Source organism: Panthera uncia, chromosome E1 (assembly GCF_023721935.1).
Source record: "Panthera uncia isolate 11264 chromosome E1, Puncia_PCG_1.0, whole genome shotgun sequence".
Classification (NCBI taxonomy): Eukaryota; Metazoa; Chordata; class Mammalia; order Carnivora; family Felidae; genus Panthera; species Panthera uncia.
Window position 1 is genome coordinate 39347211 of NC_064814.1, and position 131757 is coordinate 39478967.

Below are 131757 nucleotides of genomic sequence, written 5' to 3' on the forward strand. Positions count from 1 at the left end.
TGTGGCCAGAGCACATGATCTGTCCTACAGCTGTGGCAGCCTGTCGTGGCTCCTTGGGGAGCAGTCCAAGTCCTCTGCAGAGAGATGGAGTTAACCTGTCCCTTCTCCGTGAAGGACGTCCTGCAATGGAAATGCGCTCAATCTGGTTGCTGCAGCTGTGGTCTGCAGCTCACATGCCCACTCTGCATCCTCCCAAGCACACAAGAACAGTGCAGAAAAAAATGCATGCGTCCAAGACCTCCGTTAGCTGTGAGCAGCCTCACAGGCTGCGAACCATGGCGTTAACCAGGTTCGGGGAAAACCTCCGAAGCACCGTAAGCATTCTGCTGGTTTGGCTTGCCGCAACAATTTATATCCAAGAAAAGGGGGCTGCAAGTCAGGGAAATACCAGAAATGCTGAAGGAACGGGCACATTTGCCAGATGGTTCCTGGGGCACAATTGTATTTGCAGAGGGACGGTCTGCAGGGGGAGGTCCTTTCCTCGGAGAGCAAAGGCGCTGGCTGATGGCTCATTCATTATCCTAGGGCTCATTTGGAGGAGGGTGGTGGCTTAAAGCACACCCACGCTCTCGTCCTCTTCCCAGAACCTTGCAGCTGTGTGATTGCCTGAGGTTGAAGTGGCCTTCGGGATTGGGCCTCTCCAAGCACTCCTGTGTTTCTTTAGACACCTGCCACCTGTATCTTCTTCCCCAGCTTAAGCCAGTTAGTTCATTTTCCCAGCTGCCAGCTGTCATTCTCTTTCCTTAATGTATTTGACTGCATTTAGTCAATTACACAGCTTGGGCTCTTACGATGTGAGTTCAGCTGTGCTCCCGGCACAGAACTACAAAGCAATAGGGATGAGGCTGGGGGCTGGGGTGGTTAAGTGGGTTTGAAAATATGAATAACTGGAAGGGCATCTTAAATTATTGGCTACATTAGCACAGAATTTTCACGAACTCGTTGCCTTTGCCTGATAATGCATGTGTCTGCCTGCGTCTTCCTCCATGAAAACTGCAGGCTACCTCTGTCATGGTTTTCCTACATATCTCGGTGGGTTGGTGGTCACGGTGTGAGTCACGCAGATGCCTCCACAAGCCTGGGTCGTGGGGCAGATGCGGTGAGGTGGGTGGGCAGTCAACACAGCTCCTGCGGAGCCCCAGTGATGCCCTGTTGCTCTGGTGGTCAGTGGGTCCCCTCCCTGCAGATGGACAGCATCACAGCAGCAGCAGGCTGCAGGTGGTGAGGGTGCCCACTTAATAGGGGACCTGTAACTTCTGTATTACATGGTGACCTCCGTAAGAACAGCATGCCTTTGTGACCTCCTCGCTTTCTCTATTTTCTAGTATCATGCTGTCAGCGTGGTATCTAGGGGTTTAAGTGGAAAACAGACATACTTATTCACAGCCTTTCATTTGCATCTGGCAGGATAACCTTCACCAAGTTAGTTCACTTAGACTCCCTAAGACTCAGTTTCCTTGTATTTAAATGAGGCTAATATGACACATCTTGGTAGGATGTAGATAAAAAGGATGGGACAGTGCCTGGCACAGAGTAGCTCTCAGTAAGTAAGCATCCTTTTTCCTTCCCTTTTCCCCCTGGATACTCAATACATGGTGTTGAATAGATGAATAAATTATTTCAGAGATGAATACACTTTGGCATCTTTCTTGGATACATTCACATTCCAAAAAGCCCATATACTGCAGTTGTTTAAAAAAAAAAAAATCCAAGGCCACATAACCAAATTTGCTGTTTACAGCAGGAGGCAGCCGCCCTGTGGGGGCTTACATGGTTTCAACAGACGGAGAATCACTTCTGTTTATTTTTAAAGGAAAATACGAGGAGACTACCTGGGGAAACAATGGCGCAGAACTTTGCGTTTGACCTCTTTCGTCTCTCCCTTTGACGAGGAGGCACACAGTTGGTGCCTAATAAATGCACACCAAAGGTTTGGCCTTCTTCTCTGGGCCTCCAGGTTACAACTCTGACCAGGAATCACGTGAAGTCCTGGAGCCACAGTGTCCTCTAGTGGGGAAGACCGTCATAACACCGCACGGAGCTGACCAAACACAAGAAGCCGGTTTCCCTAAAGCGCCCCGGATCAGCGCCATAGCGCAGCCTCCAGCGCAGTTTCCCAAGCCTGTCTTCATGACTCGGAAATGACAAACAACACCTTCTCCAGGAAAGGCTCTTCTGAATGCATTACTCAGAGACAGCCACTGCAGCCACATTTGTTCCTGAAAATTCATGAGGCATCAGTCAATTAATGGGGTCGAGGCAATGATTCCAGGCTGCTAACAATCTCACACACACACACACAAACCCCAGACGTTTGCTGCTTCCGACACAAGTACACAGCATGACCTTGAGGTATTCTTTAAAGGAATCTCTACACCCAATGCGGAGCTTAAACCCATGACCCTGAGATCAAGAGTCACATGCTCTGCCGACTGAGCCAGCCAGGCACTGCAACCTATGATACATTTTTTGCCACGGAATTGAACCTGAGCCTCATCAAATCTCTGGACCTAACCACCAATTTACAGGAACCAAACTGACAGCTAACAAATTAATAAATTTATACAGGAATATGTTGAACAGCACCATGGGGAATGCGATCAGAAAAATCCAGACTGTGGAAAGCTCTATAGGAAAAATGACCTGCTTTCTTCAGCAATAAATTGCCAAGAAGAGAGGAAAGAGATGAACCTTTTTTGAGATACTGATTTAAACAAAGCGAGGGGAGGTGGGGGGAAGCTTGTTTAGACGATTTGGGAACTCTAACCCTGTATATTTGATTTTAAGAAATTGTTCATCATTTTTGAAGTGTGAAGACAGTATTGTGGTTGTTTATTTTTTATAGATTACCCATACTTCAGAGGTATACACTGAAATAGTTTCAGATGAAATGATGTGCTGTCTGGGATTTACTGAAAAATAATTTCAGAGTGGGTGGGGGCACAGATGAAACAAGGCTGGCTATGTTAACTGTTAAAGCTGGATGAGGGATACATGAGGGTTCATTACACTATTTGCTTTGCTTTTGTTTATATTTGAAAATTTTCATAACTCAACGTAAAAACAAAATCCCTACTAGAAAAAGTTTCGACCTTGATTCTTAAGAAGAGCCCACAGATGACTCCTTTAAGAGCTTTGTTCTGGAGCGTCTGGGTGGTTCACTTGGTTAAGGGTCTGACTTCAGCTCAGGTCACGATCTCGTGGTTCGTGAGTTCGAGCCCCGCATCAGGCTCTCTGCTGTCAACACGGATTCTGCTTCGGATATTACGTCCCCCTCTCTCTCTGCCCCTCCCCTGCTCACCCTCTCTCTTAAAACTAAATAAATATTTAAAAATGTCTTTAAAAAAAGAACTTTGTTCTGCTGCCCCCATGAGAAAACGGGAGCCCACTATTTGACAACTTCTGTAGGATGAGGTATTGGAGATTGCTTTCACCTGGCACGTCTGAGCAGTACAGGCAGAATCAGATGAACTGCCGTGCTTTATAGATGCATTATTTGAATGCACTTCTGTTCTTATTTATTCCTGGATAATAGAGCAGGAAGAGGCCAGGAACTAGGGGAGAGATCTTGTAAGGGACCGCTTCAACAAATGCTGACTCGGGGGAGTCAGGGGCTCCCATGTTCTCTGCAGTCTCCAAAGGATCTGCGGGACCCTCTCTCCTCAGCGGTAATGGTTGACTCGCAACTTTCCAGCGAAAGGCACTGGACATCAGAGCATCAGCAAGCGTCAGGTGGATTCAGCACCTCCTGCCTCCTTGCTAACCCTCTTACTCTCCTCTGCCACCAGCTTACATAAACACAGCTGTATCAGCAGCCCGCCAGCTGCCAGCTCTCCTAGAAGATATCCGGCACTTTTCCTATTCTGGCTAAAAATAAGTCCCAGGCTCTCATGGGTATCCGCAGGTGGTGTCTTCACTCTGCCGTGCTGGAGTTTTCTTAGGTTGCTGTAACTCAGAATCAGGGAATTGCTTGTACCAAGCCTGCAGCAGAAACCCTGCTCCTTCTTTGGGGGAAATGGTCACAAGTGAAATCAAAGTTGAAAGGAGCTTAAGGCCTAGCCCTTAAGGCCTTGTTGACTGGGCGCTAACCTCAGTCATGGCAACTGACAGAGGGTGCTGGTTTGAGTCTCAGTCCTGCTACTTAACTGTCCCGAGAGGTGTGATTTTAACTCCGTTAGCTGAAGTTCTGTTATATTTATAATAGGGCCTGTGCCTCTTAGTTATGAGAATTGAATGATATGGAGAAAGGACGTTAGAAACGGCCCTGTAGTATGTGTTAATTTCCCCTCTTTTATTATTTATTTTTTTAATGTTTATGTATTTATTTTGAAAGAGAGAGAGAGAAAGAGAGAGAGAGAGAGAGAGAGAGAGAGAATGAGCAGGGGAGGGACAGAGAGAGAGGGACAGAGAATCCCAAGCAGGCTCCCTGCTGTTGATGTGGGGCTTGAACTAACAAACCGTGAGATCATGACCTGAGCTGAACTTAAAAGCGGGTCGCTTAACTGGCTGAGCCACCCAAGGGCCCCTTTCTCCCTTTTTATTAAACTCTTCCTCCACCCTCTGTACTGACAGACTCTCATTTATTCGCTGAATAAATATCTGGGTGCTTGCTATGTGCCAAGTACTACGGTGTTAGGAGCAGAGGGTAAAGCAGTGAACGAAACACATGAAAATTCTGCCCTTTCAGAGCTAACAGTGTTGAGACTAACTAGCACAATTAATTAAATAAAAGAGTGCAGTGTGTAAGATGATGAGAAAAATAAAGCAAGGATTCAGGAAACGCCTATATGAAAAGAGACTGCAGTTTTTAAAATGGGGGAAGGGAAGATCTTAATGGTGGTGACATTTGAGTAAGACCCTGAAGGAAGTGAAGGCTAAAGCATGTGGATATACGGGAGATGAGCATTTCTGGCAGAGCTCAAAGCAAGTGCAAAAGCCCTGGGGTGGAAGCATGCCTCATATATTCCAGGAATAGAAGGATGTCAGAGTAGATGGAGAGGAGTGAGGGGAGGAGATAAAATCAGAGAGAGAATGGATGAAGTCAGAGTAAGTCACATAGGGCTTTGTCGGTCATTTTATTTTAATTAATTAATTAATTAATAATACGAAATTTATTGTCAAATTGGTTTCCATACAACACCCAGTGCTCATCCCAACAGGTGCCCTCCTCGATGCCCATCACCCACTTTCCCCTCCTTCCCACCCCCCCATCAACCCTCAGTTTATGCTCAGTTTTTAAGAGTCTCTTATGGTTTGGCTCCCTCCCTCTCTAACTTGTTTTTTTTTTTTTTTAAGTCATTTTAAAAATATGACTTTTTATCTGAATAAGATGAGAAGCCCCTGAAAAGTTCTGAGCCAAGGAGTAGGATGTTACATTTTAATAGGCTCACTCTGGCTGTTATGTTGACAGAAGCCTGAAGATAGGCCAAAGTAGAAGATGGGGAGCTTTGAAGATATAAAAGAGACTAAAATGGAAGGTGCAGAAATGAAAAGTCCCATGCATATCTGGATGAACAATACGCTGAATAAGATTAACAGAAGACGGGGTGCCTGGGTGACGTCCAACTCTTAATTTCAGCTCAGGTCATGATCTCACGTTTGTGGGATTGAGCCCCCGTGTCGGGCTTCGTGCTGACAGAGTGGAGCCTGCTTGGGATTCTCTCTCTCTGCCTCTCTCTCTCTCTCTCTCTCTCTCTCTCTCAAAATAAATAGATAAATAGAAATTAAAGAAAAAGATTAACAGAAGGAAAAGAAAAGATTAGTGAACTTGAAGACACAGTAATAGGAGCTATTTAAAATGAAATACAGAGAGAGAAAAAGACTAAAAAAAAATTAATGGAATATCAGTGAGCAGTGGGACAGTGAGCAGCCTGATAGGCTTATGTTTATGTATGTTTGAAGTCCCAGGAAGAAGAGGGAGAGGAAAAAAAATATATAGGAAGGAATAATGGTCAACAATTTTCTAGACCTGATGAAATCTATAAACACACAGATGCAAGAACTTCAATGAACCCCAAGTGCAAGAAACATGAAGACAAATACACAAAAGCACTTTTTTTTAAATTAATTTTCTTTTTTTTTAATTTCTTTTTTTTTTAACATTTATTTATTTTTGAGACAGAGCATGAACGGGGGAGGGGCAGAGAGAGAGGGAGACACAGAATCGGAAGCAGGATCCAGGCTCTGAGCCATCAGCCCAGAGCCCGACGCGGGGCTCGAACCCACAGACCGCGAGATCGTGACCTGAGCTGAAGTCGTACGCTTAACTGACTGAGCCACCCAGGCACCCCACAAAAGCACTTCTTAATCAAATAGATTAAAACCCGTGATAAAGAGAAAAATCACAAAAGCAGCCTGAGGGGAAGACACTTTAGACACATGGAAACCAAGATAAGATGACAGCATGTTTATCGCCACCCACGACGTAAGCTAGAAGGCAGTGGAGCAAGATCTTTAAGGTGCTGTGACCCTGGAATTCTGTACCTAGTGACATGGCTTTAAACAATGAAAGTGAAATACTTTCCAGACGTATAATAGCTGGAAGAAGTCACCACCAGCAGGCCTGCACTATAGGAAATGGTGAAAGAAGAACTTTAGGCAGAAGGAAAATGATATCAGAGAGAAATCTGGCTCTATACAGAGGAACAAAGAACACCAGAAAAAATAGATGGGTACTTAAGTATGTGTCTCTCTTTTTTTTTTTTTTTTTTAACATGTATTTATTTTTTGAGAGACAGAGTGTGAGTGGGAAAGAGACAGAGAGAGAGGGAGTCACAGATTCCAAAGCTGGCTCCAGGCCCTTAGCTGTCAGCACAGAGCCTAATGTGGGGCTGGAACTCATGCACCTGGTGGTCATGACCTGAGCCGAAGTTGGACACGTAACCGACTGAGCCACCCAGGCGCCCCTCTGTCTTTTATTTATTTATTTATTTATTTTTTAATTTAAATGTCTTTGGGAGGGATGCCTGGCTGGCTCAGTCAGTAGAGCCTGTGACTCTTGATCTCGGGATCGTGAGTTCAGGGCCCACGTTGGGCATAGAGATTACTTAAATAAATAGGGGTGCCTGGGTGGCTCAGTCGGTTGAGCTTCCAACTCTTGATTTCAGCTCAGGTCGTGATCTCACAGTTCATGGGTTTGAGCCCCGCATCAAGCTCTGCGCTGAGAGCGTGGAACCTGCTTCAGATCCTCTGTCTCCCTCTCTCTCTACCCCTCCCCCACTCACTCATGCACTCTCTCTCAAAATAAATGTTAAAAATTTTTTAAATAAAATCTTAATATATATATACACATATCTTTAAGAGATAATGAATTTCTTTTTTTAATTTTTTTTATATTTATTTATTTATTTTTGAGAGACAGAGAGAGACAGAGCACAAGCGGGGGATGGGCAGGGAGAGGAGACACAGAATCTGAAGCAGGCTCCAGGCTCTGAGCTGTCGGCACAGAGCCCAACGCAGGGCTCGAACTCACAAACCGCGAGATCGTGACCTGAGCCGAAGTCGGACGCTCAACCGAATAAGCTACCCAGGCGCCCCAGAGATAATGAATTTCTTAAAACAAAAATAGTAACACTGAATCATGGGGCATACAACATATTTGAGAATAAGATATACGACAATAGTAGCCCTAAGGCCAGGACAGGAGAAACAGAAATACACAGTTACAAGTTTTTATTGTTTGTTGTTGTTTCTTTTTCTTAGTACCGAAGTATAATTAACATGGAATGTGATTATACAAAATAATGACTGAACAATTCTCTACAATACTCAGCGCTCACCATGATATGCGTAGTCATCATCTGTCACCATAGGATGTTTTTACAATCTTACTGACTATATTCTCTGTGCTGTACTTGTCCTCTCTGTGATTTATTTACTTTATATCTGGAAGTTTGTACCTCTTAATCTCTTTTATCTGTATTGTCCACAGATTTTAATATAGTACGTAAAGTGGTATAATATCACTTGAAGGTAGATGGAGATAAGCTAACGCTATACACTATAAATCCTAAAGCAAGCACTAAAAGACTAGATATAAAAAAGACTGGATATAAAACAACAACAACCACAATTTAACTATATGCCATCTACAAGAAACTTTATTTATTAAAAAAATTTTTTTAACGTTTATTTATTTTTGAGACAGAGAGAGACAGAGCATGAACGGGGGAGGGTCAGAGAGAGAGGGAGACACAGAATCTGAAACAGGCTCCAGGCTCCGAGCTGTCAGCATAGAGCCCGACACGGGGCCCGAACCCACAAACTGCGAGATCATGACCTGAGCTGAAGTCGGACACTTAACCGACTGAGCCACCCCGGCGCCCCAACAAGAAAGTTACTTTAAATAAAAAATAGGTTAAGGGGCACCTGGTTGGCTCAGTCAGTGGAGCATGCAACGCTTGATCTTGGGGTTGTGAGTTCAAGCCCCACATTGGATGTAGAGGTTACTTAAAAGTAAAATCTTAAAAAAAAAAAAAAAAAAAAAAAAAGAAAAGAAAAAAAGATGGGTTAAAAGTAAATACCAATTCTGCACAATTTTTTCCGGATAACTGAAGAGGAGGGAACACTTTTTAACTAATTCTATGAGGCCAGCATTACCTGGACACCAAAACCAGAAAAAAATTATAAGAAAAGAAAATGACATACCAATATCCTTTATGATCATAGATTCAAACTTTCTTGCAATTTCGGCAAATCAAATGTAATATATATGTAAAGGGGGATACACATGACCAAATGGGGTTAATCTGAGGAATGCAAAGTTGGTTTAACATTTGCAAATCAATGTAATTTACCACATTGACAGACCAAAACAAAACGACCCAGACAACAGCACAATGATCATCTCAACAGATGTAGAAAATCATCTGATAAAACTCAACATCTATGCATGACAAAAACTCCTGCGTGGTTTCCACGTTGAGAATAGACTGAATGCCAACAAAGAGAGAAGCAGGGAGACCAGTGAGAAGCCTATTCCAACAATCCCAGCTGGAGAAAGACCAGGGTGATAATCTATTCACAGAGGTGGTGAGAAGTGCTCAGACTCTGGTTATTCTGAAGGTGGTCCACACAGGATTTGCTAATGGAATGGGTAGGGAATAAGAGAAAGAAAGGAGCCAAAAAGGATGACTCAAGATTTTTGGTCTGAGCAGTTGGAAGGATGAAGTTGCACTGAATATGATGGGGAAGATGGTGGGACAGCAGGTTTTCGTGGGACAAATCAAAAGTTTTGTTTTGGACGTGATAAGTTTGAGATGTACATTCAAAATCCCCATTAAGATGTCTACTAGGCAGGAGACATATAAATCCAGAGACAGATATAGGCTCCAAATTTGGGAATCTTCAGCACATAATTGGTGTTTAAATTCAGGAGAGCAGATGAAATCACCAAAAGTCTGAAAAAAGACAGAAAAATGTCAAGGCCTGTGGTCCCTTTATTAAAAATCTGATAAAGGAGGAGAATCTAGCAAAGGAGATTCACAAAGAGTGGTCAATGATACAGAAAGAAAACCACGGAAGTACGGAAGTCAAGAAAAGAGTATTTCAAGAAGAAAATGTATCAAATGATGCTGATGAGTTTAAGATGATGGCTGAGAACGGACCATTGAATTGGCGATGTGGAGGTCATTGGAAATCTTGACAAGAGCAGTTTCGGCACAATAGTGCAGGCAAAAAGCCTGATTAGAGTGGATTCAAGACAAAATAGGAAAACCACTCTTTCACAAACTGTTCCAAAAAAGAGTAGAGGATGGAACACTTCCCAAATTATTCTGTGAGGCCAGTAATACTCTGGTACCCAAGCCAGACAAAAATATCACAAGAAAACTACAGATCAATCGGCCTTATCTTATAGATACAAACACCCTCAACAAAATACTAGCAAACTGAAGCCAACCTAAAGTCCTTTTTATGTACAAATCCCACCATGTTAAGTAAGTAGGATTTATCCCAGAATTGCAATATTGGTTCAACCTACAAAAATCAATGTAAGGGGTGCTTGGGTGGCTCAGTTGGTTGAGTGTCCAACTCCTGATGTCAGCTTAGGTCATGGATCTCATGGTTTGTGGGATGGAGGCCTGCTGACAGCATGGAGCCTGCTTGGGATTCCGTCTCCCTCTCTCTCTGCCCCTCCCCACGGCTCTCTCTCAAACTTAAAAAAAAATGATGTAAACATCATATTAACAGAATAAAGGATAAAACCCAAAATATTATTCAATAGATAAGAAAAGGGATTTGACAAAACCCAACCATCTTTCATAATGAAAACACTCAACAAAGAATACAAGTGTATTTATTCAATCCGATAAAGGGCATCTATAAAGAACCTGCAGCTAATAACCTACTTAATGCTGAAAAGATGGAATATTTCCCCCCCATGGCCAGGAATAAGACAAAGATGTCTGCTCATCACTTTTATTTAATATTGTACAGTGGTTCTAGCCAGGGCAATTAAGAAAGAAAAATAAATAGAAGGAACCAACCTAGGTTGAAAAGGAAGAAGTAAAACTATCTCTATACACAGATGACATGATCTTATGTATAGAAGAGCTTAAGGAATACAGACAGACAGACACACATACACACAACTATTAGAGCTCAGTTGTAGGATATAAGGTAAATATATAAAAATCAATTGCATGTCTATATACTAGCAGTGAATAATCTGAAAATGAAATTAAGAGAACAATTTTAGGGGCACCTGGCTGGCTCAACAGTACAACATGTGACTCTTGATCTCAGAGTCATGAGTTTGAGCCCCATGTTGGGTGTTGAGACTACTTAAAAAAGGAAACTTATGGGGCACCTGGCTGACTCAGTCAGTTGAGCATCTAACTCCTGATTTCAGCTCAGGTCATGATCTCATGGTTCATGGGATCGAACCCTGCGCTGGGCTCTGCACTGATAATGAGGAGCCTGCTTGGGATTCTGCCCCTCCCCTGCTCATGCTCTCTCTCTCCCCCGCCAAATAAATAAATAAAAACTTAAAAAAAAAAACAAAAACTTAAATGCGGGGGGCGCCTGGGTGGCTCAGTTGGTTAAGCATCTGACTTCAGCTCAGGTCATGATCTCACAGTCTGTGAGTTCGAGCCCCGCGTCGGGCTCTGTGCTGACAGCTCAGAGCCTGGAGCCTGCTTCAGATTCTGGGTCTCCCTCTCTCTCTGCCCCTTCCCTGCTCATGCTCTGTCTCTCTCTGTCTCAAAAATAAATAAAAACATTTAAAAAATTAAAAAAAAACTTAAATGCTTCAAAGAAAATCAAGAAAATGAAAAGACAACTCATAAAATGGGAGAAAACACTTGAAAATCATATATGTGATAAAGGAGTAGCATTCAGAATATGTAACACTTATAGCTTAGTAAAAAGAAAAAAATTATTAATTTTATTTGTTTTTTAATGTACATCCAAATTAGTTAGCATATAGTGCAACAACGATTTTAGGAGTAGATTCCTTAATGCCCCTGACCCATTTAGCCCATCCCCCACCCACAACCTTCCAGCAACCCTCTGTTTGTTCTCCATACTTAAGAGTCTCTTATGCTTTGTCCCCCTCCCTGTTTTTATATTATTTTTGTTTCCCTTCCCTTATGTTCATGTTTTGTCTCTTAAAGTCCTCATATGAGTGAAGTCATATGATATTTGTCTCTCTCTGACTAATTTCACTTAGCATAATACCCTCTAGTTCCGTCCACGTAGTTGCAAATGGCAAGAAAAAATTTTAAATGGGCATGAGATTTGAATAGACGTGTCTCTAATGACAACATACAAATGACCAATAAGCACACGAAAAGATGCTTAACATCATCAGTCATTAGGGAAATACAAATCAAAAACCACAATGACATGCCACTTCATACCTACTGGGATGGCTACAAAAGCGAGATGGACAATCACAAGTGTTAACAGTGGGAAAGAATGGTGGGAATGTAAAATGTTGCAGCTGCTTTGGAAAACAGTCCGGCAGTTACTCAGAATTTTAAACACAAGTTAAAGCATGACCCAGCAATTCCACTCTTAAATATATACTCAAGAAAACTGAAAACGTATGTCCACCCAAAAACCTGGATACAAATATTCGTAGCGGCATTGTTCGTAATAACCAAAAGGTGGAAACAACCCCTAAATCCATCGACTGATGAACGGATAAGCAAAATGTGGGATATCCATGCAATGAAATATTATTTGGCCATAAAAAGGAATGAAATCCTTATACATGCTATAACATGGATATACCTTGTGGAAACATGCTAACAAGCCAGAGACACAGGTCACACATTGTACGATTCCATCTGTATGAAGGATCCAGAATAGGCAAATTCATGGCGACAGAATGTATGTTAGTGTTTGCCAGGGGGGTGGGGGGCAGTGACTGCTAACGTGTATGGGGTTTCTTTTTGGGGTGATGAAATGTTCTGAAATCAGATCACAGTGACAGTTTTACAATTTTGTGAATATTTTACAACTTTGTGAAGATATATACTGAATCACACACTTTAAGCAGGTGAACTTTGTGGTATGTGAATTATATCCCAAGTTTTCAAAAGAGAATAGGAGGAGATGTAGGAGAAACTTTCAAGCAACAAAGGGGAACAGAGGAATGAGGACAAGAAGATAATGTTTTCAGATGGCCGCGATAACAATATATTTGTATAGAGAGATCCAGGAGGAAAAATGGTTGATGAAGGAGGGTGGGTGTGGGAGGGGAGAGAGAGAAAGAGGTAGAGAGAATTGCTGGAGTAAATTAGAGGGGCTGGAATCCAGTGCTGAAGTAATGGGCTGCCTTGTGGACAGTTTATGTGTAATAACAAGAAAGAAAGTACATTAGCCACATACAAATACAGGTAGGTGGGTATATAGATGGTGTGGGAGCTCGAGGAAGTTCTCTTCCAAGAGCCCTCCTTCAGAGAGCTCGGTCTATTTTCCTTGAACATCATGATTCCAGCCTCCTGTCTCAACACATGCCTTCAAAGAAAGCAAACTGGCTTCAAAGAAAATAAATAAGCAAGCAAGCACATTAACACCCCCCAGATCATCTACCTTGGTAGCTTTTAAAAATGAACTCTATCTCAAGCTGGTCATTCTTTTGCTCTGAGTTCTTTCAACAATGTTATCTATATCTGTTATCTTTTTTTAATGTTTATTTATTTTTGAGGTGGGGGGAGGGGCTGAGAGAGAGGGAGACAGAATCCGAAGCGGGCTCCAGGTTCTGAGCTGTCAGCACAGAGCCCGACGTGGGGCTTGAACCCACCAACCGTGAGATCATGACCTGAGCCAAAGCCGGACACTCAACCGACTGAGCCACCCAGGTGCCCCTATTTCTGTCATTTTTTTTTAAGTTTATTTTATTTATTTTGAGAGAGAGAGAGAGAGATAGCACAAGTGGGGGAGGGGCAGAGAGAGAGGGGGAGAGAGAGAGAATTCCAAGCAGGCTCTGCCCTATAAGCGCAGAGCCCGACGTGGGTCTCAAACCCATAAAACCGTGAGATTGTCACCTGAGCCGAAACCAAGAGTCAGAGGCCCAACCAAGTGAGCCACCCAGGTGCCCCTTTATTTCTATTATTTTAATCAATTTTTAAAATTAAATTTTATTTTGTCATTGAAGAGAAATGCTTGCACAAATAAAATTCAAAAGGTACAGAAAGCAAATCACTCTCCTACCTCTGTCCCCAGTCCTCCTCCTTGAGGCCAGTTTACTAAATATCCCCCAAGAGATAATCTATGTATATGAAAGCATATATAGGTATATTTGCATATATATCCTTCATCGCTTTTAAAAACCCCAAATGGTATCCAAACTTACTCAATGTTCTGTATCTTGCTGTTTTCACTGAATATGTATCTTGGAGATTGTTTCATTATCAGTACATATAGCACTGACTCATTCTTTTTCATAACTACTATGATATAGCAATTTAAAAATATGTTCACAAAGTCTTTGATATTCCTTCCTTCAAGAGGTGGACCTCGATTCCTAAGTGTGGGCTGAACTTCGTGACTCACTTCTAATGAACTGAATATGGCAGAAGCAATGTGTGTCCTCTAAGACTAGGTCACAAAAGACAACTCAGCTTCTTCCTTGTTCTCTATCTCTTGGATCACTTGCTCTCGGGTGAAGGGAGCCGCCATGACCTCAAGCAGCCCCATGGGGAAAGGACCATGTGGTGAGGAACTGAGGCCTCCCGCCAACAGCCATGTGAGTGAACCATTTTGGAAAGGGATTCTGAGGCCTTAGTCAAACCTTCAGATGACTGTAACCCCAGCTGGCAGTTTGTAACCTAATCAGAGACCCTGACCCGGAACCACCCAACTCAACTGCTCCCAAATGTCTGACCCACCAAAACTGTGAGACAACAAATACACATGCTTAAAACAAATGCATCCCATCTCATTCAGCATCCTATTTCAATACAAAAAGTCCCTTGCCGGCTATAAAGTATGTCATGAATATAAAATATGGTGCCTTTTGTCCCTTCCTCTCCCCTGCCTCTCCGATGATCAGCACAGATGTCTGAATTTGCTCAAACCATGTTCCTCTGCAGTAAGATAGCGTGGCATGTGGGGCTTTGAGCCACATCTGTGCTGGCCCATCTCGGGTGCTCTCAGGTGATGATTTCCCCTGGAGTAAAGAAGTTGGTATTTTCGTCTGTGTTCCCACCAGCCATTCCCTAGGTCAATGTGAGAACCATATAAATTTTAAGTTTTTTAAAAAATGTTTTCACTTTGTTCAGAAAGTGAGGTCAGCTAGGAAACAAATTCTGTTCTCTGGGCTTTCCTCTCTGCTCCTGACCTGGGTAGGCCTCCCAGCAGGATAGACAGGAGTTGTCAACTCTACTCTGAGGATGAAGATGAAAAAAAAAAAAAAATCTAGTCTTTTCCCTGGAGGGGAAAGCAGCTAATAGCATTCAGATATTTTGAGATGAAACTGTTACCATGGGAATGTTTCCCTATCTCTCCCTTAATAATGATGGGTAGAAACAATGATCAGTACGGCTCCCAGAATTCTAGAAATAAAGGCAACACGGGAAGGAAAATGAAACTGGAAGAACACATCCTGAAGAAAGGATTCATTAGTTCAGTCAAGACTCTGCCCTGGCTGCATTCTAAGAGGATGGGGCAGGATGGGCTCGCTGATTTCATAGGCCAGCAGTTCTCCAAGCATCTGAGTTCCTATGGGCTGGAGGTGGGGGTGATCCTGAGATGGGGAGTGGGGGGCCATTCTTCCATATTGCTGGTAAGGGAGCCAAGGTGCTCTTTCCTTCTGTGTGTGGGGCAGAGAGGCGGCGTAGAAAAAAACCAGAGACCTGACAAATTTTGAGGCTTCAGGGCACGCCTCCATTTCCGTCCTGGCAAGAGGTTAAAGTGCTTGGGGGTCCCTCCATCTGCAGGGCCCCAGACTGTAACCTGAGGGCAGAAGCATGCCAGCACAGACACTTTCATCCTTCAGCCCAGCATTTCCTATGCTGTATTGCCCCCTACAAGGGCTCAGAAATCATTTCCTAACCAAGGAGGGGCAGCGTGCTACTTTAAACTACCCAATGCTTAAAGCACAGGTAGGGGTCCCCACAGATTACTGCCCGCTGGACTCCTCTATTTCTCCAGGACCTTGAGAAGTCAAAGGACACACAGCTCATTGATGAGTAAAATAGGTTATCTTTTGTGATAGGCATTTTACCCTTGTCTGCTATAACCCCATACACTTTTTCAGAAGAATTTGTTGCCTTTCCCTGTTTCTATTTTTTGAGAAGGGGAACCCTAAATAGAGTCATCCTGCCTACAGAATAAATGGGAATCCAACCTGCTAGCTGCAAATTTAAGAACTCTTTTCGATTAGTGGGTAAAGAAAGATATGCAGATTGAGTACTCCCTTAATGTAAGCACCTCGTTTTGGTTGTTTTTTTTTTTTATAAATTTTTGTTTTAATGTTTACTTATTTTTGATAAAGAGAGAGGCAGAGTGTGAGCCAGGGAGGGGCAGAGAGAGAAGAGAGGGAGACACAGAATCTGAAGCAGGCTCCAGGCTCCGAGCTGTCAGCACAGAGCCCGACGCGGGGCTCAAACTCACGAACCGTGAGATCATGACCTGAGCCGAAGTCGGAAGCTCAACCGACTGAGCCACCCAGGCGCCCCGCACCTCGTTTTTTTTAAGTAGGCTTCACACCCAGCGCAGAACTTGAACTCATGACCCCAAGATCAAGACCTGAGCTGAGATCAAGTTGAACACTTAGCCCACTGGGCCACCCAGGCGCCTCGTAAGGTAATCACCTCTTAAATATCACACAAAGAGGAAGTAAGCGGATACCGACACATCAAGCACCCCTGCCACACGTGAGCTGACCTCAGGTGAGACGGGAGGACAATGGGTTGCCTATTCACCTAAATCCTTGTCTGTCAATTCTCCCAGACCTAGGTTTGCTTGGAGTGTCAGACTCTAGGGATTTCCTTTTGTTTTTTTGAGATCTTTAGTTAAAAAACAATGTAAGCAGCACTTGAGCTGTTCCTTGGAGGTAGGAGGTAGAGGTTAATTCGTATAGGAATGCAGCCTTACGACCAGAAAGAACCATATTGGGTTGGGTGAACAATTAGAGGCCGGTGTCTTCCTTCTCTAAAGCAAGCACCCAGTAAAGCAACACATACAGCAGTCCTGTCTCTCACAAATTCCAGAACCACATATTTTCTGTTCTAAAATTCTGATTCACAAAGAGAAAATCAGTTCAAAAATTTGATCTAGCATAAATATAAACTCAGCAGAGTACAGCAGGGAGCTCTAAAGATAGGTGGCTCCAGGGACAGAGAAACCAGCCAGGAGACATCCAAAGACAAACTTCCTTGGCCAGCTTCCGAGGTCCCTCAGTTTTGGGATCTCCATACACCTGGCTACTTAAGATAGGCTCTCTCTGGCGGGTGACATGCCTCTCTTTTTTTTTTTTTTATTATTGCTTTTAATGTTTATTTATTTTTGAGAGACAGAGCATGAGTGGGAGAGGGAAAGAGAGAGAGGGAGATATAGAATCCAAAGCAGGCTCCAGGCTCTGGGCTGTCAGCACAGAGCCCAAGGCAGGGCTCGAAACCACGAGCTGTGAGATCACGACCTGAGCCAAAGTTGGACACTTAATCGACTGAGCCACCCAGGTACCCCAATTCTTTCTTTAAAATTTTTTTTTAATTTTTTCTGAGTAAATTCTACAGTTGATGTGAGGATTAAACTAAGTCTCCCAGGCACGGCCCCTACGCAGCATATTTTTCAAATTCAGCTGCTACTTTGACGTTTTTTATAGAAGTGTCTCCATTTTTATATACCATGCCAGAGAAAGTCCTTCAAAGGGGTGATCGCTAATCTCTAGCCCTGGAAGCATGAAGGCACTTGATTCCTTCAACCCAAGTGAAACTGAATACTTTTTATGTAGAAGTTGTTCAAGGTCAAGTTGAACATGACTTCCTCTATAAAACTTTTGGGGGACTCCTCAACTTGAGAAAACTCCCCCTTTGCTTGAATTTCCATTGCACTTGATTTTATCTCCTGCAGTTTTTTTTCTACCCGCAGTAGACACTTATTTACATATTTCCTTTTTAAAGATAAGAATCTGGGGCGCCTGGGTGGCTCGGTTGGTTAAGCGTCCAACTTCAGCCCAGGTCATGATCTCGCGGTTCACGAGTTCGAGCCCCATGTAGGGCCCTGTGCTGACAGCTCGGAGCCTGGAGCCTGCTTCAGATTTGTGTGTGTGTGTGTGTGTGTGTCTCTCTCTCTTCCCCTCCCCTGATCGCACTTGGTCTCTCTCAAAAATAAACATTAAAAATAAAATAAAATAAAATAAAGATAAAAATATTCTGATCCAGCACCTTCTCCCCCTGTAACTCTTTCATTTTTATTTCTCACACCTGGCCTGGCACTTTATACACAGAAGCCTCCATATACGTGTCTCTGAGTGAATGAATGACCAAGCAGGATGGAACCCCTCCTGATAAAACCAAGTGTGGCAGTAGTTGAGAGATCGCTGAGCTCAGGCTAAGGAGCCTAGTTGATCAAATTACTTGCTTAGAAAAGCCCAGACCCCAATTCCGAGGGCTGCTCCCACTGGCTCCAAAGTATTTGAGTCCCTGCTATTCTGTAGTTAATTCTGCTGAGGCCCCTCCCCACAGCTCAGTTGTCAGGGCCATCTCAGCAGGAAATATTTCGGTTTCCCTTTAGTTCTTACTTCTTACTCCAGTATGTTGCACTGACTTCCCAGAGAGTTTTAAGGCCAACAGCCTGCTTTGTTTTCTGCCTGTTCATTTGTTCGTTCAAAACATATTTATTGAGCACTGACTCTTGCCAACTATTGTTCTAGGCCCTGAGTATACAGTGATGATTGAAGACATCCTCTCATTGGTCATGGCAACGATTTTTAAAATCTGACTCCAAAAGTAAAGTCAACAAGAGCAAATAAATAAACATTAAAAAAAAATGGGACTACATCAAACTAAATAAAAAGCTTCTGCACAGCAAAAGAAGACATCAACAAAATGAAAAGACAACCTACAGAATAGGAGGAAATATTTGCAAATCATGTATCTGATAAGCGGTTAATATCCAAAGCATATAAAGAACTCGTATAACACAATGGCAAAAAGCCAAACTATCCAGTTAAAAAATGGGCAGATCTGAATAGACATTTTTCCAACAAATACAGACAGATGGCCAACAGGCAAGTTGTTCAATATCACTCATCATCAGAGAAATGCAAATGAAAACCACAATGAGGGGCTCCTGGGTGGCTCAGTCAGTTAAGCATCTGACTCTTGATTTCGGCTCAGGTCATGAGCTCTCGGTTGTGAGATCGAGCCCTGGGTTGAGCCCCGCGTTGGGCTCTGTGCTAGGTGTGGAGCCTGCTTATGATTCTCTCTCCCTCTGCCCCTCCCATTTGCATGCGTGCGTGCTCTTTCTCTCAAAAGACCCAAAGCCCACAATGAGATATCACATCATACCTGTTAAAGTAGCTATTATCAAAAAGACAATAAGTAACAAGTGTTGGTAAGGATGTGGAAAAAAGAAAATCATTATGAGCTGTTGGTGGAAATTTAAATTGGTGCAGCCACAAGGGTACCTGGCTGGCTCAGTTGGTGGTGTTTGCGACTTCTGATCTCAGGATTGTGAGTTTAAGCCCCACGTTGGGTGTAGAGATTACTTAAAAATAAAATCTTTCAAAAAAAATTTTTTTTAATGTTTATTATTTGAGAAAGAGACAGAGAGCGAGCAGGGGAGGGGCAGAGAGACACACACAGAATCAAAGCAGGCTCCAGGATCTGAGCTGCCAGCACAGAGCCTGACACAGGGCTCAAACCCACAGCCCGCGAGATCATGACCTGAGCTGAAGTCGGCTGCCCAACCGACTGAGGCACCCAGGCGCCCCAAAAGTAAAATCTTTAAAAAATTGGTATAGCCACTATGGAAAACAGTATGGAGGTTCCTCAAAGAATTAAAAATGGAACTACCATATGATCCAGCAATTCTACTTCTAGGTATTTATCTGAAGAAAATGAAAACCCCCATGTTCACTGCAGTATTATTTACCATAGCCAAGATATGGAAACAACCTAAACGTCCAATGGATGAGTTGATAAAGAAGATGTACACACACACACACACCCCGGAATATTATTCAGCCACCAAAAAGAACGAAATTGTGCCATTGGAGATAACATGGATGAATCTTGAGGGCATTATGTTAGGTGAATAAAGTTAGAGAAAGACAAGTATTGTATGATCTCACTTATACGTGGAATCTAAAAAACAAGCAAATGAAAACTAAGCTCATAAATATAGAGAAAAGATTGGTTGCCAGGGAGGGATTGGGGTGTGATGGGCAAATTGGATGAAGGAAGTCAAAAGGTACAAACTTTCAGTTATAAGATAAGTCATGGGGATGTAATGTACAGCATGGTGACTCTACTTAATAATACCTTATTGCGTATTTGAAAGCTGCTAAGAGTAGATCTTAAAAGTCTTCATTACAAGAAAAAAAAGTTTTGTACCTGTACGGTGAAAAATAGGAACAACATATTATGATGACCTTTTCACAATATAAACAAATAGTGAATCATTATGTTGTACACCTGAAATTAATATTACCAATTATACCTCAAAAGAAAGAAAGAAAGAAAGAAAGAAAGAAAGAAAGAAAGAAAGAAAAAGACAGACAAGGCCACACTCTCACAAAGCTTACAAGCAAGCAGGGGGTGGGGACATTCAACATATGAAGGGATACACATGAGGAAAAAAACCCACAGGCGGTGAGATGCTAAGAATTCAGGGTGATGTTTCTGTGAGCGTTTTTGGAGTAGATGGTCTGGAAGGGTTCCTCTCTGGGGAGGTGATATTTAAACTGAGATGTGAATGACAAGAATGAGGCAGCTTTGCAAAAATCAGAGAAAAGGATTCTGAATAGGGAACAGCCAGGGCAGAGGCTCAAGCAGGTGCAAAGTCTAGAAACAGGGTAAAGTCAGGGAAGCAGGCAAGGAGCAGGTCAGCTAGGTTAGAAGGCAGGCAAGGAATATGATTTTATTAAAATGTGCCAAGAAGACACTGAGAGAATCTAAGCATGGTCATGGCAATCTGGCTGCTGTAAAGAGAATGGATTTGAGAAGGAAAGAATCAAAGTAGGAAACCAACTGTTGGAAGGTCACTTGCATTTAGTCCAGGTGGAAAGTCGTGTGGCCCAGACTTAGGTGATAGTAGTGGATCAAGGAAGTGGACAGATACAGGTTTTGAAAGTAGAGTCAACAGGACTTGTTGATGGACCGCATGGGTGGTGGAGAGCAGAGGAGAACTTCAAGATTTCTACATTGGGCAACGACACAGATGATGGTGTAATCTGCTAAAATGGGGAAACTGGAAAAGGGGCAGTTAGTGCTGGATATCAAAGGCTCTGCTGAAAGTGCCTTAGATATCCAAGAGGAAACAAAAGGCAGGAAACTGGCAATAGGAGTGTGGATTTCTGGAATGAGGTTAGGGATGATAATACCAATGTGGGGGTCTTTGGAGGATTCAACTCAAAGTCAAGGAGTTGCTAGCAGCAATGAGCTACACCTAGTGCCAGATCTTGGTTTCTAACCACATCTCCAGTGAAAGGAACCAAGGTTCCTTGGAGAAATTTTTGGTGTCAGGACTAGGACTGGGGTTAAGTACAGAAGGATGGCAAGGGAGTAAAGAAGTGCAAAAGCTGCCTGGAACATTTTATGAAGCCAGAAAGTAAGGAGCACAAAGAAGACCATGGGTACATGTTGAAAGGATCCGTGAACCAAGATGAAGGCACTCCTGATGCCCAAATCTGGGATAACAGATGAGCAACAAAATAAACACTGATAGGGCCGCACGGGTGGCTCAGTCGGTTGAGTGTCTGACTTCAGGTCTAAGGTGGGGCCTGAACTCATGGTTCATGATCTCATGGTTCGTGAGTTTGAGCCCCGGATCAGACTCTCTGCTGTCAGCACAGAGCCTGCTTTGGATGCTCTGTCCCCCTTTCCGTCCCTCCCCAGCTCATCTCCTTTCTCTCAAAATAAACAAACTCATAATAAATAAATAAATAAATAAATAAATAAATAAATAAAGTAATGGGTTATGACCCATAAAATAAACATCCACAAGTCCATACTGATGCACATAAATAACTGAGTAAATAAATGGAGGAAACGGCATGGTTTTTCCTTATAGCACAATTCCAATTAAAAAAACATGGAATAAATGATAGAAGTAGAAAATGTAGCAAGTATCACAGTAATAACTATTCTGGGCAAGATTAGGATTAGTCAATATTACAATGAGATGCCACTTTACACTCACTAGAACGTTTACAATGAAAAACACATAACAGGGGCGCCTGGGTGGCTCAGTCGGTTAAGCGGCCGACTTCGGCTCAGGTCATGATCTCACGGTCCGTGGGTTTGAGCCCCGCGTCAGGCTCTGTGCTGAAAGCTCAGAGCCTGGAGCCTGTTTCGGATTCTGTGTCTCCCTCTCCCTGACCCTCCCCCATTCAAGCTCTGTCTCTCTCTGTCTCAAAAATAAATAAATGTTAAAAAAAAAATTAAAAAAAACCCCCACATAACAAGCGTTGGCGAGGATACATAGAAACTGGAACCCTCATATATTGCGGGGGTGAATGTAAAATGGTGCAGCCACTTTGGAAAATACTCAAGCGGAGTTACAGATGGCCCAGCAATTCCACTCCCAGGTACATGCCCGAGTGAAGTGTGAAAACATACCTCCTCCCAAAAACTCATACAAAATGTTCATGGGAGCATTATTCATACTAGCCAAAAAATAAAGGGGTGCATGGCTGACTCGGTCAGAGCATATACTTCTTGATCTCGGGGATGTTGCGTTCAAGCACCATACCGGGCGTAGAGTTTACTTAAATAAAGTAAAAAATTAAAACTGTTAAAAAAAAGTAAAACCAATCTGAATGTTTCAACAGATAATATAAACAAAATGTGGCACATCCATACAATGAGTTATCACTCAGTCAAAAAAAGGGGAATGAAGTAACTGGTGTCACAACGCAGTGTGGACGAACCTTGAAAACATTATGCTACATGAAAAAAGCCAGTCACAAAAGACTACATATTAGACGGCTCTGCTTATAGGAAATGTCCAGAACAGGCAAACTCTGTTATTATTTTTGTAACTTATAAAGATGTCTCCAATTATTTTGAAATAAAAAGTTAAGAAAAATACAGTTCAAGGAACTCAGTGAGATCACCTAGAGGCAGGGTATAGATAGGGTAAGAAAACTCAGGACAGAACCTTGGAGTGCACCAACGGCTCTCGAAGTTCAGCAGAGGTCGAACAGCCAAGAGAGACTGAAAAAGAGAAGGTAGCCAGAAAGATAGGAAATTCAGCTATTTGTGCCACCTGCCAAGGCAACAGGGGGTTGAGGGACATTTTATTGGGTCCAGTCCTTCAGACATCCTAATCAAGACATTTCTCAGATATGCACACACACAAACTGGCTGTCGCCCAGGCCTCTCCTGCTCTCCCAGATGCAATGGTTCAGCTCTGCTCACGTGTGGGAGGACCAGAGCCTTGCCGCCCAATGGTGTCTGCTGTGGGGACGGCAGCTCTCTTATTCACCTGGGGAAAGAGGGAGGTGAAACAACCAGGGACAGATCTCAGTGAATGTGCACAACAATCCTAACATTTTATGGAGAGGGAAACAGAACGAGAAAATTCAAGTACTTTGCGCAATGGAAGTGGCAAAGTTGAGATTCAAACTCAAGGCCTTACCTCTTAAGGTCATGCTTTTTATACTCCCGCACGCAGTGAATTCCCAATACCACTAAGAGATCATTTAGTTTCTAGAGCTGCTAGTCGGTGTCTCCACAAGAGTGGCAGTCACTGAGTAAAGCTGCTTCTCATGAAAGGGTTTAAATCAAGAAAATGAAGTTAGACACAAGAGACAGACATGTATCTCCCTGGGTACTCTGAGAATAGGCAAGGGACACAGCAAGCAGGGCAAAGATCTGGGACTCCGTGCACGACCAGTAAGACACAGATGGGTCAGCTACTCTGAGTTCAGTTCCTCAGTGACAGGGGAAGGGGCAATTTGCCAAGACCTGCCTAACACCTGTTTAAACCCTTTAATGGAGCCTCTAGAGAGGTTAGAAGAGACTCTCTGGACAAAACACAGGTGAGGGCAGGGGAGCCATGCTGCAAGCAGGGCAATGAAATGGGTGATGAAGACTGAGCTCCTGGATACTGGTGGCCTGGCCTTGACCCTCCCCAGACCTACAGGATATGGAGCTGGGAGGACAAGGGTTTTGGAGGAAGCATCTGCAAAGAGCCCAACAGACAGTGAGTGTTGTTAGAACTGAAAGATCTCTTTGACTAGAGTGTAGTGAGAGGTGAGAGTGCAAGTTTGGGGACAAATAAGGTCTGGGCCAGGTCTGCAGGACCCTGTCAACCACCTTAAGGTTTGAGTTTTATCACGAGAGGAAAGGAAAGACATTAGAGTTTGCTAACTTTTTAAACACGCATGCACAATTTAATCACTCTGTTGGAAAATAATTGTAACCACTGTCAACTCAGTTATCCGAGATGAACATTATCCCCTTTTGAAGGCCAAGACTGAGTACCGAACTACTCTGTCCTCCGGTGTCCAGTGCAGGGGTTCCCAAACTGCAGCATGCACCAGAGTCCCAGGGTGGGGGGCTGTGAGCACGCACTTTGCTGAACCCCAACCCCCAAGTGTCTGAGTGAGTCAGTAGGTCTGGGGTGGGGCCTGAACTCTATTCCTTCCAAGTCCCCGAGCACTGTGACCACACTTGGGAGAATCTGGGGGGAAAGTAAGAGATCTGCGAGGGCAGATGTGTGAAGACCCACCGAGCCGCTTAGGGTCTAGGTGGTACCCAGAAGTGGCCAGGGTGCAGGAGGCTGGAGAGGGAGGTTAGAGAAGCGGAGATAAAGAGTTAAGTCAGTGACAAAACACGATTCAAGGAGTTTTCCCCTCTAGTAGAGCCTCTGTTCCAAGGTACTTTTCTACTCATAAATAAAAAAAGAATATTTTTTCAAAATTAGCAGTTTAATATTAAACAAAAATCATACACAGTGCTTTTAAAAGAGTGGCTACAGGGCGCCTGGCCGGCTCAGTGGGTAGAGCATGTAACTCTTAATCTCAGGGTGGTTGAGTCCAAGCTCCACACTGGGTGTGGAGCATCCTTAAAATAAAAAAATAAGGGGCACCTAAGTGGCTCAGTTGGCTGAGCATCCAATTCTCGATTTTGCTTCAGGTCATGATCTCACAGTTTGTGAGATCAAACCCCGTGTCGGGCTCTCTGTGCTGGCAGCTCGGAGCCTGCTTGGGATTCGTTCTCTGCCTCTCTCCGGCTCAAATGCTCTCAATATAAACTAAAAAAAATTTTTTTTAATTAAAAAAAAAAAAGCTACAGCCCTACTTCCCTCAGTTATCTATCCCTGAAATAAACCTAACCACCAAGCCTGCGCTCCTGTAAATAGACACCATCAATTACCTGGTGACAGCTACCAGACGTGAAGGCAAAATGCCTCAGAGGAACTGAAAGTCTTCCAAAGAATTCGCTTTGCCATCTTTAACCCTTCTAGTAATAGAAATGTCAAAACTGCTTTTTTTTTTTCTTTCTTTTTAGGTCTGGTTTTTAAAACCTAACATACTGCAAACTTACTGAAGCTAAAAAATCAAGTCAAGTTGTCTAGGGCTGGCTCCTGCTGTGGAAAGGGCACTGAACTGGGAGTCTGGACACCTGCATTCCAGTCGTAGCTCAAGCACAGACTAACGGTGTGGCTCTGAATGAGTCGCTTCTACTTTCTGTGCTCAGTTTATTCTATAAAAGTATAGAGTTGAACAGATGATATCTTGGTCTATTTTACCTCTGAAATTTTAACTTCGACATCTAAAGAAATGAAAAGCATTATCATGCTGTCATGTGCACAAGATCCCCCAGAAAACTAGAGTTCAAACTACACACTCTTGTGGGATTCTTTTACCTTGCAGGTGTGATTACACAACTTCACAAAGGAAAACAAACACGGATAAAGTACCAAAGGAACGGCTCCAGGGGAGCGCTCAGAGGAAGGGAAACTGATGTTGTCTTTACCTTCCCAGGCCACACTGCCCTCCAAGACGAGCCCCAGCTCAGCCGGAGCACGGCGTTCTGAACATCATCATTAGCAAAAGTGAAACAAATCAAACACCTCCTACAATACTTTGAAGTTCTTCCTACTACTGTACCTTTTCGAATTCCAAAACAATCAGGTAAATTTTTTTTTAACTACTGGTAAAAGCTGCCATGCATTTACTACTATACTTGCATCAGTTACAAAGTGTCAGTCAAATCTGGCCCACAGCCTGTTTTTGTACAGCCCTTGAACTAAGAGAAGGTCCACATGTTTATGTAATTAAAAAAATTAAAAATATTTGTTGACAAATGAAAATGATATGAAGTTCCAATTTCAGTGCCTATCAAGTTTTATTAGAATGCAGTCATGCTCATTTGTCTATGGCTGCTTTCTTGCTAGGACAGAGCACAGGAGCAGCAGAAGTCTCAAACATGTACCATCTGGCCCCTGATGGAAAAAGTTTGTGACCCATAAGTTATACTACAACATGTATACCCACATCATTCTAATCAAACTTCCAAGGGTTATTCGATTATAAAGGACTTAAATGTAAACCATGAATAGGAAAATCCTGAAAAAGCAAAAAAATGATCATGTGGAATTTGGAGTTTTCAACGGACAGAGACAATGCTGGCAGTGCCCTCCTGGGAGTGTGCATCCAACATACGGCTTTCAAACCCAGAATGAATGACAGCCCCTCGATCTCCCTGACTTCTGCCACTGTCTAAAAGAAGATGAGAAAATCTACAGAGCAAAATACTATCATTGGAAAATACATCCAGGAACCAGAAAGGGGCTATGAAGTTAGGAAGTGTTTCCTGATGTCAAAATCTTGCTTTCTGATAAACATGTCCATACTTTCTGAGCCAAAAATAACTGGGGGAAAATGGTCTGAATAGTCTGTGTGTGCCCTGGGAGTTTCTGAACTTGGGATGCACTAAAGAAACGTGAGATTTGTTAACTGTGATGCTCACAGGTCGAGACTTCCATAGAGCCAAGGCTCAAACAGGTTAACAGATGTTCCTTCTGACGGACTTTTGATAAATGGAGTTAAAAAGACAAGAATTACTTAAAAGCTTAGAGGTTTTAACAAGTGGGTTACTGGGGCTGTGAAATCTGGGGATCAGGGTTTCTGGAACGGTGAGGCTACCTGCCTGGAGCACTGTCATGCCATAAACATTAAATAAATTTAGTATCTTGATGTCCTATTTCGCAAGAAGTATCTAGTCCCCCGTCAGCTTCTTAAAAACACATGGACTATTACAATTTGAAGGATAATGGCAAATAAATGTGTTAATGACAACTAGGTCACATACTCAGTTTTAAAACTTGCACATATATTCTAAAGACACTTTTATATTGCTTTTTGCTAGTACAACTCAGACAAAAGGGGCACCAAAGCTAAGACCAGTTGCGTTCACAGGGCCTATTCAGGAAAGATTGATGCTCTACCCTGGGTTTGAGCACTCACCTCTTTTCCCCCTGCTCTTCTTTATTCAGTTGCCTTCCCTCAGGTCAGAAAAATTCTCATTTCATTCAGGACTGGCTCATCAGCGGGTCTCCTCTTTGGTGCCTTCCCCTGACGGGTGATGTATTGATATGCACAGATCTCCGCAACCTTCCTACTTCTTTCACAGGCCAATATGTGTGCCCCAAACTGCTAACATCCGAACTCACTCCTACTGTAGCACTTATGAGCTCCAACAATGTGGGACATGAATCGTTTTTTGGTCAAATGTGCAAGAGAAAGACATGAATGGCAAAAGCAACAGACCCAAGAGGCGCCTGGGTGGCTCAGTCAGTTGAGCGTCCAACTTCAGCTCAGGTCACAATCTTGTGGCTCATGAGTTCGAGCCCCATGTCAGGTTCTGTGCTGGCAACTGAGCCTGGAGCCTGCTTCAGCTTCTGTGTCTCCCTCTCTCTCTGCCCCTCCCCCGCTCACGCTGCGTCTCTCTCAAAAATGAATAAACATCAAAAACAAAAATAAAAAACGAAGCAACAGACCCTTGATGTGCTGAGTAAGGCTACAAACCTTCACAGTGATGTTTCTTCACACGACTGCCTCACTATTCATTGAACTATTGCAGCAAGCAGCCTGAGCTGTCCGTTTAAGAGACAATGCAGTTGGTGCAAAGTGAAAGAAAGGTATTCTTTGAATCCTCAAGTTCCTATTTTCCTCATTTTCCCTTAGTGCTCTTATAGCTCCCGTCTTCTGAGAGTAAATCACGAAAGCCAGAAGAAGCCTATTACTAGATCTATTCACACACTTCCCCACATTTACTAGTCTCTAGAGTGAACGTGAAATGGAGGAAATGCGTGCGTGAGCCTGTTGTTCCGGAGGAGAAACCAGGGGGCACTGCCGTGCACATCTGCCCCACCTGGACTGGCTGACAGTACCGGGAGGCTGGAGGCTCCGAGCGGGAGACGTGGCAACAACAGGGGAGACGGGGTGGCCACCAGCCTCCTTGTCAGACACTTAAGCTTCAAACGAGAAAGATTGAGAGAGAAAAGCCTAAATACGTCAACGTCACTTCTCACGTCTTGGCAAACCACGTTCTTTCCTCTGTTTCTCACAAACACATCAATCCATAAGGCATATCCCTTTAAAATAATATTTCAGTCTGAACAGGGAAGAACTTGGAAGCAAAGAATGGTCTCTGGAAGCCGTGTAACTGATGAAAATGTATTTGGTAAACAGGAGACTTCTGGAAATGAGGAGTCACCAGATTTTTGCTTAATTTTTCCTTTCCTCAAAAAATTTTTTTAAATTTTTAATGTTTATTTTTTGAGGGGGGGAGGGAGGGAGGGAGAGAGAGGGAGAGAGAGAGAGAGAGAGAGAGCGAGAGAGAGAGAGAGAGCACGCGTGCGCGCAAGAGCAAGCCAGGGAGGGACAGAGAGAGGGAGAGAGAAATCCCAAGCAGGCTCCACGCAGTCAGCACAGAGCCTGACTCAGGGCCTAAACTCACGAACCATGAGATCATGACTTGAGCTGAAATCAAGAGTTGGAGCTCAGATGACTGAGCCACCCAGGCGCCCCTTCTTTCCTCACATTTTGAGTGGAAATGGGGAGTGGGAGGGTGGGGAGGGGGAAGGGAAGTATGTAGCTAAGTATGGCACATATTATCTTACAAATGTATAGCTAGTAATTTCTGCTGTTACCAGCTCCTCAGGGAGTGTGATGTTTATTGAGAGACAGAGAGAGAGATAGGGCACAAGCAGGGGCAGGGGAGGGACAGAGAGAGAGGGAGACACAGAAACTGAAGCAGGCTCCAGGCTCCGAGCTGTCAGCACAGAGCCCGACGTGGGGCTTGAACTCACGAACTGTGACATCATGACCTGAGCTGAAGTCGGAGGCTCAACCGACTGAGCCACCCAGGCACCCCCCGGGAGTGTGATGTTTAGAGAAAATGTTCATCACAACAGCAAAGAGGAAAAAAATCCATGTTAGAGGAGCAGATAAACATGTAAGTCACAGCAGAAACCACGTTAGTTAGGTACGTGCAGGAGAAAACAACTGGCCTTCTCAGAGAATAGATTTGCCCACAACTTTAAGACAGACTTCCTCTCATATGATACAAATCATACTTGTCTTCTTTCCTCACGACTATTATCTTCTTGAACAAAAAATAATTTTCAAGGTGAGAAAGATAGAAACCAGAGGACTGCATTCACATCTGTGCAAAATATTTACTCCAGAAGACAAAAAAACTCAAGATCACGGTACACAGCAGTTATTTATTTAAATACTTGAAAAGTTCGATGATGGAAAAAAATAGGTTTATCATGAGAGTTTATATTCATTAGATTTACTTTACCATTTACAAAAGTGCTGCTTCTAGGTTATCCTAGCCAGATGGAGAACGGTATGACACATGCAGCTATTGTAAGACACTAGAACAGACACAGCCACTAGAGAATGATGTACGCACTTTGGGAAGAAATTCCATAGTAGGAATGGTGACTGTTTATTTAAACTAAAAACATTGATAATATACAAATCTTTTTTTCTCATTTGATTGAAAGGGCTATAAAATTCAACATACAGACAAAGGAAGCAACATAATCATATAGGCAACGCCTCTGCTAATTGCCAGGAACTCACTCCTTCCTTAAAGAAGCACTTCAGCACTCAGCTATGCAATTTTCTAGACTGCACGATGGCTTCAAGGCTGACCTACCATGAGTGGCTGAAGGAGAAGTGTAAGCTGACATGACTCATCTGTTTTTAAAAATGGAGAGAAAATGGCCAATTGTGCCTCGTGTTCTTTGAAGAACCCAGAGGGATCATTCTGAGTAAAATGTGAAATAAATAAGTAATCCATGAGTAAATACAATCTCTGAGCTTAGACCTAGGAGAATGAGCCAACTGAACACTAACAATACCATGTAGAAACGTCTAGAAACATCATTTCTAGAATTCAGTGTGGGAGACCATATCTTGCCTGAATATGTACATTATTTACAAAATATTCCCTTTTGGCCTCTGAAATTTAGCCATTTTAGTTTGGCTGTTAAGCTGTTTCTTTCCAATGCTAGTCAATACTGCAGTTATAACTATCATTAAAATACTCTTATGCATGAATTACAAATATTAATAAAGTAACTCTGCATGTATAAATATCTCAATATTTCTAGCAGAATTTAAAGCATACATAAATACATAAAAGTATTTGTTTTTGGTGGGGCCAGTATTTTTTTTTTTTTTAATCATCGCTGTTTCAACAATGCTCTGTACATTGCAAAACCCAAAACTGCAAAAACAGTAGCACCAAAACTTGCTCGAAGCCAAAACGTGGAGCTCTTGAGGTCAGCTTGTGTCACGTGCCTGTAGTTAGAAAATATAATTAATGTTCAAAACATGATTAGTATGAAAATACCAATTATATGAACAGTCTACTTTTAGGGAAGTATTAGCACACTTGTCAGGCTAATTGCATACAGTAATGCTTACCAAAATCATTTATCCATGTAGCCACATGTACATTGTTTATATCATCATTATCTTACGATGTAACGTAGACATTAATAAAGACAAATGTCTTTACAACTAGCTACTATCTGGGAGTAATAAACATCTAAAATTGTGTGTTTTCTTCACATGGGAAATGGAGAACATAGACAAATCAACCTACCAGTTTTTAATACCACCACAGTCCTTCAAAATGAGAGGTAAAACTGAGATCTCACAATTTTGAGAGTCAATTTCATGGGACTTAATATACAATCTGCTGTCCCCAGGAATTGAAAGCTATCTTGTAAGCAGTTAAGTGACAAGTGACAATACTTTTCTAAGAGCATTGCTTAAAATCAACTTTGGGAACACTGAGCTCCATAAAAATTTACCAAAAAAATCCCAAAGGGGATGGGGAAGGTTTACCAGCTCACATTAATCTGGTTACTGCTGATTAAAGAAAGAAAATTTAAAAAAACAACAACAAACAAAAACAACCCTGATTATTAGACAGGCAGTGACAATGGTACCAACCAAAGGACATAATGAAACAAGATGGACTGAAAGGTAAATGACGTAAAAGAAGCCATATTGTGCATGACAAGAACAGGGACAGCCTGTACCACAAACTGAGTTTGTGAGCATGCTCAGTTAATAACACTGCTAAGCACCGTCAAGAGTCTCAAGTATGACAGCTTACCATAGAGAGGATAAAGCTTTAAAGCAAAGGCTGGAGTATTTTATTCAAGTATCACTGAAGTTTGAGTTAACTGAACACAATTGAGGAGATACAGAAAATTTAGAGAATTAGGAGTTTAGAGAGGCTGTCTAGTTTAGGTTATTTTACAACTAAGTGAAACAAACAGATTTGAAGCAAAAGTCAGACATCATTAAAAGACCAAGACACTGACATATGCAAAAGAGTTAAGAGCCAAGAATATCAATTGTACAAAACTACTTTGCCTCAGCAATAGTCAAAGGGTGACAATCAGATTAGTTATCACAAAATGCAACCTGCGCATCTCTAGAAACAACAGTCTGTAATACAAGCCAGAGTGCTCCATGCTTATCACCATGGCAACACAACACACAGCACTCCCATTTCTTATCCTCCCCAGTTCCTAAACAATAAAAATAAAAATCACTCCTGACATAAGTATTATTTTACAAAGCAAAGTGGTAACACAGGTTCATTCCACCTTGTGAGTTAGTTCTTCCAACAGGCAATGCTTAATTATTTATTTTAAGTTAGGGGAAGAAAATTCTTCGGTTTCAGTTTTTCCAGTTGGAAAAACTCCACCAAGGCCAACCCGCTGGTTGGGGGAAATGTTACCTGGCTTCAAGAAAAAGTGGACCATGAGATGACTCCATGAAGATGGAATCTTCTACAGAGCTGACGGCGTGCACCTGGTGAGTAATACTGCCTTCGTCGTCTGCTAACAGCATGGCACCCCACTCAGCTACCCGGGCTCTTAACCTTTTATATACACATGCACACAATTTGCAGTTCACAGCAGAGCTCACAAAAGTGGGGGACTGAAAATAACATCTCTCAATTAAACATCGCACACACAAATTGAGTCGCCACCATAATAGGATGCATCTCATGCTTTCTATATTTAAATAAATATATCCTGTAACAAATTGCCCAACTTAAAAAAAACACCTATCTATGTGTACTTTTTAAAAACACTCACGTACCAGGCAAGGAAACCTAAGGCGGTTATATACAGTGTCTATATATCCCTTAGAGGCTGGTCTTGGTTGACCCAAAACACTAAGGGAAGCCCTTGAAACCAATACCAAAAGCAGTATCTGACAGTTACGTGGTGACCGTAAGTATTCATTCAAAATGAGGCTAACAGCTATTAGTCATGAAATTTACTGAGGCTTCTAATTGCAGACTACCAACAACTGCAAACATGTATCTGTAAAAAATCAGGTCCAACATCCCAAAATCATAGACTGTAACAGACCTACGGTGAGAGTTTCAAAGTGCATAATTCCAAATCAATTAGAGATGCACAGAATTTAAAGTGAGAACACTGGCTACAAGTGCATTAGAGCTTCTGCTTCAGCTTTGGGCTCTCTGTGATTTTTTATTCATCTTTACTGATGGAGGATTAAAAAAAAAATGTTTACATTCATTTTTTAACCTGGGCAAGAGAGGGGTTAGTATTAAAGCTAGCTGCCATCACATTAAAATCAGTCACAATGATTTCTCATAAACATTTTTTCAAGTATGGAATCTGTTTTCACACAGCTCCTTTTTTTGTATTTTAAGAAAGTATTCCCTACCATTCATGACATAATATATTCTGACTTTACTGGTTGGTTTACTTTTGCATGTCAGATAGTAATTATAGTGATTATTATTTTCCCCCAACTATAGTATAGCCTCCAACAGGCAGAACAGCAGTTCATACTCCTGTATGACAAATAATATAGATACATACTCTAGATACAGCTAGTTTAAAACTTAAGGCAACTATTAACTCATAAAATATGCTTCAATGACTCCATAACGTTATAGTGGTTATTTAAGACACTTTTAGACATGAAAAGCTACTTAGACACCCACTTTATGCCTTTAGCATGTGCTTTTAACAGCTGCCCTAAGCAGGCTCTCCATCTAGGAGAAAGCATTTACACCGGATGGCACATTTGTCATTGATTAGCTGACTGACAACACCTGACTAGAGAACAGTGTGAAGATCTGAACTGTATTCCATAGTATCAGCACTGGGCCACATTTGTCATTTCAGGTCTCAAGCGGAAACGGAGTAACGGTTTCAGAGAGTTGCTTCCTACTTCATTTCTAAACTCAAGCAAAAATAATCCTTCCACAATTCAAAAGTGTAATCCTTTCAAAATGACTCACCTAAAATATCATCTTAGAATAAATTATAATATCTTATGGCATACTTTTTCTTTCTTTTTAAAGTTTATTATTTTTTTTACTGTCAAAATACAATATATGTTCATGATAAGATACGAGGAAAATAAAAGAAGGAAGAAAAAAATCACCTAGAGTCCCATCACTTGAAGCAACTGATTAAAATTTAGGGTACTTCCTTTTAGATTTTCTTCTGTGTGCTTCTTACAGTGCTGCAAACACAATATGTATAATTTATATACTTTTACATCCTTTATATAAGGACTTTTTCATAATTCCAGAAACATCATTTTAGACAGCTTTATTATACTCCACTCCTATGGGTGGCCAACTCCACTATAAAGTGATCAATATCCTTCCATGTAAGATTTTTCTCCATATTTAGTGGTTTCCTTAAGACAGACTTCCCAAAAATTAGTATTACAGGGTCAAAAATGAGTGTGCATTTGTGTGTATAAAGATTCTTTTTAAAAATACCTACTGATGTACCAGAATCACATTTTCCTTCTCTGCGTGGAATAATTTAGTTCAGCAGTATCTCTTTTTAGAATATAAGAAATCATTACTAAATACTAGAATATAACTTAGTTAATCATTTGAAGCTTGTCAGAGCTTCAAAGCTCTTAGGTGGAAAATTCCTGCATATTGGATGCTGGCTTTCTGCTTAGAAGTGCTGAGGGCCCATATGTCAATCAGATGACAAGTGCTACTTTTTCTTTTTCTTTTTTTTTTACGTAGGCTCCACACCCATTGTGGGCTTGAACTCACAGCCCTGAGATCAAGAGTCACACACTCCACTGGCTAAGCCAGCCAGGCCCTGCTACTTAATAAGGCAAAGAGGAGGAAAGGTTTCAAACGTCAGGCAATAAAGACTTAAATGAAGAGGTGTTTGTGTGAACAATCACATAAGGCATATAACAGAATGACTAAAATTCCTATGTATCTTTGCACAGAATGCCTTAAAGAAGGCATACAAGATACTTTTGATTCACTCTGCAATTTACTGCGTATATAAGAACATGAGGTGAAATCTTTATTGGTTCAATGTATTTAACCAATCATAAAGGGAATGTTATCAGCTGCAATATTTAGGAACAAAACAATCAAACTCTAAAGGGCTCAATGGAATTAAACCCATTCTAGCTATTCCCAAATAGGGTACTTTTAATACTGTTTTTTATAACGTGTCATGGAACTTTACATCTGGGAAATAAAAACTCTATTGCAAAGACTTAAAGTCTGCAAAAACTAGAATTTAAGGAAAGGGGAGAATTCAGAAAGGTCAAGGTATCAATTAACCTTGCCTGGGATTGCAGGCTATTATGAGGTGGAAGGAAAAGTTCAGGAGAACACAGTCAAGAGCAGTAGCACTAGGAGATCTGCAGGAAGAGCAGTTCCAGCCAAGTACTTCTCAGCACTCCCATACAGCTTTTCAGAAATAAGTGTGGATTTCCTAGCTCCTGTTTTTCTCACCTCACCGTCTGATCCTTTCCAAACCCAACTCAGAGGTGTACAAATGCAGTAATATTAATGTACTTTTAGTTTCATAATTCTATCCACTTACATATCTCAAGTATGAATTTTTAAGTTAATCCTTTGAAACAGCCTATTTAACTATACTGTGTGTAACCTAGTTACTAGGGTTCAGAGATATCACATATAGCTTTTTCCTAGTTGCAAAAACATATCTCAAATTGAAAACTGTACCGAGGTCACCAAAACTATAGTTAAGTGTTCTGTTTTTAAATATTTCACTCTTGGGGCGCCTGGCTGGTTCAGTCAGCTAAGCATCCAACTTCAGCTCAGGTCACGATCTTGCGGTCCATGAGTTCGAGCCCTGCGTCGGGCTCTGTGCTGAGGGTTCAGAGCCTGGAGCCTACTTCAGATTTGGTGTCTCCCTCTCTCTCTGCCCCTCCCCCATGCTCACTCACTCTCTCTAACATAAACATTAAAAATAAATAAATAAATAAAATATTTCACTTTCTTCTTAAAGTCTTCTGGGCCTCTCTGCTTTTACTCCTCTTACTGTTTTGTTTGTTTGTTTTGCCTAGTGAAGTATTTTTTACATTCATTCCTAATAATAATGCCATTACTCTTAATAACAATTTTAACAATGACAATTCTTCTAACTAGTAGGCATGAAATCTTTTAATAATATATTTCTCAAAATAGGTTAAGAAGTCAAAATATAGTATCCAACAAAGATGAACTGCAACACAAATCATAAGAAAGCTGTTAACTGAGCATGCCTAACATACTTTAGAAAAGGACATAAGTGTGCATCAATGTCAAGAAATGCTTCACCAAGCATTAGAAGAACCAAAATTTATAGATGATCGTAGATACATGGGAAACACATAATATCTACATGTTAACTCCTGACACTTAAAGATCAGAATAGGCAAACTCCACCTTGTGGCGTCTTTAATATTCTAACAATATGGCAAAAAAATTTTAAATGTACAAGTAGTGGCTTCCTTAATGAGAATCTATAACATAAGCTCCTGTACAATTTTAAACATAAGACTATGTATCCTAATTAAAAGAAAAGCCTTTTAGGACCTTGATACAGGGGGACACAGAGGTTTCATATGAAGCTCAAATAGGACAGACTTTCTTGTATATAACATCTTACTGTAACATAATATCCTAAGCACTCTTACATTCCCAACAGAACCTCTCTAACATTAAGGAGCAACTTAGGTGATTATTAAAGCAATATGGGCAAATGTCATTAACAAATGGCTTAAAATAAATGCCACATATACCCAATTTTAAAAATGCATCATTACTCAAATACTCACTGTGAACTATGTACTTGGTCGCTAAAGTATAATGCTGCTACTAAACTCAAGAAGTAACATGAACAAATAATTTATGAGGCTAATTCAAATAATAAAATGGGATGAAAGAATCCTAAAACCAAAATTGTATCAAAGAAAATTGCACCAAAATAATAAATTATAAAATAAACAATTTTGATTACATTATAAGCTGGGAGAAGTAGGAGGATTACATTCAGAATTCTAGCTGGGACAGGGATTGAGAGAAGTTCAAAAAATGACTAAGTGACACAGACAGACAAATTGAACACCTAAAGGAAAGGACAAATTAAAGTTCACAGCACACTACAGTATAGTAACATCCTCATGCAAAGTAGGAGTCTTCTGAAGTCAGAATAATAAATACGTAATAACTAAAATCCTGGGTAGTTCAAACCAACAATCCAGCTCACTCCTACATACTCATTTTAACACTTTCAGGTTAAAAAGGTCTTTAAAAATTAAAATATAATCAGAAGGTATATTTATCCCAGTACCAATATTTGAAATGAAAGCATTGCCAAAGATTAAAATCATCTGACCACATGTTAGTCGTCTTCCAAATGTATTTAAATGCAAATAATCCCGTTATTCAGAAATTCTTCTAAAGAAAAACATAAACCTATCCAGGTCAGAAGGGTGAGACCATAGTTATCAAAGAACAAAGTTATATATCAGACACATAGTTTAACACTTTTCTCACATCTTGAAAAATATATATATATTCGATTACGTTAAAAAGAAAAAAAATTCTTACTACTCTCTACTTAAAATAATGCAGTGTCAGTAAATAAGCTCAAAAAAAAGGGGAGACAATATTTACTGGCCAAAGACAGCTAGGGAAAAAAATGGATAATTTCAGAAATGAATCTGTGGGAAGAGCCTGAATATAAATGGTTAGGCTTAATAAAGCCTCTCATGATGAGGTTACATAGCACTTCCTTTTATGGTATGAGGGGCTAAGGTTACTGAAAACATAACCAAACTTTAAGGAAAAAATTTTAATAACATAATATTTACTTAAAGGCAGGTCCCTATCTTCATCTTTATATTTTGCCCCAGCTCGCAGAGGATTCTGTCTAAAGCAGGTACTTAAGTATTTGAATAAATCACAGGGACAGGGGGAGGTGAAGGCAGAATGTGGCCTCAAACATGGACTATTTCTAGAAGTGACTTGTTTCAGCAAGCAACATGTTTACAAGCACACTAAAACAAGGCATTAATTTGAGACCAACACGTATGTACCAGAGTTTAATGAACATTTAATGAAACTTGTTGCTTGAATAAAAATTTCAAAACTACTCTCTTACAGTTCTAAACCAAACACGAGATGTGGCAGATCTCTGAAACCAAAGACTTAAGGCTCAGTGTTGAATGACACTCCTCCTGAACTACAGTGAAAAACTCTTAGATGACTTTTACCCAATTAGTCAATCCTCCTTCTGCTTTTATAACTTTAAGATACATCTAGCACGATGAACCAATTGTGACCAACCACCAAAGGTTGCCACGACCTGAGAGATGGGAGAGAAAGGAGGTAACCCCATAATGTGTTCAGAATCTTGGTGAAAAAGGAATAGGATGTGGTGAGGGAGAGGGAAAGAGACATTTTCATTCCTCAGGTGTACGTTTTTCTTTTTCTTGCCTGGCCACAGCTTAAGACTGACGTTGCAAGCTGGTGGCCTGTAAGCACGCTTTGTTCTGATTAGTACTTTCCAAGATTCAAATTTAATTGCCATTATTTGACCAGCAGGAAATTTCACATAAAAACCCTGATTTCTAGGGTCTCACAGAATCAGAAGACCTGGCACACCCAGCCCGGACAACAACAAATGGCCCAAGCTGGGTTGTGGCTGCCTCTTTTCGCCAGGGCCTGTCACAGTACCCGCGGCTCTTACTTCTTTTACTTGGTCACCTTTGTTCATTCACATTGCCTGTCCAGACCCATAGGCACTTAAGTTTTGGGCCTCTACCCCCACCTACCTTACCTACACCCTTTTGTAAACTAGGAGAAACTTCAGTTCAGAAGCCCTAAATGTCCACTGCACTTCCATAAAATTCCAGAAACCAGGAAGGAGTTCTCTGAAAGGTACACTGGTTTTCCTCTTTATCGTTTTCATTTATTCCATTCTTGGTTACTAGTTGTCAGTGATGTATGCTGACATTACCATTAAGTTACTTCTAGTTTGTAAGTAGATAGGACAAAATGTACTGATTTCTCTTCAAAGATCATTGTACAGAGTAATTTACTATAAAGAAGCTCATCCATTAATATACACCCAACCTATTTCATCTGGAAACTGACTAAATCAACCCAACAATAAAATTGTCACTAAAGGTGCGGACAATGTATCAATCTGCAATTATGGACACTCAAGATCTTCCAGAGTAAATAAAATAGATGGTTTGTGATTAGCAATTATTAGGAGCTAAGGCGGGTTCAACAAGAATAAGACACCAAATAGATGTCACTTCCTATTCAGGTAAAATGACTACACTGGTAGATCAGAGGCATGTGGTGTAAGTTACATATTGACTCCAAAAAAGCCCTCCGTGAAATCTCTTGTAAGATAATAAGAGAAAATGTAGACCGGATAATAAAATATTTTTAATTTACAGAACAGTCTTTCCCCAAGAATTTTAAATCCGTGTCACTGGCAAAAGAGTTCTCCAGTGGAATACTTTTGGGCTTGCTGGCTTTGGCGCCCTCTCTCTCTCTCTCCAAGCTCCGGGTATTCAACATTATTTTTTATCAGTAACTTGAAAGATAAGACATATCTACCGAATTTGCAAATAACACAATGCCGAGAGAGTATATATATAATGGGACAAATGACAAAAATAATGTTTGAAATGACTGAGCTAGAACAAATGGATCAAAAAGAAGAATATGACATTTAATAGGGATACATACGTATCTGTGTTTAGATTCAGAGAGTCAACTAAAAATGTCAAATACACAATTAGAGAGGAGGGGACACTGCCTTAACAGTACTTCATATTTAAAAAATCTGATTTCCATTAACCCCAAGATTAATATGCATCAACAATGGGATGGGGCTGCTAAAAAAGTTAACTCATGCAGCGGGCAGGTGCTGTCTTAACTGTGGAACAGGCCTGCCCACTGTTCTGGACTAGCCCCGTCACACCTGAGGCACTGCTCTCCATCCTCAGTGGCACCTCTTTTAAGAGGAACTCTGGAAACCTAAAGGGCTTTCAGATGAGAACAACCAGGACTGACGAGGTCACTAAACCATCTAATTTAAGAAAAGGCTGAAAGAAATGGGGATGTTCTACCTGGAGAAGAGAAAATTAGGGGAGACATGATGGCCGTCTTCAAATGTCTGAAGGATTGTTATGTTGAAGAGGGAGAATAGTCGTATGTTGTTCTAAAGGGCAGAACTAAAACTAAAGGAGAGAAAGTTATAGGGAAATCATTTTAGTTAAAAAATAAAATTAAAAAGCAAAGGCAAAAGCAAAAGCAAAAACCCTCTCCAATGAGGAAAGCCACCAGCAGATAAGCAGTACTCTCCATGGGAAGGCTTTCAGGAAGGCATTCTAATGGGAGGTTAGGCCAGATGAATTCTGGAATCTCTTCCAACTCTACCATTTCTAACACCGGAGCTCCTGAATGTTGTTTGGTTTGAACTAGCCTTGTATTTTCTCAGTCTCCATGAGAGAATCTGTGTCATTACTTTACAAGAAGCCATTCGAAGGACAGAGGCAGAACTTTACCACCGAATTAGTGCGGCGGTCCCTTCAAAGCAGTCACCTGAGATGGCTGCATTCTTATTCCAGAGCTGCTAGTGTTCAAAATATCATCGAAACTCTTTTTAGAATGCCTTCAAGATCAGTTTCTGACTCACATAAAACACAGTCTCATTGTTTCATAGGCACATCTACTATTTTTGCTAGTGGACACAACCTATCCTACTCATTCGGTACCATCAGAGCCTAGCCTTTGTTGAGAGTCCAGTGCTAAACCAAAGAATGGACCCATTTCTAACCAAAATCTGTTTAGCTTCATCATCTGTCTTAATCAAGCTCAGCTCCTGATAACAGTTGAATGTCAATTTCAGAACACTCATTCATCTTCAGACACAAAACTTTACAGTAGATACAAAGTACACAGGCTCTTAAGTGTTCACAAAATGTCAATCTGAACAATGGAAGCATAACCAGAATAAGAATATACCTTCCAAGTTCATCACTCTAAAGGAATGTCCGTATCTTATATTTTTGTTTTTCTTGCCTTTTGAAAAATCGCATTACTTTCTAGGCATACTTCATGTGTTGGGCTCAATTATAAAGACCTCAAAAACTAGTTCTACCGATCCTTTTTTCTTTCCCATGATATTCCTTTGAATCCTTAAAATTGGCTATTATCCTCAATTCCAGAAGCCATGCTCTTTCAAATAAACATTCCAGTACTTATAATAGAGAATTTCTTTTTAAACCCAAGATACTATTTTCATTACTATGGTTTTAATTAAGTTATAGTAGTTGAGCGTAACATGCATAACATTTGGGAACAACGGGTCTGCTCCTTACCACAAAAATCCTAATCTAATTCTACAACTCTCAACCAAAAGATTGTAATATCCCTACACATATTATCCTCTAATATGAAAAATACTTTAACTTCCTTCATGAAAAAGAAATTCAAAATCTTGTAAGTCCCCTAAAAACACTGTCACCACAGTAAGTATTTTAGTGGAAGTTAGTTGGGCATCAGTTGGCTTGTTGTCTTTGTAGTGAGTAGATGTATAATAAATAGTTATCAACTTTTTTTCTTTTGTATTTTAACAGAATGCCTGGTACCCAGTAAATAAAGTTAAGAACCTGTTAAGAACTGCAGTGAAGATTTTGTTCTTTACAGATTGCAGCAAGTCTGAGTTGAGGAAGTTCTGACAGATGCAAAATGTACACCTGTTGCAGGTGCACATACAGCGTAACCGGGCATGGCTGCGAAAACACACAGAAGGACAGGAGTTGAGTTCTTACTTACAAATATGGCACAAGTCAGGGTGTGCCAACTTAAAAAAAAAAAAGATTTAGGCATAAGCAACACTAAGGAAAAGGACAGTGTGGGGCATGCTAAAGTTGTGCAGAATTCCACGTTTACCAAAAATATAATAAACAGCAATAGCTCCCTCCTCCCTCCCTAGAGAAAATCTAAGGAAAATCAGCTAACACGTTTGGCTTTTTTTGGAGGGGGGACGGAATTATTATTACAAGAGGTTTAGTGGAATAAATATGCACAGCAATAGATGGCACCCTCATGTAAATTAATAAAAAGAAAAACCGAGTAAGCCATAGCACCCACCGAAAAGACACAGTTTGCTAGCATTTAAATAACCATTCCCTTCTCCTCCTCCTCCCTCAGCATACACACATGCCTGAAAACCAGGAAGGAGAAGAGTGACAAATACACCAAAGAGTCAAAAGACGAGTATATTCAACCCTGAGGAGATATGAACAACATCGTCTTTAATTCATCAAGCACCTTGGCTCCCAAAGGAAACCAAAGTGCTTCATAAATTTCCACTTGAACAAAATATAGGGTTGATTTCATCTGCTACTAAAACACAGCAGCTGAGTATGACAGTATGAAACTCCGGGTTCAGCTTGTAAAAATCAACAATGGGTCCGATTGATTTTAGAGATGAAATTTAGGGAGACTTTCTGGCTCCTTTCTGGTTGAGTGGAGTGATACTAGTTGGTACAGGCACATGGGGCAACCTATTTCACCTCCGTCCTAACCACCAAAGTAGGGGGTCTTCAACGACCGCTCGGTGGTCAGAGCCACTCAGACACACAAAGCCATCACACCACCCTGAAGAGGCACTGGCGCAGAACCTGCTCGGAAGAGTGCCACCTGATGAATCAATGCCATCGCTTCCTGTAACACCTGAACATTTTTTTATAAAGGCTTCTCAGTCAAAGGACTGGCCCAATCTGACTTGGCTGAGCTTGTGAGATCTGATGAGACCACATGGCACGGTGGCATGGTTGTGGAGATTAGCAGCATCCCAACAATGCCTAATTCCCAACATGAAGAAAAACAAGAATTAATTTTTTTTAAAAAAACTCTTACAGACTCAAGACATTCCTTTCAAAAACCTGACTTGCGATGATGAACATCTCAAAGCTACTAAGTCGCTGCCAGCTGTCATACTGGAATCTGTCTGTTATTTTATAATTTGACTCTTCAACATACACAGGCTCCACCCACCAAAAAGGAGAGATGCAAAGTATGCTTAGCAACAGGGAGATGCTTCATGAGAAGTAGTTTGGGAGTCACCATCTAAGCAAGTGTCCCTGTATGTACATTTATCATATACACACACATACACACGCACACAAATTGCAGGAAAATGTTTTAAAGATGCAGCTCTGAAAACACTGTCACAGCTATCTACAAGATTAATATAGCGTATTTACATAGTAAAACAAAACAAAATATAAAAAACACCACTGTAATACACAGTTAGGCAATAAGCCGGACCAAGCAGTGCGTTTCTGGATAATTACTAAATGTTAATTCTGGCAAGAAAGGAGATCTGGTCATCTATAAGAAAATGTCAACAAAATCCCACAGAAGCCATAAAGAAAAAGTAACTTACAAAGCAGTTTTTAGAAAGACCCAGATTTTTCTCAAATTCTCTATCCTATCAGGGTTGCCCGTGTCTCGGGAGAGTCTGTCTCTGTAATGATCCTCTCTGTAGATAACATACACGAGAGTTTTAAAGCAAAGGTAAAACATAAATAAGGCTTTGTTTATCTTATAGTAATAGGAATGACTTGTCTTCCAATACAAATAGAATTTCAAGGGTTTGCTGCCTTTTTAAAAACGTATTAGTTAACAGAATAGCAGTTAAGTTGACTCTGACTTGAAAAATCTGCACAAATTAACACCTTCTGCAAGACTTCAGTTTATAGCCATGTTTGATTATTACTCTATTTTATATCCTAGTTTTCATAAGAAAATTATTTAGAGACTAAATTAATAATAAATAGATTAAGCTAACGTCCTGAGAAACGCACTGCCTGAAAAACTATCTTGTTACACAACAGAATTATACACACACGGTACTTGAGGAGAATGCCATTAAGAACCATGCACTTCTAAGGCAGTTAGTAAGCTATGAAGATGTCCACAGTTATGTGCTTATGCATATGCATGTATAGATATACAATAAATGTACATAAAATTCATGGCTCATTAACACTTAATGTAAAACATTTATATAGCAGGAATTCCAATCACAACTACTTTTTACAGCACTTAAAAAAGACATTATAGTCTGAACTCAAACATATCTATAATTTAATATAAATTCATATGGAAATGTTCATATGGAAATGTCCTAAAAGCATAAAGCAACATGATGCCAACCCCATTTTAATGCAGTAAGACTTTATTTTTTTAACGCTGGGATTGGGGCTGAGTTTTATTGTACTATCCTATTAAGATAGTTACAGCCTGCTTAAAAATATACAAATACTGTCAGAAGCACTGTTTATGTAATTTTATTATGGCACCCAAACCAAACTCGCATTTATTCAAATTTGTACCTTCTCAGAACAAAGTCTCTTTCTGTTGCTGAACAACTTCTATGCGACAAAAGTTTCGCCTTCATGGCTAATAATGGCATGCAATGTTATTATGAACCATGCAACATGAAAATGATGGCAGAGCAAGTACTTACGGGTACATGGCCATTGTTGTCAATTTAACGAAGATATCTTTACTGGGTGCATCAGCAGTATTGCAAGTGAAGGCTTGTGGTGGAGGCATTTTGTGTTTCCTGCAGAAATCAGCAGGTGAAATACTATAGTCTTGTTTAACTTCATGCAGGTCTGACTTTGCAGCTATGATTAAGCAAGGTATTCTGCTGTCCATGAAGTGTTGCTATGGAATAAAAAATCAAAGGCTGATGACAAATTTAAAAAATCACTAAATTTAATTAAATGTGTACTAAAAATTATCTCTGCCTAGGCAAAGCACAGCTTCAAAGAGAAAGTAAACTAAGAGGCAATGATTGGCAGTGGTCTAGAGCAGTCTCGTAGTAAGACCAGGGCCAATTCTCTTAACACTGGTATTAATACAAACCTATAACGATTCTTCAGATTCACTACAATTTGAAAAAATATATATTTTATGAAAAAGATACCATATTTTGAAATGAGAAATCCATCTAAATTCCTCTATCCTAAAGCACACTATTTTTATTTCATACATTTCTGCTTCACAGTTTGATTATTTTTTTCACTATTTTCATTTTTTATGTACTGCTAGTCCTTAAGCACATGCATTTATAAACTTTTCTGTAGCTTCAAGTTATGTTGGACATAGCCATTTAAAAACACAACACTGAGGGGCGCCTGGTGGCTCAGTCTTAAGGTTAAGCATCTAACTTCCGCTCAGGTCATGATCTCGTGGTTCATGAGTTAGAGCCCCAGGTTGGGTTCTGTGTTGACAGCCTGCTTTGGATACTATCTCTGCCTCTCTCTCTCTGCCCCTCCCAAGCTCACACTCTGTCTCTCTCTCTCAAAAATAGGTAACAACATTAAAAAAAAAAAACAATTAAAAATATATATATAACACTGAATCTTCCATGTTTTCAGAATTCAAAATCATTATTTTCAATAGCTGCTTAATATTCTGCTCTGTTATTTTATCTTAATTTGGTAAACCACCCTTTATTGTTAGACATCTGGATTATTTCTAGGGTTTAAAAAAAAATTTTTTTTAATGTTTATTTATTACTGAGAGACGGGGAGAGACAGAGCATGAGCATGGGAGGGGCAGAGAAAGGGGAGACACAGAATCCGAAGCAGGCTCCAGGCTCTGAGCTGTCAGCACAGAGTCCAACACAGGGCTCGAACTCATGAACCGTGAGATAATGACCTGAGCTGAAGTCGGACACTCAACTGACTGAACCACCCAGGTGCCCCACTGGTTTGTTTTTGTAATGTTTACTTATTTTTGAGAGAGAGACAGAGAGACAGATTGCAAGCAGGGGAGGAACAGAGAGAGAGGGAGACACAGAATCCGAAGCAGACTCCAGGCTCCAGGCTCTGAGCTGTCAGCACAGAGCCCTACACAGGGCTCAAACTCACGAAACGTGAGATCATGACCTGAGCCGAAATCAGAAGCTTAACCCACTGAGCCACCCAGGCGCCCCTCTAGTTTTCTTTTTTTTATTAAAAACAATGCTATGGGGCGCCTGGGTGGCTCAGTCGGTTAAGCGGCCGACTTCGGCTCAGGTCATGATCTCGCGGTCTGTGAGTTCGAGCCCCGCGTCAGGCTCTGTGCTGACGGCTCAGAGCCTGGAGCCTGTTTCAGATTCTGTATCTCCCTCTCTCTGACCCTCCCCCGTTCATGCTTTGTCTCTCTCTGTCTCAAAAATAAATAAACGTTAAAAAAAAATTTTTTTTTTAATAAAAAAAATAAATAAATAAAAACAATGCTAGAATAAATTCCTTTCTACATATATTTTTTACTCCTATTGCATCTTGGTGATAATCTCAAAGTGACTGAGGACTTTTCAAGCCTCTGGTTATTCCCCTTGCTCTATTATTACTATTGGTATAACAACCCATGTGCATTCCTTTTTTTTTTTTTAAGATTTCATTTTTAAGTAATCTCTACACTCAACATGGGGGGCTCAAACTCACAACACTGAGATCACAAGTTGCATGCTCTATCGACTTAGCCAGCCAGGCATCCCTCCTTGCGTATTCCTAACAGCCAAGAAGACCTTCCATTAATGCGGAGGTTCTTTTTTTTTTTTTTTTTCTCAAATGTTTTATTTATCCTTGAAAGAGACAGAGAGACAGAGCATGAGTGGGGAAGGGGCAGAGAGAGAGGGAGACACAGAATCTGAAGCAGGCTCCAGGCTCTGAGCTGTCGGCACAGAGTCCGACGCGGGGCCCAAACTCACAAGCCGTGAGATCGTGACCTGCGCCGAAGTCGGACGCCCAACTGACTGAGCCAACCAGGCACCCCTAATGCAGAGGTTCTTAAGTAGGAATGCCCATCAGAGGCACATGTGGAAAAAAAATTTTATAATAATTTTATAATACACCTCAAAATGAAACCAGAACCTGTAGGGATAGGACACAAATATACGTATTTTTAAAAGCCCCGCAAGTGATTTTCTTGCATCTCCCTGGTTAGAAAAACATCACATTACAATTCCATTTAACTCCATATAAAGTTAAACTACGTTATCGACCAAAAGAACAACAAACCTTAAAAATCCTAGCACAGTATTCAAAGGATTTGGGGTTACTGACGTCATACACCAGGCACACAACATCACAAATGATCTCAGCCTCAGTTAGAAATTCCGATTCTGAGATATCATGCAACTTGTAAAAAGAGAAAGATAATAAACATTAATATCATAACAATGTTTACTTCAAGTCATGTGTTATTACTGCTTGACTTCCAAATAAGAAAGTACTAGTTAAGCATAACTTTCAGGCTGTTTTTAGAGGTGGGAAGTGTAGATAAATAAGTGGCTTCTGATTTTGTGGACTGAAAATGGTAATTAAGGTTTTACAGAAGTGAACATTTAGCTAGTGACCAATGTGTGCCAGCAAGGCCTTTTACACACGTTCTCTATACAGATTAGACAAGCTATAGAGATTAAGTCAACTGCCCGATATAACACATCTACCAAGTTATCAGACCAAACTTTGAGCTCAGATGTGATTCCAAGTCTCTTCTCTTTCGAACAGACTACAGACCACCTTTTCTCCTCACCAATTAAAAAAAAAAAAAGCAAAAACAAAAACAGAGCAAAAGACTCTTTAAGGTCATTTTGTTTGACTTCACTGCCTACTCTCAATGTTTATTATAAAACCTCTAAAGAAATATCCCACCTATAATATGACAATGATCTAACTAGAGTAAAATTCAGTACTATTGGGTTATATAAGAGAGTGTATCTTTGATGAGAGGAAAGGGGAGATACAGGGTCAGAAGCAATTCAATATATTCCAAATAAAACACTACTATAGCATGGGTATTCAGAGACATGAAAGATATCAATTTGCAAAGAACAATAGAAGAATAAAAACAGGAAAATTAACAGCCAGCTACATTCACAGAGTACCCAATGAGTAGAACTAAACTTATAGGAGAAGAATGGGAGATAAACCAGGTTTAATAAGAAACTGACAAAGAACTTTTATCATAAAGAGGAAAAACTGTATAAAATTCAATGTGATCATCTGTCTAGCAGAATAAATAATTTCCAAAAAGAAAAAGAAAGGAAATGAACTCTTTCTGATATCTATTATTTGTTAGGAGCTCCTCATATTAGCTAACTTAGTAAGAAACTCAGCCTCAGAGAGAAACAGCCACTTGCCTGAGGTCACCCAGCTAATCAATGGTGGACCAGGGCTCCAACCAAAATATGACTGGATCCAAGAAGAACATATAATCTTTTACTACTGTATTTCACAGTATCTTTTCAGTCATATACTTCTTTCATCCGTTTTTTTGGACTAACACATTTGGTAACTATACTCCTCCCTGCTAAATAGATAAAACTCGATTCAGAGTATAGATAAACTACCAAAAGTACCCACAGTAAGTTTTCATATTGATTTCTAGTCAACAGTAGAGGAAGAAACATTTTTTTAAATAAAAGCGGAAGAGGAAAGAGAAATTATTTTTTGTTGTTGGTTTTACTTTCTATTGTGTATAATACACAATTTAGCACACAAATAGATTTTTACTTATATCTACACCCATGTAATCACCACACACATCAAGGGAATTAAAATTAATTCCAATGAATAAACCAAGTGAAAGAAAAAAAAATCACAAAAGTTCTAAAAACAGCCACTAAATTAAATCCAATTATGTTTTCAAAGTCATATAAAAATACACCTAATAATTAGTAATCTTTACATGCCAGAGAATTTCTTACCAACAAGTATTTCTCTTGTCCGTAGACATAAACAGTGTTAATTGCATAGTAGGATTTATGATCATCACGAATTTTCTTCTGTCTCTGAAAACAACCGGAAATCTCAATATTTACAGTAAGCAATTACAGTATCTAGTTTTCATCAACACACACTCTGCATGTACCTTTGAGTGTGTTACAAATAAAAGGGCGTTCCTCCCTATGCTATGTATTATTTATCCATACAGAGGGGACGTTGATTTTACGTTCCTTAGTTCTTAGGTCTTAAGGTGTTAGTTCTTAGTTCAAAAGATGCATTTGTTCTGCACAAAGTAAAAGCAGGAACTGAAAAGGAAGTAAACTACACCACTGCCAAGTGCACTGCAGAGCCACCTGCTAGCAATGCTCCTTACACTATAATTTGGTCCGCCATGAAACTCGTGTGGAAATACATCCATCTCCGTACTCAGGGCAGTAGCCAGAATTAGATACAGTATTCAATTTGACGTATTTACAGTCCATTCACTTCAGGCCAAGCACTGTGTTAGGTGCTTTCACAGATGTATTCTATTTATTTAACCCCCCACCTAAAAACACTGCTTAGGAAAACAAAAACAAAAACAAAGGATAACTAACAGCAATGAAACCAAGATAAAGCCAGTTCAACAGGATTACTGTTACCCTTAGATTGCACTTTACTAATACATACAAGTTACTGACTGATCTGTAGCAATCATCTAAAAAAGTTAATGGCTATGAAAAAATTACGTAAACTCGTGAGGATAAAAAGTTGTTGGATAAAGCTCTATTTTCTGAGAACTCTCACCATTAAGTTTCTTCCAAGAAGAGCCTGAAGAACTCCACTCTTCCCACAGTTTTTCATCCCAATTACATTACATCTGAACACATTTCTTTGAGTTTGTTTTTTCTGAAGGTCTATCTTTTTATCTCTTGTTACTGAAAAGAAAAAAAAAACCTAATTATGTACCACTTAGACTCAATAAGCCCCCATTTCACATTCTGCAAAATATGGTATTGCTATCTATCATTTTTATGAAGTGTATGATTAATAAACATACTGTGCAACAGTCAAGCTGTATGGGAAATAAAGCACTAAATATAATACAGAAGGGCTTCACTTAGTGGAAAAGATGCATTTCTGAAAGTTGGCTCTAAAGTGATATTTATTTCATCATAAAATAAGTAGTACATGTTCATAAGGAAAATGATATCCAAAAAAACAAATGAAAATTACAGTGAATACAGCCAACATTATATCCCATCTATTTTTTTTCTATGATAAATGACTGTCATAAGAAATGACAAATTAAGAGATGCTTTCTCCAATCTGCACTCTTTTGAATCTATAAACAGGAAAGGAATATGCACTCTGGGCTTAAGTGGCCTTCCCAGTATAAATGTGTAAAAGAGGCAGGCCAGATAGCAATGCTCCAACGGCAGAGCAACTGTGAATCTCTTCCAGAGGCAAAGAGACTTCCTTAAGCTGTACTCAAAAGTTCAACTCTAACAAAGCTCACCAGAGGCATTATTTAGAGTAGCCCCAAACTGAAAATGATACAACACTCACTCCCACACACACACACACACACTCCAATTAGGGGCTAGTTAAATAAGTATTACAACATCCATATTATGGTGCATTATTTAACATTAAAGATTTATAGAAGTATACATAGAAGTATACAGAAACATGTCCCCAATATTTTGTTAAGTGAAAGAACCTCATGCTAGCTAGCAATTAGTTCCTTGCTCTTTGGTGCTGAATTAAATAACATTTAACTGGTTAACTACTTTTTTTTTTTTTTTTGAGTTTATTTATTTTGAGAGAGAGAGAGAGAGAGAGGGAATACAGGTGAGGGAGGGGCAGACAGTAAGGGGGAGAGAGAGAAGCCCAAGGAGGCTCCGTACTGTCATCGCAGAACCGGATGTGGGGCTCGAACTCACAAACCGTTGGGATTATGAGCCTAAATCAAGAGTCTGACACTTAACTGACTAAGCCACCCAGGGGCCCCTGGTTAACTATTTTTTTTTTAACGTTTTTATTTATTTTTGAGACAGAGAGAGACAGAGCGCGAGCAGGGGAGGGGCAGAGAGAGGGAGACACAGAATCCGAAGCAGGCTCCAGGCTCTGAGCTGTCAGCACAGAGCCTGACATGGGGCTCGAAATCACAGACTGTGAGATCATGACCTGAGCTGAAGTCAGACGCTTAACCGACTGAGCCACCCAGGCGCCCCCCGGTTAACTACTTTAAAGGGTACCTGCTCTGTCGATTTAAGATTGGTTGTCTTCTTGTGCTGGAACTTCCTCCTGTAAGATATGGCATTTCCCCCCACCAATTAGGAAATAAGAAAATCCTGAGGGGTGAACTAGCCACGTGGAGCCTGCCTGGGATTCTCCCTGTCTCCCATTCTCTCTGCCCCTCCCTGCTCATGCTCTCTCTCTCTCAAAATACATAAACTTAAAAAAAGAAAAAGAAAGAAGAAAATCTCGAAACAATCAGTTCCCTAACTTGTTATATCTGTTCCTATGGTATTCTTTAAGTGGAGCACACTGCTTAGCAAGAATTACAAAGTCTGTGAAAGATTTACTAATGTAGAAAATGGTTACAAAACCACAAGTTACACAATTAGTTCAATATCAGGATTACGTGTTAATAGGTACAGTTTTTAATGTCTACAGAAAATTAAAACACAAGATAAACTGGCACATTACAATACACTTAATGCCCACAGCCCTCCCTGATTTTCCTCAGTGGAAAACTAGAAGTTAAACCTCTACCCTTTCTTTTTTGATAAACAATAAAATCTAGACTCTCGACTCAAATTACCAAATGGCAGGGAGAACAAACAGAGTGCAGACAGGGAAGGCTAACGAAGATGAGTTTATTTTCACTCTTTTCACACATGAAACCGGAATAGTAAATAACGTTTCTAAGTATGGAGTGAGTAGTATTCAAATACGCACCTGTAATGGCTGAAGCTTGGGACTCTTGCTCGGTCAATATTGAATAGCCTAGATAGCCCAAATACTCCAGGCAGCGCTGGACGTCTAAATAGGTCGTGAGCCTAGGAAAGGGAAGAGGTGAAGATCAGAAAAATTCCTAAATGAACATTTACAGAAAAAAAAAACCAAAAGCCAACAGCTTAAATATCTTATCACCAGACCCAGATAATTTTTGTCAGACTCCTTTAATTTCCCATGTGCCCAACCACAGGTTTCCCTACACTGACATTCTCAAGGCAGAGAAGAGAGGGAGGGAACGCAAGATTGGCAGGGGTAGAATGGGATTCCTGTATCTACACACAGATGAGCAGTGAGACGCTGGTAAAATCTAGGGCAAGGATATTTTACATTATCTGCTTCCCAAGTTACACAGCATATCGCAAATACTGGCTGGTTGAGGATTTGATAATTAAATCCGAAGAGGTTTGCAAAGGGTGCAAAAATAACTTGAAATTAGCCCTTTTTGTGATGTGAGAAAAGAATAGGTCCTGGTGTTGAGAAACTTAGTCTCACCAAGGTTAAGGTAATAATGTTATCATGCATGACCAGAGGATGTCCTTAGTACCCTACATACAATGTCAACTACACTGTAAACAGACTGTAGATAAACCCTCATTAAAAAGTGTGTCAAGGGGCACCTGGGTGGCTCAGTCGGTTAAGCGTCCGACTTCAGCTCAGGTCATGATCTCACAGTCCGTGAGTTCGAGCCCCGCATCGGGCCCTGTGCTGACAGCTCAGAGCCTGGAGCCTGCTTTGGATTCTGTGTCTCCCTCTCTCTCTGCCCCTTCCAGCTCATGCTCTCTCTCAAAAATGAATAAATGTTAAAAAAAAAAAAAAAGTGCGTTAAAACAAACAACAAAGGGGCATCTGGGTGGCTCAACTGGTTGAGCATGCAGCTTTCGAGTTCAGATTAGGTCATGGTCTCATGGTTCGTGGGATTGAGCTTTGACTTGGGCTCTGCACTGAGAGTACAGAGCCTGCTTGGGATTCTCTCTCTCCCTCCCTCTCTGCCCCTTCCCAACTTGCATGCACATGGGCACTCTCTCACAATAAATAAACACTTAAAAAAATAAACAAAAATAAAAACAACCAACCAAAAAACCCTCAAAATTAAGTCTTCACTGTCAAGTAAAATATGCTCTCCCCATATTCTGGAAGTGTAAGAATTGTATAATAGCAATGAGATTTCCAGTTCCCTTAATCAAAAAAGTATGACAATCTAGTTCAATTTTGATGTAAGACTTATTACTGCTTCCCTGTACATCAACCAAAAGCAAACACATCCCTTCCTGATAAATTGACAGAACGTCTAAAGTTCATCTTAGTCACTGCATCAGCACTATAAATCCTGCTTACAGTTATGACTGAAGCATTTCGTAAGACCTGACAAATTTACAAAATGATGAATGTGACGCATCATAATTTTAAACGAGCTGTAACCCTAGAGGAGATAGGTGAGCTCTGTACTCACGTCCACTGGGAAAGAAATCCCTGGTAGGTTATCCAGCCTCTTTCATTTGTACAAACTGTGTTATTCACATCTGGCCCCCACGGTATATAAGGGAAAACTTTAAACAAATCTTTAAGCTCATCAGGTGACAGAGCACAGTCTCTATCCTGAAGATACATAAGGAAGTATACAAAATGTTTAGATATGTAAGAGAATAACTCCCAAACATAAGAACCCCCAGTCTAATAAAGCTGTGCTTCTAAAAACAAATGGAATTTTACATTTTATCAAGAAAATTCCTCTCATGTACATAAGAAAACCTATACAAGAGTCTATTAGAATCTAGACTTTTTCATCTTGAGAAAATAATAAAAGTAAATAAATAAAAGAAAGTATTTTTGTTAGTCTAACTTAACAAGTTTGAGCAATTCTTGGCTATGTGACATGAGCATCCCATAGCTAAGGAAACAGAGTTAAATCATTTACAGAAAAGTATTTTATTACAAATCATGGAAAACTGCAGCTAAAAAGCTTACCAAATCATGCTTGTCAAAGGTGCTTTGGAGAAACAAATATGCGTGATGATTTAATTCAGTAGTACAATCAGGAGGTATTTTTAGCCTGTAAATAAAAAAATTTCAAGAGTAAAATAGATCATTAACCAAACATTACAATTTAACTTAAGAAATGAATATAAAACTGCAACAAGTCTTTTTGTGGGATGATAGCATTTATAAAGTATCTTTGTTGAAGCCATTTATTTAGACTTTCCCAGGGTAAGTCAACAGAGTGGGATGGCAATCCTCAGAAGAGCCATGATCATGCTCACTCTGAGCTAACACAAAGTTTTCTCAAATTTCTGAAGGGCAGGTTGAAATAAAAATTTTACAAGTAACACTGATTACACTGTAACGGGTTTGTTCTTCTCATAAACAAATTTTAAGTCATAACTGTTGCTTATGTCAACATTGTAATGAGTTAAAAATGATGTGAGCCTCAGGTAATTATTTCTGCCTGATTTGACCTTTAAACATCTGAAGTTCAGTTCAAGCAAATGCACTGAGCTAGGTACTAGGGACACAAAAACACGACAGGTTCCCTACCTCTACGGAACCACATTCAAGTGGGAGACAGATCACAGACAACCTCACTATTGCAACAGAATGAGGCGAGTGGTGGATATGGGTAAGCCAAGGATGCTAGGGGAGCCCACACGAGAGGGGACATCTCTGGCCCGGTGATGGGAAGGTGACAGCTGTGTTGGGAGACATCATCACCTGAATGGTGATTTGAAGGATAAAAGCTAGTAAGTAGAGTAAAGGAGAGAGGCAGAAAGTGAGACTACCTGGGCAAAAGCCTGGGGTATGAAACAACAGATGATTGGGGAACTAAAAATAGCTTAGTGTTTACTTCTAGAATGAAGGCAGGGAGTGAGCATGAGCACAGCAGATCATGAATGACCTTGTATAACATGTTAAGAAGCTTGAGCTTTATCCTGGCTCAAAGAGAAGTGACATGGGCAAATCTGTATTTATAAATCTATTAATCTAGCAGCAGTATGAAGGACAGAAGGAGATAGTTCAGTAAGAAGGCTAGAAAGATTCAAGTGGTGGCTTTACAGGGCTATTCTACAGAAAACAAAAGGCAAAGAGCCTAAAGAAATTGGAAGATATTAGTGTGAACCACAAAGCCATTAGCAATGGCATTTTCTTACTGTCATGCTTAAGAAAGCAGTAAGCAATCTCCTGTAAAATTTATCTACCCATGTTAATGGCACAGAAAACTTGACAAAAGATCCCGGGACAAATTCATTCATTCAATATATTTTTATTGAAAAATCTGGGAAATTACTTGAGCCAAGATTTACTAACTTTGACAAGAGAAGTTCCAACTTAGACCTAATGGACCAGGAATCCAGCTTGAAAGAACTTTGCTTTCTTGATGAGAAATGAAAAAAACAAGAATCTTTCTGAATCCTTACATAGAGAGCGAGGGGTGCTATGCTAAAATAAAAAGGGACAATATGAAGACAATGTGCCACAGGGGGAAAAAAAAAAGAGAGAGAAAGGCTAAAGACCCAAAAGGTTAGATCTTGGGACATCGCTTCCCTGAAAAGCCCACCTCCCTAGGGCACAGGAAAGGCAACCAACGGTAAGGCAGTCTCCTGTTTTAGGTGACACTGGTCTGTTTTTTAACAAACGCAACTTACACATAGCATTATCTACAGGAATATAACTACAAACAGTCTGGCTATTTAGGAAGAATACTTTTTTTACCCTGAGCTAAGAAAAGGCCATAAAACTTAGAAGAAGGACCAATGAAAAGAAGTGAACTAATAGACTCTGACCTCTTGACTCCAAATGCAAGTTTGTCCAGCACCTATGATCTCCTTCCATAGTAAGATGAATAAAAAAAAAGATACTTATATTCTCCATGAGAAGAAGAGGAAAAGTTTATGCCATGCTATAAATCAGGGGCTCTCAAATGGGGGTGATTTCACTCCTGAAGGAACATTTGGTAATTTCTAGAGACAACAGACATTTTCAGTTGTCACAACTGGGGGAGGAGGTGTTACTGGCAACTATGGATGTGCTAAATATTCTATAATGCACAGGGCAGACTCTATAACAAAGAACTGTCTAGTCCAACATGTCAATAGTGCCAAGGTTGACAAACCCTGCTGTAAACCTCTCTATAAATCTAAATTAGTCCTGAGTAGCTCAAAACCTACCTAAACTGTGCACTAAATAAAACTTAAAAATACTTGGCAAGCAAAATTAATTAGAAGGCCAAAGGTACATACAAGGGGAATAAATATTCAGGTGTCAAATCCAGATCATCATCATAACCAAATCGTCGAAGCACAGTCCAAGTAGTTTCGTGTCTCCCTCTCTGGATAAAAAGTGTGTGTAAAAAAAGAAAACCTGAAATAAAATGAATTAGTAAGTACGGCTGACGTGAACAAGGGTACAAAGTCACATGGGAGAAAAGCACGTAACTCATAATGGCAAGAGTTAGATCCATGAACACATGCATAAAGCTTTGCATATGGAAGGTCAAATCAAAATGCAGTTTGCAAGTCTCTGAATGAAACACAACAGATTTCAGAATCATTTCACATACACCCATGTCAACAAGAGATCCCAATGGATAAAAGAGCCAAAAATGAATCCTAAGGAGTACATCGACATTCACAGTTATAGGATAAAAATAAACGGAAGTCATTTTATTGCTCTTTGAACTTATTTCTGTAATGGAAAACTATGGTTTTCAATTTTGTTTCTTATTTCACTGAGCCTCCAGAATACATTCCACAAGGAACATTTTCTACTCAGTAAATATGACTGGTAGACAAAATGTCTTCCCTAAAAATAATTTCTATCTAAAAGATGCCTTTAAGTAGTAAGAATTTTAAGATAAATTTGTTTGTCCCAGAAATCTCTGTCCATCAGATGGACCTCCGCATTCCTAAGAACCAAGCAATTCCCCCACCTCTAATTTATGCTGACAGTAAGGATGATTATCCCCACAATGGCCTGTCTCTTGTGAGTATCCAAGTTAGATTTCGGGCGTATCAGTAAATACTAACATTTCCTTAAAGTATACATAATGCTATAAAGACCTTCACCTTCTGCCAAAGTTTGAAAAGGTTAAAAGGGGGAAAAATACCATTCACCCACCTTTCAATGTCAATCCACTATCAGCCACACCATCACTTATGTGTTTTCGGACTACATTCTTGACATCTTCCAGAGCTTGGGGAGCTAATGGAGTGTTGAAACAAATTCTCTAGCAAAAAATGTAAAAATGAATTTAAAAACAAAATAGCATTAAAACCACAAACCATATAAAACGTTAATCTACCAAACAACATTAAATCAGTTGTAACCAAAAGAAACAAATTCTAAATTAGGATAATCTCCACCTTGCCTTATTTATTTAAAACCTATCATACACAGAAGGAAAGAAACCTTCCATACTCTTTCCATTGTGTTTCTTATACAGAGTTTTCTGTGTACCCATGTTATACAAACCAAGAAAGAAAAAAATAATTCAGAGTTCAGATTTCACATCATCTTTAATACACCCACTGTATACCATGAAATGACAATGTCAAGGAGTCCCCTCAATTCCTATGCATAGGAGAGCTTTATACCTCAGGTAAAGACTGGAATAGCTTGATGTGAAAGAGTTTTACGTGAAAGAGACATGTTTATCAACATAACATTACTGAAGCCAGTAAGTTTTTTTTATAGCTTTTCTCATCAACACCCCCCCCCACCCCAAGATAGAGAAATGCCTGAAGAATAGGGCTACCTGAAAGAAGTTGAGTTCAGCATCATTGAGAGTGCCATCATTATCTTGATCAGATATTTTAAATATACGGGTGAGGGCTTTTATACAGGCTGGTTTCATCTAAACGTCATTGAGAAAAGAAACAATTATGTTAATTAAAATAGTTGGGATTTCAGAGGCACAGTGTTCGGCTCCTGATTTTGGCTTACGTCATGATCTCGCATTTCACGGGTTCAAGCCCTGCATCAAGCTCCACGCTGACAGCACTGAGCCTGCTTGAGACTCTCTCTCCCTCTCTCTCAAAATAAACAGACAAACAAAAAATAGCTGGGGGGCGCCTGGGTGGTTCAGTCAGTTAAGCACTTCACTTTAGCTCAGGTGAAAATCTCAGTTTGTGAGTTTGAGCCCCATATCCAGTTCTCTGCTATCAGCACAGAACCAGCTTTGGATCCTCCGTCTCCCTCTCCCTGCCCCTCTAGTTCTCTCTCTTTCTCTGTCAAAATAAATAAATAAAATTTAAAAAATTAAATGAAATAAAAAATAGTTGGGATTTCAAAATATGAATTTCATAAGCAATGTTAAGAATAGTTCTGACTGGGGCGCCTGGGTGGCTCAGTCGGTTAAGCGTCCGACTTCAATTCAGGTCATGATCTCGCAGTCCGTGAGTTCGAGCCCCGCGTCAGGCTCTGGGCTGACAGCTCAGAGCCTGGAGCCTGTTTCAGATTCTGTGTCTCCCTCTCTCTCTGCCCCTCCCCCGTTCATGCTCTGTCTCTCTCTGTCTCAAAAATAAATAAATGTTAAAAAAAAAAAGAATAGTTCTGATTGTTTTCATTATCAAACATATAACATCAAATACAGCATGAAAAATGAACTGAAGCAAAACCATTAACTTTTATTTTTTATTTTATTTAAAAAACTTTTTTTTCTTTAATGTTTATTTATTTTTGAGACAGAGGGAGACAGAGTGTGAGTGGGGGAGGGGCAGAGAGAGAGGGAGACACAGAATCCGAAACAGGCTCCAGGCTCCGAGCTGTCAGCACAGAGTCTGACGTGGGGCTCGAACTCATGGACTGCAAGATCATGACCTGAGCCGAAGTCAGACATTCAACTGACTGAGTCACCCAGGTGCCCCTAAACCATTAACTTTTATACTCAAAACCTTTTTAAGTAAATGAGGCACTATTTACTTAGACCAATATACAAAGTGGTCAAATTCTGCCCCTCATGACCACAAATTCTCCAAGGATAAGCAAAAAAGAAGTTCATCTTTAGAGAAGATTTATTTTTCCAGTCATATAGAAAAGAAATATTTGTTTATGCCCTCCTTTGTTTCATAAAGACTTTGAATTGACTGGGGTGCCTGGGTGGCTCAGTCAGATAAGCATCTGACACTTGGTTTCGGCTTGGGTCATGATGTCACGGTTCGTGGGATGGAGCCCCACATCTGACTCTGCACTGACAGCATGCAGCCCACTTGGGATTCTCTCTCCATCTCTCTCTCTGCTTCTCCCCTGCTGTCTCTCCCTCTCTCAGAATAAATAAATAAATACTAATTAAAAAAAAGAATTTCGGGGCGCCTGGGTGGCTCAGTCGGTTAAGCGTCTGACTTCGGGTCAGGTCATGATCTCCTGGTTCGTGGGTTCGAGCCCCACACTGGGTTCTTTGCTGACAGCTCAGAGCATGGAGCCTACATCAAATTCTGTGTCTCCCTCTTCCTCTGCCCCTCTCCTGCTCGCACTGTCTCTCTCTCTCACTCAAAAGTAAAATAAACATTAAAAAAAAATTTTTTTTTTTTAAATAAAAAGAAAGAATATGAAGTCACTTATAAGGGCTTTCCTTCCCAACTTCTGATTTTTTCCCCCAACTTTACTGAGGTATAACCAATTTCTGATTTTTGACCAATCTTCTGGTAGAAGAATGGGACTAAAGTTTTGGTCACGTGTGTGTGTGTGTGTGTGTGTGTATCAAAGTTGGGAATTAAGTGTACTTATTCACAAACAGGTGGCAAACAGCACTGGTTAGAAGCATAAAGGCTTTTATTAACTTCCTCTTACCAGAATTACATTTAAAATAGAATCTTGCCTTTTGGGACTCTGTAAAACCTTTATAAGTAATGTTGCTAGAGACATATTTTGACAGCTTCCTTAATTTTGTTTTAGGATTTATAATGGATAGAACAAATACTTTACTATTTAAAAATAAGGCCCATAGGCTTCTAATTTGTATAATTGCTGTAAGATAAGCGCTGTCAACAATTTTGAGAAAATGGAACTTTCAGGAAGATCTCTAAACGTTGTGTTAACCCGGAAGGACATCTCTTATGGACAGTCTGAATCTGAGAAATGAAGATGGCAAGGTGAGGAAATGTGTACTTATTAACTGAAATCATGCTATCCAGAACAAACAGTAATGAGGAGTTTTGATCATGCTATCAAACTCAAATGCAGAAAAGAAATTCTTTTAAAAATAGGAAACGGGGCACTTGGGTGGCTCAGTTGGTTGACCATCCGACTTCAGCTCAGGTCACGATCTCACAGTTCGTGGGTTCGAGCCCCGTGTTGAGTTCTGTGCTGACAGCTCAGACCCTGGAGCCTGCTTTGGATTCTGTGTCTCTCTCTTTCTCTGCCCCTCCTCCACTCATATTCTCTCTCTCTCTCTCTCTCAAAAGTGAATAAAAACATTAAACAAAAAATTTTTTAAAATAAATACAAATAAAAATAGAAAACAGATGGAGCGCCTGGGTGGCTCAGTTGGTTGAGCATCTGACTTTGATTTTGGCTCAGGTCATGATCCCAAGGTTGAGGGACTGAGCCCCACATCAGGCTCTGAGCTGAGCATAGAGCCTGCTTAAGATTCTCTCTCTCCCTCTGCCCCTCTCCCTAGCTCCCGCACGCTCGCTCTCTTAAAAAAGAAAAAAAAAAAAAAGGAAACAGTTTTCTTCCCAAGCATATATAGACAACCCTTCTTTTTTTTGTTTTAAATAGGGTCTCTACGGGGCACCTGGGTGGCTTTCATAAATCTCACAGTTCGTGAGTTCGAGCCCTGCGTTGGGCTCTGTGCTGACAGCTCAGAGCCTGGAGCCTGCTTTGGATTCTGTGTCTCCCTCTCTCTCTGCACCTCTCCCACTCATGCTGTCTCTGTCTCTCTCTCTCTCTATCAAACGTATAAATAAACATTAAAAAAAAATAGGGTCTTTAGGAGAGCAATTTGATATAATGAGAAAAAGATAAAACCTAAGATATAAAGAGATTATAAAAAACTGAGAAAAGTTAAAAAGCCTTCATAGGGCTTCCTCTGTAAGCATACTAAATGAGCCATACCTAGAACATCTACAATCATGGGTGAGTTTTTACTTAAAATGGTAAGATATAACTTCTATAAATGTGATCCTAATATTAGATACTCAAAATTAATAAAGACTCCATTGTTATCCTTTATTTACTTTCCTTTCAAAAATCTGTTACATAATAACCTAAATGTTTAAAAAAGTAGCAATACCTAGAAAGATGTAAAAAACAGAAAAGTAACTTTTTGTTTTTCCTCACATCATAAAAAGCTACATTAAAAAAAGGTAATTTGGAGAAAAATAAAATGATGCATTTTTCATTAAAATTTGAAATGCATCAGAAACTAAAGTGGTCTAAGGTATTTGCTCAATACAATATTTAAATAATAATTACCTTAAAATATAAGCCAAAATATGACTATGCTTACAAGGTATTAAAAATTGTATTCAAGGGGCGCCTGGGTGGCGCAGTCGGTTGAGCGTCCGACTTCAGCCAGGTCACGATCTCGCGGTCCGTGAGTTCAAGCCCCGCGTCAGGCTCTGGGCTGATGGCTCGGAGCCTGGAGCCTGTTTCCGATTCTGTGTCTCCCTCTCTCTCTGCCCCTCCCCCGTTCATGCTCTGTCTCTCTCTGTCCCAAAAAAATAAATTAAAAAAAAAAAAAATTGTATTCAATAAAGCTGTAAAAAATTTTTACAATAAAAATATTGTTTGCATGTAAGTAATTGAAACCCTCACAGAGTAAACATTATTATTATACAAGTCACATCTTCATTATTAGCTAAGTCGAGGATTCCATGGGCCATTCAGAGTCCATCATCACTGGAATTATTTTTGAATTAATAATCAGGTTTTAAATTTGAATATTTTTTTTGATGATTCCACCTCAAATCTGTGTTAAAAGTTTATTATTTTGGGGGCGCCTGGCTGGCTCAGTCGGTAGAGCATGCAACCCTTAATCTCAGGATCGGGAGTTTGAGCCTCGCGTTGGATATAGACCCTACTTAAAAAAAAAAAAAAAAAAAAAAATTATTATTGTGTAAATAAAAGGTTCTGGTACAAGCTTAGACACTAAACTTATACTTGTCTAAAACAAGGTTTAGTCTCTAAAAGTTACAGATTTTAGGTCAGGTAGGTCCACCTGAGAAACAAAGAACAGATGGTGGTAGGTGTTTTACTTTTATGGGACCAGGGGAGGGACAGGGGCGATTAGCAGATTAGCATAACTAATAATAGGCCTAGGGAAAAAGTAGCAGTTAAAGCACTGAGAACAAACTAGGAGAGGGGATTTAATGTACCACTGGGCCTGGGCCTCAGGTAAATCTCCACAGGATGAGACTGTTTCCCAAATTTCCTTGATCACAGGATGTGGTACCTGGCAGAATCAGAATGGAACTGGTGTTTGTAACAAGTGTGCCTAGTGACTATTATGAAGCAAATCAAGTAAATACTGGACTAAGAATAAATTAGAAAGAAGCATTCCTATTATGGAACAAGAAATCAGGATTAAGGAAGAGTAAATCAGGGTCGGATTAAGGGATAACTCAGATTAATTACTAATACCAGGGGTCAGCATTTTTCTGTGAAGAGGCACATAACAAATGTTTTAGGCTTTGGGGGCCAACAGGCAAAATCAAGAAGATCATGTAGGTATAAGGGAGAATCAAATTTCCACAAAGGTTTAATTGACGGAATTCAAAATGTAATAATAATGGAGTATAAATTTGCTATAGAGATCTACTAATAAAAAAATGGAATTCTTTTTGGAGGAGTAACATTTCGCTTAATTAGGGTTCAAAGTTAGCGTTCTCTGTCGTGAAAACTGAATATGTTCGTCTGTTAATGCTGATCTGTAATGAGATTTTACGTATTTCTTCTTTGAAAAATAATTTTGTGGATACATGCAGACAATACTGACACACATCCGTACACATGTAATTTTAATCAACCACATTCACTGCTTGGAAGGCGTTTATAAAATCAGATTCTTTTCTTGATATCTGCCTGTTAGCATGTCATCACACTGTAGATTAGCCAGTCCCAATGGAAGGTTAGGGGAAGGGCCTCCGGTGTACAGTCAGATGGGTTACAAAACAGGAAACTTCCTTCACATTTTCATCACGGTCCCCCGAAAACCGATGCTGGAACTGTGGTCTTAGCTCAGAAAACATATCTGCTTTGACATCTAAAACTCCAACTGTTTCTTCTCCTGCTTTGGCGTGATAGGTATGCACTGGCAATAAAAAAATGAAGTGCTATGGTACTGTGGCACACATAGGACTCAAGCCATCGAGTTCCACCTGTTCAGTGCGCTCAGCAGTCCGCCAAGCAGATGAGGAGTGACAAGTACCCACACCCGGGCCCCGCTGCAACCGCTCAACTCTGCCTTTGCAGCACAAAAGCAGTCACGGACAAACATAAAGGAATGAGCGTGGCTGGGCTGCAACAACATCTGCTTTATGAATGAGGAGATCTGAGAGTTGTATAATTTTTCCGTATCACAAAATATTATTCCTTTGGATTTTTTTTTTCAGTCATTGAAAAATGTGTAACATCTATATTCTTGGCTCACAGGCTATATAAAAATTGGTGGCAGGCCAATTAGGTCAAAGTCAGACAACCACTCACCTATACTATAAACTTTTACTGGAAAAAAATCTACAACTTTTGATTTCTTGAAAGTCAACAATAAAAAGGCAGCACCAAAAAAAAAAAAAAAAAAAAAAAGGCAACTCAATTAAGATATGGGCAAAAGACTTTGTCATTTCTCCATATACAAGTAGCCAATAAGCACATGTTCAACATCACTAGCCATCAGGGAAATGCAAATCAAAATGCCAACAACCACTAGGGTGGCTATAACAAACCACTAAAAAAAAATAAAAAGGACTGGTATGGCAAAGATGTGGAGAGATTGGAACCTGCCATTCAGTTTGGTGATTCCTCAATAAACTAAACAGAACTACCATGTAACCTAACAATTCCACTGCTAATATGCACTCAAAAGAAATGAAAACAAGTATTCAAACTTTTGTATGAATGTTAACAACCGCTCTATCCACTATAATCAAAAAGTGGAAACAACCCAAACGTTAATCAACAGATTACTTTTGGGATGAGCACTGGGTGTTGTATGGAAACCAATTTGACAGTAAATTTCAAATATTAAAAAATAAAAAAATTTAAAAAAAAAGAATAAAAAAGAAGGAAAAAAAATCAACAGATGAATGAATAAACAAAATGTGGAATATCCATACAAGGAAATATTATTTGTCCATAAAAAGAAATGAAATACTGATCCACGCTACAACATGGATGTATGCTGAAAACACGTGAAGTGAAAGAAGCCAGACGCAAAACACTACCTATTGCGTGATTCCATTTAAAATGTCCATAACTGGCAAATCCATAGAGATAAAAAGATTAGTGGTTGCCAAAGGCTGGGGAAAGGGGGAATGGTAGTAACTGCTAATGGGTACATCCCTTCTTAGGATGGTGAAATGTTCTGGAATTAGATAATGGTGATAGATGTATAAATGTGAATATACTAGCAATCGCTAATCTGTATGCTTTATTTTTAATGTTTATTTATTTATTTTTAACAGAGAGAGTACATGCAAGAGGGGTAAGGGGTAGAGAGAGAATCCCGAGCAGGCTCTGTACTCTCAGTGCAGAGCCCAATACAGGGATTGATCCCAGAAATCAACCATGAGATCATGACTGAGCCGAAATCAAGAGTCAGGTGTTTAACTGACTGAGCCACCCAGGCACCCCAAACTGTACACTTAAAGGGTGAATTTTAAGGTATGTGAGTTATATCTCAATAAAAGTTAATTTTAGGGTCGCCTGGGTGGCTCAGTTGGTTGAGCGTCCGACTTTGGCTCAGGTCATGATCTCGCAGTCCGTGGGTTCAAGCCCCATGTCAGGCTCTGTGCTGACAGCTCAGAGCCTGGAGCCTGTTTCAGATTCTGTGTCTCCCTCTCCCTCTGCCCCTCCCCCACTTGCACTCTGTCTCTCTCTGTCTCAAAAATAAATAAACATTAAAAAAAATAAAAGTTAATTTTAAAAGTCTATGGCATGGGAATGTAAGCTGGTGCAGCCACTCTGGAAAACAGTATGGAGGTTCCTCAAAAAACTAAAAATAGAACTACCATACCAGCCAGCAATTGCACTACTAGGCATTTATCCAAGGGATACAGGTGTGCTGTTTTTTTTTTTTTTTTTAAGGCTTATTTATTTCTGAGACAGAGAGAGACAGAGCATGAGTGGGGGAGAGGCAGAGAGGGAGGGAGACACAGAATCTGAAGCAGGCTCCAGGCTCTGAGCTGTCCGCACAGAGCCAGACGCGGGGCCTGAACTCACCAACTGTGAGATCATGACCTGAGCCGAAGTCGGTTGCTCAACTGACTGAACCACCCAGGCACCCCGGACAGGTATGCTATTTCGAAGGGACACATGCACCCTATGTTTATAGCAGCACTATCAACAATAGCCAAAGTATGGAAAGAGCCCAAACGTCCATTGATGGATGAATGGATAAAGATGTGGTATATATATACAATGGAGTACTACTCGGCAATCAAAAAGAATGAAATCTTGCCATTTGCAACTATGTGATGGAACTGGAGGGTATTATGCTAAGTGAAATTAGTCAGAGAAAGACAAAAATCCTATGACTTCACTCATATGAGGACTTTAAGAGACAAAAACAGATGAACATAGGGAAGGGAAACAAAAACAATATAAAAACAGGGAGGGGTACAAAACAGAAGAGACTCATAAATATGGAGAACAAACTGAGGGTTACGAGAGGGGTTGTGGGAGGGGGGATGGGCTAAATGGGTAAGGGGCACTAAGGAATCTACTCATGAAATCACTGTTGCACTATATGCTAAATAATTTGGATGTAAATTTTAAAAAATTAAAAATAAAATTAAAAATAAAAAAAAAAGAAAAAAGAAAAAAAAGTCTATGGCAAATAGCTACAGAGGATTAAGAGCACACTTACGATGAGCCCTGAGTAATGTACAGAACTGTAGAATCACTATATTGTACACCTAAAACTAATACAACATTGTATGTTAATTATACTGGAATTAAAAAACAATTTTTTAAAAAGACAAAGAAAGGGGCGCCTGGGTGGCTCAGTCGGTTAAGCGTCCGACTTCAGCTCAGGTCGTGATCTCACAGTCTGTGGGTTCGAGCCCCGCATCGGGCTCTGTGCTGACAGCTCAGAGCCTGGAGCCTGCTTCCGATTCTGTGTCTCCCTCTCTCTCTGCCCCTCCCCTGCTCATGCTCTGTCTCTCTCTGTCGCAAAAATAAATAAAAAACATTTAAAAAAAAAAAAAAAGACAGAAAAAAGTCTATGGCAAATATTGCTAAATTTTAGATATTACTGTGTTTCTTAGCTATGAAACAAAAAGGAGTATTCGAGTTGTATTACATGCTGTACCTATGTCAAATTACTACACAAGGCTTTCGTTTGTATGTGTTTTTAAGTTTGTGAACTTTATCCAAGCAAAGCAAGTAGACCATTACTTAAGTCTTTGGACTTTCTGCTGTTATTGTTGCCAATTCTTTGGTTTGTTTTAATGGCATCTCCTGAAATGCTATTTGATCTGGAATATTATTCACAGTATTTAACATGAATGCCTTTGAAGTACCTAGAAAATGTAACTGTTTGAGAGACAATAAATTTAGATTTCAGTAGTTCAGAAGAATACTTAAGAGTTACTAAAAAATCATCACTACTAGAGTTACCACCTACACATTCCAGCCCCTACTAACATAGCCTGGGGGTGATGGGGTTACCTCCTTCTCCTCTGGGCAGTACAGAGGTCCTGTAGGATGCAGAACAGCTTTCTGTGCATAATAAAAGAGCTCTGATATATTCTTCAGGTTTTTTGCTGAACACTGAAAAGAAAGTTAAAAATTTTATACTCTGAAAGCATTTATGGGAGTTAAAGACAATTTTTAATCAATATAAAATAATAATAAGATTGCCTGAAGAAACTGAAAAATACATTTTTCTTTGCTGATATCACAATAGTAATGTCTACAAGAACACAGCGGCCATCTCCAAGTCATCTGTTTTATCTGGTTTACATGACTTCACAAACAGCAGGTAATTTATTCCATCCCCTACCTTCCCACATCTGATTTTAAACCTCAGTTTAGTGAGAATTCACTAGTAAATTTCAAAATCAAACGGTAATGCATACCTCCACACAGGTTTCTATTTCTGTGTACTGGTTCATAATGGGAAGGATGGTCTCCATACTACTGTATTCCACGAGATCAGATTTGTTCCCAACCAGTATCAAAGGCAGCCTGAAATAAACAGGATATGTTGTAACAATAAGGAAGGCAAAAGACCTTAAATATCCATTTTAAAGTACATAAACTCATTCTAACTAATAAGCTTTACTTAATCCCCCCAACACGAACCTTCTACTGTAGTCCGCTCTGGTCCCCTAGAGAGCATGTTCATATTCAACAAGTATTTACTCAGTACTTTTTTTTCAAAAATCTTTAGGTTCATTTATTTTCTTTAGTAAATTCTACACCCAACTCACAACCCGGAGATTAAGAGTCACGAGCTCTTCCAACTGAACCATCCAGGTGCTGAGTACTTATTAAAAGCAAGTACCATTCTAAGCATTCAGGATATAAGATAGACAAAGTCCCTGCCCATTCTAATAGCGAAAATCAGAAAATGGACAATAAGCAAATAAACAATATACTTCCAATTCCGTAAGTGCTATGAAGAAAATAAACAGGGGAATATGGGACAGAGTAATTGAAGGGGGCTAATTATATAGGAATCAGGGAGAAACCTCTCTGACAAGGTGGTATTTGAGCCAAGGAGTGAAGGATGAAATGGAATGTGCCCTGTGAAGAGCCAGAAAAGAACTGTTCAGGAAGAAAGCACAGCACATGCATAGAGCTCAAATTGAAAAAAATATCCTTGTGAGTCCAAAGAACAGAAAAACAGAAAGAAAAATGGCAGAGTGGCTGGAGAGTACTAAGCGAAGGGAAAGAGGTGTAACATGGGGTTGGAAAGAGGAACAAAGGACATACACATAAGCTGTGGTGAGGAGTGTGCATTTTTTTATGAGTTTAAAAATGAGAAGCCACTGAAGAATTATGAGTAGGGGAACAACATGATCTGATAAACATTTTAAAATGAGTCATATATTGTCTTTTAGAGATACGTACTAAAATATTTACAGTATGATTTGTTCAAAATGATCCCAATGGGAGGGGTAATAAGCGAAACAAGATGGGTCATGAATTGATAACTGTTGAAGTGGATGACAGATACAGAGGGATTCTTTAGACGATTCTACTCTTGTGTGTTTGGCTTTTTCCAATAATAAAGTCTTTAAAATGTGGTTGGATTTTAAAAAGCTTGGATTAGAGCAGTGAAGATGGAGAGAAAGTATTCAGATTTGAGATATGTTTTAGAAGCAGAACTGATAGGAGCAACTAGTAGATTAGATATGGAGGTGGAGGGCAAGGCAGGAAATCAGGAAAAATACATAGGTTTTTGGCTGGACAAAATGAGTAGATCTCCTGAGACAGAAAAGATTGATTTGGGGGTGAGGTAGGGAGTAGGCAGGGAATTAAGGATTTTGTTTTAGACAAGTTAAATTTGACAGGCCTATCAGAAATCTAAATGGGGACTATCAAAGAGAGTCTAGCAGGGAACTGTTATTTGTACGTCCTGCAAGAGAGCTTGGAAAGAAAGCAAATCATCTTGCTGGAACTCCAAATAGCAAGAGAAATTCCTGCAAGCATTTATTTACCCCCCTAGTATGGTTATGCATAAGGGGACTGGCCCATTATATAACCCAAATATAGATTCCTAACAGCCAGGAGGTTTCCAAAGGTAGTGGTTTGCAACTGAAGGGGAGCTCAGAATAGTTTATGGAGCTTAAAAAAAATACACATGTCCAAGCCCTACTCCAAACCTACAGATTCTAAAACTCTAGGGGTGGGGCAAAGGCACATGTAGTCTTTGAAAGTACCTCAGGTGACCGTGATTAAGTGATTAAGAACCACTGTGACAACAGTCCAAGGAAATCCTAAGGAAAAATATATGTGCAACAAACAAAAACTTAAGGTGTGAGGCTCAGGAAGGAAGTTACCGGGAAAGTGTAAGGTCCAAAAATGAAGAAACAGATCACCTTGGGACAAGTCAACCACAAGAAAAATAAGTATGCTCATATGATTCAGGGAGGGGGAAAAAACAGCCACACCTGAGAAAGCCCAATTCAATCTTCAAATGTTAAAAAAGCTCCTTTCCCAGCAGGGCTACAAAACTAGTCACAGAATTTCAGGAAGCTGTCCTAGTAAAACTAATTTTTTTTTAATTCAGTGGTCCAATACAGTGCTTGACAGATCCCAGAAAAAATGCCTCCTCTGAAGAGTCGCCTCTGGAAACAGCTCAGGTGTTCAGCAAGAAAAGCAAGTGTCAGGAGCATAAGGCCGTGGGCTCCTCCAAGGCAGCCCTCTCTGACACACCCTTCTGTGTTGACGGCAATGATATTTACCTGTACTGTCTATTACTGTAACCACCAGCCACAAGTGACAAGAGTCTACCACACTGGACACTAGCTCCACAGGGCCATTCTCCCCTTTTCACCTCGTTAAGAAGTCACTACAAAGTTTACAGCTACGGGGGCACCTGGGTGGCTCAGTCAGTTGAGTGTCCGACTCTTGATTTCGGCTCAGGTCACGATCTCACGGTCATGGGATCGAGCATCAAGTCGGCTCTGTGCTGAAAGCTCGGAGCCTGCTTGGCGTTATCTCTCTCCTCTCTCTCTGCCTCTCCCCTGCTCACACTCGAGTGTGTTTTTTCTCTCTCAAAATAAATAAGCATTAAAAAAACAACAACAGAGTTTACAGCTATAACAAAGAGGAGCCATCAGAGCTGCAAGACATAGCATATACACAATGCCATCGCAGTCACAAAGTCTGCCTCTGTAAATATATGAGGCAAGGTCAATGACCATGTTCAGCACAGCAAAGGAAACAACCAACAAAACTAAAAGGCAACCAACGGAATGGGAAAAGATATTTGCAAATGACACATCGGACAAAGGGCTAGTATCCAAAATCTATAAAGAGCTCATCAAACTCCACACCCGAAAAACAAATAACCCAGTGAAGAAATGGGCAGAAAACATGAATAGACACTTCTCTAAAGAAGACATCAGGATGGCCAACAGGCACATGAAAAGATGTTCAACGTCGCTCCTTACCAGGGAAATACAAATCAAAACCACACTCAGATACCACCTCACGCCAGTCAGAGTGGCCAAAATGAAGAAATCAGGAGACTATAGATGCTGGAGAGGATGTGGAGAAACAGGAACCCTCTTGCACTGTTGGTGGGAATGCAAATTGGTGCAGCCGCTCTGGAAAGCAGTGTGGAGGTTCCTCAGAAAATTAAAAATAGACCTACCCTATGACCCAGCAATAGCACTGCTAGGAATTTATCCAAGGGATGCAGGAGTACTGATGCATAGGGGCACTTGTACCCCAATGTTTATAGCAGCACTCTCAACAATAGCCAAATTATGGAAAGAGCCTAAATGTCCATCAACTGATGAATGGATAAAGAAATTGTGGTTTATATACACAATGGAATACTACGTGGCAATGAGAAAGAATGAAATATGGCCTTTTGTAGCAACGTGGATGGAACTGGAGAGTGTGATGCTAAGTGAAATAAGCCATACAGAGAAAGACAGATACCATATGGTTTCACTCTTATGTGGATCCTGAGAAACGTAACAGAAACCCATGGGGGAGGGGAAGGAAAAAAAAAAAAAAAAAAAAAAAAAGAGGTTAGAGTGGGAGAGAGCCAAAGCATAAGAGACTGTTAAAAACTGAGAACAAACTGAGGGTTGATGGGGGGTGGGAGGGAGGGCAGGGTGGGTGATGGGTATTGAGGAGGGCACCTTTTGGGATGAGCACTGGGTGTTGTATGGAAACCAATTTGACAGTAAATTTCATATATTAAAAAAAAAAAAAAAAAAAATGACCATGTTCATCTGTTTAGAACCACATCTTTATAGTTTCAAGGCACAAAAATGTCCAACCAAAAGAGAAATCTGATTTTCCTAATGTTTAAAAATACTCAAATGCTTCATAAATAACATGTTCAATTGATTAATACTGAAAGAAAAATTTTTGATTTCCATTTTCACTTAAAACTGAAAACATCTATACCCAAAACTATCATTCTGCTCAGAAAAATACAGAAGGTGTGCTCTCTTACTTTTTCCCATCACGCATGTATCTCCCAAAGAATTTCAAAGAAATCTCCCTGTATGAATTCCTAAATAAAGATCTCTAGGGCGCCTGGGTGGCTCAGTCGGTTAAGTGTCCGACTTTGGCTCAGGCCATGATCTCACGGTCTGTGAGTTCGAGCCCTGCATCCAGCTCTGTGCTGTCAGCTCAGAGCCTGGAGCCTGCTTTGGATTCTGTGCCTCCCTCTCTTTCTGCCCCTCCCCTACTCATGCTGTCTGTCTCTGTCTCAAAATAAATAAAAACATTAAAAACAAAATTTTTTTTAAAAAGTGGAAGGTTTACAGCTGTTCTCTGTACTATTTCTTGCAACATTTCTCTCAAGTTTGAAATTTTTCAATATAGTAAGTTGCAGAGGAAAAAAAAATACCTGCTGTCTTTGTCCGTTCTTTCATTTATGAGAGGAATCCATCGACTTGTTACCTAAAAGAAAATTAACAAGAGCTAAACCACGATGTGGCTCTTCTCTGAAAAATACTCTGTCCTTGGACCCCTAAAACTCTAAGCTGAGGATCAGTTTTATTTTTTATTGGGGCGCCGGGACCAATGATCACCCGCTGCCTGGGTACCAAAAAATTTTGCTTCTGAAATCTCTTGATGTCAATTCTGTACGAAGAGCAATGGAGCTGCCCTACGTGTGCCACTCACAACAGAAGCCCTTTTTTGAGGATCAATTTTAAAAGTGCCCTCACTGAAATTTAACCAAATATAGTGAAAAAACTCACACATTCATACCTTATCAATAGAATGCTTGTTGTTAACAGCATAAACTATGCAGATGACATTAGCCTATAAGAGAAATTAAGACATTAACGGCATTTTAAAATAATACAAATGTAAATGGTAACATTTAATTACCAACTAGCTAATATATTTGGGCTAAAGGAAGAATAAACTCTGAAACCTAAAAAAACCCCAAAGTTAGCATGCTTCTAAGAGGAAAAATTCCTAAGGATTTATAGCAAAAAAACATACTCAAAGCAGTAACAACAAAGAATTGAAAGAGCCTAAGTGAGAGAATGAAAAAGACAAGACACAGAATCATCGATGTTTTCCCACATAAAAACCTGCAACTATTTTTTTTAACTCACCTGTGATATCTCTTGATGAAGCTGTTCATCACTCTGTTCTGCTTCTACAAATGACAAAGTCAAAAAATGTCCATTATTTTAAACATTTTCATAAAAACGAATGACGAAGCTAACATCTACACGGCACCCGCCCAATATCCTTCATCCCTTGTGTCATCTACGCAGTGTAGTGCCAGATGAGGTGGCAAAGACAAGGGCAAGCCAGGGAAAGGAAAGAGCTGGGCTATGATAAGGAAGCTGGCTGGCACTGAAAGACAAGTCTAGCAGAGGATAACTCAGGCACTCGAGAGCAGAAGGCATTGTGTGATAAATCTAGGCCAGCATCTGATCCAGGGTTGAGAAGGGTCAGGCCAAAGAGATCAGAAACCCAAGCTAGAAGACTAGGTGGAAGAGTCAGAAGCCCAGACAAAGAGTCCATACACACAGGGTCAGAAGGCCAGGTGAGAATCTGGGCAATACAAGCTAGGGAGCAGGCCCCAGAAGCAAAACTGGAGCATGATAATAAATAAAGCGTCCAGAATTCCCTTTCTAGCATATCATCTCTGGCTGGAACAGGTCTAATGGTAGATGTGCATATAACCCCACAGTGCAGTTACACCATCCTTACAAACAGATTTTAATTTTTAGAGCAGTTTTAAATGCGTAGCAAAATTGAGTGGACGGTACAGAGATTACCTATATACCTCCTGACCCCACATAGCTTCCCACATTATGAATATTCCCCATCAGAGTGGGACATCTATTACAATGGACTCCCTTTTTTATTTATGGGTTTTCTTAAAGTTTTTAAGTAATCTCTACACCCAACATAGGGCTTGAACTCACAACCTCGAGATCAAGAGAGTCACACGCTCCAATGACTGAGTCAGCTGGGCACTGCTCCTTTTTTTTTTTTTTTTTTTAAAGAAGTCCTAAAGCAAGCAAAATAATTTAGTGATTAAATAGTAAGTACTAGAGTAAGTACTAGAGTAAATAGTAAGTAGGCACCTGGGTAGCTCAGTCGGTTAAGCGTCTGACTTCGGCTCAGGTCATGATCTCACAGTTCATGAGTTCAAGCCTCATGTTGGGCCCTGTGCTGATCACTCAGAGCCTGGAGCTGCTTCAGATTCTATGTTTCCCTCTCTCTGCCCCTCCCCAATTCATGCTCTGCTCTCTCTCTCTCTCTCTCAAAAATAAACATTAAAAAAAAAAAAAGGTAAGTACTAGGGATGCCTGGTTGGCTCACTTAGTTAAGTGTCTGACTTCAGCTCAGGTCATGATCTCAGAGTTCGTAAGTTTGAGCCCCATATCAGGCTCTGGGCTGACAGCTTGGAGCCTGCTTTGGAGATCCTCTGTCCCCGTCTCTCTCTGCCCCTCCGCAGCTTGTGTTCTCTCTCACTCTCAAAATAAATAAACAAACATTAAGAAACAAAAAAAAAAGTAAGTACCAGTGGGTAGAAAAATTTTAAATTATGAAGTGATACAAATGTGCTTCTATTATCATATAACATAAACAAGCTGACAACTGTTTTATCTATTATTTGGGGAAGGGAATAAAGGCAGATAAGTTAAAGAACGAATTTAGAACTCAACAAATTCTCAAATGCAGAACTCTTTCTACATGCCTGATAACAAAACTAATCTAGAACTTACCTCTGCAAACAGGCCAATTCAAGGAGGGTAATGATTTAACTACTACTTGTCATTTGCCATCTCTCTCCTTCCTTTTCATTATTATGGAACCCAACTTAGTAAATTTGGGACAGACAACTGCAAGATGGAGGCTTTATGTGGAGTGTGAGGTGGGGGCAGATACAAATGAGACAAGAGTCATAAATGATTATTTGCTGCTAGAGAAAAAGGAACACCTATCTTTGAACACTTTTTTGGAGGACTATTAAATTAACCCTACAGCGCCACCCACAAGAGGATATCCATTACCTGAGTAATCTACGATGTGTGTTGGAACTCTCTCAGGGGTAACATCAGCTGGAATGGTAATTTCTTCTGCCCGTGGAGGAACCTTCATTAGCAAACAAATAAAGGAAAAAACCCTTTGGATATTATCAACCAAACTTGTTAACAGAGCATGTAAATTCATCTGTATTAGCCCCTTTCACCCATACCTGCCCTTTCAAGATTTATTACACTTTTAAATGCTTATTTTTTGTGCTTTACCAGAGTCAAGTATATACACTTTTTTTTTTTTTTTTTAATTCTTTTGAGAGACAGACACACACACACACACAGAGTTCGAGTAGGGGAGGGGCAGAGAGAAAGAGTGGAGACACAGAATCAGAAGTAGGCTGTAGGCTCCAGGCTCCAAGCTGTCAGCACAAACCCAATGCGGGACTTGAACTTACGAGCCATGAGATCATGACCTGAGCAGAAGTTGGATGCTTAACCAACTGAGCCACCCATATGCCCCGGGATTCAAGTATATATTAAAAGCTACGTGATAAAATATTTCTTTTAAAAAAGCATGTACAGGGGTGCCTGGGTGGCTCAGTCGGTTCAGCGTCCGACTTCGACTCAGGTCATGATCTCGCGGTCCGTGAGTTCGAGCCCCGCGTCAGGCTCTGTGCTGACAGCTCAGAGCCTGGAGCCTGTTTCAGATTCTGTGTCTCCCTCTCTCTCTGACCCTCCCCTGTTCATGCTCTGTCTCTCTCTGTCTCAAAAATAAATAAACGTTAAAAAAATAAAAAAAATTAAAAAGCATGTACATTGCTACCTGTGTGGGCATAATGCATATTAAGGATACTTCAGATCTGATGCAGCCTAAAACAATACTTAATTTGGTGTTTCAAACATTTGATTTTTAAAATGCTGTTTTCATTCTATTTTGTTGAAAGTTTAAGATGCTATACAAATGAGGAACTATGTTAATCCAAAGCAATTCTCAAATAAAATAATAAATGATCAAAATTCATTTCTTCTAGAAGATAACTGGCTACATAGGCCTTGCTTAATGAATCCATTTTTTAGAAAGACTATGATTTTTTTAATACATTAAAAATGCTTTATCCACACCCAAGAGGACAGTGCTAAAATGACAAGTCTAAACTAAGTTAAACAATCAGAGAAAACATTTAGGTATTATACTCTGAGTAATCAGATGACAATATGTTTCATTTCACAAATTAAGTACTTACTTATTTAGCTATCTTACTTAAGAACGGAAAAAAGCAAAAGAAACAATGAATGGTCATGTGGTATTTGTAGCTGCTGAGAACACTACCACATAATGTATCAAACTCCTGTCTGAACAGTGAATTTATGCATTTCTAACTAAACAAGAGTAAAAAAAAAGGGAAAAATGCAAATTGTGGAGCTAATAGTACCAACTATGTGAAGACACAGAATAAAGGAGAAATAACGTTCACCCCATTTGCATCAATAGCATTTCCCAAAACAAAATTCTAACTTTACGTAAGGCCTTAGCCAGCAGTCCCTCATCCTGGAACGTCCAGAATATAAATAAATATATTGCAAGTAATAATAAAACCACCTTACTTTTGGTGGCACTCTACTATTATTAAGCAATTCTCATTTGAGACACAACAATCCTTTGAGTTTAGGTAAAGGTGGAATGAATTAGTTTCTTCACCTGTAAAATGATGCAATGGATAGTATTAAAGATTCTCAAATACATGTGTCAGAATCCTAGTGGTTCTAATGCCTCAAAGACTGGAGAGTGGCAGATGGAAGGCAGGCAGGAAACCAGCAGACCTTTTACCCTTACTTCAAACTAAAGGAATACTCACCTGTTTTATATTTAAGAAAGGATTAACAGCTTAGATGATCTCTAATAATCCCTTCCAGCTCCCATTTTACAGATGAGACAACTAAGGCACAGAGATGAGAAATGTCCTAGCCAAGATCAGAGTAGGAAAAGCAGGAGCACCTGATGGCTCAGTCAGTTAAGCATCCAACTCTTGATTTTTGGCTCAGGTCATGATCTCACGGTTCGTGAGTTCAAGCCCCATGCTGGGCTCTGTGCTGATGGTACGAAGCCTGCTTGGGATTCTCTCTCCCTCTCTTTCTGCCCCTCCCCTGTTTGTGTGTGCACGAACATGCTTACTCTCTCTCTGTCCCTCTCTCTCTCAAAATAAACTAAAAAAAGGAAGGAAGCAAGGAAGGAAGAGAAAGAAAGAAAGAAAGAAAGAAAAAGAAAGAAAGAGAAAAAGCAATGGGGCGCATGGGTGGCTCAGTCAATTAAGCATCCGACTTGGGCTCAGGTCTTTATCTCACAGTTTGTGAGTTTGAGCCTCGTGTCAGGCTCTGTGCTGACAGCTCAGAGCCTGGAGCCTGCTTCAGAGTCTGTGTCTCCCTCTCTCTCTGCCCCTCCCCTGCTCGCACTCTGTCTCAAAAATGAATAAACTTCAAAAATAAAAATAAAAAAAAAAAGAAATAGAAAACGTAGGAAGAACAAAGGACTTAGGTGGGCTCAGATCTAGTTTGATTCTTTCTCCTGCACTATATTTCAGGGATGTCTTGTATAACTAATATGAGCCTTTTTAAAGTCATAACTGTCAGGAAGGAAACACATCCAAAAAAAGAGCAGAATTTATTTCATTTTAACTCAATTTTGATAAATTTAAAAGATTTTAAATATAGAAAAGATAAAAATGTTTACCTCTTCTGGGAATTCTTCACTGACCAGGGACATAATCAGTGATGTCTTCCCAACTCTAGCTGTGAAAACAAACATCATTATTTTAATAAAGTGTTTAGGTTCTATATAAACTCAAATTCAGCAACCACACAGCAAAGTCTGTTATTCATTAGACAAAATCAGAGTTATCCAAATCACCAAGTTTTACAATACTTAAAGCACAGCTCTTGTTTTTTGCTTAGAAAAGTTACACATCCCTTTAAAACAAAAAAATTACCAAAATACAACGGAAAAGTTAAAATCTCCCCAAATATCCCCCTTTACCAGTTTAATACATGTAGACTCCCAGATTTTTTCCACACTTACAGTAACATACTATAATTCCCCATACAACTTACTAGTAGAATCATAGTATTTATACTATTTTACAGTCTTCCCTTATCATTTAGTTATGCACTTGGGCCATATTCCATGTCAATATGTAAAATCTCCTGGGGGTGGGGGGAAAGGTGAAGGTAAAGTTATTTTTTTCTTAATTTTTTTTTTTAACGTTTATTTATTTTTGAGACAGAGAGAGACAGAGCATGAACAGGGGAGGGTCAGAGAGAGAGGGAGACACAGAATCCGAAACAGGCTCCAGGCTCTGAGCTGTCAGCACAGAGCCCGACGCGGGGCTCAAACTCACGGACCGTGAGATCATGACCTGAGCCGAAGTCGGACGCTCAACCGACCAAGCCACCCAGGCGCCCCAAGGTAAAGTTATTTAATGGATACAGAGGTTTTGCTGGGGATGATGAAAAAATTTTCGATGTAGAAAGTGCTGATGGTTATACAACACTGAATGTATTTAATGCCCCTTAAGTGTACTCTCAAAAATGGTTAAAATGTCAAATAATACGTCTTATATATTTTGTCACAATTTTTAAAAACAGCAACAGGAAATCCATTTTATATTAACATAAAAAATCTTATATTATTTCTTGACAGCTGTATAAGAATCTATTGTAAGATATGTCATAATTTATTAATGCAGTGTCCTAACAATGAACACTGCTCAAGTTTTCACCTTTATAAACAATGCTGCAATGAACATTTCTACAGGATAAATTCCTAGAAGTGGAACTCAAGTTAGCATGCATGATCTCTTTTATTTTTAATAAATATTGTTAAATTACCTCTAAAAAAAACCCAAAACTAATTTACATCCTCACCAGTAGAAGACCAGAGTGTCTGCTTTGGGTATCCTTACGTTTTTGTCTTTCTTGGGGAATCATATTGAAAGGCTTAGAAGAGCAAGAGTAACTTCCTGGTTACATTACTAACCTCACAAGATTTTTAATGCACAAACTTAAAAATCTTAATTTTCATTCTGAAATTTTACTTCCATTCCCATCACTTTCTGGTCATCTACATTCAACTGCTTATCAACTGAACTCTTTCGTGATCCTAGAGGAAAACAGTCCACCCACTTATTCATCTCTGCCATAATGGCAAATTACTTTCCAAAGGTAAAGTCTAGATATGAAAGAACTGGAAAATTTTAAAGCGAAGAAAAGTCACATTCCTTTTTTAAATGACTAAAAGAAAGGGTGACTAACAACACAAGTCAAGTCTCTGGAAAATGATGAACGGCTGGAAAGAAGAGTACTGGTCCTACAACTCAGAGGATGTGCCACTAACAAGTTGCGTGCGCTAGTGGAGGGCCAGAGTGGAGGGTTCGAGGATCTTTTCAGTCTACTTGTGTGAGAAGGCTTGGGCCTTTTTCAAGTAGCTAACCGTGAGATAACATTTCCCTGAGTTCCGACCATGGTAGTGAGTCCAGAACCCATCATCACACAACGGCTAGAATCCAGTTATCCATGTGAGTTCATCCAGCTCCCTGCAAACATTTGCAGGTGCAGAACCCGGGACCCAGAAACAGTGATTTTCTCAAGGTCTCACTAAACAATGAGTTGCAGACTTAAGAGAATAGCCCATCCTCTGATGACTAAGCCAGTGTTCTTCCTCTTTATTATGACATAGTTTTAAAAAATATTGTTAACACACAATACAGAAAAGGAATAATGGCCTCTAAAGTCAGCAAGCACTACATATACAAATACTATGTAAATTAATTAAAATATCCACTGATTCACTGGTGACTAATCCAACAGCTCTGGTTCCTTTTTTTTTTTTTAATAGGATTTGGTAATTTATTTTGAGAAAGTATCACTTACAGAAAAATTGCAAAAATAGTACAAAGGAGTCACGTCTATTCTGTAACCCAAATCCCCAAATGTTAACATTTTACCACATTTGCATTATCGTTTCCTCCCTCTCCCACCCCCAACTCTCTATATTTTTTAAACCATTTAAGAGTAGGTTGTGATGATGTCTCTTTACCCGTAAGCACCTTAGGATGTATTTCCTAAATACAAGTGCATTGTCTTATTCATCATAACCACAGTGTACTGTCAAGATCAGGAAATTAATTTAATACTAATACAATGCTGTTGTCTAGTCTGTTGACCTCATTCACATCTCACCATTTGTTCCATTACCATCTTTTACAAAAAAGAAAAATCTTTTTCTACCCCCAGGATCAAATGCAACATTTGGTTGTCATGTGTCTTTAGTCTCTAGCTTGGAAGAGTATCTTTAATGATCTAGACATTTTTGAAAAACCCAAACCATTTAATTTGTAGAATAGCTCTCAATTGGGTTTCTATAATGTTATCTCATGATTAATTTCAGATTTTGCATTTTGGGCAGGACTGCCCCAGAAATGATACTGTATCCTTCACAGTGCATCACAGCAGAAGGGAGATGATGTCAATTTGTCCCATTACTGGTGATGTTAACTATCATCCCTTGGAGGAGGTGGTGTCTGCCAGGTTATTATTTTTCTCTTTGTAATTAAAAAGTAACCCGTGAGAAGATACATTGAGACCACGAAAATATTGTTTCTCATCAAACTTTTGCCTCCTAGTTTTAGCAGCCATTCATGATTCTAGTCTTGTGTTGCTACAGGGGTTGCTGGATGGTGATATTTCTATTTCTACCAATCCTTCTACATTACTTTGCATTCTACTTTAAGGAAACACTCCCATCTGATTTGTAACAGCACGGTCTTGTGGACTCCTACATTATTCCACGTGTTATAATCCACTACTGTCATTATCTGGAGGCTCAAATTGTTCCATTTTACTTTCAAAAAGGGCATTTATGCAGGTATAAATCAGCATTACTATATGATCCATTTTATAAATGAATATGTACTCACACCAAAAAAAACAAAAACAAACAAACAAAAAAACCCAGAAAGGATATATACACCAACAGCAGTAATCTCTGAAGTAAATGTAACTTTTTTTGTGTTTTGTGCTTTCACATATTTTCCCAATTTTCTACAACAAAAATATACAATTTTTGCTACTAGAAAATGTTAACAAGTACTATTTTACAGTCATAATTTTTAGCAGTAAAAATTGGCATGTTCTAAATTTATAGATGGCCACTGAAATTTACCTACTGACATGTAAAATGCATTCTTTCATCCCTTCAACAAATATTTCTTGAGCACTTCTATATACCAGGCACTATCCCAGGGTGCCAGGGATACCACTGATCATAGCACTAGGTATCCCTATTTTTTATATATATTTTTAAATTTTTATTATTTATTATTATTTTTAGAGAAAGAACACAAGCGGGGAAGAGGGGCAGAAGGAGAGGGGCAGAGGAAGAGAGAGAGACAGAGAGAGACAGAGAGAGACAGAGACAGAGAGACAGAGAGAATGAATGAATGAATGAATGAATCTATCTTAAGCAGGCTCCATGCTCAGCACAGAGCCCGACACAGGGCTCAATCCCACAACCCTGGGATCATGACCTGAGCCGAAAGTAACAGTTTGACACTCCACCGACTGAGCCACGCAGGCACCCCCTCACGGAGATTATATTTCAACAGATTTAAGAGATTTTCACCAATAAGAGATTTTCACATCAGGATAAAAAGCAAAAATTTAAAAACTAGCCATCCTTGATTCACCCTTCCTCTATACTGAACACTTAAACTCTGTCAAAACTTCCTTTGAAAATTTTTTTATCAAAAAATTTGTTGATGTTTATTCAATTTTTGAGAGAGTGAGAGAGACAGAGTACAAGCGGAGGAGGGGCAGAGAGAGGGAGACACAGAATCGAAAGCAAGCTCCAGGCTCTGAGCTGTCAGCACAGAGCCCCACATGGGGCTCAAACCCACAAACCGCGAGATCATGACCTGAGCCGAAGTTGGAAGCTTAACCAACTGAGCCATCCAAGCGCCCCTCCTTTGAAATTTTAAATATTCACTCCTTCCTCTCTGTTCCCACTTTTCCCTAATTATGGGACTCTTACTGAAACACCTCTCTATTCCCAACTTTCTCCCCGCCTCCTCCAATCTCTCCTCTTACTAAAATCTATCAACAATACAAATGCCACTCCATCTTTTCATTTTCTCAGCTCATCAAAAGCCTTGACTCTCAATTACCTACCACATCGAGGCAAAACTCCTCTGCTGGCCTTTGAAAATCATGCAATTCATAATTTAACCTCACTTCATCTACCCAACCTCATTGCTCACTATTCCCATACACACAATTTGCTCACATAAGGCCATTCTGCTCTGTGCAAGCACAAACAAGCTATGATGAATCTTGCCTCCTCACAAGGTTTTCTTCATCTAAAACATCAGTCCCTCTCTCCCCTCGACTTTTCCAAATGTTAACCAACTCTGGAGGACAGCTCAAATTCTGCCTCATCCTTAAAGACATCCCAGGACTACTGTAGACCTCCTTTCCCCCTCTGAACTACTTCCGTGCCACCTAACCTACATCAAACAGTTATGAATGGAAGGTGCATACTTCACATGTATGTGTCTACATTAACACAATAATCTAATATTTGAAAACCCTTGGATAATGAACTGAATTTTCTTTTTTTTTTTTTTTTTAATTTTTTTTTTCAACGTTTTTTATTTTTGGGACAGAGAGAGACAGAGCATGAACGGGGGAGGAGCAGAGAGAGAGGGAGACACAGAATCGGAAACAGGCTCCAGGCTCCGAGCCATCAGCCCAGAGCCTGACGCGGGGCTCGAACTCACGGACCGCGAGATCGTGACCTGGCTGAAGTCGGACGCTTAACCGACTGCGCCACCCAGGCGCCCCCTGAATTTTCTAATTTTATATGAATGGGAGAAAGACTTCTAGCACATCGACCAGACTGACTTCATTTGACTTGCTTTCACCTCGCCCAAGCACAACAGCATTGCTACTGCTTCAGCACTGCCATTTAGGAAATTAAGTTCCACTTCGTGGAGCATCTATCCCATTCAAAGCTCAACAACAACTGCAAAGCTGTGAATGCTAGGGGGAAAAAAAATTCTAAAATTACTTTTTTCGATTTGTCTTTAATAGAAAATAATTAATGTTGAAATTTCAAATAATATCAAAGGAGGGTGTGATATAACAAAGAATCCATCTGGTCTTCATCCCCACACAGTTCCTGGCAGAAAGCTTCAAAACGCCTTGGAAGTTCCCATGTGATAGGAGTGTGTTTTGTTATAGTCTCTTTCAACCATACTTGAGTTATCCTGATGAGGTGACTCATTAGGGAGAAGGGAGGGCCTAGATAGGCCCTAGATAGGAGGATGGGGATTGGTTGCCACACAAACTACCCATGTGATTAGCGGGTTGGAACTTCCAGCTCCACCCCAAAACCTATCAGTGTGGTGGAGGGCGGTGGGTAGAGGGAGCCCACAGATGGAGTTCAATCACACAGTCAATGATATAATCAATTGTGCCTACATAATGAAGCCCCATGTAAAAACCCTGGACATCAAAGCTCAGGGGAGCTTCCTAGTTGGTAAACAGATTGGTGAACCAGGAAGGTGGTGCACTCTGACTCCACAGGGACAAATGGTCTTGGCTCAGGATCCTTCAACACCTTGTCCTATGTACCTCTTAATCTGGCTGTTCATTTGTGTAACCCTGAGGATAGCACTTTCCCAAGTTCTGTGAGTTGTTCTAGTGAATTATCAAGTCTAAGGGCATTGTAGAAAGCCCCAAATTTGTAGTCAGCCAGGAAGAAGAGTGGATAGTCTGGGGACCACACTCGTAGCTGGTGTCTAAAGTAAGGGTAATCTTGTTGGGGACCTTGCCCTTTAACTTGTAGGATCTGATGCTAACCCAGGTGGTTAATGTCAAAACTGAAATGAATTGTAGAACGCCCAGTGTCAGACAATCATCAGAAAGAAGAGGGCACGACAGTTTTGTATTTATAAAAAGTAGGGATGGCTCAAAAAACTGAGAAACACTGTAACAGAACTATCCAAGAGTACAAGTTCCACTCTGGCATATTTTCCCGGGCCTGGACCAAACTAGAAAATAAACAAACAGGGGCGCCTGGGTGGCTCAGTCGGTTGAACACCCGACTTCGGCTCAGGTCATGATCTCACGGTCCGTGAGTTCGAGCCCCGCGTCGAGCTCTGTGATGACAGCTCGGAGCCTGGAGCCTGTTTCGGATTCTGTGTCTCCCTCTCTCTCTGCCCCTCCCCTGTTCATGCTCTGTCTCTCTCTGTCTCAAAAATAAATAAACGTTAAAAAAAATTTTTTTTTAAAAAGAAAATAAACAAAAAAACAAAACAAAACAAAACCCCGAAAGATCATGTAGAGAGTATTAACTTATGCTTCTCCATGACCCATCTTACTTGTGCAGACTCCTTCTATTAATTCATTTGAGAAGTATTCACCTGACTGCCTTCCAAGCACAAAACTTAATTTTAGATACTCTATGGGGATAATATGGAAAATGTATTAAACAAGATAAAATTGCTATGAAAGAAGTATGGATCAAGTATTATGTTCAATCACTCTTGAAAAACGGGAAGGTGGGCAGGGAAGGATGGGAAGAGAATACTTACTTTTCTCAGAAGTCTCTAAATATAGCAGAAAATTGAAAATCTCATAAAAGAAGCTTATAGTTTGGTCACAAGGAGGAAAAATTGAATAATCAGTTAAGACATGTATGTTTCTTAAGACAGTGTTGTGCCTGTGTAACAGGCAACCTTCTAGCACATCACTAGTGGTCTCCTGAAGGACTTCCTAGACCTTGGGGAAAACATTACTTTTCCTACAAGCTACTGAGTATCTCTAGAAAGACTAAGGAACAAATATTTCATTATCACCCACAGGAAATTCCACAAGGGCAGAGAATGTGTCTTTCTTGTTCACTGTTGAATCTTAGCTCCTAGCAAATGCTCTTAGTAAATGGAGCTTATGGTTTAGCGGTTAAGAGCACAGATTTACGATTTAGGAAGAGTGGCTGGTTACTTTTGAGAGAAAGAGAAGGAAATGCAAGGGGTTTCAACTGATTGGTAATGTTTTATTTATTAAGCTAAGTGATGGGTATTTGTTATATTATTCTTTATACCTTTGATATAAATTTTTCACCAAAACAAAAGGAAAACAATACAGGCTTCAGAATCAGACAAGACTGGACTGAAACCTTAGTTCCAGTACTGACTAGCTGTGTTTCCTCAGGCAAGTAATCAAGCCTCAGTTTGTCCCTCTATATAGTGCTGAACAGCTTCAGCAGAATTGGTAAGAGAATTAAGACGACAGATATATAACGCTTAGGACGATACCTGACAAACATAAAATACACAAATGATAGTTGTTGCGATGATGATGAGCACAGTTTAAATTAAAGGAGTTAAGGGAGTATGAGAGTGGGCCAGAAATTTCGGATTTGGGAATCAGCTAATTAGCAGTATAACCTTGTGTTGTCACTGACTCTCTCTGGGCCTCAATTTTCTCAACAGTTAGAAAGAACGAAAGAAAGAAAGAAAACAGAAAGAAAGAAAAAAGGACCAGATGCTATCAATGTGTACACTCTGTGAGTAATCTAAACTATCGTGTAGCACACCTAGAAGACTGGCCTGCAACAGATGAAAAAGCGCATATGACATGTACCTTACAGTACCCTAGCAATGGCAGACAGATCCCCAAGTTGTATCTGTTATCTATTTTAGTTGTGTATGGGAAAGTGATCGGTGAGGAACATTCATGTATCTGTAAGAACAAAGTGGGACTCAAGTGGGACCAAGCCAATATGGGGTCCAGAAATCTGTAGAACTTGCGGACTTATAATGAGCATTTTGTAACTTTTCTCCTTAAATAACTGCTTCCGTTATGGCCTTGTTTAGGGTCCCAGAAACGCCAAACCGTTTGCTAGCTCAGGGTAGTATTCATCTCAACATCCACAGTGGTCCATTCTAACTCCACATGACGATGCACAATGGAGGCAAAATAGCTTAATGTGAACCACGCCAATGCCCTTTATTCCAGCATCAGAAAACCTAGAACTTGGCCCTCCTGCCTATTTTTTACTCTTGGCAACTGAGGCTGCAGAGCAAGAGTGCATTTGGGAAAGAGCCCTAATCAAGTTCCTTGCAAAGGGCGGTGATGTCTGAGCTAAGAGAACATACAGCAGAGTTCTGTCACCTGATAGCAGAATGCCTCTGCTGTGAAGTCCAATTGCGTCCACCAGGCCCTGTATGTTATTTATTTTAGTAAGTGGTAAAACTCCCAGGTACTTAAAACAACAGACCTTTTAGAAGATCCAATGCTTGTACAATTCCTGTGACCTTTGAACTTCTGGGTCTTTTTCCCTAGTGTCTCCAAAATCCCACAACTACTGCCAGCACAGATGTTCCCAGAAACTGTTCCATTTCTGCAGGGCTCTCCGGGACATCTTACGTATCTCTACATTCTTATCCATGATCAACTATTTATTAAGAATGGGAAAAATGAGGGGCACCTGGGTGGCTCAGCTGGTTAAGCGTCCAACTCTTGATCTCGGCTCAGGTCGTGATCTCACAATTCAAGAGATCAAGCCCCACATCGGCGGGCCTGCTTGGAATTCTCTCCCCCACCACCCCACCCCCAAAAGAAATAAACCTAAAAAAAAAAAAGGAATGGGAAAAATGAATCAGATGTTCAATAACTCAGATGCTCATTGTTACCCAAAAGAAAAACAAGTCTCCCTCCTGCTTGGTCCTTGAGAAATTTGCCTGCCTTAATACCCTTAAGACCTTGATTCCCCTCAGATTCCCTTTTCAGAATTACCTTTTTAAAAATCTGCTTGTATCCCTCCACTCCAAAGCCCTGACAAGTCTCAGAAGAAATTTACCTAACTTTTAATCCATAGATCAAAATGTTAAACAAAAACGATCAAAATTAAGTCAAACACCAACATTAAGTGACTTATTAGTTTCCAAGAAAGCTAAAGACTATTGCTCCTTAATCACAACCACTTAGGCTCTCTTAGCAAAGTTCAGGCCTTCAACAGGTGTTCCGTGTTACTTTTGAAGTCCCCTCCCTCACCATGACCCTTACGTGTCATCCATTCTTCCTCATCTTTCTGCTTAAAACTCAGGAGAACACCCCTTTTCCGAGCCATCGTCCCTTTCTTCTTTTCCCAGCAATATTTCCAGAAAAGAAAGCCCAACATTCTGAGGCAATTCAGATTTCTTCACAGCTCAGCTCAACAAGGCAGTTCTGGCTGCCTGTGCAGCAGCAGGCTCCTGCCAAAACACAAACCTGCCACCAGGTCTACTCCGACATGGCAGGCCTCAGAGACAGAAAAGGAACCCCCACCCCCAGCAGGAGAAGGGCACTGTAAACACTGCAACAATTAAAGAGCTTTATGATGCTTGATGATACAGACAGTGGTACCAAAAAGTAAGAAGCATTCCATTTAAGTTATTTATATGGGTACTATCATTTAGAGTATGGCATTTTCATTTGTTTATTCATTCGTATTGTGCCTCACCCATTAAAGAATCTGATGCAGGTTAGTACTCACTACAATAAAACAACTGAATCTAGTTTCTGAAGTAATTGTATAATAGGCCTTTTAAAAATCAAACACGAATTTCCTTTACATAAAAATCCAAGAGTGATTTCCTCTTTAAAAAAAAAAAAAGTTTAAAATTAGAGCGAGACACATTATAGTGAATTTAGGAGAAAATGAGCACATTTTCATTAGTATCATTTTGGGTTTCCTTTTGGAAGAGCAGTAAGATGATAGCTACTTTAATAAAAGATCAGATGTGATTAAGTTAAGAAATGCTTCAGTGAATCTAAACTACAGCTTTTTGCTTCCCTTAAGACTTAACAACCAAACCCTGAGTAAGACTATCAAAGAAATAGGGAATCGGCAGGTTTAAAATTACAACAGGCCACTAACTTTAGGCTAATCTTAACTGCAAAAATAAATGAGGACCTTAAAAACAAGGAAGACATTTTAGAATACTAAATTTTAAAAATTATTTAAAAAAAATTTTTTTAACGTTTATTTATTTTTGAGACAGAGAGAAGACAGAGCATGAACGGGGGAGGGTCAGAGAGAGGGAGACACAGAATCTGAAACAGGCTCCAGGCTCTGAGCTGTCAGCACAGAGCCCGACGCGGGGCTTGAACTCACTGACTGCGAGATCATGACCTGAGCCAAAGTTGGCCGCTTAACCGACTGAGCCACCCAGGCGCCCCTTAAAAATTATTTAAATAAGCCTACAATCAAAAAGGCTCTTTGACAATGGCAGGAGTATAAACACTGCATATTTTTAACTGCTCCAAAAAATAATTTCCATAAAGGAAGAAAACTCTCTAATTACTCTACCAATTAAATTTTATATGCAAGATAAATATCATCTATGATATTGTTACATAATTTATAATACCTAAGTATAAATAAATACATGTAAAAATATATGTATTTGATATAAGTATATTATATGGAGGACAAAAAATTATTCTTTGTTAACTAGCCATTTAATGGTCTCTATTTCCTCTGTTTTGCCTGAGAAACACTGAAGTGATCTGTAAGAACAAAAGGCACGGTCACAATTATCCCCAAAGAGAGAAGGCCTTCTGATTCAGTTCAACACAACATGCTACAGTTCTGTCTGACACTCCACGCTTCTAAGTAGGTCATCCATGGGAAACATAATTCATCACTATAGAACAAATTATCTAGATTTATCCAGGCTAAAAATTTCTTTGTCTTTTCATCACATCTTTTGAACATCTACTTCTAAATGACAGCAAATTCCTAATATTCATGAAGCAGAAATAACATTTTCTAGTTCCAAATACCATCCTACCAGCCATATTGGCTATTTTTCTTGATAACAAACACCCCGTGCTTTAAGTGGCAAAGGGCCCTACTCCTCATTTTTATTGGCTTCTTAAGAAGCCTTGTTGACTCTTCCTAAATTAGGAAATTAGAATACACAGGGAGCAGGAGGGTGACTATGGAGTTAGAATTTTAACTGGGAAACTTTGGCATTTGTGGCAATAGCTGAGTATTGTTCCAAAGGAAAATTTCATTGATCAAATCAGACTATCTGGGCTGCAGAAGAACAATGTTACGGTCTATCCCTCTCCTTTGAACTACATCAACACTAGGGCCCAAATGGTGCCAGAGGAACAAAAAGATGAGTTTTAATACAGATGTGAGAATGATACAGAATAGACTCTATCTGAACAGAAAAGACTATGTAGACTATGCTTGAACATGCTCGGTCACAGACTATCATCCAGGTACTAAACACAGTATAACTGAAAATGGAGTTTAATCTTCAAATATCATTTAACAAAGACCAGAATGGAAAGCAATACGGCTTTAAAAGGATTGTAGAAAGTTTTTTCTACCATAAATGCTAGCTTATTACTGAAGTTTCTTTGACTCTTATCTTATGCCTGAAGAATTGTTTCCCAGTCCCACTAAGATGACCTCTGGTGTTTCTTTCTTTCTTTCTTTTTTTTTTTTAATCTTTATTTTTGAGAGAGAGACAATGTGTGAGCAGGGGAGGAACAGAGAGAGAGACACACACACACAGAATGCAAAGCAAGCTCTAGGCTCCGAGCTGTCAGCACAGAGCCCAATGCAGGAGTTAGAACTCATGAACTGGGAGATCATGACCTGAGCCAACTCGGACACTCTACCAACTGAGCCACCCAGGTGCCCCGACCTCTGGTGTTTCTATTTCTTTTGGCAAGGAATAGAACTGGGGCAGCCAAGACATGGAATAGACGTGACCCCATCATTAGAAGTCACTGGTATACTTTATGGCCAGAACACAGGAATCTCCCAGGTCAAACAAAGCTAAGAACCTGGAACAAGAGACTGGATGAACACTGCCCCTTCAAATGCTAACAGCAACCACATATCAGACCGGATTTGAGAAAGGAGAATGAGCAGGGGCACTTTGGTGGCTCGCTCAGTTAAGCGTCCCAACTCTTGATTTTGGCTCAGGTCACGATCTCAGGGTCGTGGGATCAAGCCCCACATTGGACTCCATGCTAAGCATGGAGCCAGCTTGGGATTCCCTCTCCCTTTCTCTCTGCCCCTCTCCCCAGCTTGTGCTGTCTCCTTTTAAAATTAAAAGAAAGAAAGAAAGAAAGAAAGAAAGAAAGAAAGAAAGAAAGAAAGAAAGAAAGAAAGAAAGAAAGAAAGAAAATAAAATTTTTATGACTAAGAGTGATTTGGAAAACAAGCAAAGTCTACATAAATGGAACTAACTTAAACTCATTCATTCTTCCAAAAGCTATAGAAGACCTCTGAACAACGTGGGGGTTAGGGGCGCCAACCAACTCTCCACCCCCCTGGTAGTCCAAAATCCTCAGATAGCTTTTGACTCCCCCAAAACTCAACTACTGATAACTACTGTTGACTGGAAGCCTTACAAATGACATAAGCAGTCTATTAACATATATTTTGTATATTTTATGTATTATGTACTGTATTCTTACAATAAAGTAAGCTGGAGAAGACAATGTTATTAAGAAAATCATAAGGGGGGGTGTGCCTGGGTGGTTAAGCATCCGACTTTGGCTCAGGTCATGAGCTCATGGTTCGAGAGTCTGAAAACTGCAACAGGCTTTCTGCCATCAGCACCAGCTTCAGATCCTCTGCCCCTCCCCTGCTTGTGCGCAGGCGTGCTCTCTCTCTCTCAAAAATAAACAAACGTTAAAAAAAAAAAAAAAGAAAATCATAAGGAAAATACATTTACAGTAGTGTAAAAAAAAATCCCTGTATAAAGGGACCCACACAGTTTGAACTGCATGTTGTTCAAGGGTCAACTGTATTTGACTTTTTTTTTTTTTTTGAGAGTGAGAGCACTCATGCGGTAGGGGAGTAGAGGAAGAGGGAGACAGAATCTTAAGCAGGTTCCACGCCCAACATGAGCCCGATGCAGGGCTCAACCTCACAACTATGAGATCATGACCTGAGTCAAAAACCAAGAGTCAGACGCTTATCAACTAAGCCACCTAAGGTCAACTGTATTTGAGTGCCCACTTTGTGACAGGCCTATTCCAGGCACAGGGTATACAGCAATAAAACGAGGCAAATCCACCACCCTCATGAAGCTTACTTTCCAGCCCAAAAGACAAGTGAACAAATATGCACACAAGAACTGCCTGAGTCAGGGACTTCTTGTAGAGAAAGCAGTAGACAGCACTACAAGAGTGAAGCAAGGGCCAGACTGTGATGGTATCTGCAGGCCTGCATAAAGAAGTCTGGACTTTTCTTGTAAGTCAAAGGAGAAATCATCAAAGAATTTTAAAAACAGGTAACAGGATCTGAAATATTTTTTTAAAGATGATTACCTGCTACATAGAGAATGGACAAAATTAGAAGGAGGGAGACTGGGTAAGGAGATATTACAAAAGCCTAGGCCAGAGCCAGTCGAAGCTTGTAGTGGCTTCAACTAGTTTCGATGATAAGCTAATCAGTTAGACATTGGGTAAGAGTGACAGATTCATTTAAACTTTTTTTTTTAGTGTTTGTTTATTTTTGAGAGAGAGAGAGAGAGAGAGAGAGAGCAAGCGAGCAGGGGAGGGGCAGAGGGAGAGGGAGACACAGAATCCGAAGCAGGCTCCAGGCTCAGAGCTGTCAGCAAAGAGCCTGATGGCAGGGCTCAAAACCATGAGCTGTTGGGAATGCAAGCTGGCGCAGCCACTCTGGAAAACAGCATGGAGGTTCCTCAAAAAACTAAAAATAGAACTACCCTACCACCCAGCAATTAATTGCACTACTAGGCATTTATCCAACGGATACAGGTGTGCTGTTTCAAAGGGACACATGCACCCCCATGTTTATAGCAGCACTATCAACAATAGCCAAAGTATGGAAAGAGCCCAAATGTCCATCGATGGATGGATGAAGAAAAAGTGGTATATATATACAATGGAGTTATTACTTGACAATCAAAAAGAATGAAATCTTGCCATTTGCAACTACGTGGATGGAACTGGAGGGTATTATGCTAAGTGAAATTAGAGAAAGACAAAAATCCTATCGCTTCACTCATATGAGGACTTTAAGAGACAAAACAGATGAACATAAAGGAAGGGACACAAAAATAATATAAAAACAGGGAGGGGGACAAAACAGAAGAGACTCATAAACATGGAGAACAAACTGAGGGTTACAGGAGGGGTTGTGGGAGGGGAGATGGGCTAAATGGGTCAGGGGCACTAAGGAGTCTACTCGTGAAATCACTGTTGCACTATATGCTAATTTGGATGTAAATCTTAAAAAATAAAAAATAAAATTAAAAGAAAACAAAAAAAACCACGAGCTGTGAGATCATGACCTGAGCTGAAGCCGCATGCCCAACCAAGTCACCCAGGTGCCTCTGACCAGATTCATTCAAAAAGAGGGTAACAGTTCCACTTTCTTAATGAGTTTGATCAGAAGACAAACGTATCTCAACTTAAAAACAAGACTTCGCTAAAACTAAATCTTGTGTAATTTTAATGTACCTACATGATTTAGATAAAAGGGTATTAAGGCTCATGCTAATTTTATTGCAACAAGGACATTTGTTAAGCATACTAACACAAACATCGTTAAACACAAATTCTGGCCAAAGAATCTGACCATGAAAAATCATAACCTGAGAACTGTTTTGCATGCTTGCATTTTTAATGATTTTAAAAATTTTGTTTTGTTTCAAGAATGGCAACTGACTTTTAACATGGCCTGAATGGTATTCACTGTGTTCAATAATTAAGATAAGGTGCAAATGATATTTAAAACACTTTGGCTTTCTCTGCAAATAATTACCTTAAAATTCATAGACAATCTAACTTCTTTGATCTAAGCACTAAACAGACAGTAAGCATCAGTTAGCATTTAAGCCTGGATGGATCAGAATCCAGATTCTGGATGGGCCAAAAAAAGATCTGTTTCACCTTCGGAGGACATTATAGGTTTAGCCAAGAGAATGTTGAAACCATTCACAACTATTTGGGAGCTTCAGTGAATGAAGCAGCTGCTGTGTGGTTCTGGGACAGATGCTAACAGCAATAAGATGTACTGAAGTGAAAGCAAAGGAACAGGCTCTACAATAATACCAGAAATGATGTGGGGATTTTGTTTGTTTGTTTGCTTTTCCCATTTCTCTTAATTAACCATCTTAAAATGACAACTAAGTTACTACCACTTCTACCTAAAAAAGTGGTTTCCCAGATAAATTCATGTGTTAGACCAGTATTAAAATAGCCTTCGTCACAGTTATGTTTACCTAGCATTTAAAGTGGGGCAGGTAGGCTAAAGCTAACAAATATTTATATTAAATCTCAAAAAATAATGCTTCTGGGGCACCTGGGCAGCTCAGTCGGTTGAACATCAACTTTTGATCTCAACTCAGGTCATGATCTCACAGTTCGTGGTTTTGACCTCTGTGTGCTGCTCAGCTTGGAGCCTGCTTGGGATTCTCTCTCTGCCCCTCCCCAATCATGTGCACACAGCTGCACAAGTACACACATGTGCGCACTCTCTCCCTCTCAAAATGAATTTAAAAAAAAGAAAACTAATCTTTCCAACTTTTTCCTCCCAAAATACCAACCTTTAATAAAACTCACTAAAATTACATATTTCACATAAATATAATCCTAATATTTTTAAATGTGAAAAAAATTATATATATGGTAGCTGGCCTAAAGCTTTTGGTACAAACCTTTTCAAGAAAAATGTCTTCCTTTTTTCAAAAACTAAGACTTTCTCTTAAGTCAGGTAACTCCCTATAATCAAAACACTCTTGCATGGACACTTTTCTCAAGTCTCCTGTTTGCTTTCATATCTGCAGAACATGGCTTTTAATTTTCTCAACAAATTTTTAGTTCTTTTGTGTATTTCTAAATAAGTAATACTGTTAACGTTTTAACTTAAATGTCCTAAGGCTGTCAATATATCTTACGTATATATAGCATTTCCATTTAGATGTTTCACAGACGAATTATATGCTTCCTAAAGCTAAAACCAAAACATAGGATTTCTGCTTTTAGAACATTAGCATTACAATCACCATACTATAAAACGATTTTATGACAGTTAAGGATCAGCTTTTTAAGTGGCTCGTCTACTCACTTTCCCTACCATATTCCAAATGCATCAGCTATGAATCACATGTTAAGTAACACCTTCCTGAACTTTGTCAAGGAAACTGATGCAAAATACAGATTAAGATACAATAATAAATAAAGACTAAAATTCACAACTGCAAACCCAAAAGACAACAGTGTCAGGCCAAGCTTACTTCCAAATTCTGATTCTAAAGACTTCTCCACAGAGCAGGTGAACAGAGACTTCAATGAATATCAAAGAACACTACAGAGAAGGGTAAAAATGTGTTAGCTTTCTTCCTTGGGAGTGCATCACAGTGACCTGGAGGGGCTACTCTAGGCTGAAATGGAGTTTGGAAAAGAATGCTTCAAAACAGCAATGGCAGAGCATTAACTAATGTACAAACAAACAATTCAGTTCTCCCAGCCCACTTTCTTATTTTAGTCCTACCAAATGAGTCATGTAACCAGCCAAGTGATATCAAGAAGTCCCTGTTGTCCTGTCCCCAAGTCAGTAAACAGAGGCATTTCTCCTTTATTATATCTTAAAGGGGTGAAATCTAAGAATTTCTAGGGGGTCTTATGTGTATGTGCATGTGTCTGTTTTCCTGTGTGCCTGTTATTTATAAAATAATTACCAAGCTACGGAATAAATAATACTTAAAAAGAGGAGAGTAAATTAGGCTTTAGGGTAAGAATAATTCTCTCAACTAAAGAACCCTCCCCAGATAATTATTCATTCATTAAGCACTTGTGTAACTTGTATAACTTGAACTTGACAGTAAATTTTTGAGGAAACAGAGAGCATAACAGAAGTTATTCCAATGTAAAGTGCAAGTATCTCTAAAAACGCTCCCTACCTTGAAGTCAATGCCAGAGGGTGGGAAGACTGCGAACGTGAAAGAAAGAAGGAAAGAAGGAAAGAAAGAGACAAAGAGAGAAAGAAAAAGAAAAAGAAAAAGAAAAAGAAAAAGAAAAAGAAAAAAGAAAAAAGAAAAAAAAAAAAAAAGGCAGAAACCTGACCTTGTCCGCAAGTCGAACAGTCCTGCGTCCCCCTCCCCCTAGCTTCCCCGGGAGCCAGTTCACACCATCCCAATTGGTCAGTCGGCCTGTTTCAGCACCTGCCCGGCAGTGACAAGGGACTCTCCACGAAGAGAAAAGGGTTTGAAAGGCAAGCGGCCTCGGAAACGCGTTGAGGCCCAGGAGGAAAGGATTCGAAGCGGAAAAGGAGGAGAGGACCTTCGGAGAGATGAGGCTGGCGGTCAGAGACTCACAGAGACAAGGCTCGAGAGGACGACTGGGGGTCAGGGTCGGGATGTGTTAAGAGGGCCCACGGTGAGGTGAGAGCTTGAGGGCCGCCAGCGGGCTGCCGAAAGGGAAGAGCTAAGGGGCTGGGAGGCCCGAGAGCGCGGAGAGGGGCGAGCAGGCCCGGGGCGGCAGGGGCTGCGGTGGCCGCGGCCGGCCCCGGTGCGCGGACTCACGTTCTCCCACCAGCAGGATCCGCACGTCTTTCTTCATGTCGGCGGCTCGCAGGGGCCGGGCTCGGCCCGCACGCATGGAGCGGACTCCTCTCGCCGGGAGCGCTCAGCCCACGGCGCCCCTCTCCCCGCACTACCGGCGCCGCTGCCAGCCTCCCCCGCCGCCCCGCCCGAGCCTCGGCCGGGGCCCGCCGCGCCGCCTCCTCTGCGCTTCCCTGCTCGGGAGCCGGGACAGCGCCAGCTCCGCCTCCTCCGGCTCCGCGGGCGGCGGCGGCAGCGGCGGCGGGGCCGACGGGGCGCCGCGAGGGACAAGCGCTTTCGGAACGCGAACGCTCTCAGGGCCCGAGCGGCGCCCCCGGCGTCCGGCAGGCCGTGGCGCAGGGCCAGGGAGCCTAGCCCACCTTCCCCAGGGCGCTGCGACAGCAGATACGCCTGGGGCTCAGAATTTGAGGAGTAGATCCGCTAGTCTGACCCCCATTTATTTTGCAGAATTGGGGCAGGAGAAGTTATTTGTCCAAGGTCAAATTAGAGCCTGGCAGTGACTCAAGACGGGATTATTCTCACCAGACTATAATCTCTAGGAGGGCAGCGACCTGTCTACCTGGTTTTCAGTAGCATCCACACCTTATCAGAAAGTGCTTGATTGATTAAAGGGTGGCTGACTCCTGGGATAGAGCCTTTTCCACTACACAAAACCACCACCCTAGCTGCTTTTTGCCTGTGATGCTTACAAAATACAGTTCTAAATAATGGCATTCTTTTTTTCTACCTTGTCCTTGTAAACAGATTCATTTCTTTGTACCAAACTTAATGACTTCCTTCTGCTCTAAGTCAAACTTAGTTTCTAAACCAAACTAAGTCGCTTTCTGTGGTTTCCTCTGAGAAGGGTCTTCTGATATTTTAGTTACGCTTGCTGAGCATAATGCTGGACACATAGGTGACACTGGATAATGAACTCTTACTGACTTTTCTAATATTGCCTTAATTCCCTCCTGACCCTGTCTGTCTGGAGGAATTTGTTGCTACATTCCAAATGCTAGGACAGTGTTTGGCATGCAGCAGAAGAAAGAGATAAATAGATACAGAGATATATATAATTAATGAGGAAACACTATCTGCATAATGTGCCTTTTTTTCTATCTTAAATATTACATAATAAGTTTTTAAAGGAAATAAAATATGTGCAAAGTACAATCCCCCTTTCTCCTAGGAGAAGCCATGGGGTGTGGTGTAGCAGTTAAGTGCTGCTGACAGATTGCATGGGATTGAATCCAGAGTCCATTGCCTAATCAGGTATGTGATCCTGAGTAAATTCTTCTACTTCTCCAATCTGTCCATTCCATAATGTGGCAATAATGATAACAATACGTATGTCTTCGGGTGGTTGTGAAGAATAAGATAATACACGTCAACCATCTGGTACGGTTCCCGACTCATGGTACCTGCTGTATTGATTTCAACCATCATTATCATCATCAAGGGCACTGAAAAGTTACAAGCCACAGGTTTTGAGGCAAATACATTGTTACACTTACAACAGTATTCTGCCTCCTTAATATAATGATGTCCCTACGGAGCATAGGAGAGAGAGCCCTTCCAAAAAAACACTCTATAGTATAAGGAGGGAGATAGGAGAAATACACTCCCTGCTCACCGGGAGATAATGAAGTCCTATCCCAGTATGGACACAAATAAGACAGATGGAAATGTGAAATTCAGGAGTCTTGATAACCAGATCTTTCAGGGAAAAGGATTTCTTCTGCATTTCAGTATTACACAATGGTTGAGTTGAAAAGACACTTACAGGGGCGCCTGGGTGGCTTGGTCTGTTAAGCGTCCGACTTCGGCTCAGGTCATGATCTCACGGTCCGTGAGTTCGAGCCCCGCGTCGGGCTCTGTGCTGACTGCTCAGAGCCTGGAGCCTGTTTCAGATTCTGTGTCTCCCTCTCTCTCTGACCCTCCCCTGTTCATGCTCTGTCTCTCTCTGTCTCAAAAATAGATAAACGTTAAAAAAAAAAATTAAAAAAAAAAAAAAAAGAAAAGAAAAGACACTTACAGAGCCCCTATTCCAATACCATTACTCTATAGGTAAGAAAAGCAAGACCCAGAGAGATACTGTGACTTGCCAAAGGCAGTCGAGCTGAGACTAAACCTTGGCTCTGCCATCCTTAGTGAGTGACCCTGGGCAAGTCACCTGTCTGTGCCTTAGTTTCCTGTCTCCCAAATGAAGACTATAATCTCTTCCCAAACTTCTACCTTATGGGATTGTTTGGAGGATCCCATAAAATAATACATGTGAAAAAAATGTTTCCTTAAAAAAATAAACTACACAAATATCAGATGACAAAGGACAAAGGCCCTTTATAGGCGGGCAAATTCTTTAGGGCACTGCCTGCTCCAAGCAACCCTTTGTGGAGAATCTTGACCCCAGGAGCTCTGCAACAGCATTGCCAGCTGATTACAATGTGAATTCTGTGCACCTTCTCCAGAAGCATGAGAGACAAGGCCTTCATGGTGTTGTACATGTGTGCTGGGCAACGGCTTTGGCATTTCTATTAGTTGAAATGTCTGGAAGGCAGAGGACTAAGAAGAGTTTATTTGGCAGGAGAACATCACACAGTTAATACTGCAAACTCCTTTGTAAATAAAGCCGGCTTAAAAATCCAGACTTAAGGGCTGCAGAAAGAGGGCAATCCGCAACCACTGTCAGCAGGCAAAAATTAATGGTTTGGCACAAATGGAGACCAACACTCATTAAATTGGGGGGAGGGTGTCTGGGCCTCCTGGGCAATGTAAGTTTCTTCTTAAAACACCTCTACATCTCTTGATCAGCTATACTTCTGAGGCTATGCCTCCCTTGCCCTCCCTTGAGCTTTATGTCCTCATGATATTAACAGACATCCATCAGGGATCACTCTGAAGGTCTCCTGGAGATAGCATAGTTCAGGGGTTAAGATCAGGGACTCTGGAGTCCACCTGCCTAGGTTTGAACCTCAGCTTTGCCAGTTCCTAGCTGTGCATCATCAAACAACTTGCTTAACCTCTCTATGCCTCATCTGCTAAATAGTAGTAACACCTCATGGAATTGTAGTGAAGATTAAATGAGTTACTATAGTAGAAAAACAGAATAGTACATGGTACATGGTCAGTGATTTATAAGTGTTGAATAAACAAAGTGAATTTTGAAGAAAGAGACTTGTGCACACGTCTCTGAGCCTAAGTAAGAGTCACGTGATGACGCACTGCAGCGAAACACAAGCCAGGGGATGGAGTTACTGGCAGTGGAATTTACTGTTGGGATATTGCAGACTGATTACTATGTATTAAGTATATTGGATAAAGCCAAGAGGACACATTGAAATCTAGAAGGCATTGATGGAATTTTCCTCCAGAATGCTGCTAGGAAGGAGTTCTACCATCACAAGACAAACCTGATGCCTCCTCAACTGTGCAGGGGACATAGGGAGGTCTGAACACAGTACCTTTGCCAGGAGATAACAGGATCCAGCTTTTATGCCCATCAAAGGAGGAACTTGCCACACAGCCTGTCTCTGCATCCCAGGACAGTGGGACACCCTGGGCCAGTGGGCAGAAGATGACCAACATCGGGTGAAATAAGAGGCTGGCCTCTGATTGGTGAGTTAGACCTAGTCCCAGGCAAGAGGCCAGTAAAACTTGGACTGGAATTGGCCCCACTCCTCAGACCTTCTATCTTTGGTCTCTAAAGTTAAACCCAAAGTAGCATCCATCATCCATTCTTCACTTTTGTCTCCCACTGCTTCCAGGAAGACTTCTTCCTTTTCCTCTCAAGCCTGCTCCGGTGGAAAAGTCCAGTGCCTGATTGATACAGAGTAAATATTTTATCTTGCCTTGTAATGCATTTGCTCTTGGTTCATTGTTCAAACATCCATGTCCTCTGCATAGTCACATGGATAGGTCTCCAGAGGACACGGGTTCTGCTTGCTTGATTTGGCTGGAAGGTCTGTCACTCCACACAACTACTTATTAAAAGGCATTTGATAGTTAGCCATGTGGAAAGGAAATTTTTCCACCTAGGATCCTCATCTTTAACACAGCATAATTTGGAGTTGTGGAATCACTATATTGTACACCTGAAACTAATGTAACATTGTATGTCAACTATACTTAAAAAAAAAAAAAAGCCCTCATGTATTGATGAAGTTGCATCCAGTTTACTTCATAATTTTCTTAAGCTCCTTTCAAATACAGATTGTAAAACAAAAAAACCCAATTAAGAGATAGTTGGTATTGAGAAGCCTCTCAGATCCATCCTTCCCACAAGTGGTCTAATTTCCCTTATGGAGTGGGTAGGAGCATGGGCTCTGGAGTCTACACTTCATCTCCAACACCTTATTAGCTGTGCAACATTGGACAAGTTACAGAACCTCTCTGAAAAACCTAAACCTCGTCTTCAAAATGGAGCTATCTCATAGGGCTCCTTTGGTAATTAAATAAAACCTAGATAAAGCATTTATCACATTGCCTAACAGATCACATGCTCACATATCACCCTTCACTGCATTTTTTAATTTGGAATTCATTTGCTGACATGCATTACCTTTCCAAGGGCAAATTGGTTAGCCTGCCCACTCAAATTGTAAAGTCTGAAAGGCAAAAGTGCATTTAATATAACTTTTGATCACTGTAAAGACATTAAAATTTTTGCTGACTTATTATAGATATTAACCATTCTCAAAAAATTTTAGGCCACAGGCTGTTTCTGCAAAACCAAAAATTCCATAGAATAGTAAATGTATATCTGTTTATTTATGCCAAGAAATCACAATTAAATATATTTCAAGAAAATAATTCAAAAGAAGAAAAAAATATATATATATACATATTCTATTTATAGCAACATTACACAGTACTTAAAAATGGAAAACATATAATTATAGGGGAATAAATTAAGTATGACATAAAATTATTAGCACTTTTGCTGTCATTATGGGGTGCCTGGCTGGCTTAGTTGGCAGAGCACATGACTCTTGATCTCACAGTCATGAGTTCAAGCTCCACACTGGTGTAGAGATTACAAATAAATAAACTGGAGAACTTTCGGGTCATTAAAACTAATGACTATTACAGACATGGAAAAGGATTTACAAAGTAAGTGAAAAAATAGAAATCTAAAACCACATATAGAATTACAGCTATATAAAAACGAACTATGATCTATCCATTTACGCAACTTTTATCCTCTATATTTGTGTAGTTTTGAACTTTTACAAGCATGCACCTGTGTCCACCGGGTAGTTAAAACTAATGGATGAACATAGATATTGGCTGAGAATACAAAGAAGGGAAAACGTGGTAACGATTATGAATTAATTTTTAGTACCATCATCTTTTGTACGATGTCAAAGTTAATTTAATAATTAGATCTTTAAAAAAATTTTTTTAACATTTATTTATTTTTGAGAGACAGAGAGAGACAGAGCGTGAGTGGGGGAGGGGCAGAGAGAGAGGGAGACACAAAATCCGAAGCAGGCTCCAGGCTCTGAGCTGTCAGCACAGAGCCCGACGCAGGACTTGAACTCACAAACTGTGATATCATGACCTGAGCCGAAGTCAGATGCTTTACCGACTAAGCCACCCAGGCGCCCCAATAATTAGATCTTTTAAATAAAATTAATAGAAATATTTAGAAGAATAGCAATATGCTTTAATGGAGGCACTGATGTAGGATATTATGTTTATTCAGTCATTTAACAAGTAGTTATTGTCTCCAGGAGGTGTGAGGCTCTGAGCTAGGTGCTAGGGGCAAAGTACTGAACATCACTGATTTATTATGGGAGACAAGTGGTGGACCGGGTAGTTCATCTTTGGGCACCCTTCTTTCTTCTCACCAGAATCCTCCAAATCATTCTCCAGGTACCCAAACCTTTCAACCCCTTCCACAAAATAGGTGGCATCTCATAATCTTTTCCTTCCTTGGCCAAAACCAACAAGACTCGTGTGATGGTGTCCCATTCCTCCCGTCGTCAGCTCTTCCTACAGGGCACTGTTAACAAATGACCTCCCAAGCAACGCCATGCCTTAACCCAGCAAAAATGCAAATACCCCAGAGAGCTCCTAGGAAAATGACTATGGTTTTAGCTCGAGTGGCCTTCCTGGTCACTCTTAGTACTAGTGGGTCTGCTTTTTCTTAAGTTTATTTATTTATTTATTTAAAAAAAATTTTATGTTTATTCATTTTTGAGAGACAGAAAGAGTGTGAGCAGGGGAGAGGGAGACTCAGACTCCGAAGCAGGCTCCAGGCTCTGAGCTGTCAGCACACAGCCTGAAGTGGGGCTGGAGCCCATGAACCATGAGATCAGGACCTGAGCTGAAGTCGAACGCTTAAACTGACTGAACCACCCAGGCACCCTGCGCTGGGGGTGTTTTCAATGGAGGAGTAACCTCTGATTTGTGTCTTCGGGGAAGCTCACATTAGCAGAATGAGAACAGATGGGAAGAGTGTTCTGACTAGAGACAGAGGGGCTCGGATTAAAATAATCTGGGAGAGAAGTGATTAGAGTCTGCGCCAGAGAAGACGCCGAGGGAAGAGGAGGGGCCAGAGCTGGAATGATTTGAGAAGGCAGAATCCAGTGTCACTACTTGGTGACTAATTGTGCAGAAGGTGGTGAAGAAAAGATCCTATGGTAACTCCAAGACATTGTGTCCTGACCAAAGGCATAAGGTTTTCTCCCCCAGGGCATGTTTGTTTTGAAATATAAAGGTGAAAAAGATTTCACTGGGCAGGGAAGGAAGACATAGTCTTCCAGACCGCATTAGCCCAATCTCTTAGAACCGGGTTTCCCAAAGTAGTGGAACAAGAGGTCATTGTAGATGGTGCAGGGACATTAGAAACAATGACCCCTGTGGCCAGAAAGTTTTTCCCCTTTTCTATTATGGTTTCTACCCTAATTAAGACAAAATGAAAGCCTCAGGAAGTCTGTAACACGTGATAATCTCCTCTTGCAAGAGAGAGAGCACGCAAGCTAGTGACGAATCCCGGGATCAGAGCCCTAGAGGACAGAACCAGGCTAGTCACCTTGTTTTGTTTTCCTTGAAACATATATTTAGGGTTACCCCTTTATTTAAGACACATGACCCTGATTTCCATTTACGTAACTTTTTAAAAGTTTCCTTTTGAATCGCTTCTCAGCCTTTTGGCTAAGATCAACCATAAGGTTTCCTTTGGAAATGAATGTACCTGAGAGGGGTCAGTGAGTTGGTTTAGGAAAAAATATTAAGTGAAAAATGGTGCAGGAGATAATGCAAGGGTAACAAGAATTGTGGCACATAAAAGGCTGAAGCTTGGGAAACCCTGTCCTAAGAAAGCCTATGGCTGGCTAGGAAGGTAAATCCCAAATTGAAACAAATCTTTGGCCTAATCCTAAGTATAATTAAAGAAGATTGCACTCCTCTGGAAGGACAAACACTCATGTAATGATTAGGGTGGGTTTTTTTAATGTTTGTTTTGAGAAGGAGAGAGGGAGTGCGCAGGCATGCCTGGAGGAGGGGCAGAGAGAGAGAAAGAGAGAGAGAGAGAGGGAGAATCCCTAGCAGGCTCCACACTGTCAGCATGGAGCACGATGTAGGGCTCAAACCCACAAATGGTGAGATCATGACCTGAGCCAAAATCAAAAGTTAGATGCTTAATCAACTGAGCCACTCGGGCGTCCCAGTGATTAGGGTGTGTGTGTGTGTGTGTGTGTGTGTGTGTGTGTGTGTGTAAGATTTTATTTTTAAGTAATCTCTACACCCAACATGGGGCACGAACCCACAAACCCGAGATCAAGAGTCTGTTGCACACTCTGGTTTACTGACTGAACCAGCCAGATACCCATTGCGGTCATTAAGGTTTGAGCAATTACGAATGAGGATAAATTTGGGTTTGGGGCTGAGGGCTCAGGCAGAAGTGGGGAATGATGGAGCTGAGCACATACCAAGGAAGATTCTCCCTTCCTGTCAAAAGCCTCAAGTGCCCCTGGGGAAGGGATTTTTCCCTTGACCAAAGCAAGAGAGCCTGAAGTACCTCCAAAGAGCAGCATGTTGCATTTTGTGGTTTGTTTCTGCAATCAGCTAGGAAATAAAGTCTTCAAATTAAACTTTTCCAGAAAAAAAAGTATTTGAGGGAGGAAAAGAAAGAGACAGATAGATATAATTGTATTAGAGGTTGCTGTGACCCTAAGAAGGTGGTGGCTTCCTGCTTGGTAGGTGGTTCTTCCAGGAACCCAAAGCCCTGGACCCCAACAACGGACACACCAGTAGGTGTCTCACCAGCAGGTGAAGTGTGTGTGTGTGTGTGTGTGTGTGTGTGTGTGTGTGTGTGTGTGTGTGAGAGAGAGAGAGAGAGAGAGAGAGAGAGAGAGAGAGAGAAAGAGAGAAGTGGAGGGGAAGAGAGAGGAAGAGATACAGGTGGCCCTTGTCACTGACATTACTGCCTTCTCCCTAACCCCTAGAAAAAAACAGAGACAAGTCTACAAGAAAACGTTAAGTTTTTGAGAGAAACACCTGCAGAGAAGGTGAGACGCTGCCACAGGAGTCCCCAGTGCTCTGCTCATTAGCCTTTCCGTCCCCACAGGAAGTCTTTCCAGGTGGATCCCTGTGTGGATGATTCCTTCCCCCATGTGGCATAGATCCAAGTGAGAGGCCCTTCAGCCACTGGCATTTCAGCTTCATTATTTCTGTTCTGGAGGATTCTTGTTTTGTTTCGTTTGAGGAAGGGCACCACTTTTCACAGTGTCCTGGAAAGTTTATGCTGACAGAAAACTTGAGACAAAAGCAAAGAAGCAGAGTGCGAACCTTTATTCTCTACTTAAAAATTTTTTTTTAATTTTTTTAATGTTTATTTACTTTTGAGAGAGACAGAGACGGGGGGGGGTACAGAGTATGAGTGGGGGAGGGGCAGAGAGAGAGAATGATACAGAATCCAAAGCAGCCTCCAGGCTCTGAGCTGTCAGCAGAGAGCCTGATGTGGGGCTCGAACTCATGGGACGTGAGATTATGACCTGAGCCAAAGTTGGATGCTCAACCAACTAAGTCACCCAGGTGCCTCTCTACTTCTTTTTTTTTTTTTAAGTGTTTATTTATTTTAGGACATAGAGATAGAGTGTGAGTGGGGGGAGGAACAGAGAGAGAGGGAGAGAGAGAGAATCCCAAGCAGGCTCCACACTGTCAGTGCAGAGCCCAACATGGGGTTCAAACTCACGAACCGTAAGCTCATGACCTGAGCCAAAGTCAAGAGTCGGAGGCTCAACCAACTGAGCCACCCAGGTGCCGCCCCCCCCCAAAATTTTTTTAATGTTTACTTTTGATGGGGGACCTGGGGCAGAGAGAGGGAGACAGAGGATACAAAGCAGGCTCCCCACTGTGAGCACAGAGCCAGATGTGGGGGCTCAAACTCATGAACTATGAGATCATGACCTGAGCTACACCCCAGAATCTTGGTACTTTTAAAGGGCAAACATCAAAGTGACTCTGGGTGAGAAGATAAAAGGTGAGTGATGCAGAAAGTAAAAACAGAAAGACCTTTAATGGTCAACTGGCACCAAGAGAGAGGCCCTGTCCCTTGCTCAGACAACCCAAGGCCACTATACTGAGGATTACCACCACCACCAACCACAAAAAAAAGAGCACCTCGTGGCTCTAGGGCTAGCTGTGTCCCATCAGACTGGAAGGCCAGGTCTCAGCACAGGACCTCATCAGAGGGTGTTAAGGTTAGAGACTTGACAGGGGAGAAACGGCCTGGTCCCTGCTCTGCCAGCTGACTGGCCCTGGACAAACCACTAACCCTGTCTGGGCCTCTGCTCCCTGGTTTGTGAGAAAGCAAATTAATAGAACATACAGAAGAATTTTGCTTGGCCCTGTTTTCGAGGATATGTACGTAAATTAAATGTGAGTCTCAAGATGTGAGAGGCCAAGGTGAATTAGAGGCTGCCATGATTCTGTCATTGTTGCTGTGGTTATCATTGTCCTGGCATTTTTCTAATTTCCTCACCTACTACTTTAATTTTTTCAGGAATCCTTTGAGGAAGATAAGGAAGGGCAAATAACTATTATTTCCATCTTACAGGAGAAAGAAGGGCTTAAATGCACTGCCAAGGGTTGCCTGGCTGGTTTGTGCAATGAGGCTTTATGCTTAACCAAGTCCAGCAGAGTTGAATTTCCACATCTTCAAAATGGGTGCTAGTCCAGCTTGGGGTCCTACAGATGAATTGCAAGGAAAGTAAAGGGAGAGGGAGATATGTAGATTCAGAGACCTACAAGACAGATGGATCAGCAGCTAATGGGTAAGAGGGTTCTTTCTGGGGCTGATGAAAATGTTCTAAAGCTAGAATACAATCAGAGTTTCACAACTCCATAGTAAAGGTTGATTTGTACACTTTATTTTTTTATTTTTTTAAAGATTTATTTATTTATTTATTTATTTATTTAAGTAATCTCTACACCCAACATGGGGTTTGAACTCACAACCCCAAGATCAAGAGTTGCACACTCTTCCAACTGAGCCAGCCAGACACCCCGCTTTGTATACTTTCAATAGGTGAGTTTTATAGTATGTAAATTATATCTCAACAAAGCTGTTAAGAAAAAGACACATCTGGTTGTTTTTGTTGTTGTTGTTGTTTTTTAATGGGCACGACTCTTGTGGCCAGGGATGTTTATTTGGGTGCTAACACTATAAAGAAATTTAAGGAACATCAGATTCTGTAAACATCAGATTCCTTTCAGGCAGAGGAAGGACTGTGTGATCAGGACAAGGCACGTGAAGGAGCTTCTGGGGTGGGTAGGAAGGTTTTATTTCTTGACCTAAAGTGTACTTAATAAGGGTGTTTATAATAATTTGTTATATTCCACATGTATTATGGAGTTTTCTTTTATTTACCTTGAGAGTGAGGGGCAGAGAGAGAGAGAGAGAAAGAGAAAGAATCCCAAGTAGGCTTCCACACTGTCAGTGCAGAGCCTAATGTGGGCCTTGAACTCAGGAACCTGTGAGATCAAGACCTGAGCCGAAATCAAGAGTAGGACACTTAACCAACTGAGCCACCCAGGCACCCCTTTTATGGTTTTCTGTATCTGTTGTGTTATATAATAAAATGACTTTTAAAAATAGGGGAAACCAGGGTGCCTGGGTGGCTCAGTCGGTTAAGCGTCCGACTTCGGCTCAGGTCACGATCTCGCGGTCCGTGAGTTCGAGCCCCGCGTCGGGCTCTGGGCTGATGGCTCAGAGCCTGGAGCCTGCTTCCGATTCTGTGTCTCCTTCTCTCTCTGCCCCTCCCCCATTCATGCTCTGTCTCTCTCTGTCTCAAAAATAAATAAAAACGTTAAAAAAAAAAATAGGGGAAATCAAGAATGAAATGACACCCTATGCTGGCCAGACTGTCAGGTGTCCCCTATGATCCCCCACCTCCTGGTATTCCTGCCCTGTTTAATCCCTTCCCCTCGAGTGTGGGCAGGACTTGCAACTTGTTTTTAACCAACAGAATAAGGCAAAGGCAATAGGATGTATGTGGTTATGTGTATGTGATTATATTATACAAGATTTAAAGTCCATCTGGCTAGGAGATGTTCTGTTCCTTGTTGGCTTTGAGGACGTGAGGGGTACACTGCAGAGGCCCATGGGGTGAGGAACTGAGGGTGGTCCCCAGCCAACAGCCAGCAAGAAACTGAGGACCTCAGTCTGACAACCCAAGAGGAACTGAATATTACCAACCACCATGTGAGTCTGGAAGGAGATCCTTCCCCAGTTGAGTCTCAGATGACACCACAGTGCTGGGTCACACCTTGACTGCAGCTTGTGAGACCCCCCCCAAGCAGAGGCCTTGTCTCAACGGTGCCCTGACTCCTGGCACAGAAACTGTGCCTCACTCCTCACAGAAACTGTGAGGTGCTGTGTGTTGTTTAAAACCACTGCATTCGTGGGGCGCCTGGGTGGCTCAGTCGGTTAAGCGTCCGACTTCGGCTCAGGTCACGATCTCGCGGTCTGTGGGTTCGAGCCCCGCGTCGGGCTCTGGGCTGGTGGCTCAGAGCCTGGAGCCTGCTTCCGATTCTGTGTCTCCCTCTCTCTCTGACCCTCCCCCGTTCATGCTCTGTCTCTCTCTGTCTCAAAAATAAATAAACTTTAAAAAAAAAAAAAACAAAAAAAAACACTGCATTCGTGGCCATGGTATTACACAGCAACTGATAATCTGCCCTGAGTTGGGGGTCCCTCAAACCACTCTCAGGTTCAGTGATTCACTAGAAGCACCCAGAGAACTCAGCAAAGTGACTGTAGTCTTGGTTACAATTTATTACAGTGAAAGGATACAGATTAAAATCAGCAGTAGTAAAAGGCACAGCACACAGGGCAGGAGCCAAGAGATCAACTATCCTCTCCCTGCGGAGTCACAAGGACAAGGTTAATTCTTCTAGTGACAGTTAGCGACAGTGTGTGGCAATGTACAAGGGGTATTGCCAACCAGGGAAGCTCACCCCAGCCTTGGAGCCCAGGGCTTTTACTGGGGGTCAGGCACCCAGGCAGAGTCTCCAGCCCCTCCAGAGGTCAAGGTGATAGCTCCTGGCCCGAGGCCCTCAGGTAAACAGACACTCTTATCAGGCAGGATATCCCAAGGGCTTAGGGGTTACCTCCCAGGAGCCAGTCAAGGGTCAATGCTTTCTGGGGAATGTGCAGTTTCAATGTCCCAAGCCTACAGTTAGCCCTTTTCTGCTCACCCATTAACTCTGGAAGTGGGATCTTTGGGAAGTTGCCAGCTACTTGAAACCAGAGGGAGAAACCGGGAGATCACCATGTTTTAAGACCCAGGGAAACTTTACACCTTTACTGGCCTTATAGTCAGAGCGTTTCCAGGATTTAAGCCATACAGCCAGAAGGCAGGGTGCAGAGGGGAGGAGGCAGAGATGGGGCACTCGTACAGAAGTGTCTCCTGATTGGCCACCGAATAGAAGGCAAGTTTGCCCTCTTCCAGGTCCAGCCAGATGCCCACCACCTTAGGTCTGTCAGCGCCCAGGATGGTTTCCTTGACCATGTGCCATGCAGAGAGCTGGCCAGTCCCCTTCCACTCTACACACCAGGAGTCTTCGGTCCTTCCCAGGGTCTGGTTGCGCCTCATCCCCCAGGAGGCCACCCCAACTGCCCAGTTGTTGCAGTGCTGAGTGTCTACTTCCCAGTACTGCTGCCCTGAAGAAAAGGCCTGGGAACATAAGACCTGGCAGGTCACAAACCTCTCGTGGCTCCAGAGATGGGTCTGCGGGCAGCGAGATACAGTCACCACCCGGCAGTCCTCGGACACCTCCAGACTACAGCAGTGGCTCCGAAGGTCAAAGGTCGGACTGATGGCCCCTGAGGAAAAGAACAAGGATATGATTAGCTCTCACCCTAAGAGCAAAATATAGCTTTGTAGCTTTTTTTTCTTTAAGTTTATTTATTTTTGAGAAAGAGAGAGAGAGAAAGAGACAAAGTGTGATTTGGGAAGGGGCAGAGAGAGAAGAGGAGACACAGAATCAGAAGCAGGCTCCAGGGTCTGAGCTGTCAGCACAAAGCCCAACGTGGGGCTGGAACTCCAGAATGGCAAGATCATGACCTGAGCCGAAGTCAGATGCCCAACCGACTGAGCCACCCAGACGCTTTGTATCTTTGAGTGTGATAAAGTTTACTTACACTGGCATTAAAATTGGTACCTCAACTTGCAGTCTTCTATCATGGTTCTAGTAACAATCCCCCCTTCACATCTTAACTTTTATTTCCCCACTTTAGCCTGGAATTTGGGAGTCTTCATCCCTTTTGTCTTTGTAATCAGCTCCCCTTTGAGCCGAAAACAGGCCCAGCAGCTGGGAGGTGGACTGACAGACCCCCAAGTTTTGTTTTGCTTTGTTTTGTTTTGTGTTGTGTTGTTTAATTCTTTTTTGAAAGAGAGGGAGGGAGCCCAAGTAGGGGAGAGGGGTGGAGAGAGAGAGAATCCTAAGCAGGCTCCACTCTGGGCACAGAGCCCAACACAGAACACGGGGCTCGATCCCACAATCCTGGGATTGTGACCTGAGCCAAAATCAGGTCAGGGTCGGACACTCCACCAACCAAGCCACCCAGGCGTCCCAGGCCAAAGCCAAGTTTTAAGCAGACTACATACTTACACTGAACAAACCGGGAGGTCCTCGTGGGGGCAGGGTGACTGTGGTCAGGCAGCGGGCATGCAGAGGAAGATGAACCTTCTTGGAGTTCCACTAAGGAATCAAAACATTGGGAAGGGGAAAAAGTCTTATCAAAAAAAAAAAAAGGCAAATAGAATTATTCAAACATCGTGATCAGGGCACAGAACTTTTTTGTAGTGTCAGACTTGAATCAGGACATCCAGCTCAGGTATTGATGTGGAAATGGTGGGGTTCAGAGCGAATGGTCAAGAAAGAATTCTTGAGACATTTTCAGTGCAAAAAGGTGGTTTCATTAAAGCTCGGGGACAGGACCCGTGGGCAGAAAGAGCTGTACGTGGGTTGTGAGGGGTGGCTGACTATATACCTTCAAGTTGGGAGGGGGTTAGGGATAGAGTAAGTCTCTAAGGAATTTTGGAAGCAAGGTTTGCAGGACCTTGAGAGACCTAGCTGTTGTTAGGAAAAAGTCATTTATTACTGTCTAGCAAAACCTCAGTCATGAAACCCTTCAGATGTATTATCATGCTCCTTATGCTTGGAGGATGACTGCTAACATATAATTGGGGGGACAGAGATAAAGGAGGTTTCCAAAGGAATGTTAAATGTCCCATATGTTAAAGTAGACTTATAGGCTCCTGGAGGGTTGGGATAATGTTAAGCTAAGACTGCCTTTTGCCCCTAGCAAAGTGTCAGCATGGAGGCAGCTGAACTCCCAGAGGAAGGTCACTCTGCTTGTTTCAGGACTTGTCAGTGGGCTGTAAGTTACCTTTGTTTCCCAAATCATTAAAAAAAAATCTTTTTTCAATGTTTATTTATTTTTGAGAGAGAGAGAGAGAGAGAGACAGAGCACGAGCAGGGGAGGGGCAGAGAGAAAGAGACACAGAATCAGAAGCGGGCTCTAGGCTCTGAGCTGTCAGCACAGAGCCCGACGCCAGGCTCGAACTCACAGACTGTGAGATCATGACCTGAGCTGAAGTTGGATGCTTAACCGACTGAGCCACCCAGGCACCCCATGTTTCCCACATCCTTATGTTCAGCCCCATGTTCTCACAGTGAGCTTTTTTTACTGCCTGTTTCCCTGGTAAGATTTAAGCTCCTTGCTGGTGTGAGAAGTAAGGGAGATGATTCATTTTCAGAAACACCAAATAGAATCTGTGCTGTCTCATTAAAATAGGTTTACAACCTATTGGAAATATGTATGACCTCCCTCCCCCCCCCCCCCCCCCCCACACACACCATGGAGTCCCAAACCCTTAGACACTTCACGTCCTGGTTCTTCTTCCCCTCTCCATTTCATGGGCTTATTTTCGCAGGCTTTGCAATGAGCATGCACCAAAGAACAAAGGGAGGAGGGACTGAAAGTCTCTGCGTCACCTCAGGGAATGTACATTTGTTCCAATCAGACTACTTTTTGCCTGACATGGGCATAGGCGCCATCCGGGTAAGGCTGTAACCTCTGTAGTACTCAGCCAATGAGTGTTGAGGAATCAGGGGAGGGACCTGCACGTCAGGAGATACATTGTCTGCTGTAACTGCCCTGAGTGTGCCTGTCCATCAGACACCTGCTCTTGCAAGAACGTTGATTAAAGCCTGGCTTCACCATGCTCCAAGTCTCCGTGTCCCTCCACTGATTGGGATGCTGGACTTATTTCTAACACTGGTAGAGACCTTGTTCATCTTTATGTTCTAAGCACCAAGCATAGTACCAGGCACATAGGAAGGGTTAGATGCACATGTATCAAATAAATTAGCTAATACCGTTTCAGGGCATCACTCTGACACCCAGAATATCCATGACCTCCCCACCGAATGCCATAAGTGCTTTAAAATGTTACTTTGTGTAAGTAAATTCTGAATGGGCACTCAAGAAACTACTACAAGCAGTTAACTGAAACTGCAATAGGCAAATTGGGCAAGGGTGGGAAGGAGACCTTCACTGTGTGCTTTTGTATTGTTTTGATTGCTGAATTAAAAATTTTAAATTTAACGCCAAAATTTAAACATTTTAATTAATTAATTACTTGAAGATTTTATTTTTAAGTAATCTCTACACCCAACTTGGGCCTTGAACTCACAACCCCAAGATCAAGAGTCACCTGCTCCACCGACTGAGCCAGCCAGGTACTACTAAAATTCTGATTTTAAATTTATGTGAGTAAATAAGATCATTAAGGAACCTAATCTAAACTTAGGGGTGCACAGGAGCCAAGAGGACACTTATTTCTCAGATAATTGCTCTAACTGGTTTCCTTGAGAAACTTCTCCCAAGGGATCATGTTTCTCCACCTAAATACAAAATAACTTTCTGGAGCGCCTGGGTAGCTCAGTAGGTTAAGCTTCCGACTTTGGCTCAGGTCATGATCTTGTGGTTTGTGGGTTCAAGCCCCACATTGGGCCCTGTGCTGACAGCTCAGAGCCTGGAGCCTGCTTCGGATTATGTGTCTCCCTCTCTCTCTGCCCCTCACCCACTTATGCTCTCTCTCTCTCAAAAATAAATAAACATTTAAAAAAAATTTTTTTTAGGGACACCTGGGTGGCTCAGTCGGTTAAGCGTCTGACTTCAGCTCAGGTCATGATCTCAAGGCTTGTGAGTTCGAGCCCCGCATCCGGCTCTGTGCTCACAGCTCAGAGCCTGGAGCCTCTTCAGATTCTGGGTCTTTCTCTCTCTCTCTGCCCCTCCCCCACTCACGCTCTGTCTCTCTCTGTCTCTCAAAAATAAATAAACATTAAAAAAATTTTTTTTAATTTTTTTAAATAACTTTTTAAGCAGAGCAAGATCATTTGAATATAAAAGTCGTTATAAGAGACATGTCCCTAAAGCATATAAAGCTGGCAGTGGCCAGACCAGGAGGCAGAAGAGAGGGAGCCCAGAGCTAATGTCTAAGGGACAGGCGTGAACTAACAGTTCTTCAGTCATGACTAGGGTTACAACAGAGAATGTACAAAGTCAAACAGAAAGGTTCCTTTCTATGTTTTTACTGTTTATTATTAGCACACTCACCAGAGATGATATGTTAATAGAACTTATCAAGGACGATTTACAAAATCGTATGCTTTGTTATCAAAGACGTTTAATAGTTAAACATAAAAAGCAGCTGATTTCCTTTTTTTAATTTTTAAAAAAAGTTTATTTATTTATTTTGAGAGAGACAGAAACAGCACAAGTAGAGGAGGGGCAGAGAGAGAGGGAGACAGAGCGCGACAGCATGACCTGAGCTGAAACCAAGAGTTGGTCACTCAAACGACTGACCCACCCAGACCCCCAAAAAAACAGCCTATTTCTGAATCTCCTCAGGTAGATAACACAGATGAGCAGTAAGCTAGCAAAATCAGGTCTAGGTTCTGGATGTATAGGTCTCAGAAAATGAGTTTCTATTTTTTAAAGGCCTGTGTTACATCATACCGCCAGTCATACCCAAAAAACACATCCAGCCACAAAAACACCTCAGCCCACTCTTTCCTCATTTACAGCAGCACAGGAATAACACAGCTGGGCTCTGGGATCCTATCCCCCAAAAACAAAGCCCTGGAACACTCTGTCATTTCCCCCAACTTCCATATTTAATACTCCACAAAATAAAATCACCTTACCCTGTGGTTGTTCTTCAAGGGCCTCTTTCCATGTCAAGCTTTCCCGTAATTTTTCCCGGATTTCTTCTAAGTCATGCAGAATGTCTCTCAGTTTTCTCTCGGGTGTGTGGGGAGTCACGAGCTTTGAAGAAACCAAGGAAAGACTATTGATGAATCATCCAAAATAAATTAATGAATTCAAGTCTCTTAAGGTATGCATCAAATAGCATATTCTGATTCTGCCATCTCTAATTCTCTATGTGCCCCCTCACAAATTTTTAAAAACATAATTAGGCCCTCAGACCACATGCCTTGAAAGGAATCTGGAAGAATACAAAGGGCAGCAAAAATATTAAAGAGTGGTTATTTCTGGGTGGTGGGGTTATGGGTGATGTTCATTTTCTTTGTTTTTAAAAAAATTTTTTAATGTTTATTTATTTTTGAGAGAGAGAGAGAGCGCGCAAGAATAGGGGAGAAGCAAACAGAGAGGGAGAAATAGAATCTGAAACAGGCTCTAGGCTCTGAGCCATCAGCACAGACCCTGACACGGGACTCAAACTCACGAACCACGAGATCATGACCTGAGCAGAAGTTGGACGCTTAATCGACTGAGCCACCCAGGCGCCCCTCATTTGCTTTCTTTAAACTGCTTGTGTATTTTCTAGTATTTTCTACAATAAACATGGATTTCTTAAGTAATACCAAAAAAAGTATTAAAATTTGTAAGCCCATCCTATAGGGGCTTTACAAAATAAATAATACAGATAGTCACCAAGATAAGCTTCAGAGGCCAGAATAATCTTCTCCAAGAGGCTACCATTATATCATCTCTCTTCTCAAGAGCCAGCATAGACATGTTGCCTCCATCCAGGTCCTCCCAGCTCTCTCAGGCCTCTAATCTATGCTCCCTGATTGTCTTTAACCTGTCATTCCCCAACACAGCCTCCCATTTGCTCCCACCTTCCCACCTTTGGTCCCTGACTTTCCTTCCCAACTTTGCATATCCTATTTGCATATTCCACTCTTCTTACCACTCATAAAGTAGCAGGCCCAATGGACTGAGTACTTTCCACGGCTTACTTCTAATTTTTAAAACAACCTTCCAATGTGGGTTTGCTATTCCCATTTAAAAAAAGAAATTACATCACTCATATGAGGCCTTTAAGACATAGAACAGATGAACATAAGGGAAAGAAATCGAAAATAATATAAAAACAGGGAGGGGGACAAAACAGAAGAGACTCATAAATATGGAGAACAAACTGAGGGTTACAGGAGGGGTTGTGGGAGGGGGGATGGGCTAAATGGGTAGGGGGCATTAAGGAATCTACTCCTGAAATCATTGTTGCACTATATGCTAACTAATTTGGATGTAAATTTAAAAAATAAAATTAAAAATAATAATAATAATAAATACAAAAAGAAGTTACAGTTACACTTCATGGAGGTGAACTAAATTGCCACAGTGAATTTTATCGACCTGCATTTTCCCATCACTTGAGCACTTTTTTTTAATGTTTATTTATTTTTTTGAGAGAGAGACAGAGAGAGAGAGAGAGAGAGAGACAGAGACAGAGCATTAGCAGGGGAGTGGCAGAAAAAGAGGGAGACACAGAATCCGAAGCAGGTTCCAGGCTCTGGGCTGTCAACAAAGAATCCAATGAAGGGCTTGAGCCCATGAACCACGAGATCATGACCTGAGCCGAAGTCAGATGCTTAACCAACTGAGCCACCCAGGTGCCCCTACTTGAGCGCTTTTTTATACCAGAGCTCTTTTTGCCCAAGGTCAGAATACAAGCCAGCAGCAATGCCAAGGGGGAAAGTCAGACCCTCAGGCTTTTCTCCCCCCAACACCTTGCATCCCTGAAGACCTGTGTATTCACTCCTTCAATGAGCATTTGTTGAACACCTAACTATGTGTCCAGCACTGTGGTAGGCCTGGGGATACAAGAGTGAACAAAAGAACAAAAGCCATCAAGGTCTCTACCCTAATGAAGCTTAGAGTCCAGGGTAGGGGAAGTGGGAGAACAAACAGGAATAAATTATGGCACCAATCATTATCAAGTTCCAACTTGTGATAACTGTTACAAATGAAGTCATAAGGGCTTCTCTAACAGGGAGACTTGTTCGAGGAAATCAGTGAAGGTTTCTCCCGGAAAGTGATGATCTAGCTGGGTCTGAAGGATGAGCAGGCATTACCTAGGTGGCAGGGTGAAAGAAGAACATTCCATGGAGCGCACCCTGCTGGTGGGAAGAAGCACGACACCCTGGAGGTACTGATGTGGGCCACGGTGGCTGCAGCTTGAAGAGCCCCAGGGTGAGGAGGGTGAGGGGACCCAGATGGAAAGAGACAGGAGAGGCAGACAAGGGCAGGAGTCCCACAGGTCCCTGTTGGTTCTGTGAGGACTGCTGGGATTTGAGTCTTAATCCCCCACAAACAGATGGCGCTGGAGATGTTGTAAATCAGATTTGTGTTTGAGAGGACCATGAGGAGAGCAGACCAGTGCGAACAGAGTGGAGTAATTAATTATTGCAGCAATCCAGGCAAGAAATGATCAGAGGCTTTGATCAGAGATGTCTCCAGAAAGCTCAAGAGTAGTCAATAGATTCTAGGGATGTTTAGGCTGGTGAGGGAAGGGGTGACATGATTCCCAGGTTTCTGGCTTGTGCACTTAGAAGGATATAACAGGCCCAGTCATTGAGATGGAAACAGTTTGGGACATTTTTTTATAAGTTTATTTATTTATTTTTGAAGCGGGGAGGGGCAGAGAGAGAGAAGCGGACAGAGGATCTGAAGCAGGCTCTGTGCTGTGCTTAACCAACTGAGCCACCCAGGCACCCCAGTTTGGGGCACTTTAAGTACGGTGTACCTTTGAGATACCAAGAGGAAAAGGTGAGAAGGAAGATATCAGACCATAGCTCAGAGAAAGGTCCAGGCTGGAGCTACGGTGTTCACAGGGTGGTAATTAAAGCCATGGTGTGGGAAAGACCACACAGGGGGAAGAAAAAGCGATGTACAAGTCAGCCTTGAGGAATCTGGGCACTTCATTGCTGAGGAGAGGAAAAGAGAGTGAGCCTGCAAGACAGACGGAGAAGACGCCAGCCAGAGAGAAACAGGAGAAGGTCAGAACAATCCTGTCCTAGAAGCTGAGGAAGCTTCAGGAATGAAGGTGTGGCCAAAGACTGCTGAAAGGTCAGTGAAGATGAGGACGAGACTATCTGCAGGATTTGCACAGAGGTCACTGGGGATCTCAGAGCTGGTTAGGTACAGGGCTAAGGATGGAACGTGATCCACCAGAAGCTCCCCCGCCTTGCCTCCAGCATTCCACGCTTCTGCTCAAACATGTTTGACAGTAGGAAAATGGTAACAGATGAAGACTTACTGCATCCTTCAACTTCCAAACACGTTCATGTTGCTCCAATTGGAAGCTGTCCCTAGCCCCGCCCCCGGCACACCCTTTCCCCCTCCTGGCTGGGTGCCTACCAAGCTCTGGGTGCTCCCTTCATTGTCTGGTCCGGGCTCCAGGAGGTGTGTCTGACTCTGAAGACTCCTGACAAGGTCTACAAGCTGTTCCACCAACTCTTCCAGCTCATGCCCAGCTTCTGTGATGCTCTTCTGTGCCTCCGCCTTTAAAAGAACAAAGAAGAACACAAAGCTGGACCGGGAAGCAGCTCCAGACAGAGAAGTTGTAAACACCGGATAAAGGAAGCAGGCAAGTAGGTGACGAAGATGTCCAGAGGACAAGGAGGTACACTTCCTAGACCTTTTGCGTGCCTACTGATCATTTGGCGGCCATAACAGGGAAACAGAGACCATCCATAGGAGTGGGGTGGGGGGTGGTGAGAGTGAAGCGTGAAGGGGTCATTCTGCAGAGGAGGTCAGAGAGGAAAGAGCCTGAAGATTTGGCAGGGTGGGTGCAGCCAGCAAGGTGACAGGGGCAGTGGAAGGAATCAAACTAGAGAGGTTTAAGGTCCAGTGTCACCAGAATCATCCTGTGTCCTTACCACTCCTTTCAAGGTAAAAGTGACCATTCCTCCTTCTCCTCTTAAACGGTGCAGAGACTCAACCTAACTGATCATTGTGCAGGGATTGAGGAAACTTTCAAGTGATGCACAGATGTAAGCTCCTTTTGTTTGGTTATTGATGTCCTGTACATTTTTAAAAATTTTTAATGTTTATTTACTTTTGAGAGAGAGAGAGACAGAGCACAAGCAAGGGAGGGGCAGAGAGAGAGGGAGACATAGAATCTGAAGCACGCTCCAGTGCAGAGCCCAACGCGGGGATTGAACCCATGAACTGTGATATCATGATTTGAGCCGAAGTCAGACACTTACCTCACTGAGCCACCCAGGCACCCCTGACGCCCTATACATTTAAGGCAACATTCAAACTAGAGCGCTAAACAACCCCACTTAAAGACCTTGATTTGCTCAGCGGCCTGGCTGGGAGTGGAAGTAAGTTCTGCAGCCAACATTCTGGAACAACCTCAAGACCCTCATCAGAGGCAGGATGGGCTCAGACTTCAAAGGATGAAGTCTGGAATTGCATTCCCTCCACAAGGGGTCCTATGTCAAGTCACAGAAATACACAGTGTTCATCATCCAACTGTCAATAAACCAGTTTTTATAACTTTGTTCTGATACTTTTCTTTTTTAAATCATGTTGGAACCTCAAAATCTGAAATTAACCCAGGACCTTCTGCATCTCCAAGAAGCCTGACATCCCTCTGGGGCACCTGGGTGGCTCAGTCTGTTAAGTGTCCAATTCTTTACTTCAGCTCAGGTTATGATCTCATGGTCATGAGATTGAGCCCCACGTCGGACTCTGCACTGACAGCACAGAGCCTGCTTGGGATTCTCTCTCCCCCTCTCTCTGTCCCTCTCCACTCACATGCTTTCTCTCTCTCAAAATAAATAAACATATAAATATAAATAAACATATAAACATATAAATATAAATGAACATATAAATAAACATATAAATAAACATATAAATATAAATATAAATATAAATATAAATATAAATATAAATATAAATATACTTTGTGTTCCCTCCACATAGAAACATCACAGAACAGACACTGTCAAAAGCAATTATGTCAGAACTCTGGAAAAGGCTCAGAGGGAAATTTATAACTGTAAATTCCTGCATTAAAAAAGAAGAAGGATCTCAAATCAATCACTTACATTTATTTATACCTTGAGGAACCAGGGGAAAAAAAGGGCAAACCAAACCCAAAGCTAACAGAAGGAAGGAAATAATAAAGATTATGGGAGATAAATAAAATGGAGAATGTAAAACCAATAGAGATATGAATGAAACAAAAGTTGGTTCTTTGAAAAAAATCAACAAACTGACTAATCTTTAGCTAGACTGATAAAGAAAAAGAAAGAGGAAACATAAATGACCAAAATCAGAAAGAAAGCAAAGTGGACACATTACTACTGACCTTACAGAATAAAATTTAAGAGAATATTATGAACTTATGCCAACAAATTAGATAACTTACATGAAATGGATAAACTCCTAGAAACACAAATTACCTAAACTGACTTAAAAATAAACAGAAAAATGTCAACAGAGGTATAACAAATAAAGAGATTGAATCAGTAATCAAAATCCCAACAAAGAAAAATCTAGGACCAGATGGCTTCACTGGTGAATTCTACCAAATGCTTAAAGAAGAATTAACAAGAGTCCGTCTCAAAGTCTTCCAAAACATAGAAGAGGAGGGAATGTTTCCTAACTCCTCAGTGAGGCCAGTATAACCCTGTTGCCAAAGCTAGACAAACACATCACAAGAAAATCACAGACCAATAGCCCTTAACAAAATACTAGCAAACTAAGTCCAGCGGCGTATTAAAAGAATAATACACCACGATCAAGTGGAATTTATCCCAGGAGTGCAAAGTGGTACAACTTAAGAAAAACAACCAGTGTGATATACCACATTAATAGAATGAAGGGATAAAAACCACATAATCTTTTCATTTGATGCAGACAAGGCATTTGACAAAATCCAACACCCTTTCATGACTAAAACACTCAGAAAACCAGGAATAGAAAGGAAATTCCTCAACATAATAAAGGGAGTTTATGAGAAATCCACAACTAACATCACACTCAATGGTGAAAGACTAAGAGTGGGACTAAGGCTCTAAGAGCAGGAACAAAACAAGCATGCTTGATTGCACCTCTGCTACCTGACATTGTACTGGAAATTTTAGCCGGAGCAATTAGACAAGAAATAAAAGGCACCTATTGGGTGCCTGGGTGGATCAGTGGGTTAAGCATCTGGCTTTTGATTTCGGCTCAGGTCATGATCTCACAGTTCTTGAGGTTGAGCCCCATGTCTAGCTGTGAGCTGACAGTACAGAGCCTGCTTGGGATTCTCTGTCTCCCTGTCCCTCTGCCACTCCCCTGTGCATGCACCTGTGTGCTCGCTCACTCTCTCTCAAAAATAAACATTAAAAAAAAAAAAAAAGAAACAAAAGGCATCCCAAGTGGAAAAGAAGAAAAGATGCTCTCTACTCACATGACATGATCTTATAAATAAAATCCTAAAGATCTTATAAATAAAATACACAAGAAAGCTACTAGAGCTAGTAAACGAATTCAGCAACGTTGAAAGGCGCAAGATCAGCACACAAAAAATAGTGTTTTTATACCCCTGCAGTGAGCAATCAAAAAAAGAAACTGAGAACCCAACTGCATGTATAACAGTACCTAAAAGGACGAAAATACCTAGGAATATATTTAACCAAGGAGATGAAATAACTTCTATTTTTGAAAACTACAGAGCATCACTGAAAGAAAGTTAAGAAGACCTAAATAAATGGAAACACATTCCATGTTTTTGGAAGAAGACTTAATATTGTTAAAGATGTCATACTCAACACAATCCCTCTCAAAATTCCAACAGCCTTGTTTGCAGAATGATAACATCAATTTTCAAATTCATATGGAATTGCAGGGAGAGCCAGAACAATCTTGAAAAAGAACAGGGTCAGACAGACTTACACTTCCTGATTTCAAAATTTATTACAAAACTATATTAATCAAAACAATGTGGTACTGACATAGGGATAGATTCCCCCGCCCCCCCAAAAAAACCCAATGGACTAGAATTAGGAGTCTAGCAATAAACCCATTCATCTATGGCCAACTGATTTTTTATGAGGGTTCCAAGTTCACTCAATGGAGAAAAACACGCTCTTCAACAAACGGTATTGGGACAGCTAGATTTTCACATGCAACAGAATAAAGTTGGACCCCTACCTCATGCCATATAGAAAGACAAACTCAAAATGGGTCAGCGACCTCAAAACAAGCCTTATTACCATAAAACTCTCAGGAGAATATACGGGGATAAATCTTCGTTAACTCAGAATTTGGTGGTGCATTTAGATACGACACCAGAAACAAGAACAATAAAAGAATAGATACACTGGACATCAGCAAAACTTAAAACGTGTGTGCATCAAGGGACATTAGCAAGAAAGTAAAAAGGCAACCCACGAGATGGGGGAATATATTTGCAAGTCATATACCTGATAAGGGCTTATATCCAGAATTTATAAAGAATTGCTAACACTCCACAAGAAAAAGACAACCCAATTTTTTTTAAGTTATTTATTTATTTTGAGACAGAGTGTGTGTGTGAGCAGGGGAGGGGCAGAGAAAGAGGGAGAGAAAAAGAATCCCAAGCTGTAAGCACAGAGCCCGACCCCAGGCTTGAACTCACAAACTGTGAGATCTTGATGTGAGCTTTAACCGAGTCCAGCGCTTAACTGACTGAGCCACCCAGGAGCCCAAAGACAACCCAATTAAAAAAAAAAAAAAAAAAAAAAAAAAAACAGTCAAAGGACCTGAATAAACATTTCTCCAACGAAGATACATAAATTAGCAATAAGCCCATGAAAAGATGATCAGTCAACATCATTAATCATTCGGGAAATGCAGATCCCACTAGGACTTCATGCCTAACAGGAAAGGTATACTAAAAACAAAGTGGCAGGAGGGAGAGGGGAATAAAAATAAAATGAAAAATAACAAATGTTGTTATTTTGCCAACAAATGTTGGCAAGGATGTGGAAACATCAGGATGTTGCCAATGGAATGTAAAATGTTGCTGCTGTAGAAAATGGTTTGGCTGTGTTCCTCAGTAAGTTCAACAGAATTCCCGTACAAACCCGCAAGTCCACTCCTAGGTATTTACCCAAAAGAACGGAGAAGAAGGGCTGGGTTACTTGGACACCAACGTTCAGTGCATCACGACTCACAATAATCAGAAGGTAGAAACAATCCAAGCGGCCATCCGTGTACAAATGGATAAACAAAATGTGGTCCATACACGCAATGGAATATTATTCAGCCACAAAAAGGAGTAAGATTCAGGTGCACGCTACAACATGAAGGAACCCTGAAAACACTACGGGAAGTGGAAGGAGCCAGACACAAGGGGACAAATATTATATGATCCCACGTATATGAAATACCTAGAGTAGGCAAATGATAGAGACAAAAAACAGACCAGACGTTACCAGGAACTGCAGGGAGATGGAATGAGAAGTTACTGCTTAAGGGGTGCCAGAGTGTTTGTGGTGCTGACATTCTGGAAACAGAAAGTGATAGTTGCCCATCACTGTGGATATAACTAACGCCACTGAACTGTACATCTTTAAAAAATGGTTAGACGGACCGGTCTTGGGCTGAATCTTACCCCAGTATAAAAATGTTCAAAGAGACAGACTGCGGAAAGACTGGAAAGAAGTGGCAACGTGCTGAGGAGCAGCTAGAGCGGCCGGGCTGTCAGGAGGCGGCTTTTTCCCAGCGTGCGTGTACTTGTCCGCACTGCCCCGAGAGCGGGAGGGCCCAGGGTGAGAGCAGGCGGGCCGGGGCAGGGGGGAGAGCGGGGGGCCGCGGGCAGGCGCGCGGGGCCGAGGGGCGCGACGGCGGCGCAGGTCCGCCTCCCTACCGGCAGCTGGGCGGCGCGGCGCGAGGGCGGGCGCGCGGGCTCGGGCGCGGCGCCGGCGGCGGCTCCCCGGGCGGGAGCGGCGCCGGGGGCCTCCTTCAGCTCGCGCAGCGCCCGGCTGTACTTGTCGGCCAGCTCCTGCAGCAGCGTGTTCTTCCGCAGCTGCGGAGGCTGCGCGGCGCCCTCGCGGCAGGTGGGGCAGGAGCGCCGGCGGCCGGGGCTGCCGGCGGCCCACAGGCCCTTCAGGCAGTCGCGGCAGAAGCTGTGGCCGCAGGGCAGGGTGGCGGGCCAGGCGAGCAGCCCTTGACAGATGATGCAGCCCAGGTCGTCCTCGGCCAGCCACACGGGGATGGCCAGGCCGGGGTCCAGGCCCGCCATGGTGACCAGGCAGCCCCCAGACGCCGGGCCGCGGAAGTCGGGGCCGCGTCGGGGACCGCCCGCCCGCGTCGTCGTCTCCTTCCGCTGCTCCCTCGACCTTCCACTCCCCGCCTGGGTCCACCCATTTTTCCTGACTTCGGTCCCGCTGAGAGCGGACCTCGGCCCTCCCCCGCCCAGCGAGCGGCGCCCTAGGGCCGAGCTGGCCTGAGTCACAGCCACCTGCGCGTGGAGATCAGCTCCTCCCGAGCGCTAGGAAACGCTGATGTCCTAGAGACCCTTTAGCTTGATGCCTGCCCCGCCACCCCCCCCCCCCCCCCCAGGCCCGTTAAAACGTAACCCCGACAACTCTTGCGAGAAGAAAGAGAGGGTTCGAGTCAAGAACTTGTTTGTGAGAATGCACCCACTGGATGTCATCCAGCCTCCAAGTAGTAAAGAATTAAAGACTATCCGGTGCACATAGCTGGGGAGCTCTTTAAAAATACCGATGTTGGGGCTCCACTCCCAAAGAGTCTGATTTCATCGTCTAGGGGGAAGCTCGGCGCCGGCGCCGGTATTCTTAAAAACCTCCCCGAGATGATTCTAACGCTCAAAGTTGAGTGACCCCTAGCGATTTTCAAATCGCTATTGCAATGCAGAACTGTGCCGCTGGCTCCGTACCGCTCCCTGCTGGCTGAAAGCACATTACCCAACAGGCATCCGGACCAAAATTCTAGAAAGCCTGTTTTCTTGAGGTAGCGCGCTTGGGCCTTGGTTGGGCTTACTCGCTTCCTTGGCTCCTCTTATTCCAGTTCCAGGCTCATTGCAACAAGAAGACGTTGGAGCTGGAAGAGCATCAAATCCTCCCCCAAACACAAAGGAACTTTCAGGTTTACACGGCAATGATTGAGTGCCAGAGACCAGAACCCCCATCTCTGATTTGTTGAAATGAGCTAACAGTGTCTCATATTTTACCTCACCCCATCTCGCCAGGTCCCAAAGTAGGTACGAGATAATACAAATTTGTGGCTATTTCCTGTACCGGAAGTGACAAGTAGTAGTCAATAGAACTACGTACTAGGCCACTCATGGAAGTTTCCAGCTCTTTCCAGCACCTGCTGGGATTAACACTTCTCTGACCCACTTGAAACATGCAGAGTACTTGTTACTTTTCCATTAGCTTAAAGAGCTAGGAAGTCATTGTATCCCTTTCTGCCAAATGCCCTGACTGTGAAAATGAGCCCATCAATTGGTGACCTGGGTCTCTGAGTGTCCAAGATGAGCAGACCCCCTGCAGACCCATACTAGAACATGCAGTAAAGGAGGAAAATAAACTTGGCATACGTTAAGCTTACTGAGATTTAGTGGGGCAGCTTTACTTAGCCTATCCTGGTTGATATATTATTGCCTGGATTGTGTTCCATGGTTTCCTCATTTGTAGTAAACTCAGCTCCTCCATGCCCATCTTTTCTGAAATATAGACACAATACCAAAGACACATGCTCAAATTTTCCATCTTAAAAAATAAAATTTTTGAAGGGGCACCTGGGTAGCTCAGTAGGTTAAACGCCCGCCTTCGGCTCAGGTCATGATCTCACGGTTCGTGGATTCAAGCCCCGGTTCAGGCTCTATGCTGACAGCTCAGAGCCTGCAGCCTGCTTTGGATTCCGTGTCTCCCATTCTCTGTCCTTTCCTCGCTCGCACTCTCTCTTTCTCTTCTGTCTCTCAAAAATAAATAAACGTTCAAAAAATTTTTTTTCATTAAATAAAATCTTTGAGAGAAGCATCCTCTAGCCACCTCTCCTCCTCTTCTCTACGAGACACCTAAGTTTCTTGAAAGAGCAGATTAACCAATGCTCTTCAAACATCTTCTTGGACACTTCCTAAAAGTTACATGCAAAAACATGCAATGGTTACCAGAAAAGGGGTAGGGGTGGGTAGTCAGCCCTAGATGTAAAGACCCATGAACAAGGCTCATTTTCTGTCGGAGAGTCTGACATCATTGTTAAATTCAAACAGATGTGCTAATCCACATCACTGTGACACTGGGTTCTAATATTAAGAAAGATGGGAAAGGACAAGTTCCTGAATTTGTGCACTGGACGAAATGGCAGTATGACTGCCATTAACATCTATCAGTGCTTTGCCCTTACTGGATTCCTTCAGGGACAAAGTATATTTTGTCAGGGGAAGAAGTCGTTAAATGTACATCATCCTTATTTCCACTCTACTTTATGTGAATTCAAAATATCCAAATATAAGCCCAAGCACCCTATTTTAATATTTATTTGTTTGTGTATTCATTCATTCCTTCCCTCCCTTATTTATTGAGGAATAAACAATTTCATTGGGCTCAGACCAGGAGTCCGTGGGCCTTGAGGACTTCTGTGTATTTGTCGGTCTTCTTCACATTGTTTTTGGCCTGTTTCTGTAGCCTCATGAGATGCTTTTTCTTCCCGTAATGGATCTTGGACTTCTCCTTCCTCTTCTCCTCCAGGGTGGCTGTTACAGCCTGGTACTTCCAGCCCACCTCGTGAGCCAGGTGCTCAGGTAAGGAAATGTTCGTGTAGGCTTCAGACGCACAACCTTGAGGACACCGGGAACCACCATCCCCTTTTTCTTGTCATAGAGTGGCAAGATCCCATCAAACACATTGAGGCGGTCCAGGGAAGCCTGGCCTCCTATGGTCCTGTGGGGCAGCGTGCCTTACACTGTCCTCCAGAAGATGCAGCTGGGCTCTGGGGATGGGCCACGGGATGGGTTGAGGCTCAGCGGCTTGTGGAGGAAAGCCAGGTACTTTATGTTTTTGTAGAAATTTCCAGAAGTGCCGATGCCCTCATAGCACACCACTACAACCTTCCAGCCCAGCAGCACCTGTTTAGACACAGTGGCTTCCAGGTGGCCCAGGGGATGGCCCCGGCCATTGAGCACCAGGACCTGCCCCTCCTCCATCTTAAGCAGCTGCCTGGGGAAAACACCCCATTTTTAATGCCAAACTTTGTCACCAACAAAAATCTGCAAAAAAACAAAGGAAGTCGTAAACCCTGACCTCAATGCCTTAAGAAGCCTTCACTGGCACTGTTAAGAGAATGGGGAAAAACTGTTAACAGATTGGGGGAAAATATTTGCACATCCCATGTTTGTCAAAGGACTAGCATCAAGAAAGTATAAAGTACCCCTGGGGTGCCTGGGTGGCTCATTCAGTTGAGCATTCAACTCTTGATTTCAGCTCAGGTCATGATCCCAGAGTAGTGGGATCAAGCTCCACCATGGGCTTCACGCTGGGCATGGAGCCTGCTGAGCAATCTTTCTCTCTCTGCCCCTGCCCCACTCACAGGCACGCCCTCTAAATTTAAAAATTAAAACAAAAAAGAACTTTCAAAACAATAAAGAAATGATGCAATTAAAAAATGAGATTTGGGGGTGCCCAGGTGGCTCAGTCAGTTAAGTGTCAGACTTTGGCTCAGATCATGATCTCCCAGTTCATGAGTTCAAGCCTCACACCAGGCTCTCTGCTGTCAGCGCAGACCCGCTTGGAATCCTCTGTCTCCCTTCTCTCTGCCCCTCCCTCTCCCTCTCTCTTTCTGTCTCTCTCTCTCTCTTAAAAATAAAAAAACAAAATTTAAAAAAAATTTTTTTTAACGTTTTTATTTACTTTTGAGACAGAGACAGAGAATGAACGGGGGAGGGTCACAGAGAGAGGGAGACACAGAATCTGAAACAGGCTCCAGGCTCTGAGCTGTCAGCACAGAGCCCGACGCGGGGCTCGAACTCACGGACTGTGAGATCATGACCTGAGCCAAAGTCGGACATTCAACCGACCAAGCCACCCAGGCGCCCCAAAAAAACAAAATTTTTGAAAAATGAGACATAGGCACAGTCACTTCTCCAAAGATATAAGGTTGGCCGATAAGCACATGAAAAGATGTTCAGCATCATCAACCGCTAGAGAAACGCAAATGAAAACCATGGAGATAACACTATATATCTACTGAAACTACTAAAATTAAGAATACTGACAATACCAAGTGCTGGTGAAGATACAGAATGACTGGAACTCTCTGCCTGGTTCTGTGGCACAACAGACCATTGGACTTCTGGGCAGAGTAACTAGAACTCTCATACGTTGCTACCGGAAATGTGAAATGGCCCGCTCTGGAAAACAGTTTGACAGTTTGTTATAAAGGTAAACATACATCCACCACATGATCTGGCAGTTTCATTCCAATATTGTTGTGTGTATCCACAATTCACTCCTTTTTATTGCTGAGTACTATTCCATTGAGTAAACAAACTGTGGTACGTCCATCCAATGCAATACTACTCAGCAACAACGGGGAAGAATTGTTGATACCTGCAATGACTTGGATGAATCTCAGAGACGTTATATGAAAGAAGCCAGTCTCAAAAATCACATATGATGTAAAAAAAATTACATATGAATGATGCCATTTATATGACATCTCCAAAAATATAAATCTGGACTGATGAAGAACAGAGCAGTGGTTGCCAGGGGGCAGGGGAAGGGTGTGTCTAGAAAGAGGTACACTAGGGAGTTTTTAAGGTGATGTAACCATTCTTTATTCTGAATGGGGTGGTATGAGGCTATATATATATATATATATATATATATATATGTCAACATTTGTAGGACAATACAAAAGAAATGTCAATGTAAAAAAATAAAATGTAAAAAAAAAAAGGCTTGTCACTCTTTCAAATGGTTTCTTAAAATTTTTTTTTTTTTTACATTTATTTATTTTTGAGAAACAGAGTGAGACAAAGCGTGAGCAGGGGAGGGGCAGAGAGAGAAGGAGACACAGAACCTGAAGCAGGCTTCAGGCTCTGAGCTGTCAGCACAGAGCCTGACGCGGGGCTCGAACTCATGGAGCCATGAGATCATGACCTGAGCCGAAGTCGGATGTTCAACCGACTGAGCCACACCAGGCGCCCCCAAATGGTTTCTTTATTTGGCATCCCAGTGATTTTTATGCCTTCAAGCAATGTACTCCAGTAAGGTTTAAGGTGGGTAAGAGGTATGGCTTTCTTTTCTGGACAAGAGAAGGAGGTTTAGGAAAGAAGAGATGGGAAGGAGAGCTGGGGTGCAGGCCCACAATTACACATTACAATGATGCTTGTGATTACTGCAGTGGCTTCCCAATTGGTCTCTTTGCTTCCTACTCCTATGCTACGCTGCTGTGTTGTTTTCCTCAATTTCAAGTCTGATCATGTGACTTTCCTTCTTAACGCCAGGTAGCTAGCTGTGTTACTGCCTGTGTATTTCTTTCTTCCTCTCTAGACAGAGCTCACGGGTAATTTAAAAAAAAAAAAAAAAAAAAAAAAAAAAAAAAAGAAGACCCTTAACATACAACCCAGCAGGTGTTTAAACAGACATTTTCAAGGTGCTTTAGGAGCCAGAAGAGGGAGCACCCACATCATGTCTGGGCTGTCAGGAAGCCTCAACAAAGACACTCCAATAACTTTGCTAGCCCTCTGGGGGATCCATAGGAAACTCCCACAAAAAGCAGAGAATAAGACGCTCCCAGCCCTCTGGGTCTCCACCAAAATGAAGAGAGAACACTAAGTGTCTTTCTGCACGTCACCTGAAGGACAAAGAATCATAGAGCTGGGACCTCGGTGATCTATTTCTCCAACATTTCAGCCTTTCCAAGTTTCTTTCGGTTCCTCTTTGCCATCTAAGGGCCTTTGAACATTTTCTTCCCTCAGACGAGCGTTTTCCTCACCCTCTTCCCTTTGACTAACGTCTAAATATTTTTAAGGTTTCAACTTAACATCACTTTCTGGAGAGGACGGAGGCCCTCCCCTCCCCCTCCTTAGGGGTAACCCTGTGTTGCATGCTCCCACAGCAGCCTGTATTTTCCTTTCTGGACACGAGTGCCATTGTCCCACCCTGTGTAAGAGTTGCCTTCCAGAAGCCTGTAACCTGGGAACAGGGCAGGAACCAGATGGTACCTGCTGTCCCAGATTACAGGCTTCTGGAAGGCAACCCGTACACAGGGTGGGACACTGGGACGCGTGTCCAGGAGGGAAGATACAGGCTGCTGTGGGAGCGTGCAACACAGGGTGAGCGCGGGGAGGGGGAGGGGGCTGCTCAAAAGTATGCGTTGCTTGCATTGCATTTCAATAGTTAGTACAACTTCCTCATTTGAAAGCGAAAAACCAAGGTACATAGGTAGGAAAGTGAGGTGTCCAACAATCTCAAGTTAGTGGCAAAGCCAGAGCTGGCACGCCGACTGGATGGCTCTCTCTCTGCCCTGGGGTCCAGTGGGGTTCTCCTTGGCTTGCTTCTTTCTTCCCAGAAAGTTTTGTTTTGTTCTGTTTATTAATCTGGGTTTTAATTTCTTCTCAGATGTGCACAAAGATGGGACTTTCCCACGGACATTTTTGATTCATGTAGAAAAAACAGTGCTTTCGAAGAGTGAGAAGTGGATGGTCTCTTTAAAAGTTTCCCCCACTTCCAACTTTTAAGTTTGAACACTTTTGAATCTCTAGAAAGTTTGCACAAAAAGGACAATAGAGACTCATCTATACTTCACCTGGATTCATCAGCTACTAACATGTTGCACAGTGGCTCGCTTTCTCTAGCTCTTTCCCTGTATATATATTTCCTATCTTTTATATATATATATATATATATATATATATATATATATATACACACACACACACACACCCTATATATATATATGTATATATATAGTGTATATACACTATATATATACATATATATATATATGTCGATACTCTATATATACATGTACACATACACTTATTCTTTGCCAAACCATTTCAGAGACAGTTGTAGACTAAAAATTATTACACTTTACCCCTGAACACTTCAGCACGTATCCCTGAAGAACAAGAACAATCTACACAAATACAACATAATTATCAGTTTTACAACACTCTTGGCTAGTATACATCCATGTTCAAACTTCCCCAGTTACCTCCATTATGTCTTTTATAGCTGCTTTGTAAAAATCCAGGATCCAGGGGAGCCTGGCTGGCTCAGCCAGGAGAGTGTGCGACTCCCGATCTCGGGGTTGTAAGTTCGAACCCCACGTTGGGTGTAGAGATTACTTACAAATAAAAATCTTTAAAAAAATAAATCATAAAAATCCAGGATCCAGTCAAGAATCATGAATTGCATTTTCTTGCCTCCTTAGTCTTTTTAAATCTAGAACCCTTTCCTCATTACTTTATCTTTCATGATACTGACACTTTTGAAGAGTCCAGGCCAGCTGTTTCAGAAAATGTCTCTAATGTGAATTTGTCTGATTAGTACCTCATGGTTAGATCCAGATTAAACTTTTTTTCTCTTTGAGCAAAAATGCCACTTGCATGACACGGTGGGTGGCTTTCCATTGCGGTGCCTTCATTTCAGATGTCCTGGGCCTTGAGGACATGTGCCAGAGCCCCAAGACCCCCAGGGCTGGGCAGTGGGAAGGCCTGGGGAGCCAACAGGTAAAGGCCAAAGCTTCAGTCTTGGCAGAGTTCATGGCCAGCGATGGCTGTTGCCTATGGGGCCCTCCAGCTGGGCAACCAAGGCCAAGGTGAGAACTTGTCCTTCCCACCACAAGCTCCGGGTGACCAGTGGCCAGCTCCTCAGCTAATGGGTCACCTGCGGCCGTGGCTGCCCTCTGTTGATGCAGCTGCCAGAGGAACAAGAACAGAGCTGAGCCGATAACCACGGCAATGCAGTCCTACCGGAGAGAAGGGACAGCGAGGGGACAGAGCACAATGACAGCGAACAAGAATGAAAAACCGACCAAAAGGGTGCGAGACAGAGGGGACACACACACCAGAGAAGGAGAGAAAAGCAGAGAGTGAGAGACACAGAAACTTCGAGACTCAGACACACAGGCCCATGGAGAAAAGGAAGCACCAGCTGATGCCCTTCGCCAACAACTTCCAAGTCCACTTCTTAGGCTCTTGGTTTTAAGATTTTGGAAAGTGAAGGGGCGCCCGGGTGGCTTAGCCGGTTAAGCGCCAGACTTTGGCTCAGGTCATGAACTCACAATCCGTGGGTTCGAGCCCCGCATCAGGCTCTGTGCTGACAGCTCAGAGCCTGGAGCCTGCTTCAGGTTCCGTGTCTCCCTTTCTCACTCTCTGCCCCTCCCCTGCTTGTGTGTGCTCTCTGCCTCTGTCTCTGTCTCCCTCTCAAAAATAAAAAATAAACATAAAAAAAAAAGATTTTGGAAAGTGAAAAGAGTGTGTGTTTTATACTGGTCAGATTCAAAGGGCACAAGGGTTTCTCCTAAGTGCTCGTGTGGGGTCACCCACTCACTCACTCTGTACTTTTCCAAACACAGAAGTTCTCCCTGGTGCCCCCAAACCAGGCCCTGGGCCAGAAGTTTCCTGCCCTAACTCAGAATGTCTTCCCGTTTTTCACAGAGCTGTCAGCCACAAAGAAACCTACTTCTAACACATCTGGGGTGAAGGGGAGGAGGAGAGAAGCAGACAGAAGGGAGGATCCAGAGAAAAGAAGGGTGCTAAAAATAGCCTTCCCTCTGTGGGTAGGGAGGAACCCAAGACTAGGGGAGGGGGCTGCCCAGTGGGTGTGACCTTAGCTAATAATAATAGGCCAGGGTTTTCTCAGGAGGAGAGGGACTGGGAGGGGTGGGGGAGGGTGGACAGAGAGAGAAGCTGCTGGTTCCTGGACACAGCGGTTCTGGGATAGGGCTCCCCACAGAGGAATTTGCACAGACGGAGAGGGCTTTCTGATAATAATGTGCACTGTCTGTACTTTTCTTTGACGGGAAGAGAAGAAAATGGGAAAAGCCATGACCTCGGCTTCAGGACTCACGGCTGAACCCCACGAGGCCCCTTTCTGCCTTTGGCCAAAAGGACCAACCCCAGGCCATGCGTGTGTCTTACCGAGGAGGTTGAGGGGCGTCAGGGGGCGGGAGAGGACATCCTGAAAGCTCTCCAGCCATTCCCGCTGCTCCTTCTCGCTGGGGCAGGTGAAGACGAACCTCCGCTCAGGGGTGATGATGGTGAGGCCAGCTTTCCAGCGGTTCCCTCGGATACCCTTGGGCAGGTCTTCATATACATCATACCCCTGCTCGTTGCTCCCAAGAAAAACCTGGCCCTGTTCAAAGGCATCCTGGAAATAGAAGACGTGTGGTCATCAGAGGCCACACCTGGGGCAGAGGGACACCTGCAGCCCTGCCATCCCCCCAGCTCTATTTTAGAAAGAGGTGTTTTATGTGCATGGCAGGGGTCTCTGCTGGGGATTCTGTTTGGTGGGACCCAGAATGTGAAAGGGTAAAAAAAACATAAATCACACATGTGATCTGTTAAAATAATACTTGACATTTATGGGCACCTTATATGCCCCAAGATTTCAAGCGGTTTACCTTAAGTAACTCATATAATCCTCATGGCAACCTCTGAGGAAGAAACTGAGGCACAGAGATTTAAGTGCTCTGCCCAAGGCATACCACTAAGTGGCAGGGCTGAAAGTTCTAAAGCCCACAGTCCTAACCACTAGCCTCCTGGTGACAAGTGAGCACTGGAAACTGGAGGATGAGAAATGACCTATTTAGCTGCATTGGCAGCATTTAGGATACACGACTTCCAGTAAGGCGCGAGAGAATAGCTCCACGCCTGGGAGATGACTTGGAGGCAAGCAAAGGTGGAGGTGTGTCCCTCTCTAGGCTTCTCCAGCCCTGTAGCTTCCCCCACGGTCCCCAGCTAGTACTGACCCCTCCTCTGCTTGGGGGTGCATTGGAGAGGGGCCGGCAGTGGCTCTTACCAGTGGGTTCTTGTAATAGAGCAGCCTCCGCTCCTGGGGATCCAGGGCAAACCACCTTTTCTTGAAAGGTTCTCTCTGCTGCAAAAGAGGGAACCTCATACCAGGGTCAGCCGAGTGGGGGGAGCAAAGAGGTCAGAGAGCCGGCCTGGGCTACACCTCGGGAGCTGGCCAGTCCCCTCCCCCTCAGACATCCCAGGGCTCCTCCCTGAAGGCTCTGCCCACCCTCTCACCCCCTGCCAGCTGCGCCCCGTGCCTCTGGGTGCTGCTGTGGGTAGGAAGAGGCGCCCTCCTCCTTCTCAGGTTGTGGACAAGAAGTCTCAGAAAAAGGAAGCTGGGGAAATCAAAAGTAGTCACTGCTCAGCAATGCTGAAAGCGCTGGCCTTGGCGGAATTGCAACCGAGGTCAGGGGAAAGAAAGCCCCCGGCAAGAATCACCGCGGACTGGCTGTGCCATTGGCTGGTGAAGGCAGAAAACACAATGTGCAACCCTTCCAGTCCTTGTTAAGCTGCCCAGGGGCTTTCTTTCACACTGATTGCCTAACCCCTTCCACCGCAGTCTTGACAACCATCTGGTCAACATAGTACACCTTTAAAAAATCAAAAAGCATTGAGTTGCTGCTGCTTTGGGAGTTTGTTTTGTCTTGTTTTGTTTTGTTTTGTTTTGTTTTGTTTTGTTTTGTTTTAGGGGGGCTCCCTCTGCTTTCCCTTCTCCTCCTCCCTTCCCCCCTTCCTCCCCT

At 41.7% G+C, this 131757-nt stretch overlaps 3 protein-coding genes, 1 non-coding gene and 1 pseudogene across 16 annotated transcripts in view; all 5 read right to left on the reverse strand.

Annotated features, from left to right (window-relative positions):
• Positions 1-29338: 29338 nt before the first annotated feature.
• Positions 29339-94438, reverse strand: RHOT1 (ras homolog family member T1). 10 transcript variants are annotated; one of them, XM_049637866.1, is made up of 22 exons: positions 94194-94438; positions 76301-76359; positions 73606-73687; positions 71686-71729; positions 71330-71383; positions 70965-71017; positions 66499-66607; positions 66089-66190; positions 57015-57113; positions 56378-56486; positions 55501-55621; positions 53234-53318; positions 52719-52864; positions 51209-51309; positions 49049-49179; positions 48244-48327; positions 46553-46672; positions 44005-44207; positions 42919-43014; positions 41135-41257; positions 31908-32051; positions 29339-30448 (listed from the first exon to the last, which is right to left on the reverse strand). In XM_049637866.1, the coding sequence occupies exons 1-22, from the start codon at positions 94267-94269 to the stop codon at positions 30331-30333; spliced, it is 2259 nt and encodes a 752-aa protein (XP_049493823.1). In that variant the 5' UTR covers positions 94270-94438; the 3' UTR covers positions 29339-30330. The 10 variants fall into 10 exon arrangements, 9 of the variants coding, with proteins under 9 accessions (XP_049493823.1, XP_049493825.1, XP_049493826.1 ...); XM_049637868.1 differs by lacking the exon at positions 94194-94438 and adding an exon at positions 93987-94123; XR_007459351.1 differs by having other exon boundaries at positions 30334-30448; positions 31908-31981; positions 94194-94437.
• Positions 71125-71258, reverse strand: LOC125927742 (U11 spliceosomal RNA). Its single transcript, XR_007459429.1, has one exon. It is a non-coding gene; the product is annotated as a U11 spliceosomal RNA (small nuclear RNA).
• A 4520-nt stretch (positions 94439-98958) lies between the features above and the next one.
• RNF135 (ring finger protein 135) lies at positions 98959-121558 on the reverse strand. The gene is made up of 5 exons (XM_049637895.1): positions 120893-121558; positions 115399-115542; positions 111936-112056; positions 108330-108419; positions 98959-107541 (listed from the first exon to the last, which is right to left on the reverse strand). The coding sequence occupies exons 1-5, from the start codon at positions 121265-121267 to the stop codon at positions 107012-107014; spliced, it is 1260 nt and encodes a 419-aa protein (XP_049493852.1). The 5' UTR covers positions 121268-121558; the 3' UTR covers positions 98959-107011.
• Positions 121559-123550: 1992 nt separating this feature from the next.
• Positions 123551-125767, reverse strand: LOC125927499 (60S ribosomal protein L13a-like; annotated as a pseudogene).
• Positions 123551-131757, reverse strand: part of ADAP2 (ArfGAP with dual PH domains 2) — a 34645-nt gene continuing 26438 nt past the window's right edge. For 2 of the 4 annotated variants that reach the window (XM_049637899.1, XM_049637897.1), the window contains 3 exons: positions 131022-131099; positions 130142-130370; positions 127950-128916 (listed from right to left, as the gene is read on the reverse strand). In XM_049637899.1, the coding sequence (XP_049493856.1) occupies positions 128882-128916; positions 130142-130370; positions 131022-131099 (342 nt within the window). In that variant the 3' untranslated portion in view covers positions 127950-128881. Of the gene's footprint in view, positions 124259-127948; positions 128968-129679; positions 129683-130141; positions 130371-131021; positions 131100-131757 lie in introns of those variants that run through there. The other 2 variants (XM_049637900.1, XM_049637898.1) reach the window with 2 other exon arrangements.

Bases quoted from the DNA above. Each gene is read 5' to 3' on its own strand.
- RNF135 (XM_049637895.1), bottom strand. From the start codon at position 121,267: ATGGCGGGCCTGGACCCCGGCCTGGCCATCCCCGTGTGGCTGGCCGAG. The intron at 112,057-115,398 runs GTAGGCACCCAG...GTTTCTTCAAAG, and splicing joins AAGGGAGCACCCAGAGCTTG to CTCGTGACTCCCCACACACC. The intron at 108,420-111,935 runs GTAAGGTGATTT...TTGATTCCTTAG, and splicing joins CCTTGAAGAACAACCACAGG to TGGAACTCCAAGAAGGTTCA.
- RHOT1 (XM_049637866.1), bottom strand. From the start codon at position 94,269: ATGCGTGCGGGCCGAGCCCGGCCCCTGCGAGCCGCCGACATGAAGAAA. The intron at 71,730-73,605 runs GTAATGGATATC...TGTCATTTGTAG, and splicing joins ACACATCGTAGATTACTCAG to AAGCAGAACAGAGTGATGAA. The intron at 53,319-55,500 runs GTATGTACCTTT...TTTTATTTACAG, and splicing joins CCTGAATATTTATTCCCCTT to GCTAAAAATACCTCCTGATT.